General features: G+C 38.5%; 3 protein-coding genes and 1 long non-coding RNA gene across 14 annotated transcripts; 1 reads left to right on the forward strand and 3 right to left on the reverse strand.

Annotated features, from left to right (window-relative positions):
* Nucleotides 1-3,218: 3,218 nt before the first annotated feature.
* On the reverse strand, nt 3,219-33,181 carry klc1b (kinesin light chain 1b). 10 transcript variants are annotated; one of them, XM_015059064.1, is made up of 18 exons: nt 33,081-33,165; nt 30,595-30,685; nt 24,913-25,183; nt 24,484-24,714; nt 23,144-23,225; nt 21,401-21,629; nt 21,207-21,294; nt 19,799-19,900; nt 18,787-18,960; nt 18,208-18,307; nt 16,913-16,965; nt 16,528-16,595; nt 16,241-16,349; nt 16,101-16,109; nt 15,719-15,871; nt 5,184-5,308; nt 4,996-5,053; nt 3,219-4,479 (listed from the first exon to the last, which is right to left on the reverse strand). In XM_015059064.1, exons 3-18 carry the CDS (start codon nt 25,159-25,161, stop codon nt 4,405-4,407), a joined length of 1,905 nt encoding a protein of 634 aa, XP_014914550.1. In that variant the 5' UTR covers nt 25,162-25,183; nt 30,595-30,685; nt 33,081-33,165; the 3' UTR covers nt 3,219-4,404. The 10 variants fall into 10 exon arrangements, with proteins under 10 accessions (XP_014914550.1, XP_014914549.1, XP_014914551.1 ...); XM_015059063.1 differs by lacking the exon at nt 30,595-30,685 and having other exon boundaries at nt 33,081-33,181; XM_015059065.1 differs by lacking the exon at nt 33,081-33,165 and having other exon boundaries at nt 23,144-23,222; nt 30,595-30,831.
* Nucleotides 33,182-34,606: 1,425 nt separating this feature from the next.
* On the forward strand, nt 34,607-38,342 carry mrpl2 (mitochondrial ribosomal protein L2). The gene is made up of 8 exons (XM_015059061.1): nt 34,607-34,939; nt 35,184-35,260; nt 35,342-35,513; nt 36,079-36,220; nt 36,301-36,416; nt 36,506-36,616; nt 37,867-37,940; nt 38,028-38,342. Exons 2-8 carry the CDS (start codon nt 35,189-35,191, stop codon nt 38,235-38,237), a joined length of 897 nt encoding a protein of 298 aa, XP_014914547.1. The 5' UTR covers nt 34,607-34,939; nt 35,184-35,188; the 3' UTR covers nt 38,238-38,342.
* Nucleotides 38,343-39,618: 1,276 nt separating this feature from the next.
* Nucleotides 39,619-89,989, reverse strand: LOC106963892 (phosphofurin acidic cluster sorting protein 2-like). 2 transcript variants are annotated; one of them, XM_015059059.1, is made up of 25 exons: nt 89,656-89,989; nt 67,900-67,987; nt 61,723-61,812; nt 60,405-60,530; nt 58,938-59,100; nt 57,968-58,059; nt 57,406-57,486; nt 56,988-57,047; nt 54,644-54,795; nt 53,774-53,867; nt 52,363-52,446; nt 50,599-50,732; nt 50,255-50,387; nt 50,038-50,142; nt 49,004-49,110; nt 47,998-48,152; nt 47,821-47,931; nt 46,714-46,816; nt 46,231-46,263; nt 43,175-43,217; nt 43,046-43,088; nt 42,762-42,900; nt 42,454-42,677; nt 41,618-41,731; nt 39,619-41,511 (listed from the first exon to the last, which is right to left on the reverse strand). In XM_015059059.1, exons 1-25 carry the CDS (start codon nt 89,862-89,864, stop codon nt 41,396-41,398), a joined length of 2,799 nt encoding a protein of 932 aa, XP_014914545.1. In that variant the 5' UTR covers nt 89,865-89,989; the 3' UTR covers nt 39,619-41,395. The 2 variants fall into 2 exon arrangements, with proteins under 2 accessions (XP_014914545.1, XP_014914546.1); XM_015059060.1 differs by lacking the exon at nt 46,231-46,263.
* A 24,661-nt stretch (nt 89,990-114,650) lies between these two features.
* Nucleotides 114,651-116,677, reverse strand: LOC106963891 (uncharacterized). The gene is made up of 3 exons (XR_001428276.1): nt 116,599-116,677; nt 115,323-115,412; nt 114,651-115,249 (listed from the first exon to the last, which is right to left on the reverse strand). It is a non-coding gene; the product is annotated as an uncharacterized LOC106963891 (long non-coding RNA).
* Between the last annotated feature and the right edge of the window lie 4,185 nt (nt 116,678-120,862).

Below are 120,862 nucleotides of genomic sequence, written 5' to 3' on the forward strand. Positions count from 1 at the left end.
TTTGAGCTACTTTGCAAAGAACAATAATCAAGTAAACATATTTGTCTCTCTAGATGTCCAAAAGCTGGCAGAGAAATAACCAGGGCCGGATTTAGAGGAATGGGGGCCCCTGGGCTGGAGCCAGTTTGGTGCCCTGTCCCAGAAAAAATAAAACATATTTTACTCATGCAAATTACAGAAACTGTTAGGCAAGCCCACACATTTACAGGTACAAATTGAAGAATAGTTTGTTTAAAACATCTGATATATGACTCCATGTTGGTCCCAAAAACATCATTTTCAAATATTGCTGTGTAGATTAAAATAACAAAACTCCAACAGCATTTAAAAAATAAAATACTACATGCAAAATGAGGCCATGTTTGGAAAACACACACAGTATACAACAACAATAATTTAGGAGTCCCCTAAAACTCAGAGCCCTGGGCTACTGCCTCTTTTAACCAGTTTTAGAGTCTGTGTCAGGACATACTTGTTTTTGTCCCACAGTGGAGGTGTAACACCTAAAATGTGTTACACTTAAGGAAGTAGGAGCATGCAGATACACTTTTATACAGAAAAAGCTCCATAAAACAAGGATAAATAATCCAAAACAAAATAAACACAAATGCACGCCCACTTTTTCGTATGCTTCACAAAAAGGTTTGAGGTGCAAACCTCTGCAGAACAAAATGCATCCGTAAATTTGACTCATTATGCAGGCAGGCTTCGCTTGCACTATAAATGTTAGTCGTTTCTCCCCCTCACTGGGGGTCAGTGGGGGAGGGGTCCACCCCCTCCTACTCCAAACACAAACTTTAACTCCAACTTTTCACATCGAAACCCCACATCCAGGCAGAAGTCTCATGATGATGATTAATCAGCGTTTTAACCAGCAGGGCATGCTCGGAAGCGGATACATTGTAACTGAGCGAAGAGAAACTTAGTACCGACCTTGGAGGCAGATGAATCCAGCCGCGTACAGAACATCCAGCAGGGTTTTTCCTCTCCGGGTTACCCCGGAGTTTACCCTCCGCCGGGTTTTACCCCCTGCTGGTACCTCCATGGTTCCCAGTTCGGTTCTCCCGAAGAAAAACCCGCAGGTCGAGTCAAAGCGAGAGTCGAGTCACCGTGTGCGTACAGGTATCCCAGCGCCGCTTCCCTGCGCAGCTCCCCCGGGGGAGAAGCCCGGACGGCCTCGGCTGCTCACCTGGTTTCACCGGAACACGGCAGAAATAAGAGGGAACCCGAACCAGGCCAGCTACACGAACCACTGAGTTCACACCGAGCCGAAAGTTTGGACCCAACTCTATGAACTTCCTGGTGGCTCACAGGGGGAAAGCTGCGGGAAATGTCGGCTGCTGTGACTCATTCCAGCCCGCTGCGTGGGTCCGACCGAGCTCAGAACCACCCGGACCTCCTTCAGCCCGGTTTACCTCCCAACTCTGCTTCCTCCCGCTCCGCAGACTCTGAGTGGAGTGGATTTTCTTTCTCTCTCTCCCTCTTCACACACACGAAGTGAAGCAGGCTGGAAAAACGGGAAGCGCTTCCTGTAGATACCTTTCACAATAAGAGTCGCAAAGTGGCGGAAACTCGGGATTTTCTCCAATTTTCCGCCTTTGCATAATTCTTCAAGAAGGTCAATCAGATTGATTCTATTTTGAATTTAAGTCCAGACTTTGACTAGACCATTCTGCAGAGGTGGGTAGATGACCGAAAAATTGTTCTCAAGTAGCAGTACTTCCACATATTTTTACTCAAGTAAAAGTAAAAAGTAGCCATCCAAGAAATTACTCAAGTAAGAGTACAAATATTAAAAAGTCTATTAACTACTGAGTGACTGATCACATTATCAGTCATTTAACATTTAGAAATAACATCATCAGGTGGACCAAAGTATAAAGTTAAGTGGGCACTTTAGCATACTAAACACCAAATGACAATAATTCATATAAGTAACAAAAAAAATAACTTAAGCAAAAATAAAAATGGATAAAATCAATATACTTCAATATAAAACTTATGAAACTTTAACAAAAACTGTAAGTGTGTGTCTGGTGAATTTTTGGTTAAAACATGTTTGTTTTTCATTCAGTGAGTAGAGAATATAAACGTTTTACTCAAGTAAACGTAGTAGTGATACTTCATAATAAAATTACTCAAGCAAAAGTAAAAAGTACACCATAGGAAAAATACTCCTAAAAGTAATTATTTTTAAAAAAGAAATTACTCAAGTAAAGTTAATTGAGTAAATGTAACTAGTTACTACCCAACTCAGCATTTAGCAATTTCGATAAATTAATATGCTTTGACCTAATTTTGGCAAAATAAATAAATAAATAAATAAATAAATAAAAAAAATGAAACATATTTTTTAAATAAAAAAAAAAAATTTAACACTGATCACATAACCTTTGGAGATTTTCCAACATTACTTTCACGCTCAACATATATATATATAAAAAAAGAACATTTTACTTTGAAGTTCTCTACATCCTTTTAACAACGTGTATATTTCCGGTACCTTGACAGATGAACCCCTCTTTTCCAAACGGAGCTTCCGGTAACTCAACTTGGATCAGGAATACAACAGTGCGACCCTCCGGTTTAAATAGATCACTGTCATTATAAAGTCGGACATTTTTTATTTGATGCAAATATTTGACAAAAAAAAACAAAAACAAAAAAAAAAAAAAACTTAAATATAAGTTTTATCGATCTACAAATGAGTGCAAATTGAGTTTAACGGCCCATAAATATTGTGAAACAATTTGTGTAGCATATGCATTTATTGTTTATGTTGAACATATGATTGGAGGACTTCACAGAAAATAGTTACTTTGAGTAATTAAATGTTTACATGACATAGGAACCAGTAAAGTGCACATTAGGCAAATTAAATACCTGACTAGATTAAATAAACTGATTAGAAAGGTGTTGGTTTTTATAGAAAAACTGCAGGTTTTCAGTCCTGTTTTAAGAGAGCCAATAATTTTCTGGACCACCAAGGTTTTTAGGCAGTTTCTTCTTCCCTTTCCCCCACAAACTGGGATTCAACCAGTCCTGTGATGTTCTATTTTTCTGATGTTTTTCTTGAGAAGGTTCAGGTCCGAGTCCATCACTACACCCAGATTTTGGATCTGATCACTGGTTTCTAGCTGTAATAACTGAAGCTGTGTGCAGACTTCACTGTTTCTAACTCAACATCAATTGGACAAAAAAAGACAGGAGAACTATTAATCAAAAAGATTTATTCAAGGATCCTCAGAGAAAGTGGCTACTGATTACACACGGGACTGTTCAGGAATCAGGCCCAATCTGATGCTCTAAACATCTAAAACATTCAGTTTAATCCCAACAAACGGATCAGGATCACCTCTTCAGAATATGTTGACTTATCATTTGATGAATGCACTTTTTTCTTACAAAGTTTTCAAGGAAAATCTGTTGAGAGTAAGTAAGAGATATAAAAAATAAAACTGTATCTTCTGAGGAGACACTTCACTAAAAATGCAATCAGTGAGAAAAAGACCACCACCTGAGAGTCGTGCAAAAACAAACCGTCTCCATCCTAATTACTAAATAACTTTATACAAACATGCTCTCAAAATGTGGCAGCTGGTGCTAAGAGGCTTAAATCCTGCACCAAATATTTTTTAAGACATCCAGGTCGAGATAAATCAAGCAGCCTAGGGTTTTTTCTTTATTTTAAACACAACTTAAAATATTGTTTTCCAGCTTTTTGAGTCCAAAATGCCTCAAAGTTTTAAAGTTCAGCAGCAGAAAAAACTATTTTTTACACCAAAACAGTAAATTAAAGCAGCAGATAATTTCACACGACTTAAAATTGTATCAGTCTGATAAATGTTTCACCCTGTACCCAAAAGCTTTCACCTAATTGGAAATTAAATCTCAAAAGGCAAGAAAACAACACGTTCACCCAAACTCATCTCAAACCTCAAAGTCTACAGTTTATTTTCTTGCACTGATAAAACAATCAAATGGCACAGGAAGAGAGGAAGTCACAAAATTCTGAGATCCAAACAACACAAGAGGAAAATAAAACCAGCACGAGTGACTTTATGGCAACAAATCGATTCAAAGTGCAGCAGCTACTACGAGACGAGGTCCAACACGTTAATGAGGCACTCGGGCAACGGAGAAGTTCAGGGCCATGATGAAGTGGGGTAAGGCTGTCGGTCAGCAGGAAACAGAAACATTTACAACCACAGCGTATCAGTTATGCAGGGAAGTCTCCGATTGTGGAGGTCTGGGGTGTTGGGAGTGAATAAGTGCCCAGCTGCGAGGATAAAGACCCTGAAGGGGCTGGTTCTGTGTGGTAGTGTCATCAGTCATTGTTGCGTCTCAGGAGACGAGTCGGTATAAAGAATAACTCTGATGTGGTGATGCGACCTCTTGAGCCGCTCACTTCCCAGTGTACAGATCCACGGTGCTGGAGCTCAGGCCCCGGCTTTCCCTGAAGTTTCCGCCTCCTCGAGTCTGGAACGGAGTTTTAGAAGAAGAGGAAAGCAGAGATCAAATCACACAACTTTATAAATCCCGAAAAACGCAATTCGGTTCGCACCACTCTGGTCAACACAACAAAAGAAGAAGACAAAAAGAAAATACAAACAATCTCACGCAGAGATTGCTTGCGCCACTGCAGACAATCTCTGCATGTGTGCAGAGATTGCACCGTTCTTTTGATGCCATTTCAAAACACACATGATCTTTTAGTCTTTGTGCAACAAACACCAGGATAAGCTCTCTGGCTACTGGCCAACAGAGTTTAAAAGCCGATGATGCAACATCTACATCTACTATCAAAAGTATGTATTTCCCTTCAACTTTTGCACATTTTTCTTTGCAGCAACAAACTTTAATGTATCCTATAGAGTTTTTATGTGAAGTAAACAATTGCTAAAGGGAAGGGAAATGATAATTAGTTTTCAAAATTTGGTACAAAAAAAATGTGAAAAGGAAGCGTAAATAGATTCCAAATATTTCCATCCTCACCTGGAAAGAGTCGTCACTTGTTCTGTTCAGGTAATTCAGTGAAGCAGCTCTCTTCATGCTGGGAAAGTAACAAGAGGAATAGTTTATATATCAGGCTATTTTCACAAAACAGACGAATGATCAAACTAGAAAAAAAAAGCATTAATAACTTGCATTTACTTAGATAAAAATGTTTATTTGTTAATTACTTGGTGTTGCGAGGTTCAGGTGGTCCGTTGCCCTGCAGTTTCTTCACCAGCATCTCGCTGCTGCGACGCAAAACGTCTCTGAGCTTCCCCAGAGAGCCGCTGCGCTGCAGAGCTCCACTTCCGTCCTGCGGACACACACACACGCACACACACAACATCATCAGCCGTTCTCTGACAGGAAGCTGCTTTTTTTTTTAACACTTTGATACCCATGTTTGTTCCAGTATTGTTGAAGAAAAAAAAAATTAGATATGCCTTTGTGAAAACATGCTGAAGAACAGATGCTGCCATGCAGACATGCCTCAGTTATAGTTAGATGTAGAGATGTAAAATCAGGCAAACTCATGCATTAAGCCAGGTTCCTGCTGTGCATTTTTCTTCTTAATCTAAACTAGCTAGAGCCAAAGTGATCACTAAAAACAGGATCAGGCAGTCATTATTAAGGGAGCCTTAGCAGAAGTCAACAAACACTTCTGTGGTCTGTTGATTACATAAGACAAGTTGCACTTTAAGCAAAGCTTAATATGCGTACCAGCAAAAAGCAGCTTGTTCTATATTTACTGGTCCCTGGTAGTCGTGTAAAAAGGCTTAAAATAAGTTATTTATGTATTGCAGTAGCGTAATCATAAAACGACAAGCTGAAGTGAAGTCAGAGAGATTTGGAGCAGGAATGTTTGGGATCCGGTACAATTAAATATCCATCATTCAATTGTACAATTTTGTTTTGCACAATGTTTTTAACATTTGTAGCCTTTTTTCTTGTGTATTTGTTTAATTTTTCCATTTTGAGCAAACAAATCTGGGTTTTCCCAAACAACCAAAGTCTTTTCCTCCTTTAAAAAGGTGTCAGAGGCCATATTACCTGCTTCAGTAACCTTCTCTGCACTATGATCAGACATCCACAGTCAGCTGAATGAGAGGCGACCAGAGAGCAGCTGAAACACCAGTCATCAACACTTATGATGCGAAAAGCAAAATCTGACATTTTGAAACTGGAGACCAGGCATTTCTCTATGTTTTGTCTGGACACGGTTAAACAGCTCATCAGCTGAATTATCAATGAATCCCATCAAAACAGAGTAAACATGCTAGTGTTAGCCTAGCTCTTCAGCTAACTGTTCATTATGAAAACAGAAGGGAGGCTTTTTTGAAACTACAACAAGTGTGTCGACTCGGATACATGCTTAAAATCCAGTCATAAAGCTATGCTGCCTGTATTTGAGGCATGCTAGTAGCTTAGCTAACTCTGTGCAAGATGTGTCAAATTCAAGGCCAGGGGGCCAAATTCAAGGCCACCATAAGTTTTTATCTGAGGGCCAAATAAGTAGAAATTTCAAGATAACAGTTGCAAGCTTAAATATGATTTTAACAGTCAAATTAAAGCAGTTTTTATCTGTATACTGCTAAGTTACAAAATTGTGAGATGTTCAATATTTAATTCTAAGTAGTACTCATCAAATGCAGCTATTTATTAATATTTTAACAGTTTGCTAATGGATAGTTTTATCAATACATTTTGCCACAAATGGAATGATTTTCATAATCTTGAGGCAAAAAAATGAAAATAAATGTAACTGTGATGAAGACTGACGACTCAGGGGGCTAAGAGTTAAGTCTAATGCTGAGGAAATAAAATTTGTTCTTTTGCAGCATTTTATAGCTAAGGTTTTTGCGTAAATCAGCAAAAACATAATTTTTGAAAACCAATTAGTAACGTGCATATATTTTTCTCTTTTGTCTTCTTCACTGTGAATGGTGCCACGGTGAACTTGTGTCCTCATCCCACTTTTTTTATTTTTAAATTATATTGCCAGCTGCAGACATGGGCAGGCTTAGGCAAGCAGGGAGATTCTTACAGCCGTTCTGTGACTTATGAGGATTATTTGTACAGTTTTAGCCAATCATGATAAGCATAACTTACTACTAAAGTTAATTTCTAAAATATTCACTGTTTAAATCTTTTGAACAATTTCAAAATATTATCTTAATCCATTTTCTATCTTTGTTTAAACAAGATTTCTCACACCAACAGCCAATGTAGTGAGAAATCGATCGGCAGGCAATGATTTCTTTGCGATTGTCCTTATAATGATGAGACTATGAGTCATACATTTTTTCAATTTTACATAAATAAAAACCTTCCGTTGCCCATTAAAAGTTATTTTAACCATTTCCCACCAAAAACTGTACTAAAACAGTCATAGAAGAACTTGAATGTTTCATAGAAACTAATGGGGGCTTGTTTCTTTACCTGCTACTGCAGCTAGGGATGGGCGATATGGACTAAAACTTTTATCATAGTTAGTTTACTGCAATAATGATCAAAGTGACGATAAACTGGCCTCTTCCAGACTTCATTTACATAAGGAAATGTGATTTTGTCACTAAGGCTGCACAGTCACTGTGCGCAGATTTTATTTTTTTATGTACTGACTTTTATTAATAACTTCATGAAACTGAGGGAAAAATAGTAAAAATGCAGACAATAGAGCCCATTTTTGAGTTTTTATTTATCACTGTCACAACAAATCTAAATTCCTATGATTGTTTATTGTTAAAAAATATATTTTCTGTGTGATAAATGCCCATCCTTAGTTGATGTCAACCTAGAATAGTTTGTTCTCTGGTCTTTCCCATTTTCACCATGGTTCTGTTATGTGAACATAACATAAACATTGTCTTGGCCTTCACTTGTTTTATGTTTGGGATGCTACCGTGTTAAAAGTTATTTTAGTGAAAAGTTAAAAATCATCTTTACGTTCAAGATGTTTCTTTTAAATTCTTTCCTGTGGTTATGCTACTGCAAAGACTTCACTTCAGAGTCTTTTTGCAGACTTTTCCTGTAGTACCAATAACTTATTAAAGGAGCTTTAACTAAATGATCAAGCAGAGCAAATTGAGATTTTTAACAGTACAGAAAATAAACATATTTTAGTTGCCATAGTCCCACTTTATCTTTACACCACAGTATCTTATCCACCCACCCAAAGTTAAACCAGCTGCAGTGTAGGAGCATCACCAGCAGGGGGCGATGCAGGCACTTAGAGATGGAGATTGATTCCTGCTTTGCTGCAATTCTGCAGCTCGCATTCATGTTTTCATCCAAAGCAGAGAAAGACACAGTGTTCACAAATGAAAAACTTTATTTGAGAATACCAACAAGTGTTGATGCATTAATCGTCACAATGCAGAATGGTGAATATATAGATATAATGCAGTTCTACATACTAAGATAATGCTTATAGAGCTTATGGTTTTTGTTCTTTCACAAATAGAAACAGAATCCCACTCTATATGTTGAGAACAGACAGTTCAATAAATAAGCAAGCATTCCACTAACAACAATATCATCATAATTGAGTGAACACTGTATTATTTTTCTTTTGTTCAGAGTTGCGTTAGATGTATAGGCGTACTCAATGGAAAGGAATGAAGAATCAAGGCATGTAGCACATTGAAAAGCCATAGAGTGAATGCACTTGTCGAATCTATAAATACAGCCTACAGTTACACTTCCAAGATGTTAATTTCATTTACATTCGGTTAGGGTAAACCGTGAGGAGACACTCGCACTGAATTCCTGGTGCCAAAACAACATGATTCACCAAAGTTACAATATCTACGCTGAGCAAGAACTAAAAAGGCTCGAAGCTTTGAGTTCAAACTACGGTTTCCAACGCCAGATTGGTTCACTGTGACTGTACCACTGAAACGAGCACATGATCACACTGACATCTGTAAAGTTACACCATTAGGTTACATCTGCAATGCCATCGGAGCAAAGAATTCTGGGTATTTGCATTAAAAAAAAGGGATCAAAATCCAACATTAATGGCAAGGTAATCTCTCATGTGGTTCATAGTTGAGCTGACCGGTCCAGCTGCTCTCTGCTCTACATGTCAAACTCATAGTTCTGGTCAGACGTTTACATACACTCATCCTCAGCCTCAACATTATGTTATTAACGATTTATTAATAGTGGATCATGTGTAATACACAACCGTAATTTAGTGAAATGTTATTTTTTCCTCAATTATGGCTGTTTATTATTTTTTGGTCAAAGTATTTCTCAATACAATTTTCTTGTCCTACTACACACTGCATGATAGAATACCAGCAAAAGTGATTTTTAAAAGTCCCCCCCCCGCCCAATTTTAACTTGTGCATGTTCTTCTAAAATCCATCCATGAAATTTAAATTGTTAAGAAATTTCCACACTGGTCTGTGTGTGTTGATTCCACTCCACAGCTGCGCGCGCACAGACTTTGGCAGATGTTTTACAGATGGTTCGAACCGGGAACCTCTGGGTCTGCACTTCCTGCCGCCACCCAGAAAGATGAGCATTTGTAAACGTCACGCCAGAACCGTATCTTGGCATAACCGAGCCTTTCTTGAACACCATAGAAACCAAGGACACCGCAAGCTGGTGGGAGCCACCAGAAAATGTTACCATGGCAACAGTAGCTTTCTGTCATCAGGCAAAACTTCTCTCATTAGCAACAGGCAACGCTCACTACAGCCTTTACACTGGGCCAAAACGTATCAAAAGCCTTTAAAAAAATGTAAACAATGATGATACAAGAGAACCGACAACACCTAACGTGAAAATAAAATAAAAAATGGCAACGATCACTTTTCTTCAGCTAGGCTGCACAACCTTCATTGGATATCATACAGTACCATTTCTGAACCAGGCATAAGGTTAAAACTTTACTAAATAAACTTCTGTAAAACATAAAGTGGCGAAATCCAGGCACCAAGATGGCAGCTCAACTTTTAGGCTTCAACAATTTCCGTGAGATCATGCAGATAAACTAAACTGTAGAAATTAATATTTTGACTCCATGATAACTCTAAACATTTATTTTCCCACCCTCAGATGTACTAACTAGATAAATAAATCTACTATGCCCACGTTAAAAAGTATAAATAAATTCTGCCGAGGGGGAAAAAAACACGTACAAGTGACGTTCTCACAGGGATAGATTACACACACACGCATACACACACACACACACACACACTCATAACAACTTCCTCTAATGTCAAAGTGAGAGAAAGAGCTGAAAGAAAGACTTCTGACATTGGTTAGTGACAGGAAAGTTTAAGAAGAGCAGAGATGAGAAGACCAAACGTCCCAGCAGTGGCCAGTTGAGCAGGGAAGAGAGATGACAACCAGGAGGGGGGGGGCTTTCTGAGTCTCTGCTGCAGAGGGGGTGGGGGGGCACCGGAGACGGAAGAGGAGTTGTTGGTTTGTAGGGACAAAGGAGCCCAGAGGGAACGACAACACACATCCCTTTGTTACTGTGTTGGGGGGAAGGAGAGAAGCATGAAGGAATAATCTTGATGGCTTAGGCCTGATAAACGAGAGAGAAGAGAGACAAAAACAAGGACAAAAAAAGGACAGACATTGTAAGATTAAAAAGCTCTGGGTTGGGCTTCCTGTGCTACAGCTCCCTGACTTCTGACACGTCTGAGGTGCATCGATCCTCAGGCATTACATTTGTAGACTCACATTTTCTAAATCTGACAGCTAATTTATAATACGTTTAAAAAAAAAGTGTATAATAGACATTAAGAGCACCATTAAAGAAATTATCAGGTGATTTCTTGACTATTTTAGCAAGATTCAGATGTCCCACCACCCGAATCTTAACTTTTTATTCATGCTAATTCTCCGTGTTTATATAATATTTTTATTAGTCTGGGTTAATTCACTTGTTTATCTATTGGTACTCCTTTTTCAGACTTACTTGTTGTATTTCATACCTCTAATCAGACTATTTTTTAAACAAACCAAAGCATATGGTTTTATTTTTTTTTGGTATTTTTAAGTATTTTCAAGTATGGAGATAAGTGGTGATAAATAAAAATCTGATTTTCAGATTATTTAACTTGTGCAATCTGGTTATCTGGTTAAGTGCCAGATAACTTTTATAGATATGACAAATTGTAACCACATTGTTACCAAAATAAGTGACTTTCTGCTGCTAAATATTTATTAAAAATGTAAAAAATATTTCCTTACAGTAGATTAGGACCAGATTATAGAAAGTTATGATAAATCCTCAGGTTAAAGGCAGCTAAAAATTAATGCATCAACATAATCTGATGTAGATGCGACCATTTAGTTCACAAAAATACTCAGGGACAAAACCTTACATTATATTTAGCAAAAATAAAATTCAATTTACTCAAAAACTAAACAAAAAATGCATTATATTGTAGAAGAAATTACCAGAATATTGTCTGGAAACACTAATGTTTTTTTTTTTCCACAGTTGGGAATGGGCAATTACTGTGTTATTCACAGTTAATTACAGTTATATAACGGTTAAGTGCAATGTTTTATTTATTGGAGCTTGATTTGTTTTTTTGAGGCTCTGACCGCAGTGACAGATTTATAGAAAAAAAAAAAACCCTGATGAATTTTAAATATTTTTAACCTTCTTTTTGTAGAGAAATATCACAACAATGTGATAAAAGCCTATTTGTATGGAAGAAATATTGTCTCATTAGAGTTAGGCATTTTAATTGTTCTCATATGCAATTATGTATGAAGTTTGTTTCTTTCTTTTAAATGTTCCAGTAAAAGAAATAAAAAAAAAATCACCTGCAAATGTGACACCAAAGCAGTCAGTACCAAATCGAGTCGGGCGGCTTTCAGCCAATCAGATTACGCTTCTTTGATCACATGACACCAGTGCAGCTGGTTAGCAGGGTTTCATGAAGATGTTTTTCTCTTAAACAGAGACCATTACAGAACAGGCAATTATTGACAGCCACTGGACATTCGTTATCGTTTCATTTACTCAAACTGAGTGAAATATTTCACAGACCTTGTGTCACATGATCAAAGAAGCGTAATTTTGATTGGTTAAAGCTGCTTGACTCAATCTAGAGCTGAATGCTTTGGTTTGAGTCACTAAAAGGTCATCACATCTGCAGGCGAATTTCTGAAGCTTAATTTTTTGCTGGCAAATATCAAATTAAAAACATTCATATTTTTCATTTGATAAAAACTTCAATGCCATTAATTCAATGTCTAAAAACAAACCTTTCCGTTTTATATTTCTTCCATATATATTGCTCACCCAAGCTGGAATATAGTAAAATTCAGGATTTCTATCCCTGAGATAATGCTGAATTTGTGTGACGTGAAAATGCTGCAGCATAAGAGCTGCATTTCATTATAAAAAATAGAAGTCAACCCAGAAAGCTGCAGTCAGATTAGCGATGCAGTCTTTGTGACTCAGCTCTTTTTATTTTCTCCTTGGGTACTGGAAAGTCTGAATCTGGCAGAGAGTGCACAGTAACTGACTGTGCACTGCAGATGCAGCACATGATGCACCAAGTACTCTGAGAAAACCTCATTTTAACCAAACAAACTAAACTAAACCTCGAAATCCCAATAACAACACTGAACTATGTTCCATCACTAACAAAATATTTCTCATTACCTCACTCTGCATCACCCCGCCCAGGTTTGTTTTCATTAACAGGGAGAGTACAATCCACTGATTGCCAGGGGGGAAAATTTGATTGGCAGGCTGATTGGTTGTCATGGCAAGACAAATCAACAAAGAAACATGTTAGTGGTGAATGAAGGATGGGAAAAGCAAAAAAAAACAAAAAACAGAAGAGGTTTGAAAAGCAGTGCATTAAATGCGAAAATCAAAACTCCTGCAGGCACACGTACACTTTTCACAGGTCAAGTCATGCTTTTAGTGAGACATAAAACTAAATGAACCCAACACACAACCACAAACGTGTTTGTGAAACAGCTGTGATGTCATCGGGTTAGCAATCTGTACACCAAACTGGTTCAAGACACACTTGATGAGATTCTGTAAGCAGACAATTAAATAATGTGGCAAAAGGTAACAAGAGAAAGCAGATGGGTATCAGCTCCGACACGAAATCCTTTGAATGTCTAAAGCGAGGAAGACGATGGGTCTTTAAGTGCTTGTTCATTCCAACAACGGCTAGCTGAGCTACATGGCATGTTTTTACATTTGTAAATAAATGGATGGATGGAAGTAATTAACACTTTAAGTAAACAGGTCAAGCTTTCAGAAACGATGAGCAAATAGAGACATTTTCTCACTCTCCTCTTACAATGGACTGCACCTTTGCATGAATACACATGCGGTTAGATCGACTGCTGTTAAGCTTGGAAACAGTTTTACATTTATTAGCACCTTGGTGAGGATGTGGACAAAGCCTTAAATTAATCTTTCACTGCAGTAGGATAATCACTCAATGAATAGTTTAATAGAAATCCAGCCTTTTATTTGAAAGCATTTAATAAATTTAGGAAATAAAACCTCATATTTCAAAATAAATCAATTATTGGTGCCATTTTCTTTCAGGTCATTTCCAGAAAACCGAAAATGTGTCCAGATCAAATCTTTCAGTAGGATAATGATCTAAAACAAAAAGCCAAATCAAGGCGGAACTCAAAATCAGCCTTCTTCCATGTTCATCTAACACCCAAAACCTGTAGAAAACCTGCGGTGTAAACTGAAGATACGATAGAAAAACAGACAAGCCAGGCCGGTGGATCATCTTGGGTGCATTCACAACAGCCCAGTTCAGTCCGCTTTAGTCAAACTCCAGTTCATTTGTCTAGAAAGTCCAGTTCATTTGGGAAGGTGTGAATGCGTAGTCAGACTCTAATGCAGAGAAAAAAGTCCAACTCTTATCCGAATTGAAACCTAGGAGTTGGTTAGGTAAAGGTGAACTCTGGTGCAATTCAAATGCATATTTGGATGCAAATGGACCAGAGATCCCTCCAAAAGCAGGAAGTAAAACAGATGAACTGGTTTTTCGAAGGGTTTCGGTCGTTTAGCCCGTTTAGCAGTGTGAACGAGAACTTTATCAGCTGAAAATGGAACAAATGGTGCAATTTTGGTCCCCAATTGAACCAAGTTGTAAAGACCTGAAAGCACATCAGTCAAAATCAGACTTTTGGGTCAAATTTGGCATGCAGTGCAACTATATTTTCCCCCTCAAGATAAATCCAAATATCAGATTACTTTGCTGTTGCGTTGGCGTGCCAATCAAGGCAATCCCTCCCAAAAAGGTGGAAAACAGAAGCTTTATGGACAGGCGGGAAGCATAATATTTGTTCACAATCATACAATATAGACCTTGTATGTGTAAGAAAATATGACATTTCTCAACAAATATCAAGGTTTTTGATATTTGTTTATGATAATTTAGTCTTTAAATTTTTAAAGACTAAATCTTTAAAATTAAAGACTAAATTAAACTTAGTCTTTAATTTTGGCCAAATGAGTGATTGAGTTAAACTCCTGGTCGTCTCTGTACACTACAATCTTATGAAATGTTATAGCAGAAAACTACATGTCAAGATGGCGTAAAGGCTGGATTTTTCTCTTTTTATTACCTCACTGCAGCAGAAGCTGTATTCATTTAAAGGCTTCTTACACATCTCTACCAGCGGAGCTTTCACATTCACACTTTAGTACTAAAATAACCCCACAAAATTCCTACATTAGGAAAAGCAACAGAGCTCAGGCATTGAGCGCAGACATTTCTCAGTCATGTGAAAACAGACGTGGTCCATTAGTGCATGTTAGGGGGGTGAAAGTGGCAGGCTGGAACATGCATGCTTACGCTGACGCAGCGCGAGGTGAGGCTGCATTCAAGTGAACGAAGAGGCACAAGCTCAAGCTAAGGAAAGCATCCCCGCTTTGTTGATGCAGAGGAGCTAATTTTCAGCTGCCACACCCGTTTCATTCTTGCTGCTGCAGGTTTTAGACTCAAACCTCTTTGAAACCCAATCGGTATAAAGTCCTGATCTGGGTCAAAACATCAGCAGACAGGGCGGGCTCCTTGTGCTTATTGTGTTAGCGGCTAACCTCGTTAGCTGTGCTCGCATAGGTGGATGCGAATAGGTATTATGTTACCAAGGCGACAGGGACTGAGCGTGTGCCTTTTTCCTACTGTTTCACTTGCACAGAAGCACTGCCAGCAACAGAACCACTCGTTCCAAATCAACAAAAGACATAAGCAGGGAGTTTAGAGCAAACTGCAAGGCTGAAAACAAAAAGGTGAGCATGCCAAGACACTCAATCAGCTTTATGACACCAGGGTCACTTCAGGACAAAGACAAGATCTGTCCGCAGAGAGTCGATGGGATGGTACAGACTCAGATCACTACATGGCTCTGCACCTGTTTTGGAGACATTTATATCACCTAAATAATAACAACAGGCATATTAAAACAGGTTGGTATTGTGTTTTTTGTCGCTATATAATATTTTATTATGAATAAAGTGCAGAGCCAGGGGTTAGCATCCTGTTAAATGCACCAGCTTATTCAGCTTATGTTCCAGAGAGAAGTTAGCTTCCAATCATCATGTAGCACTGTGCCATCTTTAAAAAAAACAGCAGGAAAAAGTAGCAGTGAAGTTCTGTACCATTCCTCCATTTCTCTGAAATCGCAGACACCGCCTGGTTTTTCCAGACGGGTCATGTTTACTCTACAATAGTGGATTTGTACTCACCCCGTTCCACTCCACGCCCATACTCACTTCCTCGCCGGTCTCAGAGCCGCTCTCGTACTTAACGCTGGTCAGGCTGTCTCTGCTCCTCCGCCTCTCACCGTCTGTATCTTTCAGGATCTCCACCACACGCGTTTGGTGGATGGGGTCGATGCCCTGCAGAGGAACAAACCTGATTAGATCAAGCTGCAGATGCAGACATTAGCTTGTGTAAATTCGTGAGAGTAGAAAGTTTTATGGGGGGGAATTAAGGTGATTTCACATTTCCTGTCCGTCCATCACGTTTTCAGCGACAAACAAGTATCTTAGATGATTGTGAGATGGCAGTGATGTTAGATGGGAGAGGTGAAAGCTCTATGGGAGCCAACAGAGACGAACCACTTACTGTGTTGCTCTGGATCCATAGCATTGCAGGGAAAGGGAAAGAAATACAATGAGATTTGCTTTCTTAAATAATAATAAAAAAAAAAAAACAGGAACCGTCATGCAGAACAGGGCCGTTTCTATTTAGCAGATGTCGCTGACCTGCTTGCGAGACCTCACAGCACACTCCTCCAGCGTCTCCGCTGCCTCTAGTTTGCCCTGGCGGCGGTACAGAGCACCGAGGTTCCTCAGGGTAGTGTTCACTGTAGGGCTGCATGGAAAGAGACAGAAATTTACTCAAAAAGGTTACAATGTAAATCCTGATGTAAAAGGGACAGGCAAAGGAGAAAATGCAGTAAAGATGGCGTTAAAGATTTCCACTGAATCAAAAGTTGACCTAAATTTAGAGCTTTTACGGCTGAGTCATAAATCACGGTTATTGGCATCACCTGTTGACTTTGCAGGCCTTGTACCAGCCTCCGTACTCTCCATATGGGGTGTTGTCTCTGTGTTTGCCCTGGAAGTAATTCAGTGAGCAAAAGAGAAAGAAAAACCGGTGTTTAGACCTGATAAGCAGCATTTTTCTTTGCTTATACATTTGTGTCTGACACATCGTTTAAAAAGAGGAATATTTTAATCTTCCTGGTAGGACTGGGCAATATGGTTTAAAAGTAAAATCTCAGATTTGTTTCGTATCAAATGCGATTTCTGATTTTATCGCATTTTTTTCCATTTCTTTTCTAAAGAAGAAATTACAAACAACAGAAAATGTTTTGAAAAAGTAGCTATAATTTCAGTTATCCCTCCCGTGAGTATGGAGGGCAGCTTTCTCACCTTGCTCATCTCCTCTCTTTCCTCTGCATGCATCCAGATGGGCTTGTTCTCAGCTGCAGACAGACAGGAGAGAGTGTCTACATACTGTACAACTGGGATGCAACGAACCTTCTAAGTCTGGACTCAAACACTTTGTGATGCATTTATTTTTATTCATGTTTGAATTGAGCAGAGATTACAGTTCCATAAGTGAAGAAACACAGGATATTAAAACGGAAAACAATGGAGCTTATCTATTAAACTGAATAGTGCAATAAAACTAAACAAATATCTGAGATCTTACTGGGAAAAGTAAAAACATGAATAAAAAAAAGTCTTGAAAATCTTTAGTATTCATGGGATATTTGGGAAAGTTGCATGTTTATGAAAGCATACTGAGAAAATAAACCACATGAACTTCCTTGTGAAAGTTTTTGTACCACTAAATGATTAGAAAACTGAGTAACAGGGCTCTTATAGATGAAAAAAGACAACATGGTCACAGAGGAATTAATTTCTGCCAAAAAGCAAAGAAATATGGAGAATAATTTTCACTTACTGATAAAACTCTGATCGTTTGATGCAGAAATTATTACAACTTTCTATAAGTTAAAGCATAAATTTGATATTCAAACTAAGATATTAATCTGACATTATACAAGTCAGAAGTTTGAAAGAAAAACTGCAGTATTATGACTTTTTGACATCATAGCGTATACAAGTCTTTTCTTATAAATATGTGAAATGAATCTCAAAATGTACTCCTCCATGGCCAGTTCTTTTTTTTCCATCGACAATGACTTGTATACTCCATCGTAGTTATTCAGTACCTTGTGTCACAGATCATGCACCATATAAAATCTCAATAAAACACATGGAAACGTGTTATTCAGGAGGTATGAATGCTTTTTGCAAGGCAGTGAATGAAGGGAATGAATCCGACATTCTTCAAGTTTCGCCACTTCATCCTTGAACTTTGAGACTGAAAAGATGATGTGACATTGTTGCTGAATGCTGCATGAAAAAGTCTTCTTAGGAGAATGAGAGAGGCTTTTCTAAAGAGGTGAAGAAAGCAGACTAATGATTTCTGATTTCTTTTCAAAGAGTTATCCTTCAAACAAGCAAACTCTTGATTTTCCCTGAGTCATTCTGTAAAGTTTAGGTTCTATAAGTGGCAACCTGCTTAGAAAGTGATCCACTCACTGACCATCTGTCCTTTATTGATTTGATTTAACGCAGTGCATTTACTCAGAAAAACTAAAATCTCCAACAGAACAGCCTCAGTGTGAGCTTCAGCGTCCATCATGGGCTCTTACCATCAACCGATCCAAACTCTTTCTCATGAGCACGGGTCAGGATCTCTTTGTACAGAATCTCAGCCTCTTTGTATTTCCCCTGTTTGAGGAAGCAGGAAGCCTGATGGAGAAACAGATGAGAAAAAACATTTAAAGATGGATGCTTTTGACTCTAAAACCTCCTGAGGAGAAGAATCCATCTGCATATGAGTCACGCAAGAACAACACTGCAGCATGCAGCCTTCACTGGGAAGAAAGTAAGGTAGACAAAGGACACTAACCGCCACAAAAATCCAACTTCTTATGCTCACAGAGAAAACTGTGCTTAACTGAAGTCAAGGACACTATTAGTGAAAGAAATGAGCTGGATACATGCCAATCAAAGTGAAAACTTTGCAGGCAGAATTCAATTTGTAAAGATTTATTCCTCTGCAGAATTCAACCTCAGAACAGCGAAACAAAAAAAAAAAAAATTCTTCAGAACACAAAGTCATCTTCCTGTCACTTTAGCTTGAAACAGGCTGAGTGTTTTTCGGCTCAACATGAGCCGAGTAATAAACAAAGCTTTTAAACTAAAAGGAGAGACGTTGCGTTTCTCACCAGGTTGTTCTTGGTTTTGGCCACGTTGGGATCGTCTGGACCCAGCCGGCACTCGTAGATCTCCAGGGCGCGGCAGTAGTAATACTCCACCTCCTCATATTTGCCCTGGTTCTGGCACAGCAGGGCCAGGTTGTTCAGCTGCTTGGCCACATCTGGGTGGTCCTTCCCCAGAACCTGACGGCAATCCACAATGAAATGTTTTAAATTAACTTTTTACTTTATCTTCGTGCTATAGCTGCTCCCACAAATCAGCTGGTGACTGAGACTAGCAGACTTTAGGCCAAGATCCAGAAATGTAAACATTTTTTACTGAGCTGTTTTCAGTATGAATATGTTTAAAACGAAGTCAGTGGAACCACAGAGGTCATGAGACGCTATTGAAACGAAAACAATCTCTGCAACATCTCAACATACGTCTTTGTTTCGTTCAGGCTGAAGGAACCTGAGAGAGAACAAAACTTAGGGCAGATCACAGGAAGGCTGAGTGTATAACAGCAAAATCGCTCTATTTTGACCTCCATCTGCCAGGAAACATTCTGGATTTAAAAAGACACGTTGGCACCTTTTTGGAAATCTCAGTGTAATGATAGCCTTTCTTTTTTGCAATTGTTTTTGTGGTTTTGTGCAATTGATTGTTGCACAAAATTGAAATATTTTCACTATTTTGTTCCTCATTAAACCCATTCGAAAATCTACATACAGAAGAAAAAAGATGAGAATAAAAATAACAAACAGGGCACAAAAACAATCTTTATCACACATTATAACTTGACATTGGCTAAAGCATAATCCATCTGCCTCTCTTCCCCTGTGCCTGGTATCCATTTCCAGCTGCTCTCTCAATTAAAACCCTCAACTCCTCCTCCGACCAGGGAACAGCCCCCAGTAGGAACTTCACGCTCAATTTAAGAAAATAATTTTCTCTTTTCTCTATTCATAGCCGATGCCCCTGAGGTGAGGTCTTCCTGCGCGGTGGACGGCGGCGCTGAAGCAGTGCGGGGATGCGACCTACCTTTTCTCTGATCTCCAGGGCTCTCTTACAGAGAGGCTCGGCTTCCTTGTACTTCCCTCTCTTTCCGTACAACACGGCCAAGTTGTTCAGCGTTGCAGCAACCTGGACACAAACACAGACAGACAGCATAATTAGAGCTCTCTCTTGCTTTTGTACTCACTTCACTTCAGGGCTTTTTCCACTGTAGTCCAGAGAGCGAATTAACTCTTTCACAGAAAGAAGCTCAATAAAGCTTTCCTTACAGCTCAAACCTCTGAGGCGGTTAACACATCCTGTCAAAAAGCAATGAATTTATGAAGTGCAGAGCTTCAGCAGTGTGTTTTATTAGCTTACTTTGACATCTCAGAAGTGTTTCTGCAGAAAGCTATAAGGTCATTTCTAAAATTCACCACAAAAAAATTGGGTTACCCTCCTTCTTAAATTTTCTAATCGGCACTTTTACAGATGCAACTTCATAAATTGGAATATCATAGAAATCTTAATTCAATCCAGTAATTCAGTTAAAATAGTAAAACTCATATAGATTCATAACACAAAAGCATTTATTTCAAACAATAATTTAGATGACTGAGGCTCAGTGCTTATAAAAACCCAAAATTCAGTTTCACTGAAAATTTTAAGATCACAAACACCAAAAAAAAAACAAAAAAAAAAAATAATAATAAAAAAAAAATTATAAATATTAACTTCCGGTAACTTTATTCTGCCAAACTTTTTTCTTCCACTTAACTTTCCATTGCTATGTTGAACAAGCACTCCATAACGTAGAAAGGACATAACATTTCTATATTAAACCTTGCTTCTGCACCGTTTTCTACCACATTTCTTCCGTCCACTTAACTTTCAATTAATATGCTTGGAAACAACGGGAACCACTGAACAAGCCATAACATAGAAATATCACAACATTTCTGTTTTAAAATATTCTTGCTTACTATCCTTGCCATCCACTCAATTTTCCATTAATATGGGTAGATGCAGCACTCTAAAACAGTTTTCTAAGAAGGGATCTTTTGTGACTTATCCTCCTTTTCTCTATAAAGTCAGCAACTTTCCCTATGATTGCAGGCCATAATAAGGTCTTAACCAAACATTTTTGTATTAAAAATATATTTAAATCAGTTTTCTCTTCTAATTTTGTTATGAAGGAATGATTTTGGAAATTAACATAAATAAATGCTTGAATTTTTTCATTATGTGTGTAATTAATCTATCTTTATCAGGGCTCTCCAACTCCAGTTTTGAGCATTTCTATCCCGTAACTTCCCTTCTCCAGTAAATCTGAACAAACGACGGTAGACAATCTACAGAGCTGGTTTTTCACATGCCTGTTCACCAGTTACATAAAATAAACAATCTGAAGTAACAGATGGCTGTGAGCATGCTGCCATGACAACCGGATGCTTACAGCTGGGTGGTCTTTGCCCAGGGTTTTCTCACGGATGGATAGGGCATCATTGAGCAGATGGGCTGCCTCTTTGTATTTGTTTTGATCCCTGGATCATTGGAAAAACAGAACATGATCAGAGTAATAAAACCAAAACAAAACCTGACCTTAAAGAGAAGTTTTCAATGTTTGTTTGGTTTTTTCCCCATTTGTACCTGTAGACCAAAGCCAGGATGTTGAGCATGGTGGCGACATCGGGGTGGTCATGTCCAGAGGTTTTCTCCAGGTCCTCCAGAGCCTGCTTGCAGAGGGGCACGGCCACCTCGTAGCGGCCCTGAGAGGCGTACTGGATCACCAGGTTGTGCAGGGTCCTCAGGCGGGCCGGGATTTCATAGCCGCCCTGCTGGGCCGCAGCCACAGCGGCGCTGTTGTGTTGGTGCTGCACTGTGGGAGGAGAACCCAAAACATTACAACAATGAGTCACTAGAAGGTTTCAGAGATAAATCTGGTTGAAATTCTTGTCACGACTAGCGCTGGGTGACAACTTGATTTAATACATTCATTGAATTTTTGGTTTTTGAAGATTTCATTTTTGGAAAATCTGGATTTTTTTCTTCGTTAGTGCAGTTTTTGGGTTTCCATAATTAAGAGTGATGTCGGCACACCCAGGCCCACCATCTTGTTTGACCGTTTCTATTTATTTAAACTTTGATTTCAACTCTATGACAGATTTTGTTTTAAATATGAGAATGAAGTCATAATGAAACTAGAAGAAGTTGCAATATTGCCAGAATAAAGTACTAAGTTTGGTGAAGTTTTTACAGATAATACTTAATCAAAATACTTAATATTTGTATTTTAACATCAGCATCAAATTATTAGCTGTAGTAAGACTGAGGAAAGAACAACACAAACTGATCTAGTCATGTCAGATCCCAATCACTGTCGAAGCTTTTTTTCTCTCATTGAAACTTTTTTTTTTTCAGAATTTTAAAATGTTTTCTCAACTTTCTCAACAAAATCCCAACTTTCTTCTGCTAATATTATAAATTTGTTGTCAAACAATCTCATAGTCTGGCCCTAAATTTCCGTCATGCGGCTCACAGAAGGGATCACTGAAATAAAAACAACTTTTTGAAAACATTTTCCGCCATTTCTAATTTCTTTTATTGAACAGAAAATGAGGGAAAAAAAACATTAATATTGGAAATCAGATCTGGTCTTTCAAAAATCTGATATTTTATTTTTAAGCCATATCGCCCAGTTCTAGTTATGACCGTGAAGTTTTATGTTTTTATCTCAAAGACCAACACCAAGTAGAGAATAATTGCAAAGTAAAAGTAAAATAAATAGTTAAATCCAAAATGTATGCCCTCCATCTCTACTCAAACCCCATATATTCCAGGGTTTCCCCCAGTGTATTATAAGCCTGGCGGTCCGAAATGCTTTACTAGCCCCGCCGCCAGGCTAAGTATTGCTTGTTTACGTTTCTAGGGAAAAAACTAATAATCTTTTTTTTTTAAAGCCAGGCTGCAAGCATCTCTTTTGCTCTGAGCATTTCATTAGCAGAGCAGATTTATTCCTAAATGATAGGTTTATAATAGATAGGTTTATAGTTTATGCATTTAAAGCTGACAGCGCAGACCAATCACACTGCTGGCGCCTCTGCGCTTTGCCTTGCGCGCTGCCGCTGCTTTGCCTCAGCGGGATCGCTGAGGTAAAGCAGCGATCCCGTAATACAGTAATACTTTTACATTTCCTGTCACTTTAACATCTTTTAATACAAAAACACGGTGGACCGTCTCAGCACCCCGACCACCGGGCTTAGCAAGTTTTCTGGGGGAAACCCTGTACTCTGTTAACCCTACATAAAATACGGAGCAACCAATTGGTTTCAGAGATTAACTAGTCGGTAGTCATTCCAGAGCTAGCATTAAACATGTTTTGGTTTTACTTACTTCCTTGACCCTGCTCCTCTTCATCGTTAGGGAAGAGGTCATCCAGGTTGTCCTTTGGCGTTTCTCTGTCTTTCTCCTCCTGCTGGTAAAATGAAACCGAGCCATTAGACACTCCTTCAGACATCAGGGATAAAAAAAAAATGCCAGACTTAAAATAAAATCTCACAAATGAAAGGAGCTGTACAGAAAATAAAACTCAAAACCTTGACAATAAACACTCTTCATTGATTAAAATGGTTGTTATATCAAACAAATGTAAATGTTGGACTTGTAAGACGAAAACACTTTCAAAATTGACAGAAAGTATCAAATGTTTCTATTTGTTACTTCCTGAAAGTGGAAACTGGAAGAGGTGGATAAAGTTCTTCCATCCAATAGTGTTCCGAATGATTTAAAGGCTAAAAATTGCAGCTTCTAATGTAGACAACCAACAGGGTCCCTCAGGCTTCAAACAGGAAGAGTTTCTGCTGATTTAAGTGGTTTGTAAATAAAAACCAATACAGCCTCGTTTTGGGACAGAGAATGTGGTAAGAAAATGCAGCGACTCGTTCTTCTTCACCCATCAATAAAGACTCTAATGTAGCTCATTCCTGGAAAAAGGGGATTTCTTACTCTGCAAACAGCAGCAGCAGTACTTTTGTCTTCAGTGACAACATGCAGTCATGGAAACTTGCCAAACTTAGAAATAAAAAAACCTGCTGGAATTAAAATTAGGCAACAACAAAATTTCATATATTTAGGCAACAGTGAAATCCTAATAATTTAACACAATTACTGAGTTAGGAGGCCCTATATATAAGGAAAAATACGGTGTTTTCTTTAAATACACAAAGACATTGACACTAAACTATAGCAAAAGTTGTGCACAAATGTGTTTGCACATGTTACATCTTATAAAAGAAAAACAACAACAAAAAAGACTCCAGTCCACCTGATATTAGCCAGTAAAGTCAGACTGGTGCACCTCCAGGGCTCACATTTACAGATAATCTGTGCTTTTCCTTATTCGCCAATTTCGCTTTGTTTTTGTTAAGTATCCACTGATAAAGCAATTTGTTTAGTACTGATGCTCATTCTGTGTTGTTTTGAAATAAAACAAGAAAATGTTTCTGGTCAGACATGCTGCACATTATCACTACAAAAGAGTGTAAAAATTTTTTTTAGCATTTTTTAGTGACTGTGTCCCTTAAAGCTAATTGGTGAAGGCAAAGCCAACTTTCTTTCACTTCTCCGGGCTACAGAGAAGTGAAGAGCCCAACATGAAGCTAAATATTTTTACAATAAATCCCAAGAAAACTGAAAAAAAAATAACACATAGTTGAATGAAAGGCTTTACTTACGGTGGGCGAGACGTCTTCGTCGTACTTTTTGAGCTGGTTCATGAACTCCAGGTGCTTCTTCTCCTCCTCCAGCTGGGCCACGCTCTGCTCGCTCTTCTGCAGCTTCTGCTGGGTGTTGGCCAGCTCGTCCCGCAGCCACTGGTTCTCCTGGCAAAGCCTCCTGACCTGGGCACGCAGTTTCTGCTTCTCCGACTCCACCGCGTTCAGGTGGTTGGACAGAGCCATCATCACCTGGGTCGGAGACAGCGTCGAAGAGTGGGGACATTTAACAGGACAGTAGAAGGGGACAAGAGTGAAAAGTACAAATCTGGTCAGATTCAGAGTGAATCATGATCAGCATGCAGCCTCAGTATAGAATGAGGAAGCTGTGCGGAGGAAAAAAATACACTGAACAGAAGACTATCGTTTCTTCTCCTCTTCTCGCCTTACCTGGGCTTCTCCCAGTCCCAGCTCGATCATCTCCACCGACTTACGGAGCAAGTTGGACTTCTCATGGACTAGGTTGGCCTCTTCATCCTTCTTTAGGCACTTGATGGTCTCCAGCAGGCTGTGGAGGATGGAGTTGTGCTCGTTCTTCAGGGCCTCCAGGCCTTGGATCACCAGCTTGGTGTTGGAGATGATCTCCTCCTGGGAAAGCTTCTCTAGCTTCTCCTCCCGTGGATACATCATAGTTGACATGTTCTCTGGAGCTCAGGGAAACCTGAGGAGAAGAAAACAGGAAAAACACGGTAAAGGGTGCAGCTCAAAAACAAATACACAAACGGCATTCAAAAGTGACCCATTATGCTTCCTGGAACAGATTATTATAGATGGAAGGATGGACTATGCAAAAAATGTCCATCACATTTTTTGAATAAAATCATTCTTAGATAATGAGATGCTAGTCTGATCAGTTCTGCCTATTCTGGATTCCTTTCAGAAATAGCCATTTTAGGGCATCTTGTCACTTTAAATCCAAATAAGCTCCTGCTGGCCACGCCCCCCGAACTCAACATTTACACTCACACGTGAAAATGGCTGCAAACAGATGCGCAACTATACATCTTTGAAAAACATTAGTAGAACCTCCAGTACACCCAATCAGGATGCAACAAGTGGTTTCTTTATGGTAAGTCAACAACAAAATACTTGTCTTTTCCAGCAGCCATTGTACATCACACACAACGGTAAAACTGACCAGATGGGCTGGAACTCAGCTTGTGTTGCAAGGTAATGGCGCAGTGCCCATTGATGGTGACTCAACATTTAAGAGGTTTTTGAAACAGCTCATTTTCCAGACACAATTAACTCAGTCAAAAAACAGCTTGGCGTTTCTTTTTTAAGCATTAGAGACCCAAATGGAAGAATAAAAATGTGCAAAATGTGAATTGTTGCATTATCAATCATCCTTTAAAATTTAAAGTTTGAATTAAGGTCAATATGAAGGCTGCAGAATATTGAAAAACATCCTGTTAAGATGGAACGCATTATCCTCACACACAATGTGACCTGGATCTTCTGTGCCAAGGGATCCAGAGATTTTCGTCACAGCGACACAGTGCAGGTGTGCCAGCTGACTTTTCTCAACTCCTGTGAGGCTTTTAAATTGTTCTTCTTTGAGGCCGGCAATGAGACTGTTGGAAAAGCTGAAGCTGTCTCATGCTGCTGAAGCTGCAGAGCTGAGATGAGTCATCAACAAAACCGAATAGGCTAATTGGTTAAAGAGGAGGAAGAGCAGTTTATTTGGTTGAGAGAGTTTAAAAAGATTATTGAAACAATTAATTGTAAAAAAACAAACAAAAAAAAAAACTGTGAACATTTTATGCTACAGCAGCACTCTAAATGGGAAGACACTTTTTATAAGGAGGAAAAATAAATAAATATATCTTATGCAGATCTTTTAGAATAGCTAAAACAACCTATTGTCCTTCACCAATAGCAACCCTGGCTCTTCATAAATGCTTTAATTAATCTAAAAATAAGAGTGTTGACTCAATCTGTCAATATGTGAAACTATCTTGTATTTTACATTTCTTAATTAACCAACTCAATTGCACACATCTTCTGTTCTGGAGTATTTTTTTTTACATCTAGACAGTATTTATGTTGACGTTTTGTCTTTACTGTACAGTACTTTATTTTTCATTATGCTTTTTATACACATTTTATGTTCTTTGTGTGAGTGCCTGTCATTTAGTTGCTGCTGCACAGAAATTTCTCCATTGTGGGGCAATAAAGAATAAATGTGTGCAACTGAGGCAAAATTTAAAAGGAGAAGCTAAAATATAAATGTTGCTCATCATGATGATCTTTCAATGACTCAGTTTCACTCAAGTGACGCAGAAACTCAACACAGAACCTGAGAACAGAGTTAATCCAACTTTTGTAAACTGAAAGTCATTCATTTCTTCAATAAATTGATGCAGCTTTGTTTTCAAATATCTTTTGCAGACGATGTTTCTTTTCATTTGCATGACATGAAATAGGATCTCAGTGTGTGCGTGCGTGCGAGTTTTTCTTTTCACCAGTGCCAACCGACACCATTTCATTTCTGAGCTCTGGGAATCAGATCGTTCTCGAGCAGAGAGCTTATCTAATCACTAAATGTGAGACACACAGTTGGTCAGCATTTCTTGCAGGCAGGAAACTCATCTGCATATATTGGGAGTGAAACTCTGTAAGCAGGGAAATTAAAGCAAATATACATGATTCGTGTATTTGATGTTTGTGTGGGTTGAGTAAAGGGCCACACCCTCAGAAAAACGGATGCAATCCGTTGGGATTTGCCATCTAAAACAAGCTGTGGTTGGGAGTGGAGCTGCAGCCTCCAAACACAGCCAGCCATGAACGTCTGCAGCTGCAAGATGACAAACAGTGGAAAACATGACAAAACGTCCAGCAGCCGGGAAAAACGCAGCAAAGACCTCTGTGACTTAGAGCAATACGGAGTCCAGAAAAAAAGTCAGGCATGTGGAGCGAGCATGAAACATGTGACATTTCCCCCAAAGAGTCTGAAGGTTAACTGTGACTCAGAGCCACTTTACTGTCAGAAACACAGTCTGCAGAAAACATCTAAATCCAGTCATAGAGAAGCCTCTTCTGCTGTAGAAAAGACAGCTGAGTGTTTAACACCTTCAGGATGATACAGTAAGTAATTAGAGCTTATTGCTGAACAGTCAACAGAGATGAGTCGGGTGGAAGTGATGCTGAGACCGGAGTAAAAGGAGTTACCTTCAGAAATAGAGGGGAACTTAACCAGAGGGGTTACAGATGACATTTCAGAGAGATCCAAGTTCACTACGTCAGCAACCACAGACGTCGTATACAAATCACTTCCTGGGTAACAAATAGTCTGGAAATAATCACTCTCTGTAGATTCACTGATTCTGATTGTTTAAACAGGCAAAATAGATCTGCTACTCAGATCTATTTTGACTCTTCATTCAGGAAGCTACTTTAAAACAGAAGGTGAGACCTCATCAGAAAACAGGAAGCTAAACATGTTACAGCAAAGCTAATACATAACACAACGCTAAAGACAATGTAAAATGTCAACTCTGAAATCAGTCTGTCTTTTAAAACGGTAAAACTCTTATGTCTCTTCACAGCTGGAAGAGGAAAAAAAAAGATTTAAAAATGCTGTTAAATATTCTTAAAATGGACGATCAACAATAATCACTTTTTTAAACTCTTCATTAGTTGTTTCTGAGCATGAAAAACAGAGAAGTTTCACCCGTTTCTTAGCAAAACATCCCTCACTGACGAGATCTTTGCATCTTCTTGTGTCCTGTAATCATGTCTTTCTGCGCACGTCAGATCATGTGAACCCAAAGTTGTTCATCAAGCTAATTTGTGTCATGATTAATCCCTGACAGGAACGCAGAGCAGCAACTGTGAACAGCTGGTGGTCCGCTGAGAGCTATGCAGCTGTGGTAGTGGTCTCTACCCACAATCCCACTGGTGTCCATTTACTAACAGCTGGAAGCTCAGGGCGAGCCTTAGAGCAGCAGAGATTAATGCTAAGCAAATTACCAATGTCGAGTGAATGATGGCGGCTCATTAACACAAATACAAAACAGCTGTCAGGCCAAATCAAGACAATAAAATAAAAGCTAAACTTTCTGACACATACTTGCTCCTAGCACCGTTTCCATTACAAATGTGTGCACAACTTCTATATTCCGTCGAAAGTCGAAAACCACAATTTTTCATTAAGTAAGAAATGCAGTTAAAAATCACGCTTGTTAACGCAATTTAAAAACATCTGCGCCACCATCCTCCAACTACTTCCTGACGTCTTCTTCGTGGTTTGCGCTAATGGCAACATCCAGTTGTTGATCATGTGATTCGCGTCTTGCGGAAACCACCTCATCAGCGCTAAGATGTTTATTGACAATTTAGTTTATTTGAAATTGGCTTATCTATTTAGCAAATTTCTTTGCAAAATGTCAAACTGTGCAATTATTCACTCAATGAACATGCAGCTACTGTTGCTGGGCCTGAACTCTCTGCTACACTGGATTAAAACTGATTAAAATGGGCTGCATCACATCACTCACGAAAACCACCTTAGTTGTTAAAACCATAATATATTAAGAAAGGTGGCGTTAAGACACTCATCCACCATGCTGCCTCACTTTCCACTAATTCCCAATAAAAATGGCAGCCACTAAAAGCTTGGAACAACTGTTCCAATGCACGCCTCGATTCAAACAATAGTTTAACATGTTCAGAAGGAAAGTCTCTCCATCTCAATGCACAAGCAAAATTACAGACAACTTTAACTAAAAACTTCTGAAGTGGATGAACAAAACTTGAGATAGACCATAAACTGAAATGAATCAAATATTCAGAATAATTTGAAGGACATGTACTGAGAATAATGGCATAGCGATATTACCTAATATTCAGAAAACAACCAATATTTTTGAGGTAGCTTTATTTTCTGCTTATTGTGGTTTAACTATTGATGATGTTTTGAGTATGAAATGAAAACTGTCTAAAAATTCATGCTCCATGTTTTTGCAAAAGCTATCATTATATGTAAATATTTGTGTACAGAAAAACAAAAATAAACCCTCATGAGCTGCGCCCAAATAAAAAGAAGAATTTATGAACTGACTTATTAAAAATATGCAGAGCAGAATCAGCCTCATTTCTTTACGCAAATGCTTCAAAAAGAATCAAGATTAACCAGGGTTTGCATAGTGAAATAAATAACAGAGCTTTCATTGTTTTCAGCTGCGTTCGTCATATTGACTTTAAAGTAAAGTCAAAACGGATAACAGGAACCTAGCATCTCTCTTATTAGATCTGTCTTCAAAGCTCCAACTTCCCTGAACGTTTCCCTTTGAATGATCAAGAACTTTCAGGGATCACACAGCTTGTTACCCTTTAGAGCAACTCCGAGTGTCAGCCTGGCTGTCAGGCACCTGTACGGATAAAACGTACCGACTAACCTGGGATGCATATTAACTGATAAAGACGTATGCTTTCATCTTGGCAAAAACACTCCAAACACCTGTTCCAAGCACTTCCTCTATTCACAGCGAGGAAGTTAATGTTTGCAGAGACTTTAAAGAAAACGAACGAAGTCCTACAGCTACGATGTTTGTACATTAAAGAGGCTGCTGTTCAATTGATTTGTAACTTTAAACTATTATTAAGGACAAATTCATCTATAGGATGACCTGAAGAATTCAAGAATCAAGAAATAAGAAAGAAAGAAAAAAAATAGCTGCTGAAATCAGGCAAGATAAAGCCTTAATGTTAATTAAAATCCTAGTTTTGTTTCCCAACCTTTTACTCTCCTGACCTCTGGTTTGGAATGAGAAACTCAATCCGCCATCCATCTTTAGAAACTGACCGGAAATGCTGCTGGAGCACTTGCGTTCAAAGCTATCCGACAAGCATTTTTAACATGCGAACAGCACAGAATGAAACATGGTGCCAAACAAATGTTGATGCACTTTACACCAGAGGGAATATTCTGTCTAATTCTTCACAAACTGACTTTTATTTTTACACTTGCAACCTTAATCCATCATAATAAAATATTTCAGACAAGAATCCCCATCAGTGCTGGAAATACTATAGTCTGAATTGCTTTCACTAAAACATATATGAACTAACCTTTGTCTCACTGGTGGAGGCCTCATCTGCAGACTGAAGAAAAGGTGAGAAAATTCTGCCACTTACTCCTGCTAAAATCCAACGAATCTCACTATAAGATGGGGGAAAAAAATCTGCATGAAACTCACATAAATGGGAAGGAAATGAGACAGTGATGAGAGGGCTGAATGATGATGCTGCAGAGGAAGAGAGGGAGGAGGAGAAAGCGAGCTGCCTGCAGGATGACTGTGACCTTCCCACTGCTTCGTCAGAACGAGCAGCATCAGCTCAGGGTGTGCGTTAGGAGCCGGCCCGCCCTCAGCAGGAGGAAAACAGACGAGTGCAGAGGAGCAGGTTGGGTGGGGGAGGGAGCCATGCAGCTCTCCTCCATGCTCAGACATTATGGAATAACCTCGATGACACCAAACGGGCTCAGGCGAGAGCATAAACTTCACAGCGTTTTCTCCATTATGGTGGAAAGAAAATGCTAATTTTCAGCCATTTTACTGCTGTAAGCATCGCAGGAATCCGCTTTTACGACCCATCTGCCGTAAACAACATTCACAAAATCACATCGTAAAAACTGGCATTGCAACAATAAACGTAATGGATAGCTTTGATGGCTCCACTTGAGAGTTCAAAGGTCATGCAATACAGCAAACAACACAGCACAAAAAAATTAAAAGAAATATGAGAGTTTCTACACTAGATTTTAGGAATATTTTGTACAATATATGAGCTCTGCCAACAAAATCTTCAAAATATAACCGAACTAAATTATTATGTAATGTTTAGTAAGGACAAGTGTACAGCTGGCCAACACTGATTTCTGGTTTTCTTTTAGATGTGACCGGTTTATGCCGATTTTCTTCAACTACAACTCATTAAAGAAAGAAATGTGCTGCAGATTTCATTAAGAGACAATATTATCCCTATTTTTCCATCTAAGCATATATCCCTAAACCTTTACAGTGGGTGACTTTTGTTAAAACAACAAAAAAAAAAAGCATAAAAGTTGACAGGAAATCAAAAGTTCTGAGTAATTTAACTTCAGATTTGCGTTATTTGACTAGCGGATCCCGATTGAGGGAGAAATTCCCCCAAATTAATTATCAACTTGACTAATCGGTGCAAAAAAATTTGTATTTATCACAACTGATAGTACCATCACAAAATTTTCTGTATCCCTGCAGCCCAAATAGAAGAGACTACCCATAGTTTCATCTCTGCACACATTATTTGTGTTTATATAATTATCTTATTGGCTCGCATCAATCAGTTGTCTTCATCTCTATATAATCACCACAAACTCTGCTAATTTCATACCAACTTAGTGATGCTGCTCACAGATCAATCATTTTGTTGGTTTTCTTTATTCAGCTAGCAAGTTCAACATCAAAGCAAAGTGGAAAATGTACAAACTCATCTCAAATTAAGCATCAAATCCTTTTTACAGCTTAGATGGAAAGTCCATCAAAGCACATGCTAAAAAGCTGTGGGATGTATTAAATATGGGATAAAAATCTGGTGTTTCAATATTTAAAATGCCGATAGAAAGTAATTTATGGCGCGCTATTATGCTCTCATTTAAATAATAAATGTTTTTTTTTTCTTTATGGTTCCCCATTTAAACTCCAAGACAAGAAGCAGGGATTGCAATAAATAAAAAAAAAGATTTATCTTCATAAAGATGCATTTCCAGACAATCTGACCTCATAATTTCCCTCTAATTCTCGGACGAACATTGATCCAGTATAATCGGTAGCACTGCCAGACACAAAGGAGAGACAGGCATGCAGGAGGGTGTGGCAGAGCAAGAAGTGCCACCATCCACAGTCATCCATCACTCGCGCTGATTTTACCTTTAAATATGTCCGACCGCAGTCCGCCACCAATAAACACTTGGACCCTACATCAGCCTCTCTAACTTTATGAAATGAGTGATAACTGCACCTCACTATGTTTATTGTTTTATGTTATGTCGACGTAATTACATATTTACGACTCCGCGCGACACTGACGTGGCAAAAAAGTGTTTTTGAATATATAAAATCGCATTAAAGCGGAAACACTGAACTATAATCGAACTCAAACACAACTCTGGATTAAAAACAACAAAATCAAGCGTCGTGGATCACCAACGTGGCTTCATTTTGCTACGTCTAACCATCTTCTTCCCATGTAAAATGCCGTAATACACAAGTAATTTGCTTTGAAAACGTAAGTTTTATTTATTTATTTATTTATTTGCGAAAAATGGTGTTACAGCGAACTTCACAGACTAAAGTCATCTGATGCGGTTTGCTGCTCCGCTGGTTGCCTGGCTGGCTAACCGGTGGCTAGCTTCACCACTCCCTGGCTATTTGCTGCGACTTCCAGCTGTTTCCAGCGTCAGGTCGACCATTTATGGACAACATGGCTTTAAGGAACGCTACTCAAACACTCACTGAAACAAACACCACCCAAGATTTAGGTTTCCGTCGTCATATTGTTCTCTTTTCACTTACCGAGAGCTGGGACTGACGGCTAGCTCAGCCCCCTTTCAGATCCAAAATGTCTCCAACGCAGCAAAAATCTCCCACAAGCCTCTGCGGCTTGTGTTGCTTGCAGTGACGTCATGTCTTGTTTTCTGTCCTGAAACTGTGGAAAAGTCAGAGGACTAGCTCCACTAATGGTAAAAAATAAAATAAAATAAAATAAAATAAAATAAAATAAAATAAAAGGATTTCTGAGGAAAATGTCAGAATTTACAATTATATCAATTGAATTTTAAATATTTTAGGGAATTCTGGGTCTAATCTCAAAATTTTTATTTTACTTAAGATAGGCACCTGGAAGTAACTAGCTTCGATGACACAAATGTGAGTTGTGCAGGAAAACTGCCCTTTTTTTCCCCATGTCGAATTTAATTGACTTTTAAATGTTGCAAATTAAAGTCAGAATTCTTGCTAAAAAGAAAAAAAATCATAGATTAAAATCATAAAATCAAAATTCAGAGATCAAAATCTTGATCAGAAATCAGAGGGGGGAGTCAGAATTCATTTGATTAGTATAAAAGACTAAAATATTACCCCTTTTTATCAACCACAAGAATACTGCTGGACAGTTTAAACACAAAGAAATGTAACATTTTATCCATATCATAATAGCACTTTTAACAACATTGTACTTTATATAATCTTACATACAATATTCAGTACGAGTACATTCTTGTGTAGTTCATCCGACTCGGAGCTTTTTCTGTGGCAGATATGTAGATGAGATCAGAATAATAATATTTTAGCACGCAGACTCTTAGAATTGAAAAGAATAAAACAATAAGTTTTAGTTTTTGTGATCCTGAAGGCTTGAAGCCCACATCTTCAGGTCGAGACAGCGCAAGGCTACCTCCTTGTGGCGGAATGGAAAATTTGCAGCGTTCAGAGAGTGGGTGTGCACCATTCATCAGCCGGCAGGGGAAGCGTGGTTTGCAATCTATTTCAAATAGTGAAACAGTCAGGGCATCATTGCGCTGTTGACTGATTTAAACAAAGTTTGTGAAAATATATGATAGAGTATATTTCAACCTTTCAAGGATGTGCATTTACCTGGCAAAGGTCGCCTACAGAAAGTTTTCAAAGCCTCCAATCTTGGGGTGGCCTTGGCAAAGCCACTGAAAACCAAAGACATCAGAACTTGTTTTGATGACCTCCGTAGAGGATAAGGAGGAAGGGCCAGGAGGGAGAGATGGAAATTTATTGTCCAATCAGCCACTCTATTAAATAAATTTAAACAGCAAAGCTACACGGTGGTCATTGCTTCACGTATCAGAAAATACCCGGCCTTCTCAATGATTATTTCATGTCATTGTGAGACCTATTTCATGATCGTTTTTAGGTTGTCAGTGATGAATGAAACAGTCAGCTCAGATCTCTCTGGATGCCTCCTGTAGCCTCCATTTAAGAGGGGAGCTCCTCCCATTCCGCTTCTGAATCACCTCTGCCCGAGTCGTCCCCCGGCTGACTAGGAAGGAACAGACCCAACGCCTCATTGACAAACTACAGAATGATCATAATTCTCGATGTAAAAACGAATATTTATGGCTAGCTGAACAGAGAGCGATATGGATTTGTGACTTGTTCAACTAAGTATCTTACAAAACAAAACATTATTTTCTTCGGCGCTTTTGCTTACGTCATCAGTGCGAGCCATCGCGTGCAGGTCTGTGAAGGACGCTGAAGTTTGGGATGAAATAATTAAAAAGATTAAAAACATAGGCTGGTTGTTAAGCTTGTTTTGGGTTATGTGTGAGATTTAACTTAAAATCTCGGAAAAATCCAAAAATAAAACAGCAGAAAGCAAGAGGAAGGCATTCTAATCGGTGTCGGTAAGCTACTAATTCGTCAGTGTTAATGTCATCCCACGATGTTAAAATTCAAAAATATTGCCATAACTGATCAGGGATTAAAATAAAAATATTAATTTAGCGTACTGTACGTGTTTTAATGTGTTTCTATGGTTCTTAAAAATATAATTACAGCCTTGAAAATCTGATTTAAGATCGTGTTTATGAGAATACTCATGTATTTTAATGGTTTGTGATTGCACACACATTCTCTCTCTCTCTCCAGCTATCATGGCGTTGTCATGTTTGACCCGAGCTCTGCGCTCTCTGACCCTCTCCCAGCCTGCTCTGCTCTCTTCACAGGTAAATAAATACTATTTCCCTTTTACATCCAAAGTTATCTTTCAACCAAGCGAGTTGTGCATCTCCTTTTTGTGTTTGTAGACGCCGGTCGTTCAGCTGAAGCTGGGAACTCTGGTGCCCAGTACAGTCAGCCAGTGCAGAGGCTTCCTGACCACTGCCTCTCTGAAGCACAACAGGGCGTACTTGAAGCAGTTGGATAAGTACACCATAAGGCCAATTGGGATAAAAAAGTCTGGAGGGAGAGATCACACAGGTTAGACTGAAGAATAATGTCATCTTCACCTTCTATAGTTTTTCCCCCCTTTTTATTTTTATTTTTTAGCATTTAGGTGAAAGATAAAATAGGATGTTTAAGTTATCTGAAAAGTCTGTACAGTGTTTATGTTTTGGTGTAGGATAGGGATCTGCAACATTTACAATCCAAAGAACAAATTTTGCCCTCATACCAGCTAAATAAAGCTTCTTCACCAATGTTACATGACTTTTTGAAAACTACTACTAAATCTACTACAGGAAATTTGTCATTTTTTCAAGAACCACCCTTATTTTGTATTGTTAGCCTTCAAAAAAAGAAAATAAAAAGAAAAGCATAACTATGAATCTTTTCTTGTTAAAAAACTTAAATATATTTTTGTTTACAGTGTGTTGACATTTGTGGAAAATTAATTGTGATCTGTTGTTGGTTGTACATATTGACAGTTTATTGTCAAACGTCTGAACTATTCCTCATATCAGCCTGTGCTAGCAGGCCTGCATCATTCCATTATTTAGGTTTGTAAATCGTGTTTTTTTTTGTGTGTGTTTCTTTCTGATCACAGGAAAGATTCGCACACGGGGAATTGGTGGAGGCCATAAACAGAAGCACCGGTGGGTAGACTTCCAGCGATTACGCTATGAGCCCAACAAAGAAGGTCAGCCTTTTGAAGAGAAGGTTGTTGAGGTGCGCTACGATCCATGCAGGTGAGATCATTTCCTCATACTGAATTTCTGCTTAAAGAAAAAGAGATGAATTATACTTATTTGTCTGTTTTTGTGTAAAGGTCTGCTGATATCGCTCTGCTAGCAGGAGGCAACCGCAAAAGATGGATCGTTGCAACAGAGAAAATGCAGGCTGGAGACATCATTAAAACATCTGGTGTCATTGGACGCATGGCAGGTCTGAACCACTTCGTCTCAGATTCTTGACGTAGTTGACGACATTTGGCTCATTTCAGGTAATATTAACATTTTGGAAACTCTTTGCAGTATCAGCAAATGAAGGGGATGCTTACCCACTGGGGGCTCTTCCTGTGGGGACGCTAGTGAACAACCTGGAGATTCAGCCAGGAAGAGGATCAAAGTACATACGTGCTGCAGGTACTCTGTAATTTGTGATTTATTTTAGTAGCACTGCATAATACAGCCTGTCAATTCCCAGAACCTATAAGATACTTTCTAGAAGAGTTACCCAAGTTCAAGGAAAGTAACCCAAGCCCCAAAAATTGACCTGGTAAATTTTGGGAAGTTTACCAGATCATTACCAGGTCATTATTTTTGGGAAGTAATAATCCATTAATTGAATTCTCTGAGAAAGCTGGTGAAGTAACATTTAAGTTCCACGAAGGTTCTGGGAAAGTTAAAAAAGTAACAATTACATTTCTAGGACCATAAGGTTTGTTGACTGTTTGAAGTAAAAATCAAGTTACAGAAAGTAACATTTATGCTCCAAGAACCATAGATAAAGTTCTGGGAAAATTAATCAGACAGAATGCAACCATCAGGTTAAAAAGGTTTTCTGGGAAAGTAACTATGTTCCAAAGAAGTTCTAGTAAAGTTCAAGGAAGCAACCATTATATTTCATAATTATAATGAAAAAGCTCAATGAAATAAGTTCACCATAGGGTTCTATGAATGTTTATTGGAAATAATTAAAATACAAAAGGTAGCGATTTGGTCCCTAGTGAAGTTCTAGAAAGTAGCCAGGGGAAGGTTAAGTTGCAGCATTTAGAAAGTAACAATTAACCACAAGGAATGTAACCATAAAGCTTAATGAACATTCAAAGAAGGTAATTAAGTTCTATGACTTTTTTCTGGGAAAGTAACAATTAAATGCCATAAGAGTTAAAAAAAATTAGACATTAAGTTACATAACTATGTATTAAATTTCATAAATCAAACAAAGTTTCTTCAAAGTTCAAGGAAGGTAACAATCAGGTTCCATGAACGTTTATTGAAATGTACAATTAACATACAAAGAGGAACAATTTGGTTTGAGGAAAGTCCTAGAAAGTAACCATAGCATTCTGATGGTTTCATTTTGTAACTGTAAAGTTTAATGAAAGTTCAGGGAAGGTTCTATCAAAGTCCATAAATATTATGGGGAAATTAAAATTAGGTTTCTGGAAAACTTAAAAACGTTAGCAAAGTTCCAGAAAGTAACTGTTGGGTTGCATAACAGTTCTGGGTTTTGATTAGTAAGTTTAAGGTAACATGTTTCAGAAAGGAGCTGGTAGGTTACTAGAAAGTAGAAGCTGCTAGTGCTAGCCAAACTATTAATGATGTCGTCTTCAAAGCATTTGAAACGCAACCAGTCATAATAATACAAACTCGTTTCATGTCGTTTTCAGGCACAAGTGGCGTTTTGCTGCGTAAAGTAAACGGGACCGCAATCGTTCAGCTCCCTTCAAAGCAGCAGGTTCAGGTGAGGTGGAACCACTACGTCTTTTTACATAAATTTAGAATTTTCTGCTGTGATGTGAACTGAACAATGCTGTTTTGGTACACACAGGTGTTGGAAACCTGTATAGTAACGGTGGGCCGCGTGTCAAACATCGACCACAACAAACGGATCATCGGCAAAGCCGGTCGCAACCGGTGGCTGGGGATCCGCCCATCCAGCGGCTTGTGGAAGAGGAAAGGAGGCTGGGCGGGACGGAAGATTAAACCTCTGCCTCCGATGAAGAACTACGTTAACCTGCCATCGATCTCCGCCAACTAACACAAAATTACTCTGTATTTGGTCTGCAGGTGATATTTCTGGAAGAAAAACAACTAATAAAGACAAGCTGCTTGTACGGAAGATTAAAAATTTTATTAAACACAACTGCTTGTGAGAGCATGGAAAGAAAAAAAAAAAACAATATAAAAATCCAAAACATATTTACATCTATAATAAAACATGCAGAGTAACCCATATTTTTTTTTTTAGTGGTAAATTTAAAAATACTGTCATGTCATCTAAAATAGGGTTTGTGCAAAGACACTGGGTGGCAGTTCAAGTACCAGGAGCAATGAGATGGCATGGTTGAACTGGATTCTGACCTGTTTTTGTAAGCGTAACACTGATTTTTGAAGTTTCTTTTGCCGAGTTGTGGTAACAGAGTGAGCATGCCTGCTCATTGATCCAGCCTTGTAAAACACCCATATGCTACCTGTAGAACCGGGAGGGGAAAACTGAGGTTAAATACACTAAAGTAGGATTATAATTTGCTTATATGTATTAGGAAGGAATTAACCCATGTGGCTGGTTCCCTCAAAACAGCAAAACTGTGAGGAAGTATCTGGATTTCTGACCGAGAGTCGATACAGACTCCTTCAATAAGCAGGTTACAGGGAGAGACAGACGACCGGGAGTTCATGGGGTGGCAAAACATCAGTGGACGTTAGCCCATCAACACAAAGAAAACTTCTTTTGACTATACATATAGGTAGTGGTTTCCATTTCAAATATAACATCTGAAACACTTTGAGCTAAAGTGTGTCCCAATTAGAGTTACTATGTGTAAAAAACCACATGAAAGTGCATTACAAAGTGAGGGAAATGTATGAGAAATAACACAACAGTGTTTGCATTGTCGACTTCATAGTTAGGAGTTCTGGAAATATATTTGGCATTCATGTCAAGAAATAAAAGTTCACTATTTGTGCTTTCAATTTAGTGGAGGGGAATGGGGGATGGTTTGTGATTCACAATAGTATATCCTGTAAATATTTATATACAGTAATTTAAAAAAAGCCAGCCTATCAAAGCTTTAAAGTCTTCACTTTATAAAAAGCAAACTCAAACAGAAGGCCCTTTGTCCAAAGAAAGGTTTTCCTATTGCGAAAGTTTTCACATAACGCTATTCAGGGAGTACCATCGAACGTTGTAGCACACCAATGCAGACACACAGGCAGTGGACTTGGACATCTGGCCAAACTCTGTAGGATTATCATAACTTTAAAAAGCAACTGAACACTTGCACAGCGCTCAAAACTACAGTCAAAGCATTGTTCAAGTCAGAAAAGCCAACTCTTTTATTTACAGTGCTTCACATGAACTCGATCACATTTATTGCCACGTTGCAGCTGCAAACTTCAGTGCATCTATGCGAGATATGGTATTCAAACGTCCCTAAATAAAATGCAATGTAACTGGACGAGCTGGAGCTCACGTAGGAAAATCTGTTCAGATTTCGTCATGCATTCCAGAAATTTTACATTTATGCAAGAGTGCACAACAGAGCGATGTAGGGGATGTGGGAAAACATGGAATAAGGTTCAAAATCATCTTTTTGGCTTGCTGTGAGCACATCATCCCCATTATGACACCTGGTGGCAGCAGCATTGTACTCTGGGAAGGCTTTTCTTCAAGAGGGAGAGGAAGGCTGCTAAAGGTCAAGCTATTAGAAGGTGGCAGAGGCTCACAATCCAGCAAGACGACCCAATTTATTTAGCTGCTGTAACCAGGAAATGGATCTCTTCACATAGCTAAAAGCAAAGGAATCTGGGACGGCTTCCATTAAAACACATTGAAGTTTGTGGTTGCAATGTAGCGTAATGCGAAAAAGTCAGAGTACGAATACTTGGCACTGTATAACTCTCCGTCGCGCAACACTAAACCCCAGATCCTTGCAGTTTTTCTCCGACCAGCCACGGCGGAGCTGTACTCAAAAACACAACTGGTAACTGCTTAGTTAGGACATGCACCCATCTAAGTTGACATTTGACCAAATATGGAGTGTTAACACTTACATAAGTCTAAATTAGTAATTCAGTAATATTAATACTGATCTCCACAGGAACCACAGACGCATTAAATGCACAGTTTCAGTTTTGAGAATCACACAATCTGAATTTTGGCTAAAGAAAGAGCTCTTGTGAACAGTCCGTAAAAACCAACTTTGGCACATCACTGCACAGTCCAGCATTAGCTAAAGTACTTCAGGTTAACTTAGCATATCTAGTCGAACGCAGGGTGGTTATGCTTACTAGATAAATGCTTTTACATCCTGAAACGTGTCAGAGAAAGCTAAATTGAAACACCTGTTGGGAAACTACAAGACTAGTCGTTCAGCTGCAACTAAATTTGGCGTTTAGCTGTCCAGGGTTGAAATAACGTTTTGTTTACCCTGCTTCTAAGTGGTTGTTACTGTACAGTCTGAATGCACTCACCAATGCTGACAGGTTACAAATATAACATAGCTACATTCATCATAGCTACCTTCCAATGTCTTTTTTTGTCTTGATTTGCTTTAGTGTGCTTCAAAGCAACAAGGCAACAAGAACTTTGCGCTCCTTCCTACAAAAGTTTTTCAAAAAAATTAAAGGGACGAGTAAGAAAGCCGAGTTATAAGAGAAGGATTCCATCTAGATTCACAGCAATATTCCAACTTTCAACAGCAAACACAAACACGGTCAGTAACAATCTCACACACGCCACTGCACGTCACCATCACACTCCTCCATTGTCTATAGAGTAACAATAAATGTAGGATTTCACAGAAATAATAAAATGTTTAACAAAAATCAAAGTGCAAACACAGCTGCCATTACTGAAATGTGGCAATTTGTCGAAAACCTCAAAATATCCACAGATCTTACAAAATTGTTCTTTTTGTAGTGTGTAAAAAAAAAGAAAGAAACAAAACAAAAAAAACCCCCCAAAAAACAAAAACCCAAAACAGCAACACCCAACAACATCAAAAACATCAAACAAACGACATGAATTGTTGTATACTGAACACGTGGTTTTAAGTCTGTAAGATTTCCACAGGAAAACTTTTACTTTTTTACTTCCGGGGGCCCTGTTGGGTTTGTATATAATTCTCTTTGCCCTCTGGGTAAGACAAGTGCAGCTGAGAGTCTGGTGCTGGGCCGGACGGTGGCCGGGCGGGGTCACACCGGCTTCGTGTAACCAAAGATTCCCACCGGGAAGTGCTTGACATGCGTTGGCCACTGGGCAGCGAGCTGGAAAAACTTCACATCGTTCCACTCCACGCCATCAATGTTGACTAAAAGGACCAAACAGTTGTGAGACAAATGCAGAAGACTAGAAGTTAGTCTGCTGTTATTGCGTAAAATAAACAGCGGATGGCAGTGCAGCCTAGAGCGCCTTACCTCTCAGCATTGTGTGTTGGTGCTTGGCTGTGCAGATCAACCTGCTGATGCCATCGATCACTTGGCTCTTAGAGTCCAGCTCTTTCTCCTTGGGCTTCTTGCTGAGAAAAATCACTGAGAAGGCAGAAAGCGTGAGCTCAGTCAGAGCAGGTTTACTCTACAAACTTTCTCCCCCCAAGCCTGGGAACTTAATTTACCGATATGACAAATATTTCTACAGAGATCAAGCTTTGAATACAAAAGCAGCAAAAACCACAAACAAGAAGGACGAATGAATGAATGAATGAATGGTCAGATAGAAGAATAGATAATTGATGGATGAGAAAAAAATAAATAAATCAGAGCAGGTAAATAATCCAGACTGCATTTTTTCTTTCCAAACTCATCCTGGAGCCTATTTTCAAAAAGACAGTGTATTTTATTGGACTTGTTGGGCAGCATCTCACCTGCAGCAAACATTGCTTCATTACACTCAGTTTGGAAAACAGGGAGGCTTTGTCAAACGTGAACGAAGTAAATTACAAGCGTCATGTCTGAAATAAAGTGAATTATCCTGCAATATATCCCATTTTTGGCTTATAGAGCAACCTGATGCAAAACTGTAGAGGAATAAAATCCAAGCAGTGTCTTAGCTCAAATCTTTCTTTTCAAAACATAGCAAGCTAACACCATCTAGAGTTGGTGAGACATAGATAACTAGCTAAATTGGTTAGATACCCTTGAAAGTACAGTTTACTGGAAGTGTAAAACAACCATCTTTATTTCTGCGTGTGGAGCCTAAAGTCCAGCTTAAATAGCTAAATTCAGAGCTGCTAAATACCAATAGGTGAGCGTACCCTTCTTGTTCTTTTCCTTGGTGACCACGGTCATGGCCATGCTGGGTGGAGGAGTGAGTTCCCCTCCGCAGGGCAGGCGGCTGACTTGTAGCGACCGGAAGTTGCACTTGAGGGTGTTCTTCAGTCCCACGTCCCTCTTCTCGCCCTCTTTCTTCTTCTCCGAGCCTTGCCAGGTCCAGTAGTCCACCTGGAGCCCCATAACCTCACTGCCTGAACACGGAGAGCTACAAGGGAAGAAAGCGAGGTCAAAACAAAACAAAACAAAACAAAAAATAAAACGAAAGCCAGTAAAACATGATGCTTTGTACCCAGCTCCTGACAGGGCAGTGGACACAGAGGGAGACTGCGGTGGGGTACTCCCAATCTCCTTCCCATACGGGCCAGCCGATGGGAGCGGTGGGGAAGACATGATGCTGGTATTGCCTCCCATCGCATCATCAGAATCCACTGTGAGAAATAAAATAAGTACATTAAGTCTTGTCTTATGAAAATAAAAAATAATGTCTTCATATTTTGAACAAAAAAAAGCTTAAACATTTACACACATCAAAGTCCCAAATATGATCAAATCTAAAATAAAATAGTTTCCTACTTGAGGTTGAAAGGCTTTGCTCCACTATTCCAACTTTCACAACCTGCAAGAGCAAACAGGCTTCAGTGTGAAAACACAACAGACATGTCTCAACCGTAACGCATCTGGAATGGAAAAGCGAATCCTTACCCCAATAAATGGCACAAATTTCTGACAGGAATCCTCATCCGGGCTGTGAGGAGAGAAAGAGCGAGAACGCTGTGAGGGTGGGAAAAGGTGTCTAAGCATTTCAACAGTCCAAAGGTGCAAAATGAACACTCAATGCTCCTGGAGGAGAGATGGCTTAGGAATGGCTTTCACCATGTCCCTTCGTAGCTGAAATGACTCAGGTGGAATATGGGATTTTAACGGGAGGGGATGTCACCTTACAATGAGATGAAAATGAAGACCGCTCCTTACAACCGGAACTAAAGAGAGCATTTCATGTTGGCTCAAAACCTCTTCAAACAGTTGGGATTATTTATGGATTCTTAAGCGATGAGTAAAAGGAAAAGCTCTACCAATGCATGTCTCTGCAGAGATTAAAACAAAAAATACGGAGCCTCTCATTAAGATAAACAGAAACCCAGGCAACAAAAGAAAAAACCAAAACGCACTCAAGACAACCAGGAGGTAACAGTGCAACTCCTAAACTGACTGGGGAATCGCCAGCAGGAGTTGCAACACATCTGCAAAGCAACTTCCTCAATGGATGGTTTCAACACAGTGGTGCTCTAAATCTGTTTCAGGAGATTTTAGTAAGAAAGAAAATAACCAACCAAAGTAACAGTGCTGAGAAGCTTCACACATCATGAACTGAAACGTTGTTAAACACATTGCAGCACCCACCAATCACTGCCATTCCTAGTTAAGATGGGTTGAAAGCATTGTTTTCACTGAGCGGCATATGTCACCGGTGCTGTTCGCCACTACGTCTGTTTCCACTGTAAAAACAGCCGTTACCAGACCTCCTTCAGTGGTAGGTTCATAGGACGATGGTACGGTACGGTAGGGGCGGAGCTTTCCATTGGTTGGGAGTCAGAAAAGCATAACTGCTTGAGACATACTCGTGCGTCATGTTTGTTGTTGCACTGGAATGACGCCACGCTAGTATGACGCCTGCCCCGCGAGAGTCCTGAGTACGCCAGACCATAAAATACCTCTACCATAGAGCTCAATGGAAACGGGGGATAAGTGACTCCAAGATGCTGCAGTGAACTTTGGAGATTTATTAATTTTTCATCGCTGGTATCATTCTCTAAATTTTATTATTGTTTTGATTGAACACATGGTCAAGAACAGGCAATCTTGTAGACATTTGCTGATTTACAAAGATCAACATTGTACTTATAACAACTATTTCATCATTTTTCTCCTGCTGAATAAATGTACTTAAAGATCGTTTTTCCCTCAGCTGTTCTGGTTCAGATTATGGTACTGTGATAAAGGATGAGTTTATTTTTTCACGTTACCACATAATTATGGAGGCCCTGCCTATGTGGTAAAATCTTCCACTGAAGAATCAGCTGTAACATTATGACTGCCTACCAGAAGTACACTGGTTTCCCTTTTCTTGCCAAGACAGCCCTGATGAACTCCACTAAACCTCTGAAGGTGTGCCATGGTATCCAACAGTGGGTTCTTAAACCTGTGTAAGTAGAGAAGTGGGGCCCATCGGGCCTTCTTCACATGGGGGAATTGAAGTGAACACCTCAAGCTCACTGTGCTTCACCCGGACTCATCGGCACCCTTCACATTTCTATCAGAACCAGCAATTCGAGCTACAGTAGCAGTAGTTCTGAAATTTTCATCAAACCATCACAATCTGGCCCTTGTCAAACCAACACTTGTTGATGTTTCGTGGATCTTAACTTTCAGGTTGAGAAGCAGGAACAACCTCCATCTCTACGTCTATTTGAGGACAAAGTCTTCACTCGCTGCCTGATGTTTGATGCTTATCCTGGGAAAATACCTCCTCAGGAACACTTCACACCCCAACCACGGCCTGGACGCTACCCTCAGGTAGACAATACTGTAGCCTGAGGCGCAGGTTCCTAGGAATTGTTTTTCAGACTGTTGAACAGTAAAATAGCTGCTTTTTTGTACATTACTTTACAAGTTTGTGAAAAATATATCAGTGCAATCAACATTTCTCTTGTGCAACGATTGGATATTTGTTTATTTTTAATACTTGCTATTGATTTTAAATGTATGTGTTTTTATGAGCTAGTGAAACATAATCTTGTTTTGTACTGTTTCTTTGAAGTGGTGCTGAATGACAGTTTTTCTTCTTGTGTTTTGAATATCCCACCTGCAAACAGGTGCTATGAGGAAGAAATAATCGGTTCTTTACTCCACCTTTCAGTGGTCATCATGTTCCTTATTGATGTTCCAACAGTTCACAAAGCAGGGTCTTTTTCAGTTATTTTCACAGCATTCATCAACATACATGTTAGTATTTAGGTTTCATGCATTTCCAAACAACATTGGTCATTTAGTTTTCGGCTATTCGATATATTTTTTTGTGTGACTTTGTTTATGTATCTTTGTGAGTTTTTGCCACCTCATCCATTAAGTGATCGCATATCTATCTTGCTCTAAATGGCTCATGTATCAACATAATTTGCATATATTCAGCCAAATTCAATGTTCTAAAATATGTGTGCATTAAGTACAAAATATTCTCAAAAATTGTAAAAATGTCTCGCATTATTTCAGAATCAAACCAGGTGCATCAAAGTACACTTCAGACGCGAACAACTGAAGAACCGTCTTTCTGCAGGTCAACTGGGGTCATAGGATCATGAATTTAGTCACACACAGCTGAAAAAGCAGAAATAGATAAACAAAAATGTGACAAATGGTTTGACTCTTCTACCTACAGATGGTCCCGCCTTCAAAGAAAGCACCTGCTTCTCACAGTCTTTGCGATTCTTATGGTACTTTAACGCTGGCTGCGTGTTAGAACACCAACTTCATTTTTTAAAGGCTTGTCTTAAAGGTTGTTAGGCAAATCGTCACAGCAACAACACAGACGACAGAGCAGGAATCAAAGTCACAGCAAACCAGAGACACGGGTCAGGACAAAGTGAAGTCAGACGTATAATAGTGTGTGAAAAGGGAAATGTAAAGACACAGCGAGGAGCTTAGGCCAAATGGAGGAGAGGGAATAAAAAAGGTCAAACAAAAAGAGCCGAGTTAGATACCTGATATAAAAATCAAAATACAGACTTCTTTTCCTTGAAAGCAAATCAAAGAGGGAAAGGGGGAGGAGAAGGAATGCAACAGTTAAAAACTGTGTTGGTTTTAGAACCTGCTGACCAATTGGAAGCTGTGCTCACTAAGACGGGAAGGGTGGTTTAAAAACAAAACAAAACAAAACAATAGGTACAAGTTTTTGTTAATCTTCCTGTCAATTTCAGAATCCACGTTGGGCTCTTCCAATGTATGTCATCACAAAAAAGCAGTTCAATATGCAAAAGCTGAATGTTTGTAAGCAATTCAAGCACTGCCTTCATGCAGTTTAATGGATATTAACTTTAAGAGCTCGAGTTGCAATGATGGTCAGAATTAGAATTAGAAATGATTTCCGAGAGGATATTTTTGGATTGCATAAAAAGCACAGATATAAACATGCATACAGATGCTGCATGAATATGGTTGAAAACACGCAGGTAATCCAGGTTTACCTCTTCTGTTTGTAGGTGAGCATGGCTTCTGAGATGGGGAACTGGTGGGACACGTTGGCACCGGCTAGATACTGAATAATTCGTCCTGCTACATCTATGTTGTCTGTAGGGGAAAGAAAGACGGATCATCAATAAAGAGAGAGACGGATGAGCGCATGGTGCACACACCACACCAGTCCACATTCTTATTTCAATAATCAATTCATCGCGATTAATCGTTTTAGCCTTAGATAAGTGGAACAGATCGACTGATAAATCTAGGCAATGGATGGATAGATGTGCATCTTTTAAGTAGAATCCAGCATAAAAGTCTTGAAATACAAATATTTCTCCTTCCTCACATTTTTCTGAACTTTCTAGAACAGAGAGAGAGCCTGAGTTCTACATTCATGTCAGATCAACAAGAGTCTACATCTCCACATACATCAGATTGCTTGGAGACTGAACATTAATTATTTACATTCTTCCAAATGTGGGTTAATACAGACAGGCGAAGCACACATCTGACAGACTGCTTAACAAATAAAAGAGTGGTGGGTTGTTAAAGCAGCTTCTGTTAAGGATAAAAGATTTGGAGAAAAAAAGGATGCCAAGCCTTCCTGCTTTCATTAGCTCCTTAGCGATGACTCAACACGATGTGAGAAAAACTGAGACTCTCTTTGAGGTTGAAATTAAGGAAGATAAAAAGCGGAGAAGGATTTTGGTAGCCGGGCTCGTTGATACTTTAGAAGTGATCATGAGACAGTGGATTAAAAACGATTGGATGAGTGCAGTCATACGTTCATGTTCAAGTTCACAAACAATAAATCACTTCTAAAACAAGCAAAATACAAAGTCAAAGAAAAATACATAAAATATGTCTAATATGAAAAACAAAAAAAAGATGTGTGATGCTATTTTAACCTGGTTCTTAAGATGTTTTGCAGGGTGTGAAAACACTACCTGATCAAAAACCATCTGCTGCAACAGACAGAAATCCCCTCCTGTGTTCAGCAGCTCATGACCTGAGCTCTGACCCAGTTTCTCAGTTTCTTTCCCTTTCAAGTTAGCTGCGCATTAGACACACAGACTTTCCCTTCAGCCCGAGTCTGGAGCGTCGAGTCCTACCTGACGTGGGCCGTTCCGTCCTGCAGAATAGCTCCCTCCAAGCCGTGTCCATGAAGATGTTGTTGAAGCGGCTATCGAAGGAGGCCACATACTTCGCCAGGGGATGGGAACCTGCATGCAGACTCGGTTACATACATGCGGCATCTTCAGGTTAAATCTCAGCTCCGGTCGACGTACCGATGGGAATAACGAGGAAGCGTATGTAACTGAGCCAGTCCGGGGTTTTATTGGCGAGCTGCTCCACGAAGAACCTCAGGACGGTGCTGAGGTAACTGTGGTCGCCTGCAACGGCCACTTTTATTGTCGGTGGTGTCTGAGCGTTGCAGTTGCAGCTGGAAGGTGATAAATAAAGGAGGCAGTGAGTTAAACAGAAAAAAAACAAAACAAAACTGGCTTTAAGAAATGTAGGTCAGAGATGTTGTGTGAAAAATTAAAGCCTGCCTGAAAGAAAGATTTGTATCTCTACAGGATTGTTGCTTTAAAAACAGGTCAGCTTTGTTATTTTCCCCAAAGAGCCACATTGTATCAAACAGATTTTACAGCACTGAGGGCTTAAAAGTATCTGCAAGACTTTTTCAACTTTATTTAAGCAGCTCTTTTGATCCTGCCACTAAAAAAATCTTTATAAATAGTGTTACCTTTTTAAGTCCAGCTGAAACTGGACCCTCCAGCTGAATTAAACCAAAAGAAACGAGGTTGGAATTCCTCATTAATGATAAGAGACTTTTTGTCATCCAGTTATTAGGCAAAGAGGTCATTATATCAGGGTGCTCTATACAAGATCAATATTTATAAAGTACAGTATTTTTATTGTTATGCTGATGACATTCTAAAATATTTCCCCTTTTCATTTTGACTTTCTGTTTGAGGTTATAAAAAATAACCTTGCCTAAAAATGACTTGAAAGCTTGTGGAGGTGACAAGCAGAGACGACGGATTTAGAAACAGACGAACACTGAAAACGGCAACTCGTCTGAAAACAGCAGATTTTCAAACGACGGCTGCACAAACAAAAACACATCAGCCAGATGAGCAGAAGCAACCTGGAATCTTCTGAGGAGAAGCCTCCGTAAACAAACGCAGATTGGCAAGATTTAATCCAAATTAGGGAGGGGAATAACACTCCCTGATTAAACGTTTCATACAAACAAAGTATGTATGTGCACGTGTGCAGGCGACTCACAATCTCTGGATGCGCGTAACGATGGTGTTGAAGGCAGCCTGCACGTCGGCAGCAGAGCACGTGGAGACAATGGGCTGGCCCTGTTCATTGAGCAGGTCGGCTACGTACTGCACAGAAACGCACATGAGAGGGACACAATGGATTAATGGATAAAGCGAGACTGCATCTGAAGGACAGCAGAAGCAGGACAATCTGAGAAACCTCCTGCACAACCAATGCATGAAAGACACGTCGGATTGTACCACAACCCAACGTTGCTCACAAATAATGTGAGCCAACGTCGGGTTGGCTCACATTATGACACATAATGTGACTAAATCATGCTCTTTGTGATCCCTGTTTCTATAAGAAGGGTTTCTACAGATTATTTGTGTCAAAACTATCATTTATTGTGATACATTTCTTATCATGATTTATTGTTGTTACAATAAATTCCAATCAACAATGTTATGTGTTGTTGAGATTATTATTTGTACTATTTTTTCCACTTTTTGTTCAATGAGAGCATCAATAAATGTAAAAAATAGGATTAAATGTTTAGTAATATAAATGACACTATTTTATGTGACTAGTATCCTAAAGAAGCGTTTTACAAATGTTTATGTTTTTCAAGAGTTGTATTTGCGTTTGTGGGGCCATGATTGTTGCATCATGCACTCGCAGCCATACATTTACAAAAGAGTAAAATAGTTCTTATTATCACTTTTACTGTTATCACAATAGCACCATAAAGTATTGAGATAAAACTTTAATTCCATATCACCCATCCATAGTCAAACTTCTTAAATCCCCAGACAATAATTTTCAGATTTCATTGTCAATAACTGACTGTTTTTCTTGTTAAAATACAAAGGATTTTGATTAATTTATATGCTTTTGCAGTGGCAAGGCTTTAAATAGAAATGGTAATTTCTATAAGAATTCAGATAAGAATTCTGAGTAGAAGATGAAGAAAACTCAGACTATAGAAACCCAGTGCTATTTTATGAACAGATTAAAAGAAGTTCTGAAATGTTATTTAAGGAAAAACACACCTGTCCTTGCCACTCTGTAGTGTTAATGAGAATGATGCTCTCTGGTAAGCGTTCGTCTGAGATGAGGATCTGGTTTAGCTGGTCGTACACGGACTTCCTGGGAACCTTGGAGAAAAACGAGGAGCAGAGACTCTGAAACTGATACAAGCACGTGCATCAGCCAAAAAAAAACGGAGACAAAGACCCGTTAATGTTTTTACAGAAGAGCGACGCTTACCTGCGCTATAAGCCGGGAATCTGGGGAACACTCGCTCTCCATGCTGCTGGTCCTGTCGCTCTGAGCCTTGGAGTTCTGCCTGTCTTTCATGGAGGTGCTGCGAGGACGCCTCTGCAGCCTGTTCTCCACTTTACTGAGAATGCAAAACGCAACCAGCTCAAAACGTATGACCGGCAGAGAGAACAAGAAATCTAACAATCTGGACTCAACTTGTGAATAAAAAAAGGAAAGCACCCATTCCACATGGACTCATTCTGGTTAACTTGCATAGTTAGATACAGATGTTGGGTTGAGTAGGATCAGATTACTGTGTTTATTCTCGGATGCAGTGGTGAGCCGCTCACCTGGGTGACATGTGGTTTTGTGACTCTGTTTTGCAGAGTTTGCCGACGGTGCTGGGGATCCGTTCAGTGTTGACATCCCAGCTGTTAGCCTCCCCGACTCCAGATCCACTGTTTTCTGTCTCTGGCTCCTGGACCTGAAATAAAGAGGAGGAGTAACCAGAGTCATTAAGCATATTTCATAACCAGATTCCATACTTTTCTATTTTCCAATCTTCAACTCTTTTTTTTTTAGCTCGTTATACAAGGACAAATACAAAAGTTCATTAATAAATTAATTTCTACAGCGACCAAACTATGGCTGCATAACATTAGGAAAACATGTGATATATGACAGTAATACTGAATGTTGTGATGATTATATGGACTTGCAATAAATAAACAATAATCGAATAATTCAATGTCTATCTTTCTGCATTTGGTTCATTTGAAACACATACCTCATATTATGAACAAACAATTGAGTTAATGCAAAAAAAAGTTATTTATTTATTTCCATCTAAACAAGGTTTCATTGAAAAATTAGCTTCTAGCTTACATCTGATGTTTCAGAATAGAAACAACTTAGCTGTAGTTTCTTTATGACTTCACCACCGCAGCACGTCTTTACCCTCAAAATCTTTTAATGTTGAATCAAAAAAGTGTTTAGTTAATAATAAAATGTTAGCTAATAATTAACATTCATAGCAGTTCAGGCAGTTCTTCACAATGTGTGCAAAGATTCACACATTGAGAGAACAATACATTTGTGATATGTTAAGCGGCTCTAGCTTAGAACTGCAATGCAAAAAATCCATAAACCAAAGTGGAAGGAATGTGGGCAAATAGATGAATAAAGAAAAAAACTAACATATTTTTTTAGATAATGAGACAGGCAAACAGTCTGTAAATCTTGTGAAATACTGGGAGTTTTCAAAAGAACAACATGATAGTTTCTAATATCTTCATCTAATAGCTTTTGAAATTACATTTATTTTAGATTTCTTAATTCTCCCTAAGCCTAGAACTTTTCATTGCATAAAAGTCTCAGTGTATTATCAGATAATTTAAACAGGTTTATGCATTTTATTTTATGACCTAACGAGAGCAAAATGACATTTAAGTCGGTGTCCCTTTTAAGCCCAAACGGCTTGGATTTGACCCAAAATAAATAATGGAAGTGATATCTGAAACAAATTTTTAAATTTTTAAAAGTAGTAATTTTTCTTTCTCGTTAATAAGCTTTATATTGGAAAAACATCTTTTATGGGAATCAAACCTAGCTCATATCTCCAGCAGTGTCTGCTCTGTCTACCAGGGGATCTGGAGAACAAAATAAGATGTTGCTCGTGTCTTTGCATGGCTCAAGTTGCTGAGGGTTTTTGGCAATTCCAAATGCCCGTCGTGACGAAGGAGATAAAAAGCTGTGGTTTGTTAGCAGCTGGCTGAAGAAACGTCTTCGATATTCACTTCAAATTGGTTTAGTGAAGCAGATTGCTGAGACGGCCGCCCTGTGCTCGGAGGGGGAGCCACGGCTGAATGAAAAAGGTTAGGCCGACCCAGCAGCAAGAAAACAGCAGGAAACTCAGGGAACTCTCTCAGTCCTCATCATTCAGAGTTATCTTTGTCTGCCCTCTCACACTCCCTCTCTTTGTTTCTTTTTCTCAAAGGCCCGAGGGAGGAGGAGGCGGTGAAGTGAAAAGGGAACGGTTGGAAGGAGTAAATGTGAGAAAGAGATGCTCCAGAGGGGTTTGGTTTAAATTATGTGCCGCCGTTCCAAAAACATACCCCAACAGACGTTTCTGTGATGCTGTCATCTTGATATCGACTCCCCTGGACTTTACATCTGTCCACAGTCAGAAAGTCTCCGCTCTGCAGGGGGGGGGGGACACACACACACACATGGCTACATTAGATTACATCCTCCATGGAGGTTACTTTGTAGTTTTTCAGATAGTTCCCAGGATTCCTACATGTGTTTGACAAGTTTTCAAACTTTTTCAGACTCAAATTTCCAGAGTTTTGAAGTATAAATACAAAAGTTTGCTTTAAATTTACTGTACATGTTGCTACTGTATATAGATAATCTGCACACAATGAATGAATGAATGAATGAATGAATGAATGGGTGGGTGGATGGACTGATGACATAAAAGTGAATGAATATAAAAATGGACATAAAAACGGAGCTAGATAAGAGATAGAAATGGATGGATGAATATAAAACCCACGTGGATGGATGGAAGGATGGGTGTAAAAATGGAGAGATGGATTCATATAAGGAAGGAAGGATGGACGACGGACGGACGGACGAATGGATGATTTACACAATGTAACAGAAAATAAAGTCTGGAAATACAAAATGTTTTCCAGATTTTTCGTACTTTCCCAGACCTGTGAATGTTCATGTTTTTGTCAAATCCCATATTTTTCCAGACTGTAGTATCCTCTGTGACCTAAGTGTCTAATAGTCGTGCTATTCACCGCATTAATTTCACCCACACATCTAAGCCTGTTTGCGTGCTCAGAGTTAAGCCATTAAAAATATCCCTGTGCGTCTTGTAACATCTGGGTTAATTCATTTCAGTCTGAGATCAAACAACTTTCCTTTCTGGCTGCGAGACGTGTTTATGAAGTTCCACTGCAACACAACAAAATATGGGACTACAGAAGCCTGCGATGCTTCGGGCTATTTTATTACAAGCTCAAATGGATTCCCAGATATTTATAAACGCCCCCCACCCCTCCCTCACATCGTTGGATTCAACATGCCTCTCCTGCCCTGCCTGTGTTGTTCTAATGGTCCATAAATCTGGGAGTAGGAGTTCAGGGCCAGTCCATCCAATCTTCCTCATGGAGCATGGGAGCATAGTTGTGTCTAAGCGCGTGTGTTGATGGTACTGAAAAGGTCATCTGGTGACACTCCCTATAAATACTGAGAGCCTGCAGGGGTGGACAGGGCGAGGACTTAAGTCTTCATCCTGTCCTACTAGTGGCTGCATTGCACTCAAGCCCTCGGGAATCGAGGGAACTCTGATTCCCTCGACCTCAATGAGCCGAGAGCTTACATTTAAACAATAGCTTTTTTTTTTTCCTTCTTTACATAGGAACCTATAAAACAAATGAAACGGAGCTCTAATGATAAACAATGAGCCTGGAAGACAGTTTGTTCATACGTGGTGATTAATTATCAACTTACAGGACAGGATAATTCTCTCTGCTGACTTTTTTGGCTGTGTATGCTTCCGATCTCTGTCTGGGAGCTGGAGTGAGACATTCCTTCAAAGAACGGCCTAAAAAAAAAAAAAAAAGACGGTATTTTAAATATTAGGAGTTTAAAACTAAGGGACACAAACTCTTCCGCTCAGCCTCGGTTCAACAAGGGAAACAAACTTAGAAGAATCTTATCTTGTTACATTACGGGGAAATCTTCTGATAAAATGAAACACTTTTAAATATTAGGCATTAAATGTAAATATTCCCAGAAAAGATTTACAAACAGCAGAAGACAGCAACATCTGCGTCGTGTGGGAGAAATTGAAGACAAATACAAACATAAACTGACTTTTGAATAGTTTCACCGAGAAATAAAGAAGCCTGTAATAATACCAGGCGTTTAACAGTACATGTGATTTATGGTGCAGTACATACATTTTCTAATGAATTAATGCTAATTATATTTTTTATGACACCAAGCGAATAAAATTAAACCCTTAAATAAGAAGACTTAAAAAAAATGAAACACCTTTGCCAGTGCAGGGGCTCAAACAAAAGCAGCCTATTATAAATGTCTAACAAGTATATTTTTTGTCATAAGAATTGAACAAATTAAAAAATTAGACTTTGGTTAAATTGTTTGGGTTTTAACTTCAAGTAACAAGTAAAACACAGAACAGACATAAAACCTAGATAACGTCCAAGGCTGCTCTGACTTCATACAGCCAAAATCTATCAAGTCCATTCAGTTGCTCTTAATTCTGGTGTTCCCCATGGTTCTGTACTGGTGTCTTCTCTATTTAACATCTGTCATGGTAACATTTTTATAAGTTGGGCTTTAAGAAAAACGTACTTGAGTTTGGGCTTTGGAGTGCTCAGTACACTCTCGTTGTCCTCCATCTCTGGCCCGCTGTCGCTCTGGTTGTACACCTCCAGACTGTCGTAGAGCAAATCCAGATCCTCTTCAACCTCCTGGGTCTGGTCTACTGGGTCAGAGTCTAGCACCTACCACACACACACACAAACACACACACACCTTTAGTACCCTACAGACACATATTTGTCTTCATAGCCATGGCTTCAAGAAGTGTAAAAATCTAATGTTGGTTTAGACTTCTGGACCAAGGAAGGCCAATAAATTCATACTTTAGTTTTTTTTTGTTTTTTTTTAATGATAGTTAAAAGGTAGGTGAGTGCTGAGGTGCTGCACGGTGGGGATTTATATCATAGGAAGTGCACACAGGCAGGCTTGTGGACTAATCAGGTGATTAATGCCACTCCATAAGAGCAGAAGCTGGCGGGAAGCAGATAAACAGTCTGTCCCCCCGCCTCCTTCTGCCTGGGTATTTATAGAGCTGAAGCCTTGCACATTACCCAGGCACAAGGAAGAGATTAGTGACAGTGAACGTGATAAAAGATCACTGGGCCACCTGGAGCTTTCAGAGCCATCCAGAAAAATACAGCACTGAGGTAGCTGTGAGTGAACATCGTTAGACATACAGCGCCTCCCAAAAGTTAGAATGCCCCTTGATATTTTTCACCTATAATCTTGTTAGAACTACAGACTTACATGTGAAGTGTGAGGTGTGCTTGTATTTAGCCCTCCTCAGTCAGCACTAAATAGAGCTCTTCTAGGCGAGGAATTTTTCTGTTCGTTCGTCTTTTTCGCCAAACAGCTCAAGCTCTGACATATTAGATGGAGAGTGTCTCACGGGCCCAATTAAAGTCTTTTCACATATTCACAACCGCCTTTAGGTCTGGATGATTTTACGTCACGATGCTTTGCTCTAAGTCATTCCATTATAGGAATGGCTGTAAATTTACTGTAAATTTTTACAGTAAATTGTTGTACTGTAGCACAAACCTCTACCACAGTTATTTTTAGGGGTGCACCAATAAATCGGCCTGGGTTTCCTTAAGTTTAGGAGACTGGCTGACATGTGAAACCGATATTATTCACTCATATTATGCAAAGGTCAGAAAAATCAGCCAATGCCCCCTTTTTCTTTGCCATGAGAGAGGGCTGACTGACTCACCCACACACCAGGTCAGGTCTGCACGTACACGGTTAACAATAGTCACTCCGCCGTTGCCAACTTAGCAACTTTTCAAACAAAAATCAGCATCAGCCAAAATCAGAATCAGATCAACCAGAAAACTGCAACTGGTTTTACTACTAGTTTTATTTTGTATTTTCTGCACCCTCTAACAGCTTCTGCCTTGTGTTTAACTCCATCCAGCTTCCCTGTCCTTCCAGCAGAACTACATCCCACAGCATGATGCTGTCACAATAGTGTTTCACAGTGTGCAGTGTTAGCTTTCTATGTGATAAAGTGTTTTGCAAAGGTAAAAAAAAAAAAAAGTGATTAATAAACAGCCCAAGTCCAGTCTGACCATGTAGGCTGTTTCCCCCCCATAGCTTGTGGCAAACCGAACACAGGAAAGCTGTAACTTTCTTCTTGCCACTCAGACCTATTCATCAGCTCTTTGTAGTGTGTGAATAAGTGTTACAATTTGGATCGTCTTGGATCTCTGCAGCTCCTCCAGAGCTCCCATGGGCCTCTTACGCTACTCTAATAAATGACCTGTGATACGAATATTGCAATTTACCGATAGACAAAAAAAAAAGAGGAAAACAGTTTAACAATGTTTGACTTTCTTCCTATAGATTTTACATTTTACAACCTGGCTATGCTCATTCTAATAGTTTAATATAGTTTAGATTCGAGCGAACATCTGAATCTTACTCCAAAAAAGAGCTAAATTTCTCACTTTTAACCTTTTATACAACGTCTTCAACAGAATCCACAGAAAATAATACTCTAAAAAGTAGATTAGTCATTCATTTGTTATAAGAAGTAATTAGTTAATCAAGCTGTAAATTATTTCTGTATGAATCACATCTATGGGGAATGTATGAATCAGACATTAATTAGCTGCAACAATGCCCGTAACCTTGTTTTTCTTCTACCTTTCACTGCTCTGCAGTAAAAGACTATTCAGGCAGTCAATGCCGGGATAATTTTCTGCTGCCTCAATGGCAATATAATAACTACAAGCATCACAGCTGACTAACTTGAGACCACATAACAGTCTGGCTGAGAACACAGAAACAACCCAGCAAACCTTTTCTTTGGTGCTAAAAAAGATGCTTGTTTGGGCAACAACTAAAAAAACATAAAGCAGCTGTAGCTTACCTCGTCTGTAACCTTGAACCTCTTCAGCAGAGCAACAAATTTCTGCTTAAAGTTAGGTTGCTGTAAGAGAAGACCAAAAAAAAAAAAAAAAAAAAAGGTGTAAATATGAGCAAAGGAAACTGCTGAAATAAATCTCACATTTAACAACCATCTCAGCGAGGCTTGGATTTATAAGTTATCCTTGTTACCAACTACTGGATTACTTATTTCATGCAAAGGCCATTATAGTCAGTTCAGCGAGCCCACATTGGTCATTTACATGCTCATCCACATCCTGCTAATGGCTTGGACAAATGGAACACGCTGTGCTACTTCTCCTAAAAGCTTGTGGAACAGTACGCTACAAGTTTTATGCTATTCTCATGGTCAATGATTGGCGAACATTAAGCTCTTTGTGACAGGAGAGCGAGCCACTCACCCTGGTCATGGAGGTGGTTCTGATCATTTTCCTGCGGGGTTTCTTGGGCTTCCGGACTTCGTCATCTTCATCGTAAATATCCTGGCATTAAAACAAATGCAAATGAGACAGGAGGTCATTCAGCTATGCCATGTTCTTTCCATTTTCAGATGATGAATTCAACACAGCTCCATTTTATGGCCTAACCCGGCTATAAACCAAGAACAGCTACATTTATATTGAGATTAAATAAACTACATGGGTAGTATATTTACTAATTAGGCAACCTCTGAAAGTGATTAGCTACACTGGATTTTATTTTGGGGTTTTGGAGTAAAGACAAATGTACATCCCACTCTACAGATTTCCATTTCCAAAACAATCTTTATTATCATTTATCTGTTTCCGTCCACTTCACGATTATGAACTCTGTGTTGGTATGCCATATAAATTCCAACTGCAGCTTGTGGAAGCTACAGTGGTATGTTTGGCAAGCAGCTGAAAAATAATGTGAAACATGAATGTATACCAGATTTTACAGAAAGCTGCAGCACAGTCACAAAATGATTGTTCTGGCACCAACCTGGGCATTAACTGCGTCATCACTGGCCTCCTGCTCCGACGAGTAGCTGTCATCATCGTCCTCTGAATAATTATCCATGTCAGGGGAGCGGTCTGAGGTCAACAAATGAAAACAGATGTCAAAATACAGCGATACTGGCTACCATAGAGGCTATGATGGATAGAAAAATTATTTTCCTTTTTTGTTTTTTTGCAAAACTTCTTCTTAAAAGAGAATACAACATTTTTATGCAACAACAATAATCTTGAATTTCTATCTTGATTTTCAAGCATTTAATAAGGCAGATGTGGCTTAATGTTGATTTTACTGGACTTCTTTTTTTTTTAGATTTGGTGGAAAAGCTTTTCTTAATTAAATATCCTTTAAAGAAAACAAATATTTTCAGCTTAAAAATAAATCTGCTTTCTATTAATCTGGAGAAGCTTCTTTGTTCTTCCTTTTGCCTGTGAAACATCCTGTTCCACGCTCCAAGGTAGGATGGATGCTATTAAGGATCAATGAACGGAGAAAGATAAACATCTTTTCTTCCCTCCCTTCCTTCGTAGTGACACTCGTTTCATGCTTGGCCCATGAGCTCATGTGTTATGTTTGAGCGGCTTCCTTAATAACATCCAGAACAGCGTCGGTCGGATCAGAACGGCAGAATAATGCCACGGAGTCCGGACTTGGACCATCGTTGTCCAGAAATAGAGCAGTGAAAGGTAATAGTCCCTCCATCTGTTCAGGTCTCACATCGACATTGCAGCCGCAGCTGAAGAGAATAACATATCTCTGGCTGTGGGACAGGCCTGGATTAATGGAGTTTATTCTGTTCTCAGTTGGGAAACTTGAGCCAGGTGGAAGGAGGGAAGAGAGAGGCCACAGCAGGGAGGTGCTGGCTCTGGGGTTGAAGGACTGAAACGCATTTGGATTTGGACTCGGACCTTGCTAACAGACCCACAGCGGGAGGCGGGAGATGGCGCTCGCCCACCTGAGGTTTTGGTCTTGCGGCAAGCCTGCCCGCTGCTGTCCTCGTGGTCGATGGGCTGGCTGGACAGCGAGTACACGCTGATCTCTGCCACGCGCACCGGGGCCTCCTTCACGTTGCTATGGAGACCCAGAATCTGTCCCCCGTCTGTTGGGTGTTGCATCACCTGGACACAGTGCAGCATTTAGATCACATTTAAAATCCATCCGTTTAGTTAATGATACGTCTCACCCAGAAAAAAAAAGATTCGTCGGGTTTTAAAGTTTTAATTTATCCGCAAGCTAAACACCATCTGAGATCGCATCTGGTCCCATCGCTCTGTTCCGTTTTTCTAAAGCAGTGATTAAACAGTCAAAAAAATAAAACATATCTTCACACATGCATTGCTGGTGAAGAGATTAAAGCAGGTTCTCTGAAACCACTGACAGCTAAGCTATCTGTAAATAAGTCTTCATCAAAAAAAATAACTGCTTTTGCCTAAGTGACCCAATCCAATCTGCGTCGCCCAGCAGCGCAAGTTTTAAATAAACGGTTTTGAATTAGATGAGAGAGGATGAGCTCTCCGTCTAAGCTCTGTCTGGGGGCTGCTTGTAATATTTCAGCTGATGAATGGCTGAACAGGGAGCAGGCTCATTTTGCTCAACCACCAGCAGGAGTCCACTTGAACTCTCCGAGCAAAGCCCAGGAAGCCACTTCCTCCCACACAATGCTTCGACGGTTTCAGAACACGAGGCACGGGAGGGTTCTGCTCTGCAGCAGGATGACAACGCAATTACCCTACAGGGTCCAATAATGGTCAATTTGGCTTCATTCATAAAAGGTCTGTGGGTTATTTCCCAGCAGAAAGAGCAGAGCGGCTGAGTGGGAATTTAAAACACAATAATGCATTAGTCTTGTTTTCCGATGCCAATCAGTTTCTGCCCCGAAGGCCACAGCAGGAAAACATCTCTGCCAGAGGACAGATAGTGATTAGAAAATGATTGATAACACCTGTACCGTGCAAAGGTATGCATGCCTCAAACTATTTGGACATCATGTGAATGCGTGGTTTGGAGTTGGTTTTCTCTGTTATTTTCCCTTTATTGTGGGGACAAACAACAAGCATATGACTATCCCTAAAGAAGTAAAAAGGCTCAATAATAAATTATCTAATTCTTTTTCAAACAAACAAACTGGCTTATATTTATTCCAACAGCAAATCGACAATCAATGCACAGTTTTTTTTGTTGTTTTTTTTTCTTTTAGTCTAGAATAGCATATATGGAGCAACCACCAGATGGTCGATCATTTCACACAGCTCTGTCTGATGAAAATGAATCACAGGAGCCCATTCTCCCTGGCAAGCAGAGCAAGGTAGAACACGTTCACAAGCTCAGAGCAAAATAGCGCGTTTCTCAAGCAAAACGGCTGAGAATGACACATGAAATGAAGCGGGTGAAAGCACTCCACCCCCAGATGAGGGGACGTTACCTCGGCCATATTGATGACTCCCACAGCCAACGTTTTGTAGCCCAGGATGGTTCGATTTTTGTAACGCTTCCGTCTCTGCAGCATGATTTGCAGTCTGTTGGCGTCCCTCTTTAGAAAGTGTGGGTACTGTAATGAATCGGAGGAAAACACGTCACTCACTGTAATACATTTCATCGGTTTATATAGTCCTACAAAGAAAAAATAAAAAGAAGGGTGAACCCGTTCATGGTTACATTTTTATATACTTTTTGAAGATTAAAACACATATCCAAATATTCAATTGTAAATCAGTCTAATTAATTAATCTGTAAAATTAAAAAAATGTTTTCTGATGCTATGTTTAGACCATTTCTATAACCCGAAGGATAATATTGCACTAATGTTCAACTAATTTTTAAGGCAAGTCCAAATATACATAATTCCATTATTCAGGTGATATAAAGAAGAAAAAAAGTCTGTTTGCACAAGGATTTCTTTAGTCTTTACTGCAATATTTGCTCACACTAGAGGACATCCTGGAAAGGAATCATTAAAGATTCTTCCACTGGAGTCTATCGAGGTATCTGTACTGATTCAGAATTTAATCCCTCACTGTTGGACCACATGTATCAGTAGTCAGAATGTAGATTTTTATTATGTAGAAATGTACCTTTTTGAAATCCATAACTAAATTCTTCGAATAACTTTCTCACCCTTTAGGTCCACAACGTTCTCAGAATAATCACCTGGTAGTTGCTGGTTTTATACGTTGGCTGAATTTATCGCTTGAACTTTTCCTCTTTGAATTTCCTAAACTTTTTCAACATATAACGACTATTGAAAAAGGGCCTCCAATCCTGGGTAGGCGGCCCGGAACAACTCAAAAGCAGGTCGTTTATTCAAGCGGTACCAGAAGCTGAGGTTGGGACCCCAATTATGATGATGAGAAAGCACATGTATTTTAGAAATGTTGTAAAATAAATAAAAGCAACGTGCTATACCAGCTGTTGATACCAATTCTGTTATCCTTGTACCACTATTTAATTTTGTAGAAATGCCTGTATACTCAAGAGTTGAGTTTATTTATGGCCTGCATTTTCTTTAGAAGGTCAGAATCTGGAAAGTTTGGAAACCACTGTTTTATGCCTCAAAAGTTACCATTAGCATGCGCACACGTGTCGTAATTTACCTAAATTACTAACTACTATAGTATGCGCGATACTTAAATCTCTATTGCCATTAAACAAAAATAACTACAAAGAAAGGAAATGTTTCAGCAGACATTTAAGATGCAGTGACATCTGTGTGAGAGTTTGCAGGGGAATGTGAGACGGCTTGCCTGTAGTGAGAAGGTGAGCTCCAGGTCGGTCTCCATCAGTCCGCTGGGAGGGAGGACGTACTCGTTTGATCTCAGCAGACGCTTTGAGCCCTGTGAGAAGCAAAAGGAAAGTAAATGTTAAAATTTGATGAATAATTACTAAAGATAAACTTTAGGCTCTGACAGAGGGCCGACTTTTTCGTCAATGCATTTCTACCGGTAGAGCAAATGATGTGGAATCTGGGGAAAATAGGTCAAAAATAAATCGGACTCAAATACATCAATGTGAAATTTGACAACAGTTATTGCTCAACAGTAAGTAAGCCTAAAACGAATTAATTAATACAAATAAAAAAAGCTTTAAAAAAAAAAAAAAAGCTTATCCTCTCAGGCAACAGTGAGCAAGTCTGGAAGTCTTATGTTTTTCTTCTTTTTTTTTCTCTTTAGAACAGGCCTGCTCCACATTCACACCTCCATGCAGAGTCGCGCCAACCTATACCCTTGAACAAACAGTCCTAAACTCCATCACTTCTCCCCAGAGAGCAGTTTTTTTGTGTGTGTGTTTTTTTTTTTTTTTTTTTTTTTTTTTTTTGCAGAATAAGAGAAATATTTTGTTTTCAGAGCTCTAAATATGCATCAGCCAAATCTTTACCCTGGTATGATGCTGTAATATTAACTATTGCAGCCAATATTTTCTGTTGGAGAAGCACAACCACTGATTCAAGCTGCTACTTGAAACCACATTAAGCTTCCTTATCTAATGCTTGCCATTCTGCTTAAGACAAACTCATCACCTGAGCTAATTCTGGGAGATGGCCGCCTGAGGATTTAAATACAACCGGTCGTGGCAGTCTCATCCGAGCGGAAGCCAAACAGCACTCAGCATGTCCCCAGATGATCTCTGTCAGGCTTGAACATGCTTCTCTTGCATGCCATGGATTTAATCCATGGAGTTACTTTTGAATTACAGATTTCAGATTAACTTCACAATCAATTTTCTTGTTCTGCTGGTTGTAATCCTACAGACAGGAAAGCATGAAGCTACCAACAACTCATCAGGTTATAGTAACAAGTTTAGGCCGAGCTTGGTGTAAGCGGACTTTTGTTGTGCAACAGTTTTGGCAACGGCAATAAATAAAAAGTTCACAAATCTTCCAAGCTTAGCTCACGTATCTAGTACACATTCCAATTAACTTAAGACTTCCTCAAGAATAAATTCCTAAATAATGATGTAATGCTGAAGGAGGTGAGGAATTAGGCACAGAGTTACCAGAGTTTCTAAATCATAGCTGGTACTGTTGATCAACTCACTCAATGATATTTCAGACAGTGTAACCAGTTTGCTTTTGTGCTATGCTAACGTTATTTTGTCTCTCTTTTTAAAGGGGGTCTGAAGTATTTATATATTAAAGGTGTTTGCAGGTGGCTGTAGTTACTAACCTCTGAATACCAGTGGTACAATGTATCAAAGAACTACTTGAACCACAGTAAATGTTAGATGAATCCGATTGATTCAGGTCAGCAATATTTTCAGTAACACTCATTTTCTACTGCCTGCCTGAGGTCTTTCTGCGCGGAGTTTGCACGTTCTCCCTGTTCATGAGTGGGTTCTCTCCAGGTACTCTGAAAGCCCAAAAATATGACTGTCTCAGGTTAACTGGTCCCTCGAAATTCTCCTTAAGTGTGGGTTTGTGCGTGCATGGTTGTTTGTCCTGTTTGTCTCTGTGTTGACCTGCGACCCCTTCCGACCCCAGTCGGAATACATATGTGAGATAATTGATGGATGGATAGTTTTCTATTGCAGTATGAAAATGCTAAGGTACAGTATTAAAACGTTGTTTTATTGCTAAAAGAGCGAAGATTGGCCAGAAGCAACTTTTTAAATACATTTTTGTGAAGATGGAGGCATTGTGAGCCCTTTACACAACAAAAAACCTTTACATCAAATTTAGCTTCAGCTGCTGTTTTGTTTCCTTGGACAACAGCTTTAGCTTCCAACATGCAGCCTTAGCTTCTGAAAGCTCACAACTTATTGTGAGCTTTCACTCAATGTGCTTCGGAGTACCACAAAAAGAGAGTAAAAGGCCTTTGACAGCAGCTGTGGTTCTTGTGTTGGTATAACAAGAAAAACTAGGATAAATCTGAGTCTGACCTCGTCAACATCAGCTCCACAAAGAGGCCTTGTATGCAGACCTTTCGCATGCCCATTGACTAGCACAATGAATCAAGGCGAAAAAACCTAGGCACACTGAAACGGCACAACCTTGGCAAGGAAAGCTTGCACTCAATGTCCTCAGGCCCCCTTTTACTGTCAGCTACAGCTCCGACAGCAATCTCTCAGGGGCCACATGAGGATGGAGGGGTGCCGGGCTTAGTTAGCAAAGCCTCCAAGCAACTACCAGCTCATGGAAAAAATGAGTTCAATGTCACATTTCCTCCTATGGTTATCTTTTTGAACACATTAAAAACTCTGAACTGAATCTCTTGTTTGCAGCAATGACAGGAAGTGTGTTCAGGTCACTCAAAGTGCTCGGCGGGGAATTATATTACAGAGGTTTTACAGGAGTTTGGAGGCTTCTGCTTCCACCCAACACACACCGATGAAGACGCACACAAATATAATTGGATCATATCTCAGCAAGCTGCACACCAAAGCTTTTCTGACAGCAACTTGCACTGAAATGAGAACTGTGCACCATTTGTGTCAGAATTCATTGTACAATTTGCTGAATACAAATGCATCGGGCTGCTTTTAACATGTTTAACATACTTGAAGTGATAAGAATCAAATCTGATACAACAACTATGCCCAGAAAAAACATGAATACATCCTCGTTACAACTGCGGAGGCCTGGAGACTGTCTATATGGAAACCCATTACAAGGGCCGAGTCTGAGCTTGCATGTCACTTAACTTTATGAGTCCCACACTGATGAGAGACAACCATCAACTGTGTTCAACAGACAAGCAATGATGTAAAACAGGAATTTTTGTTATTCACTGTAAAAACAAAGCCGTGCGATTCCAGGAATATTCCCAACTTGTTCCTTCAGCTCTTCGTCGTCTGTTTTTCCCTCCTCACCAAACCTGCTGGAAAATGCATTTAATGCTCCAATTCCAGAGCTGCGGCGGGCAGAGCTTTACTCAGCTGTCCTCGGGGCAGCTCAGCAGAAATGGGGAGATTTCACGCTGTGGACACAGCGTAGCTCATGGATACGGCCACACTTGGTTGGCTGCCTTTACCTTCCGGACAGCGGCAGCAGGAGGATGCCGTGGTTTCTCTTTAAATAGAATTATGCAGCTTTGCAGAGTTACTATTTAGTTTTCATAATGAAGAGGTCAAAGTTCATTAATTAAATACAAGGGAAAAAAAGCTAGTTGACCTTTAAACCAAACTAATGCAAATGACTGTTTATGAAATTCTGTTAATTTGGTTGTTTGTTACAGAGGCAGTGGATTGCAAAACTATTCCTATATCACAACTGCAAACTTCAATGAATTTCATTGGTATTTTATGGGATATGCCAACAAAATCCATCCATCCATCCATTTTCTTACACCCTTTTCCATAGTGGGATCTGGAGCTGGCGCCTATCTCCAGCGAGACATTTCAGGGGAGAGGCGGGGACACCCTGGACAGGTTGCCAGTCCATCGCAGTACCAACAAAATGTGAGGTGTAATTGTGAAGTCAAAGTTAAATTCAGTTTTTTATGTTCAATTCAATTGCATACGTTTCAGTTTCACAAAGTTATAAAACAATACAATAAAATTCATTTGACTACGCCAAATGGTAAAACGTTTTCCACCAAGGCAAACCACCCGGTTGCATCGTTTTTATAATTCTGCAGCAATAACTCACACTGAGCATGCATCGGCAGTGCTGGAGAGAAGAACTCTTACATTGGATTCCAATTTTTTATTTCTTTTTTTTTTTTTTTTTTTTTACAAATGAAACTCTGAGAAGTGTGCCAAGCATTTGTATTCTAGGCCCTGCTGTGTCGGCACATTATGGAATCACTTTTTGTTACAAGTACAGCTGCAAGACTTTTGAAGTAAGTCTCTACTTAGTTTGAACATCTAAGATTGTAACATTTTTGTCTGATCTTTTGTTTTTTAAGAGTTTGTGGCATTTATTTCACATTAAGGCGACAGAAAAGGGAGCAAAGAAATGGCCTGGGACCAGGAGTGGAACCCAGGACAGCTGTGTTGAGGTCTAAAGTTTCCTAATATTGTGCACCTGCCCTGTCAACTGAGCCACAGGGTGCTCCACTTATTCTTCATAAGAAAACAGCTGAAACTGAATCAGAATGTACGGAGAACATCTGTAAAGATACATTTTCTAGTCTTAGCACAGGATCTAAATAGGATTTTTATCTGGATCTAAAATAAATCTAATATGAACAGAAGAAATCTGTAAGAGCAAACATTTTCAATCACACACACAAAAAAAACATAAATACAGATTAAGTGATCTAATTTAAAGGGCAGAGCAAAAGACAAGCTCCTGTTAGCTCCCACCTAATCCTCCTTACCTTTTATAGTCATTATATCAGAACAGCTGATGACTAAAACAGCTGAAAAAACTGACTGTTTCTTTAACTGCAGCTATGCTTGCTGCTACCTGTGTTGCTTTAAGCTGTGCAGTCAGACTACTGACTACAGGCAGCAATCCAACACTGTGCAACTGCAGATTAGTCTGGCATATGATCTGATAGAGCATCAGACCATTCTGGGTTACAAGTGAGTCTGTGTCACAAGTAGGCCTGTCACAATAACACATTTTGTTAGACAATAAATATACTATAATACTGTAGTTTTGAGGCCATTTTCAAGTGATATAATGGTAATAATGGCACAATAATGCAAGAACACATTCTCAAGAATCAATAGTCTTTAAATTCTAATGAACATTTAAACACTGGAGCTGGAAGACAAGGAAACAAAAGAACAAATGAAATGAATTATGAAGTCTCTAAACAAAATGATCTTCTTCTTCTTTTTTTTTTTTTTAAAAAAAGGGCTAGATGAGACCAAAGCACCAGACTGAAGACTTTTATCACTCAATTTTTGGTTAAAAAAAAAAAAAAGAGGAAAAACAATAAATCAAGCAAATGACACTTATTGAGTTTCTTTTCATTTATAATGAGATTTATTGTTTATTGTGGCAGGCCTAGTCACAAGTAGAATATTTTAAACCACCATAGTCTTATTGACAAGAAGAGATAAACTGAAGATTATCTTCAGTTTATATCTGAGCAGGTGAAGGATTTGAAAATATTGTTATAATTTTGGTATGAAAACTAAGACATCAACTCTGCACAAATTGATCCCAAATGAATGAATGAATCCATCACCAGATGAATGGATGTATGAATAAATGCATTCAGACATGTAAAGAGATGCATGTGTGGATGGATGGAGGTATGCCTGGGCAGATAGATATATTGACTGATACTTCAGGGGATGTATGAACGCACGTGTGAATTTAGAAATGGACGGAATGGTGAATAACATTAAACAAAGAGTTCAATATAAACGGCTGGGCTTATTTCCCATGTGACTGTACTATAGGTAGTGTGTGTTTCCCACTGTCTTCATGACAGCCTGAGCTGCTGCACAGTTGACATGGGGCTTCTGTCTGTCAGGAGCGATTCATGTCACACTTTATACCATATTTTTTCTCTCCAAACAGAATTCTATGCTGCGTCTGTAAGCTTGAGATAGCAGTCTTTATTTCCATAATAAATGACATTAAAATAAAGTCCTCATCTAAAAACCAGAGTGTCTGAAAAGAGTGAGATTTAATGTTGGATCCATTGTGCTTGATTTTGTGTGAAATTATCACATAATAATTCAAAGCAGAGACGACAAAGTTTTCAAGTTAAACGTTGCAAGCACATGTATGCACAAGCAATCAATGCAAGATGCACAATCCGTCTTAAAGGTGCTAATGCTCCTGCTTAGAGCGGTAAGCCGGACTGCCACCTGAGTGGATGTAAGGCACTGGGGCTTTCGGCGCAGCTAAAGAGGGTTTTATCCTGCAGCAGGATTACGTGAATGTCTTATCAACCAGGCCAACAATATAGAGCAGGAAGCGGACACGACGTGAAGCACCGAGTTCAGGCCGAGACACCCCACTTTCAAGGGTCTTGACAATGAGCCTTTTCTCATCACACATAGGAGGTTAAGTTACCAACCTGGATTTTGACGGCTATCGAAAGCGAGTTCAGCTCCTTATCCAGTTCTTTGAGGACGACCAGCTTCTTCAGTGTGAGGCTGCACAGCCTGAGGGAAACAACAAGCAGACAAGCACTTAGAAAAAGTTGCACCGTCACTACAGGAAAGAAATCAGTAGCATGAGTCTGCACTAAGAACCGAGACCACAGATTATTCAAAGCAGTCCTTTTTGTTGGATACTAAACATTGGGATTTTTGTTTAAAATGAGGTAGAAAACAATTTAAGAATTTATATTGTTGGTTTGCAACAACACATTAAGATAAGAAACACAGAGTCTAATGTGCATAGCCATCTGCTGCTTATTAAAAGAATAGAAGTTTTTTTTAACGTCAATATTTTTTTACTGTCTTGAAAAACAAACTGCAGAAAAACAAAACAATGATCTCAATTCCTGACTTGTAATAAAGAATACTTTTGGATATATACCAAAATTACTGTGCTCCTGAATTAAAATCATTACCGACATGGTGGTGAATTATTATTCATGAGTCCACCAGTGCATAAAAAAAGCTTCAATCTTATGTGTTGTCACTGAATCCAGACAGAAAGTTCAGATAAATGATTGATTAGATGCTACAAGCACATCAAAGACAACTCCTGCTCACTGCCTGGCCTCCGTTTCTAGCACTGGCCTGGTCTGATTACTTGTAGTTTACTTACAACATGAGTCTATAGGCGAAACTTAATGGTCTTCCCCCAAGATGGGTGATATGGATTTTTATAATGTTTAGCAGTATTCTTTGTGAGAACAATAAACAAAAGTCTATTCGGTTAGAAATGTGTCAGTGTTTCAGTCATAACCACTCAAACAAAAATAATGTTATATTTTACAAATTTATAACTGTGCACTGCACATATATTTGAGGCTTAAATAGTCAAACAATTAATAAAGCAGGTGAATCATTGATGTTTGGCTACCAGATCATTAGTCAGCTGTGGCTTTCTTTGGCAGGATTTATGAAAGAAGCGCTGATATTTCAGCATTCCCAGCTCATCATCACTGTGAGTTTTCATGTCGTCTCTGAGGACCCAAATTCGCATGTAATTAAAAAAGTCTGCTGCCGACGGAGGGGTCAGATCAGATGCCAGAAATCCCTTTGTTACTAGATACAAGTATCTCCACTCCTGTCTGCCACTGTGTTTTGTTGTAAATGAAACTCATTGCCATCTGTTCTGGCCCGGTGCCCGGACGTCCCTTTGCTTATACTCTGCGCCAGTTCGCTTTGACACCCAAACAGTAATTTCAGGCAGACCAGGTGTTATTAAAAAAAATACAACAAATATTTGGTTAAAGTAGCTACAGAAATGCACAGGGTTAGGAATGGAAGTTTAGAAAAGACTGCTACTACTGATGCACAAAAGATGGATCATAAACTGGTTTCAATGCCGCTGCCAGTCAAAACACAGCTCTGTACCAAAAACTATGTCAACAGTCAAGAGAGAAGGCATCTATGGAGTCGTCTCTAGTTCTAGATATCTACAAACACTCAGTGCAATGCAAAGATAAGTGACACGTGTTCTCTCTGTGCCCCAGCTGATAAGCCCCTTTAAGGGCAATACCTCTGGCACTTTTTTGTTTTTCCTGGTAAACCCTTCTGATTGACTGATCATGGATAGAAATCCAGTTTATTGTTATATCTAGGAAACCTGGGCCTTCACTCTGGAAGGAAATAGAGGAAACGAGAATTTCCTCTAACATTTTGCTTCCTAGCTGTAGAATTTAATGTCTTTCATGTATTAATGTGGTTTTATTTTAACGACAACAAATAAACCAAACAACCTCTCATTTTAGAGAGCTTTCACATTCCTACAAACAGGGTTCCCTACATGTTTTTCATGTAAAAACTTATTACTTTTCCAGGTTCAAATTTCCAAAATTCCTAATGATATTAAGGGAGGATGAATTGATACTGGGCAGATGGTTCTCTGAAGATGAACCCTGATCTTTTTTTTTTTTTTTTTTTTTTTTTTTATTTACACCAATAGCTTGTTTTGATGACAGTTGATGATTTTGCTAACTTGTAACTTTTTTCTGGCAGTTTGGTTCCTTTCCCCAAAGAGAAAGTTCCAAATGAACCAAAACCTGTCACCACAAATCAGGCAAGAAAGTTTAGTGTGTTTAGTGACCCGATGAAGGCATTTCATTCGAGCTTGCAACATACATCACATCAATGTCGCAGCTACGTCGGACTGAGTCGCGCTAACGCCATACACAAACCACTCTAGAGTTCGTTTTGAGAGCAACTCCTCTGGTCTCGGTACAATTGTTTTGGTCTCCATCTTATTGAGGTTGCTATGTTGACATCTACAGAAACAAATGACATCAAGTGGGGAAAAGAACCAGAATTTTACACAAACTAAACATCTCGTATATAAAAACGTCCTAAAACTCAGTCAGATCTACCCCTGCATGTGGTTCACATTGAACCATATGAAGATGGTAAGACAACAGTAACTCGAATCAAGTCTCCTTCAAAGTAACACATTACTACAAGGAAATATTTTACAAAATATAATCTTATGTGACTGACAGACATGTCTGGTGACTGGCTGAACTTTACTGTCATCTTACAATGAACAGTTTCATACTGGCGCCCAGTCAGAGTCTGAGCACTTCACAGCTTGAAATGTTTAATCTATATGCCATCACTAACAGCAACAGAGCAGCCCTGCTCCATCTAAGCCCATTACTCTCTCCATGTCACTCACTAAATGTTGACCTTTTTTAGCCTTTACTTTGCTGTCGCTGGCGCAAAGCTGTGGAATTCATTACCTTTCGAAATTGCAATGATGAATTAAAACTGCTTTTAGCACATAGCATTAAAGTGACATCTTTATCTTTCTACCCATGTTAACTTGTTTGATTGTATATGTTTTTATTCCAGTCTATGTTTTTAATTATTTCACTAATAAAAAGCACTTTGTCTTGGTGGTAGGCTGAAATTATTCATTTTGTTTAATCGGTTACTGGAATAATTGTCAACTACTGTAATTTAGTAATCGATTAATCTCCAACTGGAGTATAAAGACTCAAAAAAGGCCATTTACTGAAAAATCAAAATAGATTAAGCCAAAACTAAAGAGATACATACATTTAAGATAAAAACACCTTTGCCTGTAAAAAAAGCTTTAGCCAAAACTCCTCAAGTTTGCTTGAGGAGTTTATTTTGAATGCTGTCATTCCATTTTAGACAATAAAATGTTTATTTTCTCATTTTAACAAGTAGAATGTAAAAATACAGAAGTTAAATCTGTAGAATGTGCCAATTTTCATATGATAATCATTAGATTAATTGATTACTAAATTAAATGTTAGCCACAGCCCTACTTGGTAGTGTTTGTTATAAGATGCGATGCCAGTAACCATTGGCTGATTGGTTGATTGATTGGCCATTAGAATTCAAAACAAGGTTGATTCTTCAGATAAAACAAATTAAAAATAAATATAAATTAATAAAATGCTCAAATAAAGTTTTTTTGCAATGAACTACGACATCTTGAAGAAGGCAGAAGCACCAGCAGGAAATTCAATGCTGCCAGTGAGTCCGTTAAAAAAAAGGGATCAGTACAATAGAAAGCTATACATTAAAGAAGCAGATGAATTTCCTTGCTGAGCTATTGGTTGTATCATTAAATATCTTATTCATCAAAGTGAAGCAGACAGCTACTGTTGAACCTAATGTATAATGTGAGATAGCTTATCTGTGGCTACGACCATCCAACAATAATCTGGGCTGAACAAACAAAACTACTAATCAGGCAGGGCACCCACTCTGCCGTAGTTAAATATTTGACTTTAGATAAGACTGCAGCAATCGTAGGTAAAATGATGACTGAATTATCTAACATGACTTATGACCCCTTTAAAAGTAGAGGAAGATTAACATGTTTTACCACAAAGTGAAAAGTATTTAGCATTATGCAAACCAACTAAATATTACGGCAGACAAAACAATCATTATAACATGCTTATGGCTAACATGCATCTGCCTCTTAAGGCCTTCTTTACCCCAAACGAAGCATACAATCCATCCAGAACAAATGTGGTTTCTGTAGAGTCTAAGAGATAAGGCTCTCCTCATTATCCATAAAGGCTTTTTCCTGCTTTGAGCATGCACAAACTCTCCATGGCGGTCCATTGTTTTGGCTGCAGTGTACTGTGACTGATTCAGATTAAATTTTATTGACATAGGAATGTCAATAAAATTTGACAACGAAACACAAATTGCATCTTACTGAAAACAATTAAGCAGTAATTGAGTGACATATGGAGCAGTAATATAGAGTACACAAAATGAATTGTATATAAATAGGCGTTGCTACACAGTACCTGCTATGACTATAAATATGTCGCACAGTAGCAACACTGTATACATAGCTGTCCAATAACTACACAGTACAAAGGCTATGACTATAAATGTGTAGTTCAGTAGGTGGATAAGCCCTCAATAATGGCTGGTTTGCTTTCCTGTTGGCCTTTGGCTGAGTTACTGCTGCCGATAAATGAATGATCTCTCTGTTCCTTTTCCGTAGAGGATGCAATTTCTCCAATAATTATATCTTTGACCTCATCTCTTTGATAGACAGAGCCTATCAAAGCTATTAAGACAACTACGTATGCGCTCTCTCTCCGTTTTTCATCACACAGATCTACTAACCTAGCAATTCTCAGATAAGTAACTTATCTTTCCTAGACACGGGCGCTAACAGAGCTAATGCTAAGCAATGTTTGTCATTGAATCAAAATGATTAAACAGTACTGGTATTAATTTGATTTGTATATTTGTGTAAAACTACAGGTGAACTGGACCTATTTGTCTAGTAATAAGCATTAATAGTAATTATAGCAAATAAACTGAACAACACAATTGAAAACCTCAACTACAATTATTTTCTCAGTCAAAGCAATGCTGTGGATGGACTAAATATGGACAGATAGGTGGAAGTCAAAAATGCAGAATGACTGCAACCTCTGACATGTCTGGTTTTTCTCCCGCAGGTTTTGCTGACGACAAAACTTGGAACAGTACTGAGGCTTTTGTCTGCAGCTTTTGCGAAATGATGACCCTGTCTTATAAGATACCATACAGTTTACATTACACCAACACTGAAAAGTTTTTAAACATAAACATACTTTGAAACCCTCTTGCCTTCAAACATTTGGAATTGGAATAAAAATGGATTATGTGACTGTAGGTATCTGTGAGAGAGCACAATGTATAGTAAGGCATAATTAGACCTTAAAGTTTTGTCTGCCATTACAAATGACATGAGCTAAGGCAAAATAAGAAGTTGTGTTGCATATCTCCAAAAAGGAAGTATCTTTAGATCTGAATCCACAAAAAACATATATAAAACACTGCTGGTGTTCTTTTTATTTCACAAAGGGTCCGATGTTATGCTTGAAATAATGAATACATGGCTGAAAGAATTTTAGAAAACCGTCTCTCTGGCAGGAACTGATTCATGAGATCTAAATCATCTTCTTTCAAGGCCATGAGCCAAAGAAATGCTTCCACTTTCAGAGTACATGTGGTCTCTATCACTGTGCTATTTCTGGACATCTCTGTGATAGTACAATTTCTAACAAAAACACTCTAATTTATGGGTCTACCAAAAATAGCAGCAGTTGCAGCCAAGGGAATACTCTACATTAAGAGATGAACTGATCAGGCTTTCTTCTGGCTGATAATAATTTCCAGTTATCTTCAAGGTTCTGACCCGTCAATTCTAATTCTGGACCATTCAATTATTTTTCTAAGGAAAAATACATTTATTATGAATCCCACATACTTTTCGTTTTAAAAATTATCTACTTTTCCAGACTGATACTTCTTAAGGTGATAGCTCCTGTTAGCCAATTTTAAATATAAATTCAAAATGCCCCTATCCTCGTATACCTCACAGGTATTTCTATGATGGTTAGAAATAACAAACTGAGGCTGGATACATGTGTGGACAGATGATACACGGAGGAACAGATGGAGAGATTGATGGATGAACAAATAGACCAAAATGGACATTTGGATGATAAACACATGGATGTATGGACACAACTCTATAGTAAAACCTTTAAAAATTGAAATATTTTTCCACACTTTTTTCAAAAATTCCAGACTAAGACTGAATAAGAACCCTAACACTGCATGTCCCCAATCTTTATTTGGCTTAAATCAAAATTAAATGAGTACGTTATAGATTGATGCGTTAATGGATGAATGATTTTGGCAGTTCTTAGTATTGATGCATTTACTAAATTTTTTTTGGTATTTGACCTTCAGACAACAGGATATATAGTCTCTTTCCAATCTCTAACCAAATCATTGCTGCATATAAAAATTAAAAAATGAAAGCTGTGAGATACGATGGCTTAAAAAGTGTCTGTGCAGCATAGCTGTTATGTTCCGGCTGCTTAGCGATCTGACCCAAAGATACGGCAAAGGAGCGCTCTGACTTTAACAATATCCTGACACAACAGAAGGGGCACTTTTGCTATTCTTTTCCCTGGTCAGCAATCTAGTTGATGTTTTGCCAGTTCCATGCCTTCGGATCACTGCACAGCATTTGTCAGGGGCACAAAGCGGGGGGAAGTGGTGAATGAAGGCTGAGTGACGTAACAGAGTGCTGGATGAAAAGAGACACTTTTTGTCCGGTATGTACTCATGGGAGTTTCAGCCTTAAAGAAAAATTTTCCAATTATGTTTTCACTACTTTCAAAAACCATTTCTTGATTCCTTGGGATGAGAATACAGTCAGATTCAATTAATAAAGCATCCTGTAACAGAATGCTCTACATTAAATTCTTCAGCTCTTCAAGCTGAGTGGTACTGTCCTACATAAGTGGCAGATAAAAAAAAAACACTCTGAAGAAAAGGCACTTTCTGATGAAAGCCAAAGTACTAGGTTATATAATAACATCACAGTTTGTTCTCGTTTCAATGTATAATTCAACCCAAATAAAAGAAACGCTGTTCTGAAAGCAACTTCTTTTGAATATTTTATTTGCCAACACCAAGCACAAGTGCAACTCTATTCAAAAGGGACTTGCAAAAGGAACAACTAAAATCTCCCCAGGCTACAAAACAACCACACTTACTGCATCTGATTTAGATTGTCAAAATACAAAGCCAAAAACCACATATTGAAACTATATGTTGTAAATCTCAAAAACTCATTAACACCATCATGAACAAACTGTCTTTTTCGTATATTTCCTTATTAAACTAAAAAGCAACATCAAATGGAAAGACAAGCCTTTTGTGAAAGCTGTGCAAAAGCAAGAAGACTAATGGTTAGTTATTTGGAAAAAGTTAAATTAATTTCTTGGCCAATAAAAGTGGCCCAAGCCAGAAAAGACCAAAACAGTTTTACGAGATTTACACAGTAGTGTGTGCCATAAGAGCTTAGCCTGCACTTGGGCTTCCATCAAAACCTCTTTTAGACCCCAAATATCTGGTCATGTGTGCCAGATGGCCATATGCTGGTTGAGCTTTAAATCCCTGAATTAAATCTTCTCACGGTCACAGTGTGGAGAAAAACACTGAAGAGCGTAAACAAAGTAGAAGAAGTCTCTTTTAAACCAAAGCCAGATTTGTGTGATTGTCAGGTTTAACAACAGCCAAAAGTAATATTAAAAAATGACAAGAATATAACCTTTTTTAAGATACATTTTAAAGAGGCAACCAGGTTTTACAGCTACAGCCTATTATTCAGAGAGCTGTCCATGTGTGTTTAACAAGACTTATGGATGTCAATACTTTGCCTTCAGTCAGAAAAATCCATGGATCAGTATGGAAGTGTTGCAGAATAACCACAGAGAAAATACCATTGTATAAAACTGTAGTATTTTGTTTTGTTTCATACCATTTTGTATCAAACAAAATGGTATTTTACATAAAAAAAAATAGAAAATGTTATTAAATTACCCTACTCTTTACTAGATAAGAGTCAGCAACTGAACAGTGCTTTGGCGACGCCTGTTAAAGATGTCGTTATCTTTAACAGGAAAGATGGTGACATCTCATCATCACTGGATTTCATCACAACCCTATTTGGAATATTTGTAAAATCTTTCATTTATCATTCATGTAACTAAGATGGCAGGTGGTACATTTAAATTTAGTAGAAATGTGTGCAAACAGATACATGGTGTTCATGAGGTATGATGAACATCACACCTCCACATAAAAGGAGCCTTACTTATTCATAAAGATACACTTTAATAGATACATGGTGTTCATGAGGTATGATGAACATCGCACCTCTACATAAAAGGAGCCTTACTTATTCATAAAGATACACTTTAATAGATACATGGTGTTCATGAGGTATGATGAACATCGCACCTCTACATAAAAGGAGCCTTACTTATTCATAGAGGTACATTCCAATCCAGTAATTTCCCCTGTAAAGGGGGCCAACACTTGAGAACCCATTTAAAACCGCTCACAACTGCCTATTTTAAAAGTTTAAACACAAGATTTGTCTTAATACGGACAATACAAACCGTCTTGGGAAGCAGCCAACAGTCTTCCTCATTTCCACTCCTGGGTTATAGCTAGTCAGTGGTATGGAAAATTAATGGTGATTCTAGATTGGCTGGTTGATATTTCAGCTTCCCAAATTGCATTTTCTTTTCGATATTTTAGAGGGGGGAAAAAAAATGCGACTTTTCTGCTAACTTGGAGTTATGTGCCAAAGAAGAATCCGGGAATACAGAACCAGGAATAGGCAGGGATCCACTATACAGTTAAACCACTATAAAAACCTCTCTTTTTTTGTTAAATATTCAGCTTGACTTCTCAGTGTGCTCCTCGTCAATCAAGAACAGGGCTGTCCAACTCTAGTCTTCAAAGGCTAGTGTCCTGCAGCTTGTCAATATGTCCCAAATCCAACACAGTTTAATCAAATGAGAGAAATACATCCCCATGCACTCAAGTCCTGATGATGACCTAATTATGCAAGGTGTGTTGGATGAGAGACATCTAAAAGTTGCAGAATACCTGACCGTAAGACCTGAATTTGAAGATCCCTGCTCTGAACCATCAACAGGATTTGCTATAATTTTTAAAAGCACTCTCCAAAAATTTCAATAATATAATATGAAGGATTTGTCACACCAACTTTGAAGAGGGGAATGGTTTAGCTCTATTGTGTCTATTTTTATTATTCTGTACTTACCATCTATTTTGTGCAGAACAACTGTTGCTGAGGATTTTAATTTGCAGCAGCGTGGAGGAGGATAGGTGTCATCACTTTGGCGTTAAACCATCAGAATAGAAGTTTTAAAAGACAAAGACGGACTGAGATGAAACGGTATTCTTGTGAGGCGGGAGTATGTAAGAGCTGTGCCTATAACTGTTGTAATACTCCATAATATAGTATTAGTGTAGTCAGGAGCCCAGCCATGGTACAATCCGACTGTTGTTGGGATTAATGCCATATTTTATGTAACTTTACATGGTACTGCGTTTTACAGCTTAGTGCCAGATTATATTCCCATTTGATTCAAACTAGAGCTTCTCTCACACTTTCAAAAGGATTACCAATAGTGACGTGTGAATCACAGGCTCTGCTAGAACCTGATAGCAAAAAATAGGAAATAGAGAATGGTAAACTTGTAGATAAAACACTATTTTATCGTCATAAGTCAGTCTGTAAGTCCTCTCATTAGCAACAGCTTAACAGAAAATACAAACCCATTGTGCATTCACAACCTCTATGGATTTGACAGTAATTTTCAGGAACTCAGTGGAATGAATTTTATCTTTTGTTGCTGATACTGCTGTGGCTGACATCTCTTTTGTCTGTTTTCTATCCTTAAACCGACAAAGTCAGCAGGTTTGTGTTTGTGATGGACACAGAATACCAGATCAGCCACAGGACACCACAGTCAAAAACATAGACAAGGCAGAAAATATGACATGCTTTGTCTGTGCAACCTTACATACAGTTGATCCTCAGTAACGTTAGGCCCTCTATTATTTGGTGCATGTATTTCTTGAATTCACATTGTGCCTAAGCCACCAGATTTACAGATAAAGGTACATCCTGTAAATGTAACTGTCTCTGACAATGTTATGACTGAGCTGTAAAATCCTATTATGGTGGATGGTCTGTCTCACTAGAATGTCCCTCTGTCTGTATCAAGAGCAAAGCTTCATTTAAAACAATCTGTGTCAAATTAACTGATCAAATACATGCAAACCTCTTCAGAGAAGATTTATTCTTGATAAATTAAACTGTTTATATGGGGGGTTGATGTGGTCCCCTGTTGGCACCTTGCAAATGTAGAAAAACACATATCACCTTATGAAATATGAGCAGAGTGAAAAATAATCTTTCGTTGATGATACTGTACTGAATTTTTACTTGATGCGTGGTGGAAAACACTTTGCCTTCCAAAACATTAATAAGTCAAGACAAAGAGATGCTTTAATGTTTGTTTTAAAAAAAAACAGACCTAGTTTAAAATATGATTAACAGTTGCCATTTAATTAACTAATTTTTCAACTAACAATTAAACTAAACAAATTTTTCTCAAAAGAATTAAAGGCAATTTTATTCAGGTTTGTATCTTTTAAAGGAGCCAAATGTAGAAATATTATGGTTTAAAAATAGGCAGAAGTGACATTTATATAGTAGTTATGATGCCTAAATTAAGGCGACTGTAGGTGGAGTAGTTGTCGTCTTGCAATCAGAATGTTGTAGGTTCAATTTCAGCATCTTCCTGTTACATGTCCATGTGCCCCTGGGCAAGGCACTTATCCCTAAGTTGCCAACCAGTCTGTATATCGGTGTGTAAATATGTCTCTAGTGTAAAGCGCTTTGAGTGGTCAATATGACTGGAAAAGTGCTTTATAAATTCAGCCCATTTACATGCAGTCACCACATTAATTAATCAAACATCAGTCCAAATTCCAGTCTTAAGAGTTTACTAAAATATTTATGCAATTGATAGACTACATGTCTAACTTAATAGTGCTTTCAGCTGCATGGGGAAAAAAAACTTGAGGTGGCTCTGGTTTTTCTGTCACTAACTCAAAGTACTCCAACACTGTAGAACGCCCTCAACCTTTGAAAAACTTCTCTAACACGGTTAATTTATCACAGAAGCAGACACTTCACCCACCGTACAGTTTGAGAAGAGATAACCATCGACTACAAACAGACTACTCTATATGCGACATGCATATGCAAAATGAAAAAAACCCCTGCAGAGTTTATTATGTTGAAAGCATAGTAAATCAAAAAAAGAAAAGGCCATTAAAAAAACAACATGGTCCAACGGATTATTTTTGTCAGTTGCTGCTGTTCTTTGAATCTTCCCCATTTTGACATATCTAGACATTCACAGCCACTAGCAAGTCAGAGCAGACAAATTCTGCTCTGCTTCAATCCAATCCAATTCAAATTCCTGATGGTGGTCAAAGAACACCACTGGGAGTGAGAAACGGGTCCAGCAAAGCCTGCAAACTCAAAGATCACTCCCTACCAGCAGCATCACAACATCCAGCAGAGCAGTGCTAGAGAACGCTTTGACTCCATTGGCAATACAGCAGACAAAAGACCAGAGGATAGTGAAAGGATCTTTTTCTGTTGGGTGCTTTTGTTTAACAGTCAAATGACAAAACTCATTTGATTTGATGTTAAACTGAGTCAGACACAAAGAGCCCCCCCCCCCCCCAAACTAAAAAAAAAAAAAAAAAAAAAAAAAAAGATCTGTGGTTTTCTTTTGGTTGGATCTACACTGAAACCATTTCTGGCATTTAGGCTGAAATATCAACAGAGTTTTATTATTTCATGCTGACATGTGATGCCTGAATGTTCTTTAACTCCAAAACTATGCACTGCTATGTAGAGAAGCTATTTCAGAAAGAAAAACGGCCTTGGAGACCTGGGGTAAGCATCTCTTACAAATGCCTTAATTAAGCCTTCGTACCTTTATAAGACTTATCTCTTCCAAGACAAAATTTACTCAGTGAAACGAATCACTTCTTCACATTACTCAACAACAATGATAAAACAGTTGCTGCATATAATCCTCCTGTATCAGTGTCACTTAGAATGAACAATAGCAGCCCGAACCAGCCTGCTGAGTATGCGGTCCAGTTCACCTCCCCAGGCCCGACGTTTCCAAATGACTAATGGACTGGGTGTATAAAGCCTCTAAGTTCTCCAGAGATTTCTAGCTTTTCTCTCAATCCATGCAGAAAAAAAAGTTCAACCTTAGCATACCGGCCCCCAATATCTCCAATGGTGTCAGCTAAATCCGGTGGATTTCATAATCATTTTTGACTAAGTCTTAGGTTTTAATCTATGAAGCAAATATCCCATTGTTTTATTATTTTAAAACACGGAAGGGGGGGGAGGTGAATGCAGTGGTGGTGAGGCGCTACGGAGACGAAACAGGGCTCCAGACAGTTCAGAGAACTTAATCTGTGATTAGACAAAGTGGGGAGGGCATCGAGCTTAAAGCTATTTAAAAAAATGACCCCTCTAAAGGCTGTTATGTCCCAAACTAAACAGACAAATCCCAGAGTGTGCTGGAGTTTGTTTGTTTTTTTTTTTCTCCCCCTCACCATTTGATAATTAATCAGACTAATCTGTTCTTGTTTTAGATTCGTTAGGGTAACCAAAATAATTTTTATTTGCCAAATGCCAGAAGATTTTTTTTCCCCACAGGTTATTTGTGGCCTTTATTTGCTGTATTTAGGACAGGGAATGGGCAGAAAGAAAGAGCAAAGAGCCCAGTGCTGGGAATCTTTGACTGCCTTTGTATCTGGTATCTTCAGTAATGTTACTAAAATTGTCTTAAAATTCTGAACATCATAATATTGTCTGCATTTTAAATCATAGGAAGCACTTCAGAAAGCAGAATAAGCATGACTGCAGCCATCTCAAATATGACAACAGATGAGTAAATACAGCAACGCATAATTAGATTGTTGAACAAGAACTCTGTTTCTGTGACAAGTGAAAAAGATCTTATCTTTTTTTTTTTCTAAGAAAAATCAAGTAGAAACACATTTCCCATTGTTTTCATTCTGACAGGATCTTCCCCCGTGTCAGAAGACGGTGCATTTGTCTCACTCGCTTGTTTAGAAATTCAGATCTCTTTTCAACTGGGACCCCAGGATCCGCCCTCATGTAAATCTGGCCCTCCTCCCTCCCCCCCGATTCAGAGGTCCAAACCGGGGGAGGAAGAGAGGACAAACACATCTTCCCCTGTGTGGAATTAAACATCCACATTCAAGGCATGAAAAAGCTCTGAGCCAGGTCAGCAGAACTTTTCAGCAGTTCTGGCAACCCTTTCCTGAGAGTTTGTTGTTGGCTGACAAACAGTAAAAAGACGACAAAACCTGAAGTGGCTCGCTCTTCGGCTGCACAGCCGGATCTCGAGTTCCCAGGAATGCAAAAATGTTTCCCAAGGAAATTCCTGCTTCTTCGGGAAAGCAGGGAAGGAAACCAAGAGATTTTTGACACATTTCAGGGAGTGGGAGTAGGCGAGAAGAAGGGGGCTTGAGTGTCGATTGGTCGACTGTTAAGAGTGTGTGTGAACAGCACGTTGGAACAAGGAGGGGAAAAAGGAAGTACTAATATATGCTTAATGAAAAATGTTAATGTTTAGGACAGATATTTAGAATCACATTTGAGATATTTATACAATTTTAAACCTATTTGTAATATTTTTCGAATTTCTGACGAAATTAATTTCTCAGATATTTTCTATATTATGGTACTGATAGAGATGTTAAAATGCTATTATTGGATTTATACTGTTGATAAACATAATCTCTGAAAATATTAAAGGAGAATTTTTCAGGTTGGGGGCTTGTTTATTCGTAGCAGTTTCCATTAGGCCTTCAGGGAAGAGCTTGTTGTTTTTTACAGTTTTTCAGTGCAAAGATGAATAAAGAATCTGTCACCTACTGCAAAAACCCTGTTCTATTTCATCAGCTCCATGGGAGCCTGCAGGCATCGTCTACAACTCTGCGTCAGCTCTAAGTTTGCACACACACCACATCAACACATACACTCCAGACTCTACAACAATTCAAGCATCAAAAGCAGAGGTTTTTTTTCCCCCCCTTCTGCAGAAAAGCCTGAGGCAAATAGATTTTTATTGTTAATTTAGTCTTGTAAACATTTCAAATAAATTTGCAACATTTTTAAGAGCATGGTGTCCTTTAGATAACTAGGTCATTTTTAAAATATATTTGCTATAAACTTTAGTAGAGAATCAACTAAAAGTCCCACAACTGACTGTATGCATTTTTTTTTTCTTTAATGGAAATTTATATCCTCAACAAGTAAGTCAATCAAACGTCAGACAAGTTCTCTCCACCTTCACCTAATAACTTCTCATCAACTTTAGGTTGTTTGTGTACCAACAAGGCATTGGCTGGTTTCTAGTAATAAAGTTAACCAAGGTTGTAAAAAGATTTGTGCCGTAATGTTCCTCCACTATAAAGAACTTTTGTGAGATAACTTTAGAGACTGGAGGTTGCTAGGGTTTTTTTTTTTTTTTTAGAAAATGGGTTAAAGCAGAACTGCTTCACCTGTTGCTATGCACAACCAGCTAGTTTGTTACATCTGTGTTAGAGAACTGACAAAATTCTGTTCAATTAGGGTATTTTCTTTTTGCTTGAGTCCATGTATTAACCTCAGAATATCCATCCTTCTGTCATATATCATTAATAAATATGTTAAACCATATCAGTAGCCTAAATATATATATATATTTTTTTAGCTTTTTCTGTTTTAAAAAAATAAACACGTTAAATCTTGGTGAAAATACCATGCAACCATGTTGCCTTTTAGCTCATCATGTGGTGAGAATCTAATACAAGCATATACAAAGAACCAATAGTAGAAAATTTAGAGCCAACAAGTGAAACTTTTAGTTATGGTAACAAGATTATTAGATTTATTTATTTGCCAGACAGAAGAAGTTATCTTTTTAATCTATTGAAGAATATTTTTAAGAAGCTAAGCTAATATTTAGCACATATAAGGAATAGAGTAGACTGTCATACTAAAATATTAATCTATTTAAATAGATTGTATAAGTCTTTAAAGTCAATTTGCCATAGACAAGTCAGAATGCTGGTGTCCAGAATAATCAGAATCGGCCTTATCGGCCAAGCTTATGTGCACAAACAAGGAATAAATATATACATCTTAGTCAAAATGTATCAAATATTTTCACAATATTTTATTTAGTCAAATATTTTGTGGTTTTTACTTCTGCTGGTAGTGCTTTAGGTGTTAAAAATGGAGCAACGAAAAGACGAGAAACATGAGTGACGGAGGACTGATGGTGCAGAGTCATTGTCCTGAAGGGCACTGGAGGTGGCTGACGAGGACTTCTTCATGAGTCCACAAGAAAACAGCGGATTAAGCAGACAGCATCTGTGTGTCCAGCATCAGATTACTAGCTTCTCTTTTCCTGTTATGAAATCAGATTACTGCAGCTCTGATGCTAAGACAAACAATATCCATGCCTTGAAACAAATGTGTAGGACTAATTTTATGTAATCTTACATCAATGTTTAATCTTTGGTCCAATAATAAACATAAAGGGAATTCTTAAAACACAAATGAAGGGGATTAACGGCATAGATGATGTAGGCGGTGGCATACAAACAGTTAAATCTGTGTTGACTACATATATGTAATAATGCCCCACTGATGGCTGCATGGTAAGTGACCTAGAACAAAAACATTATGTTGCTTCAGTCCAGTTCTGACTGCTTGTTGTCGTTTGTCCATTTCACTTCCACACAAATGCAGCACAGATCAGATTTGGGGCAAGTGAAAGAAATCAAAATAAAACTGTCAGCGAGAAGAAAACGATGAGGCTGAAACTCAGACAGGCAGAACGAAGCAAAGCTCTGCTTACTAGAAATAAAGCTCAAACCAAGGGAGACAGATCCAGGTTGTACCTTTAAATCATCTGCACCTCTCAGAATCCAGACTGAAAAAATACCATGGTGTGTTTAAGGGGGATCTAGTCAGCGTGGAATTCAGCTTTAGTCTCAAATCGGGAACACTCACTAACATGCAGTCAATTAAAAGACAAAATACACAGATGACTAAACAACTGCCATGGCACACCAGAAAGTCCAGCTTTTTGTGTTTTCTCTTTTTCCTCCATTACAAATAGTCCATAAACTATCGCCATTGCTTCTTCTTAGTCGACTGTGTTTGTTCATGAGTACAATCCGTGTGTGGTGTGTCGTCTTTGTTGTGTGGCTGTACACCAAAGACTGTGGGAACAAACCTAACATCTAACATCTATGTGTGGGGTCTCTCTGGTTTTGGAAACCAACTTGAAATTTTACATTTTTGCCATGTGAAGCAGGTATTAATGATCTACAACAAGATGCTTTTTTTTTTTTTTTTTTTTATGACTGCAAGCACTGGGGAAGGAGAAGCCAAAAGTCTGTACCTGAACTTTTTGTACCAAATAAAAATCCCATCTGAAAAGATGTTTAACAATCTACATTAACAATAGAGCTCTCTGCAGAGACAAACACAATTGCTTCACTTCTTTGAAAGGCTTAGACTTGGAGTCATATTCTTTCTTTTTAATCGCTTTCTCACTTGGAAACCATTTCAGTGAAGCCACTTGTGTATACATTAACACGCAAACAGGATTTAACCGTCATATGGAAACTCAATATTCTTAGAAATCTCACCCCACATCTCTCTTGATCTCTTTAATTAGTTAGCAGCATGACTACAGCACTAGTCAGCTCAAAGCCAAGGGGAAAACATGGGCATGTGTGTTGGTCCTTTATGTTTTGTTTGTCAACGCCCCCTCAAAAGGTTTTGTGTTAAAATCAGCGGACAAAGAAAAACATGAATTCCTCCAAAGAGAAATAAGCAACAAAACCAACACCACATGGCATTTATAAGATTGGGGGTGGCAGTCTGGCAGCCATGGGAGTGCTGGAATCAAAACAATTCAAGTCCAACTGTTCCAACAGGCAGCCTGTTCAGGACAAGGCTTTAACAACTCTAATCTAGCAGACAGAAGCCTCTCAAATATCAGCACAGTTGGAGAAAGAAGCCCCAAATGAGATTTTTTTTTTTTTTTGCAGTTTGGCAATTCAGATTTTTTAAGGTTTCGCTTAAGAAAAATGTTTCGACGGAGCATTTGGTCACCGGAGTTTTTTTGTTTGTTTTTTTGTCACATGAAATGTAACTAAAAATGAATTGTGAAGTAAATCCAGTTTTCTATGTCGAACTTTACAGGCAAGCTTTGTTTTTTCAATGAAAGTTAAACAAAATCTCGCCACATTTCCCTTACCTATGAGCTTCCACAATGCAGAAAACATCTCCACTTTAAAACATGTGTTATAGTGGAATTCGTTCATTCAATTACATAGTGAATGAAGATGGGTGTGTGCTGAAGATTTAGCTACCGTACATATTATTCTTCAAAATAGCGACTAAGCCTCATGTGTTTACAGTCCAGTTAGAAACTATCTGAAACCTTTTTAACCCTGTTGTGAATCAGAGATTCACATAATGCCATTTTATAGAACAGTGAGGTAACTATGTTCATATTGTATACTTCAAGAATAACTTAAAGCAAATTTGACTTCACAATCTGACGCCTTGAAATTGATCTCTGTCTCTTTAAGAAGTTCTTCTTTCCGACACTCCGTCTTCAGCACGTCATGGCAACAATGTTTCTCCATCAACCATTCTTAGAAGAGTTGGGCAGAGAGGTAGTTCATTTGATAAGCTTAGCAGATTCAAAGTTCCACTAGCTATTTGGTTATTGCTGCTGCTGCTGCTAGACTGAAGGAGCTTAGTGAGGACGGTGCAGGGTAGAAGTGCTTTTCTACGGCAGAAGCTCGACTGGAGACTGCAACTCCGATATGTAGCTTTGTGGAAATAGGAGGTGCTTTGTATGAGCAAGTGTTTGGGTACCCTGAATGGTTGCCACGGGAGATTCAAGGATTTCTCAGGCATTCATGAAAGTATCAAGGCATCATTCCAGGCACGTTTTTTGGTGAGGGAGTAACATGATATAAAGCTAAAAAAAAAAAAAAAACTACTTTAAATAATAAATACACATTTTGCATGGGAAAATGTGAAAAAATTGAATGCATTTCCAAAACCTCTGAGAAATTGTGTTAAATAGTTGAGATTTTCATATTGACCCCCATACGCCGACAGCCTGACATGGTGTGCACAGAAACAAGTGCTGACATGTGAGCACGAAGGATAACTTCATTCACAGACTATAAAATTGCAACAAAACATATCCAATCATATCCTGCATTATCAACAAGATGTGATGTACTACAGATAGAAATCAAGCAGTGCATTTCTAGGTAAAACTTTACATGCAAATTAATGGATGTGGTTGGATGCAGCGGCGAGCTAATCTAAGCGCAAGAGCACAGACACAGAACAAGTGCACACCTCGATTTTACAAAGAGAGGCAACGGACAAAAGATGTCATAAAGTGGCCCAGTGCCAAGGGTGGGGTCAGCAGAATAACTGTCAGGAATCACAAACCTGTGCTAGAAGACTCCATGAAAGTAGAGCAGTGCTTTTAATAAAGCTGCCAGGTTTTAGATAGTAAAACCAGCTGGTAATTACTAAATATGCACAGCTGTGTGTGATCTCAAGCATATAACACTCACAAGGGAAAAAAATAAAACAAAACAAAAAACCCAGCAAATCAATAGCAGCCCCTATTGCCTTCATTTGAAACCATTCCATCGGCAGGACACCCACATTCACTACAGCAGAGGAACAAACAGCTGCACAGAGAAATAGCCCAACCCCTGAAAGAATGCGAAGGCTAAATCCCCCAAAACAGGCCTCGGGTTGGGCTCTCTGCACAAGTGTTCATACAAACATGTCTGAGAGCATTAAATCTGCGTAAGGCATAAGTTACTTTGAAAATTAATTAAGCACAAAGCCACCAGGTCTAAAATCTATTACAATAAATATTTTAAAAGCCACATAAACAGTGTCATAAATCCTCTGGCTCATTAAATATTACCATTTACTCCTATGCAAGAGAGAGAAACGCAACTACTTTCAGTCTTTGTCCACCAATTGAGTGGTGAGCTTTTACTGTGCGCATCAATAATAATCTATTACCACGCTCAAACACATTTGTCTTTAATACAGCCCTTTCTAAGCTGCAAACAACAGAGAAAGTCATGGGGGAAGGGAGATGAGAAATCAATGCAGCATGTATGAGTCGTTCTATTAATGCACCGTCATGTAGCCTCCTGACCTTGTGAATGCTGCTACCTGAACATGACTGCGCCAGTGTTGTGGCAAACAAACACCACCAGCTGCTGCTGCTATGAATTCTGATGATGAAATCATCACAAAGTGAAGCATTTAATAGCAAGAACTGTGCAATAAAACACACAAGTGCCAGGATCAGAATCTAAAATGGAAACGCTACTGTCATCCGACTTTTAAACAAAGAAATAAATTAGATGGCAGAACCCTAAAGTCAATACACCGTTTAGTGTAATAACTGCTGACTTCGAAATTTGAGTTATCGCATCCAAAGAAGGGACAATGCTTAAAAATTGGGGTTTGGAATGCACTTCCAGAAAAGCACAGATAATTGCGCTTATTATTGGAATTGGGTGATTTCATACTTTCTCATTTTTGATTTGCCGTTCAGAGTAGGGCTGCATTACATTAGAACATCTTGAACTGACAATAATATTAGTAAATCTTGTCATGACAATCAGTGCAATATGTGCTCATTTCCTTCCTTCCCTAATTTCTCCACACTCTGCAGCCATGACTTACGCTCAAAAATATCTCCCTTTTTCTAAAATAAGTACACGCAGCATAACAAAGCAACAGGTTGCAGTTGCCAAAATGCTTCAGCAATTTCAGTATATCATAAGCTAACCGTGCTAATCTCAAATTTAACATGGTTTAAAATGACAACTGTAAAATAATTTTGAGGTTTCTTTCAAATATTAACCCACTCCTGTTTAGCTGCAGATCCGTGCAACACTTGCTGCTCTCTCTCACACAATGTGAGGTTTCTTCTGTTAATAAATTAATATTCAATCCCAATAAAAATGTGCATAAAAGTTGCTGCATTGTGAAAATAAATGATTTAACAATCTAACATATGACGGTTAATCAGAAATGTTTTCCTTTTATCAAGCTGAATAAACTTCTATTTGAAGGCACATTGTAAGAAAAACCTAAATACATTGCTGATTGAATTGACATTTTGATGTATGCAAAAACATAAAATGTTGTATAGCTATAAGTAAGGGATGCACCATTCAGACTTATCCTAGCTAATACCAATTGCCAGTTTTGTTTGAGGTGATTTTTTTTTAAGTTTAAACACAAATGCGCTGCCATATCTTTAATAGAGCTGGTAGATTTGAACCGAACAGAAAATTGAAAAATTGTAAAATTACCCCAATTAGTCCAAAATTATCTGATTTTTAGTGAACTGAAAAACATGCATGTGGCACTTCTTAATTTTGATGCAGACTCGTCAGGATTTCTCTATTAGATGATGCGAGCCAGTTCTGATCTTTGACTGATTCATTCGTGTGTCTCTAGCTGCATCCTGTCTTGTAAAGTAAACTAAATATGCTGTCATTTTTTTAAGAGTGGGTTATGTATGTACCTTCATCACATATTTCCAAATGTGGGAAAATAGCTACAATCCCACTTGAACTTGCATACCCATGCAGGAACAAAAGCAAGAGCAGACAAACGCATACATGCAAATCGATAGCAGAGGAAACCCTCCCCTTTTGCAAGCCCACTTCCAACCAAGCAGATCTAGGTCAAAGCTGATTAATGTGCCCACAGCCCCCCAGAGGGTTCCTGATCAGGTGGCAGCAATGCCTGTTCACTGACGATCCATGCAAACGCAGGGGTATTGAATGTATCTGCATTCAGCACCATTAAAACCAAACGGATGGGCCGTGACATTCGCAAGCAGAATAACCGACAAAGCAACACACAACGCTGACCTAAAAGAGCATGCATATCTGCATCAAAACAGCTAGCCACAGAACAAAAAGCAAAAACATGTGTTGACTACGAACTGCCTGCCAGCTCCGGACATAGATCAGTTGGATCAGCTCTAAAAGATGAAAAGGATGCCTGCTCGGCATCCATGTCGCTGTATTTATAGACAGTTATGCTATTAGGCGGCATGCATTCCGTAAATCCGATCAGTCTCACATGAATACGCAGCATGAGAAAAAAAAAAAAACTTTTAAATTGGTCTGAGCGTAGACGAGAAGCAGATGAAATTCTTTTAACTGAACTTTTGTTAGCTTGTTATAACGGTCCCAATATAATTTTACATTGAATGTTTCCAACAACTTCGGGTTTTCTGTGACTTGTTTAGGGAATAATTTTACTTAATTCGACAGCTGGAAATTAGAACCTGACACGTAACATTCAAAACAGAATAAAAATAAACTGAGATGTAGTGAAGAGTGAAAAAAGCTTCAACGCTGTTAGCTAGATACCTTTAGCATTAGCTCCCGGGCTAGCTAGCCTCTGTTGTGGGAATGTGAAGAAGCTCGTCTTCCCCTGCTTCACAATACGGTAAATGAGGGCGTTGTTCGTTTCAATTTATATTTTATTAAGCAATGCTTCATTATTTTTTATATATATATTCTGATTCGTGGGACAAGTTTCTCCAACACAGCAGCGTACATGTTACCTCGGAACGCAGCTTGGAGATGATCGGTCAATCTCCCAGGTCGCAAAGAGGTTCATGGGCACGGGCATACTGCTGGATCCAGAGCCGAGGACCACAGCCCCGGCCAGCGCTCCGGTCGGGGGCATCGTCGGTGCAGGTCCGCCGCTGCTGCTGCCAGGGTTCAGGAAAGCAGCCCGAACGCCTCCTCGCTCCACAGCCGCCGCCATCATCACCACCACCACCACCACCACTGCCTGGAAGCAGCTATAGTTGAGCGTCGGACGAACGCGGGAGCCGCTGATGCCCTGCCGCCACCAGCTCCTATTCCTCCGGTCTCCCAGCGTCCCTTCACAGACTGGGGATGTTGATAGGCGGGGCGGGGCTTGTCCCCGCTGATAGGGGGCAGTGTTGGGGGTTGGGGGGACTTTAATTTACAATTCAGCAAGACTTGCAAACATATGGGTGATTCTGATTCAAGGTACATTTGAATGGAAGAGGAGGTGGGCCATTGGATTAAAAAATTATAACTGTGATATTTTTACTATTTTGACTTTAATCTTGCAATTTAAATTCAGAATTCTGAGAATTTCTCAGAACAATTGTCTGAATTTATTTTATTACTTTATTCTCACAGATCTGACTTCAATCTCAGAATTCAGACTTTAATCTCGTAGTTCTGACTTTAATCTCGTAATTCTGATCATTTTGATTGAAGCCTCAAAATTCTGACTTTAATCTCTAAACTCAACATTCTGAATTCTGAGAATTCTCACAATTCTGACTTAAATCCCACAATTCTGATTTAAATCTTAGAATTCTGACTTTAATCTCTGAATTTATGCTAACCATTTTGAGAAAAGTCAGAATTCTGACTTAAATTTCACAATTTATATCAGACTGTGGAAATCTCACAATTCTGATTTTATTACCATAATTCTGAGAATAATTCTGAGAATTATTACCATAATTCTGATATTATGGTATTGATTTTGTATTACCATTATAAAACTCTAAACTCAGTTTTCCATGCAGAGTTGCTGAAACAGGAAAAACAAACACACGCTCACACACATACCTAAGCGCAAGTTACAGTGTTCAGTTTGCTTAACTGTCGTGTTTGGGACACGGGGGGAAGGCGGTGTGCCTGGAGACAATCCACCCATGTAGAAGCAGAGCATGCAGTCTCCAGGCAGAAAGATCCCAGGCTAGGATCTCAAACCAGGACTTTTTTTTTTTTGCTACAAATCAACAGTCTTACCAACTGTACCACCATGCAGCCTTGCAAAGGTGAATATAGACTTAAGGGGAACTCTCCTTGTAAAAGTAGAGATTGAATAAAAATAATACAAAAAATCTTAACTAACTAAATCTGGCTGTTGCTGACTGTGTGAAACTAACTCCAGTCATGTGAATAGATTGATAATTATATCTTTCTGTACATCAATTACCTTGGAATGACATTCGGTGTGAACTGGTGCTATATAAATAAACTGAGCTAAACCAAATTTCACCATTTGGAGCTGCCCAGATTTGACAAGTTGAAGTGCTGTACATTCTGAAATGGCTCTGTCTGTAGACAGTCCAGATCAAAGAAAACAAAGGGGAAAAAGGCTTTTGTTATTTTTGAAAAAAAAAAACTTACATTCTTGTTCAGGTTGTAATTCTGGTGGATGTTTTGATATGGTTCCTATCAGGATAATTAATTTTTTTATGCTTCTATTTCCTACATGAAGTGTTTGCTAGGGACCCATGATGCATCTGGTGGTCTTTTATATCTCTTCTGGTTCATTCAGTCAACACACTTGTGCAAAATTTCCAGGTCATCCTTCCTTCTGTCCTTTTTCCAAGTGAACTCTCTGCCTCTCCAGGGCCTCGCCCAACCGATTCCAACAGATTGCTCAATGCTCTGACTTTGCCCACCCAAGCTGTCCTCCAACCGCCACAGACTCTCCTTTATAACCTGACTTTCAAGATTTTTTCATCATAAATCCCATGAAGTCTATCCAGAGCCCATTGTCTTGTGTTGCTCCACAATATGTTTCATCTCACCTTTCAGGTGTTTTCTGTGTTTAAATTCTTGATTTTTTTTTTTTTATTATTTACTCTAAACAGATAAAACAAAACATTGCCACCTATTTTACGAAGGTCACACATAAATCGTTATATCTACAAAATAGAGCAGTGAATTTATTCAAACTTAATTTCCTTTTAAAAATCGCCACATCTTCCACCTTTTTTCAATGTCTTCACATGCTTTCGTGATTGTGCAACACCTGAAACCTTGTGCTCAACTGGTGATGGTGTCATTATTCATATGGCGCAAATGTTAGGAAATCCAATGACAGTATCCGTGACTAAAGACTCCAGTCGAGCTGACTTGACTTAACATGCTCATGTGGGTTGGGTAACAGTGCGACAGTCTGTTTAGGGTTGGCTGAAAACAAAACGCTTACAGATTACCACTAAACTCTTTGAAAAGTGGAAAAAAGCAACAAGTTGTTACTAGTTCGGGAAAACCCACAAATATGACACACACAGTGAATAAGCCTCCTTTTTGTTTTCTATTGTCTTTTAAAATCCGGTTTTCCGCGCGATGCTTTTGCAACACTGTAGCCAGAAGCAAAGCTGGAGTCATTTAAAAAAAAAAAAGAAAAAAAAGAAAAGAAACTGAATTCACTACGTCACTTGGCAGATTAACAGTTGTAATGACCTATCTCAGTAGGACATGATGTATGGAGGGAGAAACAATTAATTCTCCAGACTCTGCAAAACTGCTGCAGTATTTTTAAATGACTTAAGAGCCAAGTTCAGTCAGATTGGATGGAGAGTGTGTGTGTGAACAGAAATTTTCAAGTCTTGCCAATTGGGTTTGAACTTTCACTAGGCCATTCTAACACATATTTATCCTTTGGTAATAAAAGAAATTCATTACATTTATAGGGATTTTCTAGTCATACTGACCTCTCAAAGTGCTTTACACTAGAGCCACTTTGATACACAGTGGCTCACATTCATGAGAATGGCTGATATAGTGATACACAGATCAGTAAGCAACCTGGGATTAAATGTCTTGCCCGCACACTGACATTTGACGGGGGAAGCTGCAATCGGACCCACAACTTTCTAATTATAAGACAAATACTTTGCCAACTGAGCTACAGATACCTCAATATCTAAGCCTGATCTAAGCCAGGCGTGTTCAACATGAAGCCTGTGGGCCATTTACAGCTCTCAAAATTATTTTCTGTGGCCAGTGACTGCAATTCAAGAATGCTGCAAATTTTACCTGTCAGCGCTGACACTCAAAGAGATTTTACAGGAGGTTTTCACAGAAAAATTTAAATCTTCCAAAAATCATAAATGTTATGTAAAACAGATTACATTTTGGTTAATCTTTAGTGCAAATTTTCTTTAATTTATTTTTTTAGGAGGTTTGATAACAAAATTCAAAAGCAGACTTAGAATAAAATGTGGCAAATTACACCAAGCACTTTTGAAAAAAAGAGGAGTGCCATAAGTGTTTCCTGTTTTTGCTGTTGAGAATATATTTTTTTTTCTTTAGTCAAAGAAACTTTGGACTAGAAAAAAAAACAACCTTTATGTTTCAGCTAATTTACTTTATTGATTAGCAGAAAAAAGCCAAAAATAAAATTATTTGTTAATTATTATTATTTGTTAATAAATTACTAAATTTATTTTAGTTCTTTAGCAGCTTGGGTTGCAAAATATTTGTAAACCACTGATCTCAAACATTTTGTTGAAGTTCTGGCTTTATGTCTAGGGTCCTGCAAATACTGAAAATTATTGTGTATCACAATGAGAACAGGGAGGATTTGTTCAGGGTGATTTGCAGAGTTTGCTTTCCATCATCACACAGTGTTTTGCATGTATGCCAATGTTCATCAATGTCCCCTTGCAAACCTAAGAAGTTCACAGAAAACAGCCCAAAGTCATATGGAAATGTAATTCATTTTTATTTATTAACAATTCAAAATTATGCACAATTTTAAATACATTAAAGTTTGTAACCTCACAAAAAGGCTAAAAGTTCTGAAGCCTTTATCTAAGACCTGTTTGTTTTTTCTTTCAAAGAACCTTGAGCTACAAATGTATTTTGGTATGTACTGCCACCCAGTGCTCAAAAACAGTACTGCAAAAATAATGTGGCGCATTCACCGCAGCTGCTGCATTCTACCGATCCTCCAGTAGATGGCACACCATCTCTATGTTTCTGTGTGTCTGACATTGAAAGAACAATTGATTCTCTGCTGCCTCCTTCTTCCTTCTCATCACTCCCGACTGAACTTTTTTTCCTCCTACAAGTGTGAGTGTAGGTGGTGGTGCACGTAGCGTGACACAACTGATGTTTCCACCGAAACGACAGGCTGACACTTTTGACATGGCTTTCACCTCAGCCATGAAGATTGTCATGTACCTCAGGAAGCATGCTCTTGTGGCATGCGTTCTCCAATCTTGATTTCAAGCGAACAAAGATCAGGTGGAGAAACAGGGCTGCGAGTGCTGATGTTTCAGAAAGACCGCAGGGCACTTCCTGGCATCAGAGCTGGCGAGCAGACTTTGACACTGGCAGAAGAGCGATTGCTGAAATGCATCTCTCTCAGCACAGCCTCTGTTAGGGAGCAACATCTTATTTCACTGAAGCCCTTTCATGATTCCAGAGCAAGACAATGCAAATGTGGCTTCCAAGCATACATCTATTTTTAGGTGTGAGCTATTGTTTTAGGTGTGGGGTTTTGTTTGCATGCCACCCCCACACATTGAAATGGGATTTTTCTTTTAATGAAGAAGTCTTTGAGGACAAACAACTTCTTTTCAATCACATTGCAGACTGTGAACTCCCATATTCTGGTTTAAATGTTGAAATAAAATCCTTTGAGAAAACTTGGTAGAGAGAATGTTTTGAGCTGTAAGAAAATAAGAGAAAACTTCAAAACTGCTCTTTGAGAATTCTTTTTTTCTAACCCCTAAAAAAAGAGAGAGAAAACAAGCATCATCTCTGCTAGAATTTTACAACAGTTTGGGAACACAGGCAGCAGTCGTTTCCATCTAAAAAAAAAAAGTATAATAATAAATAAATACCACCTCCACACTCATTGGCACCCTTGGCAAAAAGATGCTGTAAAAAATTCTATAAAAAAAAGTAAAGAATAGCTGATTGAGACACTGGCCTAATTACTTAGAAAACCAAACATTGAATTGAAAGCATTATTACTTATTTATTACAAAATCACAGATGCCATACTTATTGGTATCCTTAGCAGACTGTATAAAATAATAATTGTACAAAAATATAAACTAACGTGAAATAGCATAGAATAGAATAGAATCCATTCAGGTATCACAGGTAAGTGGAAGCATGCAGAGTCACGCAAAGGTAGAAAAAAATGTTAAAATAAGAATAAGACATAGTACAGTAGATTTTATTGTTAGGAGCAGTGATGATTACAAAGGCCAAAAGCTGCTGGAAGGAAGGATTTGTGACAATGTTGCTTTGTAAACCTAAGATGCACAAATAAGGTCTGTAACTGAAGACGGTCTGTAGCACAATAACAGCTTCATGCATGGGCAAGAAGCTATTATCCATTAGTGGTGCTGTTTTAGCTACAGTGTAGGTATGAAAAACCGTACCAAAGTTTCAAAATCATCTGTATTGCAAATTATAACTTTGTCTCCTGCTACCTTCAAAAAGAAAATGAGGACTACCTAGAGATATCAAACAGAAACATTTCTCTTTCTCTCTCCTTTGTTGACTTCATTGATGTTTGAAAGCAGAAAGGAATTGGAGTTTTATGTTCACAACTTAATTGTTTAGATTATCTGTGGAGCTGCATTGAGAAAAAAAAAAAAGAAAAAAAAGGGGGTTTGCATCAGAGTCTATCAAGGCCAAGTCATTTACCACGACTATAGAGGAGGTTTCATTCATCAAGGAAACCGCGCGCAGTGATTTAGCTCATTTCCCACACACAATCCTGCTGCCACCCCGGCTCTCAGTGCTCAGCTATTGGTCTCCAGTGAGCAGCCAGGCCCAATTTAAAGATCCAGTCTATTTTTAATCTGCTGGAGAGATTGCCACATGCCCTGATACAATAGAACAGATCAATCTAAAGCACACATCGTTCCCTCGTAAAGCACGCCTTGCACCTCTCACTCGTAATCACACCTCAAAAAGCTAAGGGGCTGCAGATAAGCCGCTGATATAATTAAGGTTATGCTAGCCCGGCACATTAAGGATATTATTTCTCATGGATTATATCCTTTGACAAGACGCCATCAATGCACAGTTTCGTGAATTATGATTCAGCCCTGGTATTATGATTTATTTTTTGCTTGGCTTAGATTGTGATGCTGATTTAGTGTGAGCAACATTTCACCAGAGAGGTGAAACATACGACGTCTGTTATCATAGATCTTATTAAATCTGGATAGCCACAATGAGAAGACACAACACAGCCCACTTAGTTATCTCTGTTTCAGTGAAATTATAACATTGCTGTAGGGAAGCAAAGCTCAGTGTATGTCTCTATGAGTAATCCTGAGACGTCAGTGCAGTCTGGATTACTGACCAGATACAGTTTCTAAAAAAGGGTCTGTTTTGAACTAGCTGTCAGACTATGCGTGTGTGTTTTTTGTAGTCTTTAAATAATCTCCTGAACAATTTACACTGAATAAATAATTATGTAGTATAAAGAAAATCCAATTTTATCATCTTCAAGTGGGCAAAAATTTATTCCAAAGATTTATTTTGTATTTTCTAGTTGTAGAAGTTGAAAAAAAACCCGAAAAAAAAAAAAAAAAAAAAAAAAAAAAAAAAAAATGCATGCCTCAACCCTAAATTTATCCCAAAGAGATCTTGAAGACATTTAGAAAACTGATGAGACAAAAATGGAAATTTTCAAAAGGTGCTACCTGTTACATCTAGTTTAAAACCTATGAGGAGACACTTCATTAAAAAAAAAAAAAAATGTCATGCATATGTTTATACTAGGGTGGTGCTAGTGTGAACGTCTAATTTTATCAACAGTCTGATCCACCTTAAAAAGTAAAGTAAGATATTTGAAAATTTCTTCAGACATTACAAATACTTATTTGATTCAAGTAGTAATGGATGCCGTAGTCAACAGATGATCTTGTGTACAACAGTTATCGGTTATTTTTTGCATATCTTTACGCATCAAAAGTTGTGCTGTGAATTTTGGATCACCTTAGCATCGCACCGGGAGCAGTTAGAGGTAGAGTTTAGAAAATAGATTCAGATATTGAAAACCTAATTTTCAAAGTGTTATCTTTTCACTATTATTTAAGGTCAGAGGCATCTTATCTTCATCACAGATAAAATAATGATTTAACTAAAATTGATGGAACTGAGAAACCCAAGAAATGGAGATCATTTCAGGAATAGGTAGCAGTCCACTGCTGAAATGAAAATGCCCTTTAGAGGTTATGATTGAAATAAGATTCTTTAACACCAGTACTTGTTTTATTATCAAAGAAGAAATCCTTGTGGCAATGTTAAGGTTTCTAAAAAAGACAAATAGTTAATAGGAAATTGCACAGACAGTGCTTTGCAGAAATATTAATACGTTTTCAGCTGTTTTCCCCCCACAACTGGTGTGCAACAACCTCACACTTGGTTGTACTTTACTGAGCTTTTAGTTGTTATTGAAAGCTTTAAACATCACACAAAGCACAATTTCCAAGTTACCACAACAGGCTAGCCAAGAAGAATTAGAGAAACAGCCAAGACGCCCATTGTAACTCTGGAAGAGCCACAAAGATCCCCAGCTCAGTTGGAAGAAGCTCTGGGAAGGACAAATATTAGTCAGACGCTCCACAAATATGGCTTTTATGGAAGAGTGGGGATGAAGGAAACTATTGTTGAAAGAAAGCTCTAAGACGTCCTGTTTAAATTTGCCAATAGCCACGTAGAAGACACAGCAGACACGTCGAAGAGGGTGTTCTGGTGAGATAAGACCGAAATTAATATTTTTTTCCTTCATGAAAAACTCTGTGTGGTAAAAAAAAAAAAAGAAAAAAAAAAAGACCCTGCACATTATCCACCATTCCCACTGTGAAACATGAAAGTGGCAGCATGATGCTTTGAGGATGTTTTTCTTCACCAGGGAAAGAGGAGCTGGTCAAAGTTGATGGAAAAATGAATGAAGCTGATGAAGAAAAAGCTGCAAAACAGTTGAAACTGCAGCAGACGTTCACCTTATAGCAGGACAACAACACCTAACACACAGACCAGAAGTCCACAGCTCTGATCCCTGTTCCAACAAACATAAATTAAATGTACAGCCTGTTACCAGCAGTGTGAAAACAGGGATACGTCTAAAAGTTCCAGAGAGAGCAGCTCCCAAGGATTTGAGGTTGAAATTCCTGGTTTGGATCAAAGTATGTTCATAATGTCAAGAGTGAAACTCATCGAAGAACCTGTGACAACACAAGAAAGCTGATGTTCACACAAAGTCCATAAAAAAATTCCTGAAATCTGTGGTTGCATTAATAATTTTTGCAGGGGAACATATCTGGCAATTCAACCCAGATAAGGATATTTGCAACTTTTAAAACTCATAATTAAGATTCTTGAACAGTGTAGATTCTCATTTGTTTTCTTTCTCACATATTTCAACATTTTAACAGGCATACATTTTGACAATGCTATAAAAAACAACAAGGAAATATAAAATTAGTTCATGAAGTCCTGCTAGGATCATAAGGTATGTAAATCAGAAAGGACATGAAGTGCCAGCTTCAACGCTCCTCTCGATGTTGCTGTACGTGAACTCTGCATTGAGCATTCATAATTCCCATCCTTTCAGCAGCATTACCGCACCAGCTCAATTGATGAGAAGAATGTACAAGCACGCTCCCCTGCCACTCATTGTTTTTCCTCTATTCTAGACATCTGTTTGCATCAATGTCTGTCAGAGAGCAGGCTAAGGAGAAACCCTCCAGGAGTCCTAAAGACCTGCAGCAGGTCTCACGGCGCGACTCGGTAGCCTCACAAAACACAACACTGGACACCCGCCAGGATTAGGAGGAAATGCTCTGCTGCCATTTAGATCATCATTTACATAGAAGCAGGATATGCACCTGCCTGCTTTCTCTCTCCTTCTTATCCTTCATGCATTCAGATGGGAACCATTGTTCAAGAGGAGTCATTTTCCACTTAGATTTCCCAAAGTAAAACGTCCGCCGTTTTAATAAGAGCTGGTTATTTTCTCCTTTGGAATTGTACCTGGATTTCAAATACAGATCTTTCTCTCTATTAACCTCAATTTCTAAAATGGCAGCCCCGAGGTAGGTCTGTTTCCTGCACTCCTTTGAACTCAGCTGCAATCGGAAAACCGAAACTTCTCCATGAAATTGAAAAGGTATCTACCTATCACAGCGCTTCCCTGAAGTCAACCAAAAAGTCTCGAAGCAAGTTGCGAAATGCCGTATTTTGAAGGGTCGGTCGCTGTTGGAGCGTACGGCAGCAACAACTGCCATCAGCATTCCTCCTCAGCAGCCGCAGAGAGCCGCTTACTGTAACTGTGCCCTCGCTTCAAAATGCTTATTCTGTCCATGTAGAAAGAAAGTGTAACAAGATTTATTTTATCTCAAGACTGAAGCAAAATGCAATGCCTTGCAACAATATTCTTAACCTTTAAGCTTCTCCACCTTTTGGCATGCTATAAAGAGAAACAACAATGCATTTTGCTAGGATTTTACAATGCATATTTGTGCAGTGGGAAGAAAATAATGTGTGGTTTTCAGAATGTTTAACAAAGAAAAATCTTTTGCAGGATACTGTATGCTAAACACAAGCATTTTACTCTGAGATGTCATAGGCCACGTAGCTTGGCACAGCAGCCGTGTTATTGGATAGGATCGTGTGTTTTCAGTTCTGTGAGGGTTTTGGGATGGCGTGAGGTCTTGTTGACAGCGTATGTTGGTTGGGGGGATCTGCTGGGTGTCGGTTAGCAGCTGTGGTAAAGGTTGAGTTTCAAATTTATGATTTGTTTAACAATTTTTTCATGAAGGTGACTGGGGAAACAGGGTAATGTCACATTTTCTAGCTTTTGTAGAGCAAATTTGCTAGGACAGGACCGAGCCCACAAAAAGAGTAACACCTGGTAAAAGAGTAAAAAAAAATTTCAAAAGCACAAATTAATCCCAGCCACATGGAGAACAAGGACTGAAAAATACCCAGAGAACAAAGGAGACCAGTGAAAACTCTGAATCCCAAAATGCACATAATTAACCTGTTGACCTGTTAACCTGCTATGATAGTATCCAAAGTGAAGTACAGTCTGCTGTCAGTGTATCCTGTAATCTGATCATAGGTTCCCTAAGAAAAGATGTCAACAAAGCAGCTTCACTTTGACACTTATTTCTTCATTTTTGCTACATTTTTCTCGTTTATTAGTTTTTCCTTCTTCTTTTAAAGATTTGTTTCAGCAGTTGCAGGGAGGAGAAAGAAGGGGAAGATATGGACCATTTCCCGAGTTGTCATTTTTTCCCCAGTTTTATTTAGTAGTTTAGTTGAATGTTGCTAGCTTGACTAAAATGTTTAGTGGAAGTTTTAGCTGATACATTTTTACATTTTGGAGAGAATTGCTTATTCTGTATATGTACACAGTTTGAGACTGAGGGCTATTTGGCAACTCCTGATAATAGGATGATGTCCTATGTGTGTTGCGAAACACACAGTCAAACAGGATGATAGTCCATCTTATTCTTTCATTTCTCAAAAAAAAAAAAAAAAGCAGCAAAGGAAGATTGCTTATCTCTCTGGGTCTGGCGAAATTGCTTATCCAATCTTGCAAAGTCTTGGGATTTGTCACGGATGGAAAGCACTTTGGAGAACAACTCTTTGTCACCTTCAGCCTTGTTGTATTAGTGATGAAACATGTACTACTCCTGTTCATTTACTCAGCAGTAATACATGAACTGTAGACTAGGCCATCATGGATTTGATAATACCCCAATTATAAAATGGAAATTTGTGGAACAGTGGGAAACTGAGAAAGCCAACAGATTTTATGGAGTGCTCGTTTTCATTTGAGCTGCCCTGAGCAAACAGGAGATTCACAAGGTGGACAGAACACAATCCTTCTTTAGAAAAGCCATAGGAGTTTGGATTGGGGTTAAGGAACTAGAAGACTGTTTTAAATCAGAACAAAAAAAGAGGTACTACAACCTTTGATTTGCATTAAAAGAGGGAAACAAATCAAAGTATCGCCTGTTTCGCATCAAGCTACAACGATGCAACTAAAAAAACGCAACTATCTATGACTGGAAGACTGATGTCAGGATGTTTTTATGTTTTATGAATTTTCTAGTGTACATGTTATGTTTTGCAAAGTAAAAAATGCTCTTGAATGGTTCGCTTTAAGCTGTCCTTCAATGTGCACTCAGCTGTGACGGGAAGCAGGCCGTACAGCCTGTCAGCAATGTCAGCAAGCCTCGCCTTGACCTCCCCTCTGCCCAGAAGTTGTCACAGATTTCTCTTACTCCCCCTCTTGACGGCATTTTCGAGGCAGCACAGGAATTGGTATTTTACAGCTGAACAGGAGTAGGGAAAGGATCACCTAGCAAACATAGCCCTGAGGGCAACAATATAAAAACAGCGTGACTTTATCTTGTTGGTGAGCTTTAAATGTCAGGAGCATATTCCCTGACCTCTGTCAAAACTAAATTCTGTCAAAGTGAAGCCGTGATTCAGTGTGTGACCTGTTACCTTCAGCTTCGGATTCAGGAAAAAAACAAAAAACAAAAACAGAAGCTTCGTATATTAGAGTGGGAGATATGCTTCCCAACATGAGCTGTTCAGAGACTGAGAGAAGACGCCGACTTGTTTTGCAACATGAGACATCTGCAAAGCAATCTGAGAAAAACTGGCCAAAGTTTCTGTGTTTATGTGCCTCTGCCTATCAAAAGCAGACAGATGTACAGAAACATTTTTTTTCTTTCATATTTTTCCATAGCATATTAGGCACTATCAGTTAGTTTTTCCTCAGTGCACTGAAGGCTGTGCAGTTCTGGAATCAGATCCACTACAAGCCAGTGGTCAAACCTATATGTGAACAGCATAAAAAATGGTTCTGTAAGGTGTCCTGTTGTGCTAAACCACAAATTCAGTTTTCAAACAAGTTTAAGACTCACTGGCTCCTTTATTGCTTAATCAGAAAATCAGAGTTTGTTCAAATGGAAGAACTGAGAGCAAATCGCCATGTGTTTTGCATACGAGTAAAATCAGTCTGTTTCAAACTCAAAACTTCTCTGTCCACTAATATGTAAATATATTTAATCTCACAGTCCTGAGTGCCACACCCTCACATGCCTGCCTATGCTGTGTTATTATTAGAGCTGTATAAACTGCTACTATCATCTTAAGAGTTTTCAGACGTTCCTCTGCCTTGGCAAACTTTTTTGACAAAATTAAAAGATGTAAAGTTTTAATTTTTTGCTAATTATCAGACACACTTTCCTCAGACATGTTCACGCTCTGTCTGTTTTGAAAATTGCTGAATATATTTCCAGATTTGAAACAACACTTTTAGTCATCTTGAAACATTAAATGTCAAACTTTCTTTACCAGTTGATACACAAAATCCTCTATTTGGGCAATTACAAAAGGAAATCCTACCCATGTACCAAATGTTAGCATATCACCTGATGTTAGCATAATTGCCTCTGGTCCAATTTAGGTGACTTAGGCATTTGGTTTCCGGACGCCTCCCTGGTGAGGTGTTCTGGACATGTTCCACCAGGAGGAGACCCAGAGGACGACCCGGGACATGCTGGAGGGACGGTGTGCCTGGAAATGCCTTGGGATTCCCCCAGAGGAGCTGGCCCAAGTGGCTGCATGGAGAGAGGGAAGTCTGAGCCGCTCTGCTTAGGCTGCTGCCTCCGCAACTCGACCCTAGTTTAAAGAGAAGACGATGGATGGGTGGCACTTACAAGGTGAATTAACTCTGAGTTAAGAAATCAAAGCCACAAGGATGAGCTGTTAGGGTAAAATAATTATCTTTGCGTCAAACAGAAGTATCTTAGAGGAGAATTAGCAGAGAGACTGAGAATTTCTGCAAGTGGCTACAATGTTTGCTTCTGAAGTCAGTGCAAGCAATTTATTTCTGAAGCCATTACTTTACCTTAAACAGAGGGCAGCCATGTTGGATTTTGAGTTTGAGTTTGTTAAAATTATTTTTTACTATTTTTAAATTGCAGATTAGATAATTGGTGAGTTATGCTAATTCACAAGGTAACTATTAGCAATACAAGCTAAAAACATTCCTAATGTTTTCAATCAAAGTTTATTTGCATAGCAACAAGGCAGTTCAAAGTGCTTCACATCATAAAAACACAAAAATACAAAGTCATAGAGCACACAGTCAAGAACTGAAGCATTACATTTTGTCAAGTGCTATTGTTATACATCAGATTGTTAATTAATGTTTCATTTATAATGTTTCAAAAGCAACTGTAAAAATGGTGGGTTTTTAGTCTAGATTTAAAGGAACTCAGTGTTTCGACTGTTTTGCAGTTTTCTGGAAGTTTTATACATTAAAACCTGCCTGTTCACCAACATAGGTTGGAAAGTATCAAATGCTCAAATAACACACAAACTATCAGAAGTAACAGTTTACTTCTGTTTATTACAATTTATTACAGTGTAACAATTTATTTCTGAAGCCATTACTTTACCTTAAACAGAGGGCAGCCATGTTGGATTTTGAGTTTGAGTTTGTTAAAAAACCTCCAACTTCTCTACTTGTAATTCCCACTTCAGGGCAGCTCCCTGATTATTTTGTCGCTTTAAGCCTGGAAATATCTGACTTTTGAGTAAATATGGAACACACAATGGAACTATATCAAAGTATTATTTTCTCTGTCATATGATTTTACAAGAAAACTTTTTAATTTATTCAGGTGGTACTTGCAGGTAGCAAATCAAGATACATGGTGTCAAAACAGAGAGTAAAATCTCACAAAACTAATTATGTCATGCAAATTAAATCACAAGTCACAAGTTCAGGAACTTGCTCGTCATTTGCCCGACCCAGATATGGAAATAAAAACTAACTTTTCAGAAGTAAAACTTGAAAAGCAACACTGAATACTTCCTGTACTTTTCCCTTACAACGCCCACACAATCTATTGCACGTAGCAATGAATCTGTGGGTTTGTCACCTTGCCAGCTGTCGCCTATTTTCGCTCCTATTAAAACGGTAAGCAGTTATCTCCTTCATTTATTTCGTGCTGCTACATTCAGGCTCCGACAAATACCAATTTGCACTGTGACAGAAACTTCTCTTTTTCTCAAAGTTTGATTTCTGTGGAGTTTTTCTTTGTCAGCTTGCACTTTGACTTTGCAGGGACTTTTCTGTGAACAGAAAGCAGACTTACTTTTCTTTGTAAATTAAATGCCGCTTTTTCTGAAGGAGATGCACAAATCAGGAACACTGGAACGAGACTGGGGTTTTTGAAAGCGACTAATGATCGCTATTTTGGAGTTTGCAAAAAAGATGGAACTTTCCTTGCAACTTTAGATTTTGTTTTTTTTTAGAAATGAAGTTGATTTTTAATTAAATGTAACACAGTGAATTTTTTAATCTGAAAGGAACATAGGCAGCACTTTCTTTATTTGACTCTTGAGAGGAAAACAGCACTGGAAATTTTCTGCGTTATGCAACGCCTGTCAGAAGGAGGCACACTGGAATCTGACTTATGGGATGGAGTCAGCTGGACTTGTTGTCATAATAGTAAAGTCGAGTTTAATTATTAAATTTTAAGCTAGAAAACAAGAAAAGCTTTAAAGTAATGTATGTAAGTACAAAACCACTAATTTTCTAATGATTTTTAAATCTGAAAGGTAATTTGAAAAAGCACTTTTTTTTTTAGAAACCATAAAAGCCCTCTGAGTCAGGCTGCTAAACCAAGAAGGCACTACGACACTAAAATGTCCCCTCAAGGGTTTCTTCCACTTGCACTTTTTTACACATTTTACTGTCAGATGAAGATAACCTGAGTTAATAAAACCTGCAGTTTTCAACTGAGAATTTTATTAATCATCAACCTGGCCCAATGTGAAAATTTAATTGCCTAAAAACTAATAAATTATTTTGCCACCTTTTGAAGAGCTGTTTTTATATCATATCCCTGTGAAAGTCAAGTCAAGTCACATTTATTTAAACAGCACATTTGAGTAACAAGGGAGTTTGAAATGCTCTATACTATAAAAACACAACATAATTAACAACCTAAGCAGAAATGACACATTACATTACAGTGACAGAATAAGTAGAAGTAATGAAAGGTTACTGTCTGGACCAGAAATAATCTATTTTTAATTAAGTTGTTATTATTATTAATAAAAGGCACTTCTAAACAAATGGGTTGTTAACTCTGATTTAAAGACATGTTAGCAGGTTTGAATTTTTCTACAAGTTTGTTTCCGATTAGAGGAGCATAGAAAATGAATGCTGTACCTCCATTTTGCAAAAATTGTTTTCTTTCAGTTCTTTTAGAAGATTTTCAAACTGAAATGAACAACTTAATATGCCACGGCATCTCAACTGGATGTACGTTCAGACTAGGCATCTCCAAAACCTTTTGTTTATATTTTTCCACCGTTCAGGGGTGAATTTGTTGGTGCTCTTTAGATCAATGTCTCGCTGCGGATCCCAATATCCTTGATTTTGAGGTTACAAACTGACAGTCGGGCTTTTTTTCTTTAGGATTTTTTTTGGTGTGGAGTAGAAGTTGTGTTTCCATTAATTACATCAACTCATCCAAGTGCTGAAGCAGCAAAGCAGCTCTGACCATCGTCCTCCCACTACCACGTTGAAAATGTGTTGGAATGTACCATCTAAAGTAAGTTGGTTTCATTTATTTCTTTATGGCACAGACAGTTTGTATTAATAATGTCGTAAGAAAAAAGAACGTCACCTCGGAGCACCGTTAAAACTTACTGGTAAATTCAGGTCAGGTATGTTGACGCATGAGGCTCATCAAAATCATGACTTTTTAGCTTTCCAAAGTTCTTGCTTCCAGAAGATAAAGAGTTTGCTTATGTGTGGCGATTACATGGACGACTTTCCTTGGTGAGGCTAAGGAATTAGAAAAGCATAAGAAACCAAATATAAAATGGTCTGTTATCTCACACCTAGCGGGAGTCTATGCACCAGATGTCATCTTTATGTGGGTAATGGGTTATCGCATCTTGAGGCACAGATTACAGGCTTATTGTCTTCCCCTCCCTCTTTTAGATATGACGTTTTCATTATCTTGTCCACACACTGTCACCTTAATGACTCGGCTCCCTCTCCTCGGCCTGATGCGCAGTCACAAAGAGGCTTAGTTCCCCGCCACCTCATTTACCCTCTCACACCAATCTTAATAGCTCCTTATCACCATAAACATATCACTGGATTCCAGTGATGACTTTCTGGTTATTAACTTTCATATCGCAGCGCTAAAGCCGATGAGAAGATGGGAAATTTATAGGGACGCGGTTTGAAAATTAGAAATGGTTAATAGTTGTTTAGCTTTATCTACTTGGAATGTGATTCGGAACAGTCTGACAGATGCACTTATCAAACTGCACATTGGATGTGGCGCCAAATGTCAGCGCAGTGGAGAATCTGCAGAAACATTTAAAGTAGAAGCTCGATTTTGTGCCAAACAAAGAACCTTTTCTTCTCTAAAGGCCATTTAGCTGTAGTGTGACATAAAACAAGCAAATACGGCCGAGACTGGACATCATATTGGCAAATGAATGAAATGTTACGGCTATTCACAGCCATTAGCACCCTAAATTATCCACTTGTTTAATCAATATGAACTTAATCAGGTTGGACAGCTTAATTACTTAACTAACTTTGAGTTGGTGTCGACTTATTGCCTGTCTGTACTTGAGACGCAGGGAAAACCACAACGGAATAAAGTGGGATTAGAATGCTACAAAGTGAAGCAAGAGCAGCACCTTCATGCACAAATGTAATGTGGATCATGTTGAAGGCAACGAGAGCATAATTTTAGATGCATAATCGTCTCGAGGGAAAATCCAAAAAGTCGACTGCCTCCTCGGCAACGTGCTGCCTCATTTAATGAACATTATAATCCTAAATGTTCTGACTTCTGGCAAAAACAGCAGTGTTTTGAAGTAAGGTAGAACGTAAACACTTTGTGTGAGGGTTATCAGGCAAAGATCATGATAAGACACATTTTGACTATATGCAAAATTCTTCTACAAAGCGCAATGCCATACATCCCCTTGCCAAACCATTCATAATAAACAGTTTTGTTATTTGGCACTTAAATAAAAGTCACTCTTATTGAGATTTAATATGATAACCCGCGATATAAACATAATTGTGAGGTGGAAGGATAATGATATATGATTTCCGAAAAGTTTTCACAAATAAAAATCTAAAGACAACGGTGTGCATTTGTTCTTACTTCATTACTGATTCACCATAAATTCAATCCAGTTGCTCCAATTGCTCCAGAAACTTGATTAGAGAAGCAGTCAAAGTAAAACAAAATCACAATTATTAGTCATGAGCTGCACAAATCAAGCCTTTATGAAAGAGTGGCAAGGAGAAAGCAGTTTGCCAAAATCCATGTCAGGGGCACAACAAGTATGTGGAAAAAAAATGAAATCAAACTAGAATTTTTGGCCCTACAAAAACATAATGGTGGCAGCATGATGCTGTGGGGATACTTTTCTTCAGCAAGAACATTGAAGGCACTAGGATTTGGTGAAAACATAGACAGAGCTAAAAAAGGGTAAAAGAAATAAACCAGGCGGTTGCAAGAGACTTGAGTCTGAGGTTCATCTTCCAGCAGGAAAACAACTCTAAACATACAGCCAGAGCTGCAACGGAATAGTTTAGATCAATACTTTATTCATATGTTAGAATGGACCAGACAACATCCAGGAAAAATGTCATTGAGAATCCAAGCCATCATTGTAAAATCTCAATAAGTGTTTGCATCTTCTTTGTTATTTGTAGAAGTTTTCTCATTTCAAATCACATCCCTGCTGTTTCTAACATTCCTATTTGCAGATCTCTGGTGTTTGGACAGTGTTTCACACTTCTGGTACACAGTCTATTGATGTTTTTTATGCACAAATATGCCTGCACATCTTACACCATCCAGGCACACAATTCCTTTTGTTTTCTTTTTTTCTTTTCAACTAAAACATAATGAGTGGATTTAATAAACAACATAAGTCAGCAGCTCAGAATTATGCAGAATAATGGAAAAATAATGATTATGAAGGCAAAAGAGCAGGAGTCATAAAGCAACAGTAGAAATTACACAAAAGTGAATGAATACTTGATTAATATTCAGGAGAAATTATTACAGGTGAGACTAATTAACGGAATGCATTACAGCTGTGAGGGAAGCGTTACTAGAGGAGATGAGAAAAAATGACATATAGACATAAGATTCATAAATCAGCACAAGGTAGAAAAACAACAAAACGTTACCAAACACATCCATTCAAATTATAATTAAAAGAATAACAGAAAATACAAATCCAACAAACTTTGAAAATTAACAGCATGACTCTCCATCCAGTCTGACAGAGTTTGAGCTGTTTTAGAAAGAATAGAGAGTAGAAATTTCAGGTACAAGACAGATGTGGTAGAGACGTACTCCAAAAGACTTTTGTTTCCATTGCAGCACAATGAGCTTCTGTAAAGTATTGATTCAGGACGGGTGCTGAATACATATATACACTGTAGACATATTTGTTTGTAAGAAGTGTTCACAATTATGCTCAGATTTAGTGTCAGACTTGGTCTCCCATTAAAATATGCTGAAGTTTGTGGTTGTAATGTGAGAAAATGCGAAAGAATTGAAGTGGTGTGCAGACTATTCCCAGGGATCATTTGATTCATTCTCTAAAGACTATGGTGAAACTTTTAATGTAATACATGCAGCATGTATTTTTTTATTTTTCAATCAGAAGGAAAGTGTCGGGTAGATCAATTTGCAAGCAGCGATGCTTAAAAACAGCAGAAAACCAATAAGCAAACGCAAGAGAAAAGAAAATCCATGAAGCCAATTGTTTGTACTCTGTGCTTGACTTTTACTTGGAGCTGCAAGTTGCAACACATCTGTCGATACAGCTTGTTTGAGATAAAGATGTCAAATGAGCTTTCAATAATAAAAGAAAAGAAAATACAATTACAGTTCTGTTCTTTTGCTCCAGACAAATGCAGATCAACAAGAGTTGAGCAGGTAAAAAAGTAATGTTCTGGAGAGCAGAGGAAGTATTAAAATAGTAACTACTGTGTTCACACTGCACAGTGACAAGTCACCATCTGCAACACACCGTCATATAAATGTTTCAACTCTGCAGGTTATATAAACTGTTGTGGTCTGAAATGAGGGAAACTTTGAATTTCTTATGTTTTGTGAGTTTGTACCAAGAGATGAACAGTCTCTAATGTCTGGTTGTCTCACGAGTCGGAATAAAAATCCTCCCAAATGACATGATCATGAGTTTTGTTCTTTGTCGCAGAAACACTGTAAGTCAACTCAACTGAACTCTTCTTAATTGTAAAGCATATTTAAAAATGACCACTGCTGACCAAAATGTTGTACAGTTTGAAGAGCCAGCTGCATCAAAAAAAAAAACAAAAAAAAAAAAACGTGAAGAACCTTTAGAGAAGTTCTGTAATCTGAAGAAGATGAGTGGAAACCTGGTGACCAACTGTGAGATTTGTATTATTCCTGGATTTTCCAACAAAGAAGGTTCCACCAAACAACAATAAAGCAAGTTTTGTTAAAAGAATCATTCAGTGAAATGCAAATCAATTTCGAACATTCATATAATCTTGATTTTTGATTGATATTCTGACTAGAAATGGTTGAAGCTATTCCAGGTAGTACAAACTTACATGTCAGCAGATAAAAAGATTATTTCTTTTAATTCTGTGTAAATGTGTCATACAAATAAAGGGCAATTACAACAAACAGGTGCTAGCTCACCTTAGCCTATAGCTCCTCATACGAACGACTGTACATCTCACTCCCCTGCACTGTATCCAACTGAGCCTGTTATCTATAATTTAAGAGACAGCCTCAGCTTCAGCACCTGAACTGCAGCTTCTGACTGATTTAACACATTTGTGTGAACTTCAGGCCCAAAGGCTGTCAGAGGGCCTGTATTTGCATTCATTTGATCTGAAACCTTTGTCACCAGTTCTGTCCTCAATTTGAAGAAGAGGAGGAGATGTAACTTAAAGAAGCTTGTTCCTTTTAAAAGGCTTGTAAAGATGATTAGCTATGACTGCAGTGTTTAATGTGATGTTGTAAAGCACACATGAGAAAACACAGGGACATATGCAGCAATGGAGAAGTTTCACAGGAACTCAGCAATGCGTGTCATGTATACCTTGAACGGTGTGTGGAAAAACGAACGTCCTGAAACCACATTGACAGCTCGACTTCTTTCCGACCATGCTACGGGCCTTTCGAGCAAAGTTTGCAGTTGCAAACCAACTATAAACACTGATTTTTATGTATTGCTAAGGATTCTCAAAGGATTTTGGTCAGAAAAAACATCCCCACATGACAATGCTACCACAACTAAGCTTCTCCATGGTGCAATCACAGGGATGTCTGTGGTTGGGTAGCTGATATTCCTCACCAGAGCAATTTATTCCACATGAAACTTCTGATGGCTTTCTTGCGACTTTGTTCAATGTCTTTCTTTTTGGCACTCTGCTATTAGGACCAGGCTTATGGAGTGCATGACCTCCTTAGCCTCCTCCCTGAACAGTCTGGTGTGTTTCTCCGTCTTCATGATGGTGTTTGTTCACTAATGTTTTCCAATAAACCTCCAAAACCTTCACTGAAGGTTTTATACCGAGTTGGCTCTTAACTAATGAGGTGACCACTGAAGGCAGCAGGTTCCACTTTTTTATTTTCAGTAGATTTCTTTTCAGCTGAAGGCTCAAAGAAATCTACTGGTTTCTCACATATTCATTTGAAAAACAATTTTGAAGACCATGTTTCATTTTCTTCACAACTTTGCACTACTTTGTGTTGGTCTGTCATACCAACACAAAGTATGACAGGGGCTGTATTATGCAAAACTCTCATTTTGAACATTTTTGTACTTTCATTTGGATTTTTACTGCTTCTGAAAACAACCCAAGCACTTAAAAAAAAACAACAACCAGCCAAATGTTGGCAATAAGTTAATGTTTTTGATGTCTGGAAAATGAGCTCAGCAAGGTGACGGGCTTAGTTACAAGGTAAAACCAGATGTTTGGTCTGCTGGCTTTACCGCTATGTTTGCTGTACAATGGCTGCTGGAAAACACAAGTGTTTTGTTGTTGACTTACCATTCAGAAACCACTCGCTGCTTTCTTGTTGGTTGGTGTGAATGCTCTGCTTCTGTTTTTTTAAACAGGTTGAATAATTGCACATCTCAAAATAGAAAGAACTGAGCAGACTAAAATATCATTATCCAAGAATGATTTAGTGCAGAATAATAATAAACAGGATTTGCATAGCCAATAAACCTATTCTAATATGTTTAAGAAAACATAATAGCTCACCTTTACTATGATTTCAAAGTGCCATTTGCACATGGTATAAACATGCAGTGTCAGCAGACTTACTAAGAGACAAAATTTATGGCAGCAGCACTTGACAGACTGCATGCCTTATAAAGCCTCAATGAGTTTCGAAAAGCAACCTCCTCCTTGTCTTCTTTGCTGATTATAAATATTAGCGTTCTGAGCTTAGTTTCCATTTAGACTACCCTTTATAAAGAACAGTGTTCACACACACTTGTTACACCCCGTGTTATTTGCTGTATTTGGGATACTGTTTGTTGTCCACGTGGAACCAGAGACGAAACTGATTTTGAAAGCAGTGACAAAACCTTCATACACAGGATCGATACAAATGGGCTGTTATTAGGCGGGATTGGACAGGGTTGTTTGGGGAGTTTCTCAGCAATTGGATAACTCCCCCCTACACGACGCAGTAATCGATCTGAAATTTCCCCACAGCCGATGCAGTGAATCTTCCAGCTATTACTCATTCCTCTCCACAATGCATTATAGGGCAGCTATAGCTTGCTGTCGAAGGAAACTCAGTCCCCCCTTCTCCAGGGTGGTGATATAAACTTCCATTTGGAAGACAAAGTCAATCTGTTCTGTTTCTCCGGCTTTAGCAGGATGAATATTCACAGCTGTCTAGATGCAAAGTTAACTTGCATCTGCAGGGTGAATCTCTCTGCTCTCAGAGAGGAAAAGGCTTGAGATTTATTTCAGGGTTAGAGCAGCATAAAAACATACAATCACAGACCAAACATTTAAAGTTTTAGAGTTTAAGGACATAATATGGTTTAGAATGCAGAGGTTTACATATAATGGTTGCTATACATATATAGCAACAGCAGGAGGATTAGGCAAAATGGAGTATGCCAACTCGTGAGTTAGCTGTGGTGAAAATGAGGAAGTTTGAATTTTATATAATATTGAAAACACACCTACTCTTATAGGTTGCATGATCTAAAATGTTAACCTAATTGGATTTTCCTTTGCACAAAAAGCTTAACTAATACTTCCACTGACATATTCACTCATTTTAGCTGTGCATCTCTGAAACGCCTCCAAATGAAACACATAAACTGTGAATACTAAATGATTACAACCAGAACATAAGACAAAACATGAATGGCTTAAATTTTAAATTTAAAAAATGAAATCATTACAAACTCTTGAACTCATGTCAGAAGGCACTCTGAATTCTTTTGACAGAGTTTAGATTGGATTTAAAGCCTTTCCATTATAGTTGAGAGCTTTTCAATTATACGCATAGCTAAATTTAACTGGGCATAAATTACATTCCTTACTACTCTTTGCAAAGAAACCCTCCATGGAGCAGATTGCATATTGTATGGATATCCACAAACTAATCCTTTGTAACACAAGATTATAGTACTGTTCAAAAAAAAGGATCAATGGCATACAGAGAGTGTTACTGAATTGCTTCATATATAAGCATCATAAAGGTGAGTCTACTTATGGTTCGCAGATTCAAATAAAAATGAAAACATTTATTGCCTTGTTGGAATTAGAAAGCGAGAAAATGTGTCTATTTGCGCAAACATGAGACACGACCAAGTCTTCATCACACATTTGTTAGCTACATTTTTGAAGGTTGATATTTCTCTATTACAAATCCCCTTATAATTGGTCTGATGTAACACTGAAATATTCTGAGGCCATAAGCAGTAGCAGAAATATTTTTCCTTACACTGTGGAGTATGAGTTTTACATCTGTAAGCTGAAATAAATTAACTTTTCAATAATATTCAACTTTTTTCCTCAGATGTGATTACTTTGCAGAGAATCACCTCCTTAAAGACAATAACATTCAATGTGAGAGTTATCTAAGCAACATCTCGCTAACGCTCGCATTATTACCGTTTTCTTTCACACCTTTCGAACACTGCTCCGTTACGTTTGTGCATTAGGAAATGTAATGAAAACAATAAATCACAGCTCTGCTATTGGCTGTCACTGCAGTGCCATTGTTGGAGAAAACGTCCCCGAATTAACGCGGTACAGTCAGAGTTGCTGTCATTTGTAATCAAAGTAGGGCATGCACGCATCTACTGCCAATGCAAAACATGTTGTTTTGTTAACTTGTTTCCAGAGCCAGCGGCCAACATTTCCAAACTTCAAAGAACTGCTTTCACGCCCACATTCCACTTTGAATCAAATAAAAGATAGAAAATAATTGCAGTGTATGAATAATTCAGTTGTGGGATTCATGATAAGACAAAAAACTCTTATCGGGGCTTTCCCTCAAGGTCCCGCAGACCGCTTTTCCTCCACTTTTGTCTGGGAAGGTTCTGAGGTCTCTCTCTGGCTTGTTCTCCTGCCTCTTGTGATGCCCACCAGGGGAACAAAGTCAGCAGAATTCACGCCGACTGACGCCAAGTCACCCCTAACAAACAGGCAGCTCGCTCCGCAACAATGTGGCTGAGAAGATTAAGACTTCACCCTTCAAACAAATAGCACGCTTCAAATGAAGGGTTTGCATTAATTATTAAAATATAACACCACTCCATCCTTCATAAGTCATGTTCTCTGTGATGAGGAGCAGGGGGCTGCAGGAGAGAGCCCAAACACACGGAGACAGAAGTGGAAATGGAGTTAAAAGGGTGGCTGATGCTGTTTGGAATTTTTATTTTTTTTTAACAGGAATGGGAGCTCCAAACAATTCATGCAAGACAGAATATCAGCAGAGATTTCTGTTTTTCCTTCTTTTTTCTAGTTGAGCTCATCTTGTTCAGAAAATGGAACCTGTGAAATCTTTAAAGAACAAGATTTCTTTCTCCCTGTGCGCTAAGTGTTTCTATAAGTGCTGAGCCAGTAAAGTGTCCTCCCCACCCCTCTTCTAAATCTGTTGTTGTGAAGTGTGTAACAATGACCTTAACAGATTCAGTCTTTTCCCCCCTGGCAAAACGTGACTGGTTGGCAGATTTTGTATACTTTGCAGCTTACTTTCACTTCAGAATTATCCATCATAGGTTTATTTCAAAGGAAAGTAGAGATGAATCCAACGCTTCTCTAAAGCTCCTACTCTTCTCTACACCAAAAAGTCACCTCCAGATAGACTTCACTTCATTTAAGATTCAAAAAGAGGTACAGAATTTCTTCTTCTGCTAAAAAAAATAAATAAAAGCGAACCTGTAGTAAATTTTCTTTGTGTATAAAATCTGCCCTTATACTTATTATTGTTCCAAATATGACTGCTGGCTTGAAATTACTCAAATTATTGTACATTTGGCAGTGAATAGAGAAAGTGCACATAACTCTGCTAAAATGGCAGATTTCTGTGAAGTAAAAACGGAGACCATAACAAATAACTCTAAAATGTTTCCAAACTTTAATGTGACATGAATCCTGTGCAATTCAAATGAAAAACAACCAGCCATGACACCCTGCCACTTCCATTTCTTGGGCTGCCAAATTATAATTGTACATTGGGAAAATGTGTATGAGCATGCTAATAATATATATGGACCTAAAATTACATTCAAATGTGAAAAATCATACTTGGGTGTTGTACCTATACCAAGCTGGAATGATGCAGCTAAAAATATTAAAAGTGGATTTTTTTAACCTAGTCCTGTCTACTTAGAACTTGATCAACATAATGCATGAAATGAAGGAAAAGTTGTTGAACAAATGAAATATTTGATCAAATCTGAGCTTAGTGAACTGAGTGTGCAAAATCTTTTTGGTTGGATTTCCTTTAAAAAAAAAATCATCTTCTCTCAGTAATAGTGGAAAGGATTTTGAAATAAAACTGTATTTCATGCACTTTTTAGACCTGTAGACCTCAGTAGTTTAACACCTGGAATGCTTGCAGGATTCAGTACTTTTATACATAAAATATAAAACCTTTCTATAAACTCCACCACATTACACAGAGTAAAAAAACAAAAAGGGACGGCTTATTACACTGGAAGCCCAGCTTTTTACAATCTTTTCAAGTAAGGTTTTTTGTTTAGGTCTTTCTGGGACATGTTAGCAGCTTTCTAATCCACCTTAAAAACAGACACAAACACAAAGACTTGGTGCTAATTAGAAGACTACACTACAAAGTAAGGTCAAACCCACCAAGCTTCTGTTCCAACGCAACCTGAAACTGGGATCAGAGAAGTTTGGTAATGATGCGTCTTTGTCAACTCAGGCTTTCATCTTCAGGGCCTGAGCACAACCAGGGAAAAAAACAGAAAGGATTTTCTAAGATTATTTAATGCTTTATCGTCACACAATAAACAACACTGACTGTCTAGTTTCTAGACCTTAATAGCTTATTACACTTGAGACAAAACTAGCTTACAAGTAACTTTTCAGCAAAATATATAAACTTGTTTTAAGTCAAAATGTTCTTAGTATTGATGAACTTCTACTTCCACTGGCAGATTATTTCACTTATGAGATTTTTCCCATGTTAAGTCAAACAATCTAGACTAGTATATTTATTAATGAGTATTAAGCAGTTATGAACCTTGCTGACAAGTTACTTGTAAGTTAGTTTTGTCTTATTTCAAGTGCACCAAGTTATTATGCTCTAGAAACTAGACCAAAAATACTTGTGAGATTTAGTCTTTTGAAGGATGGAGGGATGAATAAAAAACAACAACTTTCATTATTAAAAAATAGACAACAGAAACTTTTGATTACTATCCAGGTATCTGGTTTGTGTATTTGTAAAAGTTTGAGGCTTCAGGTTTCTGTATGAATGGATCCAGTGAAGAGTTTGGTTCCAGAGCAAGACTGAAAGGTTTGTTATCTCTGGAGATCAAGGTCTCTCCTGTCAAGACCTGAGTACTACATGAAGCTGCCACGAGCAGGTGCTTACAAATGCACACCAAGGGACCAACATGGGCCATGTTTTCACCTTTAAAAATAGATCAAGAGGGCGCTGGAGAGCCATGAGCTTCTGGTTTCATGGCTTTGGGCAGGAGTGACATCAGAGTAGCATATGGAATCTGACATTACCTTTAGCCTGGTAGTAAGGACACAAAAACCACAAGGACACTTGGGAACTAGAACCAAAGCTTGGAGGTTACTCCTCAGTAATAGACAAACTTGTCCAGGTTTCATAAGAGAAGAGAAAAATTGTAGGACGCTGGACTCAGGTGTCCTCTTATTTACAGAAATGATATATTTCTGAATATGATTCTGATAAATTGACAGTTTAAAGAGCAGAGAAGTGAAACTAGTATTGTTGAAAATGCAATTAAATTAACAAAACCACGTAGTTGTGTTGCTGTCTCCCTGATATGATTATCTTGCCTTTGTTTGTTGCTGAAAATAAAACGTTACAGATGTGCACATCAGCAGAAAATCTACAGCCGAATGGTCCATTAAAAACCTGGTTGCTTACCAGAAATGCTGTGGTCGGGCCATAAGAGAGATGCACAGGAATTAATGTCTGCAACCTTCGACAAACTGGAGAAACACTGGAAAGAAGAGTAAACCAAAAATCCTTCATCAATGTGTGAAAGGCTAATAAAACCAGACAGAAAACAACTACCTCAGGTTAGAGATGTACTATACATCCAATATCAATCGTCAACACAAGGTCACTGTGTGCAATATCACAATCATGAAAGACTGCAAAGTGCAATATTTCAGATTCCATACAGTGCAACTCTGCTTTCCAATAACTACTCAGAGAAAAAACGATGGACTTTATGCTTAAACATTATCCTACTGATTAATATCTTAAAGCTCAGGGTGTTATGCTATGTGAGTTTGTAACAAGTCTAAAACGCAAAAGAGAATGAAAGCAGGAGCTTAAAACAATCAAGGAGCTTAAAAACTGAGTATAAACAGGGGAGGATGATGGACCACTGTGGAGGGAAGAGGCTATTTAATGCAGGTAAAAATGGCTCTGAAAATAAAATAAGGGTAAAAACCCAATTCTAACATGGAAGAGAAAAAAACAAAATACATAAAGGGAAGAAACAAGAAACTAAATTATCCCACATTGTAAGACCTCAGTGTATTTAACACACCTAGAAATATCAAGAAACAAACACAAAACGAAAGCAAACTTGACATAAAAAAAAGTCTGTGATAATCAAATAGTTTGAAAACACAGAAAAATCTATCCTCATTTTCATTAAAGTCTCTGTATTTCACATGAAACAAAGCGAAGCGTCGCAGGATCAGCTGCTTTCAAATAATTCAAAAGATAAGAAAAACAGATCCATGTCCAACAGCGACACAAAACAACATCAATCTGGTTGAGAAAAGAGCAATTTCAATTCAAATCATCTTAATGAATGACAATAAAACCACAGAAGGATAAAAACTACAAGGGTTACTCATGCACAGAAAAGTCTCAAATCAATTAAGAGACACTTCCTGGAGGAAATCCAACGCTCACTAAAATACGAGCAGACAGCAGAATAAACAGAACGCTAAGGTCGCATCCTGTAAACAAAATATTGGCTTGCTGAGCTAAACCTGTAAACCCATGGGCTTGAAAGGTGATCAAGTAAAACTGGATGGCCAGAATACAAGGGCACTGAGGCTTTTTTAGACACATAGCTAATTAAAACACAAAGGTTAATGATTATCATACAAAAGCTGGCATTTATATAAAGACCTTTAAACACGCCCACTGGTGCATACAAAATTGCTTGACATAAACTCTTTGAATTGCAGTTGGTCTAAAAAGAGCCTTAGAACAAATTACAACACAACTCTTAGCTTTAAAAGGTGACAAACACCCAGATCACCCCTGCTAAACACAGCTCACTGATGCAGAGCGCAGGGTAAATGATTAAAGATGGCATTACATAATGAATGAGCTTCCTTGAAATGCTCCACATGTGCATTGTTGAAGGTCTGAGGGAGGATAAGAGGCAGAATCACTCACAGCGACAGTTCGACAGTTCATGGCCCGCAGTGGGACAGATGTGGCCAGCTGGGCCCAGGGCTTCAAACTGGAGGAAGGAGATCTGAGGAGGAAGGCTCCGACATAAAGAAGAGAGTAGCTGGAGGAATAGGAAGGGGAGGATTCACAGGGAAGGAAAGAAGAAACAGAGGAGCAGTGCAGAGGTGCCTGCCTGGTGGCTGGTTGGGTTTTTTTAGCTGAATTTCTCACCATGATTAAGACTTTAAAAAGATGGCAGGGGATGAAGCTTGGGGCAACAGTGACAATACAGAGAGCGGCTCTGAAATGTGAGCTACTATTTTTGTTTATAAGGTTTATGCAAGTCAAGGGGATATACTAATGCATTTCAACTACTACTTTAAATCAAATGTACAGTTTAATTTTTACTTAACTCGTCAGAGGTCAGCGTTTCATCTTCCTAAACATCAGACCAGGAGAGGTCAGTTTTTTCTCAGGCACAGGCGAGATAAAGTTTCACACTTTGTAATAGACAGGCCTTCTGTAAAATATTACAAATGTTATTTAAAACTCAGAGACTTGTTATTGTCACTTTTTTCTTGTTATATAAATGTCTATTATTAGACTTCGGGTGTGTTTTTATGGGTTTTTTATTATATGATTGATATTCTAAATTTATGATCAACTGATGAAGGATGGTAATCCTGAAATTTTTTTTCTATACTATTTTTGAGGAGGTGTCATATAAGACCATTGGGCTTAGGAGAAAATCCACAGAAAATTTCAAATGGTGCAACCAAAATTTATATAATATGTAGGAAAATTACAAACATGTACATGAAGCTTATTATTAGTGAAATTTAAAGTGTAAATACAATTTTTATCTTTGTACTGCACAGTTACATTGAAAGGCTTGAGCATTTAAGTGTAAAAGAACAACAACAAAAAAAGGTAAAAAAAAATTCGATTCAATTTGATTTTAATAAAACTTTATTTGTCCCTAAGGTGCAACCTAAGTGCACAGACACATTAAAAACAGACAAGGACCCATCATGTAAAAAAATAAAATCAAATAAAAATCACTCTTGAAATTAAAAACTGCAACCAGAAAGCAATAATCGATCTTTTCTTCTTTCCAACGCTGGACAGGAAATTTTATTCTCAAGACATTTGTCTTTGAAATTGCCAATCCGCTGCTTTTCTGAAAAGGCCTGAAATGACAGAGTCAAGTTTGAACACATCCTGATTGTTCAAAGTTTTTAGTAGACGGCAGCTTAAGTGCAGTAAATGATGGTTCTCCTGATTGTCATACGCTGAAATGGGACATTTAGCAGAGAGGTTATTCTGAGCCAAATGAGTATTTATTTCAAATTAATGCAAGCTGGCATTTAAAGATTTGTTTAATCTGTAAAGACATATGCGTTGTGCTAAAGTGTGCTTCTAATAAGTATGCAGATGGAAGAAAACTCGAGACCGGTGAGATGCATTAGAAGGACACCAAGATTAATATTTGGTGGATATTATGAAAAATAAAAAGCAATATCTGTCATAATTGGAACTTATAGAAAAGTCTGAAATGCTTTTCTAAAGGCAATGAAAAAATAGTCCTCATTTTTGAGAAATAAACTTTTACTATAGAAAGTAAAGTATGTAATACTTTATTATTTATGGTGTGGATGTAATACTGCTCTCTAAAGGTTTCTACACTGGACTTAAATTATTTTCTATCCCATTATAATGTGCAAATTTCCTGCTGAGGCTGCAGCATCTCTTCTGGTCTTCCAGAGAGCAAAAAAAAAAAAAAAAGAAAAAAAGAAGCTTATTTCAGTTTGATTCAGTTTATTTTCATATAAAGCGCCAATTCACAACAAAGGAACTTTACAGGACAAATGGGTCCAGTTTGTGTCCAGCATGTTTTGGCACTAGTGGTCGGTATTTATTAGTAGCCCAACAGGAAGAAGGGGAGGACATGCAGCAGGAATTGAACCTGGGACCGCTGCATTGAGGGCTGTAGAACATTGCACCATAACTGGACATGGTGCCCTGATGTCCAGTTTTATAAAGCTAGAAAATATAATTTGGTCCCAATTAATTTAAAATGAATCCAATTTATTTCAATCCAATCCTATCATACTGCCAAATTGCCACCTATTGTGTTCAAGGTTATTTGGTATTTAATAGATGTTGAAACTCCCCCCCTCCCCCGACACACAGCTTAACGTACCAATGCTTTGGGAGGCTGTGAATCCATCAAAGAAGGCAGGGTAAACTTGTGTTTGCATTAATGCTGCTGAGCTAACAAGGTCCGAGAACCAATCAGATTTAAAATGGGGTCATTTAAATGACTCTTATGAAAAGTGAAACTTTATACAGGCAATTTAAAGGCCTACTCATGCAGATAACCTGCATGAAATACAATTTCCCCTCAATGGGAATGTCAGAGTTCAGCACCAAAAGCACTTTCCTAATGAACTATGATTACCTTTCATGCTTTCTCTTCACCTTGTTTCAGGTGTGCCACACAATTTCTTTCACTAAACCCTCACAGCTTCATTCAGCTGAATATGTTTAATTTACTCTGACCTCTACTCTGGAGGGTAACCTTCAGATTCACACACAGGACTATTAATCCTCTTTTTTCTCCAGATGCCAGGGACACAGTGTGGTTACTTATAAGGCCAATAGGGATTTCTGGTTGGAATTAATGTCCAACAACATTATTAGGCCCGAGCAGCTAAGCGCTGCGAGAGCCTATTGAAACTGTACTGTTTATTATTATAGTTCT

This window comes from Poecilia latipinna, unplaced genomic scaffold (assembly GCF_001443285.1).
Source record: "Poecilia latipinna isolate Pla-1442-1.1 unplaced genomic scaffold, P_latipinna-1.0 Scaffold1593, whole genome shotgun sequence".
In the NCBI taxonomy this organism is placed as follows: domain Eukaryota; kingdom Metazoa; phylum Chordata; class Actinopteri; order Cyprinodontiformes; family Poeciliidae; genus Poecilia; species Poecilia latipinna.

Bases quoted from the DNA above. Each gene is read 5' to 3' on its own strand.
- mrpl2 (XM_015059061.1), top strand. From the start codon at position 35,189: ATGGCGTTGTCATGTTTGACCCGAGCTCTGCGCTCTCTGACCCTCTCC. The intron at 35,514-36,078 runs GTTAGACTGAAG...TTCTGATCACAG, and splicing joins TGGAGGGAGAGATCACACAG to GAAAGATTCGCACACGGGGA. The intron at 36,417-36,505 runs GTCTGAACCACT...AACTCTTTGCAG, and splicing joins TGTCATTGGACGCATGGCAG to TATCAGCAAATGAAGGGGAT.
- LOC106963892 (XM_015059059.1), bottom strand. From the start codon at position 89,864: ATGATGGCGGCGGCTGTGGAGCGAGGAGGCGTTCGGGCTGCTTTCCTG. The intron at 57,048-57,405 runs GTGAGTGGCTCG...CTTCTCTTACAG, and splicing joins GAACCACCTCCATGACCAGG to CAACCTAACTTTAAGCAGAA. The intron at 47,932-47,997 runs GTACGTCGACCG...GTCTGCATGCAG, and splicing joins CTTCCTCGTTATTCCCATCG to GTTCCCATCCCCTGGCGAAG.
- klc1b (XM_015059063.1), bottom strand. From the start codon at position 25,161: ATGTCAACTATGATGTATCCACGGGAGGAGAAGCTAGAGAAGCTTTCC. The intron at 21,630-23,143 runs GTAAGTAAAACC...CTCCTCCCACAG, and splicing joins AGAGGAGCAGGGTCAAGGAA to TGCAGCACCAACACAACAGC. The intron at 19,901-21,206 runs GTAAGCATCCGG...GTTTGTGTCCAG, and splicing joins TGGGCAAAGACCACCCAGCT to GTTGCTGCAACGCTGAACAA.